This window comes from Rhea pennata, chromosome 11 (assembly GCF_028389875.1).
Source record: "Rhea pennata isolate bPtePen1 chromosome 11, bPtePen1.pri, whole genome shotgun sequence".
Classification (NCBI taxonomy): Eukaryota; Metazoa; Chordata; class Aves; order Rheiformes; family Rheidae; genus Rhea; species Rhea pennata.
Genome location: NC_084673.1, coordinates 17,427,341 through 17,571,519, shown reverse-complemented (window position 1 = coordinate 17,571,519; position 144,179 = coordinate 17,427,341). Strand labels below are relative to the sequence as shown.

The 144,179-nt window shown below is 36.1% G+C and overlaps 3 protein-coding genes across 11 annotated transcripts in view; 1 reads left to right on the top strand and 2 right to left on the bottom strand.

Moving 5' to 3' along the window:
* STAG2 (STAG2 cohesin complex component) overlaps nucleotides 1–36,234 on the bottom strand; it is an 81,270-nt gene extending 45,036 nt beyond the window's left edge. For all 3 annotated transcript variants that reach the window (XM_062584301.1, XM_062584303.1, XM_062584302.1), the window contains exon 1: nucleotides 36,030–36,234. The gene's annotated coding sequence lies outside the window, so the exon portion shown is untranslated. The remainder of the gene's footprint in view (nucleotides 1–36,029) is intronic.
* A 9,658-nt stretch (nucleotides 36,235–45,892) lies between these two features.
* On the bottom strand, nucleotides 45,893–69,666 carry XIAP (X-linked inhibitor of apoptosis). 4 transcript variants are annotated; one of them, XM_062584916.1, is made up of 8 exons: nucleotides 69,578–69,618; nucleotides 67,272–67,400; nucleotides 56,000–56,906; nucleotides 54,342–54,441; nucleotides 52,314–52,392; nucleotides 51,648–51,681; nucleotides 50,148–50,348; nucleotides 45,893–48,707 (listed from the first exon to the last, which is right to left on the bottom strand). In XM_062584916.1, the coding sequence occupies exons 3-8, from the start codon at nucleotides 56,871–56,873 to the stop codon at nucleotides 48,514–48,516; spliced, it is 1,482 nt and encodes a 493-aa protein (XP_062440900.1). In that variant the 5' UTR covers nucleotides 56,874–56,906; nucleotides 67,272–67,400; nucleotides 69,578–69,618; the 3' UTR covers nucleotides 45,893–48,513. The 4 variants fall into 4 exon arrangements, with proteins under 4 accessions (XP_062440900.1, XP_062440899.1, XP_062440901.1 ...); XM_062584915.1 differs by lacking the exon at nucleotides 67,272–67,400 and having other exon boundaries at nucleotides 69,578–69,666; XM_062584917.1 differs by lacking the exons at nucleotides 67,272–67,400; nucleotides 69,578–69,618 and adding an exon at nucleotides 69,027–69,158.
* A 12,417-nt stretch (nucleotides 69,667–82,083) lies between these two features.
* On the top strand, nucleotides 82,084–143,465 carry THOC2 (THO complex subunit 2). 4 transcript variants are annotated; one of them, XM_062584487.1, is made up of 40 exons: nucleotides 82,084–82,316; nucleotides 88,820–88,878; nucleotides 90,263–90,354; nucleotides 93,529–93,580; nucleotides 95,628–95,698; nucleotides 97,753–97,874; nucleotides 98,442–98,575; nucleotides 101,313–101,479; nucleotides 102,097–102,189; nucleotides 104,654–104,809; nucleotides 108,320–108,492; nucleotides 108,643–108,838; nucleotides 110,595–110,636; nucleotides 112,567–112,608; nucleotides 114,497–114,627; nucleotides 114,729–114,830; nucleotides 116,945–117,029; nucleotides 118,041–118,134; nucleotides 118,616–118,696; nucleotides 118,939–119,035; nucleotides 120,964–121,081; nucleotides 121,909–122,088; nucleotides 123,018–123,182; nucleotides 123,966–124,241; nucleotides 125,211–125,352; nucleotides 128,327–128,484; nucleotides 129,983–130,111; nucleotides 130,745–130,876; nucleotides 130,957–131,141; nucleotides 131,846–132,030; nucleotides 132,334–132,436; nucleotides 132,798–133,234; nucleotides 134,088–134,146; nucleotides 135,660–135,695; nucleotides 137,869–138,006; nucleotides 138,353–138,422; nucleotides 138,503–138,660; nucleotides 139,291–139,367; nucleotides 139,466–139,513; nucleotides 142,608–143,465. In XM_062584487.1, exons 1-39 carry the CDS (start codon nucleotides 82,120–82,122, stop codon nucleotides 139,491–139,493), a joined length of 4,962 nt encoding a protein of 1,653 aa, XP_062440471.1. In that variant the 5' UTR covers nucleotides 82,084–82,119; the 3' UTR covers nucleotides 139,494–139,513; nucleotides 142,608–143,465. The 4 variants fall into 4 exon arrangements, with proteins under 4 accessions (XP_062440471.1, XP_062440473.1, XP_062440472.1 ...); XM_062584489.1 differs by lacking the exon at nucleotides 104,654–104,809; XM_062584488.1 differs by lacking the exon at nucleotides 110,595–110,636.
* Nucleotides 143,466–144,179: the final 714 nt, after the last annotated feature.

Below are 144,179 nucleotides of genomic sequence, written 5' to 3'. Positions count from 1 at the left end.
CAAAAAGTTAACCAGTTGTTTAGTCACAAAAAGAATTAGGATGCATTCCTAGCTCCATATAGACACTTCAAATTTATTATCTGTCAGATTTTGGAAAAATGTTATCATGAACATTTTAATACAATCACAGAAACATTCTGAAGAAAAAGAATAGATAACAAACTAGGAAAATGGATGGGCAAATGATTATATTACATATCCTCTGCATCGAACAAGTCAAATCACCAATAAAACTAACTGGCTGCAGCTTAAACCAATTTGCACCTCCTGTAAGGACCATTCATTTTAAGATGAGCAACAAACAGGAAAAGAAAGACATTATTTGGGCATACTGACTTCATACAAAACACAAAAGAAATATCAAGTTCTTCTTAGATGTTAAAAGAGTTTAGCTACTAAGATTTAAGTTTCAAGAATCATTTTTCTTGAAGGAAGAAGATACTTGACCTTTGTGAGTGCTGTAATACAATTCCCAGAATTCACAAGATTTAATGAATAATGTATTTCAAACTATATATTGAGATTACAGAAAACAGTAGAGTTACAATTGAATGCTTTCCAAGAATATGATAGGCAAAACAGGAAGGGTTCTCCCACATCATCAGGTTCAGGCTCCAGCAATGACCAAAACCCCCTTCACATTATATAAAACTTCTAAAATTATCCTTCATAGGGATTAAAGAGTATCTAAAGTTGTGATGCACTCTAGTATAGAGATGATAATGGCAAACAGCCAACAGAAGTTACCCAGGAAAGACATTTGCTTTGTTCTTACAGCGATGTTATTTCCGGACACTGGGAGGATATTCAGGGAAAACGCAGACATTTTCTAAACCAAGCAGACTGTCTTTGCATTTTGTAGCTTCTAATCAGTCCCTCCTCGCCCCCCCCCCCCCCCCAAGAATATTACTTTTTCAGTTACTTTTCAAACCCAATGTTCAGCATCCATGATATCCTACACAGGAACTTCCACAGCCTATTTGCATACTGCAAAGAAACATGTTCTTTGCTTTGAGTTTATCACTTCCTGATCTTATTTCCTATTTTCTAGTTTTAATATTGGAAAAGATTGTTGGTGATCATTCTCTGTTATCCTTAATTTCAGTAAATGCCTTTTAGAAATTCAAAAGACTGTCAATCATGTCCTCTTCATGCACATACTTGATGATTCATTCAAAGAGCCAGGTATGGAAAGCTGTTGAGAAAGAGGAAGACTGTCCATATATGCATCCTCTTAAAACTTTTAAAATACATGCAAGTTTATCATAATGCAAGAAAAGCACTTGCAGATGCCATGCCAAACAGCAATAGTTTAAATTATCCATTGGTGTGCTCTAATAAGCATATTTTTAAAAGCTGTTAAATCTGCCTAATCTAAAATGGACATATAAAAAGCAGCTCCTCTTCAGATATTTTTGCCTGTTTACACATTCACACAATTCCAGCTTTAAATTTCCCAAGCAGATACTGAAATCTCTCTGTAAGACTATGAAAACTTTTGAAAAGTCATTCAACTTTGTGAAATCATAATTTAATTAACTTTTAAAAAGAAAATGTATCCTGCTGAAAGATCACAAGGTGGAGCTCTAGCCTAAAGCTAACTGAAGAAACTCCAAAAGACAGGTCATCCAGAGGTTGACCTAGTTATTTTTATGCAATAAACTTTATAATAGATTGCTAAAACAGCAATAATATTGTGTCCCATTTCCTTTAGATTTGTATTTAAATTATACAGAGACCAGATAATTCCTGTCTCTTGTTTGGAAAAAATACATATACACATTTGATTCACTGAGTTTTCTAAAGACAGAAACACACCCGGCAGCAACAGCATGACCACTCTCAGTATGTAGTTCTAAAAAAGGAAGTAGGATTTCAAAATATATTTAATAGCAGAGATAAATGAAAAGATACAATAAAGGGATGGGTTAAGATTTTTATCAACCAAATGATAATTAAAAAAACTAAACAAAAGGAATCCAAAAAACACTAATCTCTAATAATGTTGCCAAATTTAGATGAAGCAATTTAAAATATTTTGACTGATTTGGGGAAGGGAGAGCAAGCTAAGCACAAAGCACTATAAAGAGCTAAAGTGAATCTTCACTGAGAAATTGATTTAAAAGATGAACATTTTCCCCTAATACCTGAACAAGTAATTTCTGTGTGGTAGTACTTTTAATTCAAATACATTAGCCAGAAGTTGAGCTCTGGCAGAAGTCTGCCAAATACACCACCAATTCACACAATAACACATAAAACAATTAACAGCTGCTGAGAGCTACTCATTCTCCGACAATTTTATTATATGCACATATAGTCTAAACAAACATTAATACTATTCAGTCAGCAGCCTTTGTTAAAATATAGTGTATATACATACAAGATATATGAAGAATCAGGAGATTTGTCCCAGAAATCTGCATTTCATACACTCGCATAAATACAATAAATATAGTTAAGTAACAAATTCACCGGAAAGAGCTTTAGTTAAATAGGTTCTTTTATTATTTTTATTTATTTATTTATTTATTTTTGCTTAGAGTCAATTATGTAAAGTTTCATAAGGTAAATCAGTAATGAGCAGGGCAGAAATGCAAAGATTAAAAATGGTTACATGGACAGTAGAAAGATTCAGGAGATGTGAAGTGACTGCTCAGAGGCAAATTCATTTTTTCCCTCCAATTCAGTTCCGTATCTTGGCGGCGGGGAGGGAAAGCACGCATGCGCACGCACACCCCACCATCCACCATACCACCCTAATTCAAAAGGCTAGGGCTTCCAAAATTGTAATGCACTGAGCTATAAAAATAATAACAGCTAAAGAAGTTCATCCTAAAATTATTTATCTATCTGGAAAAGAGGTGCTGACGCTTCAGAACCAATTTTGAAGCAGTAATAATTAAAATGCTGGCTGTAGAAAATGTATATCAAGGACTAGAAGTATTTTAAATATTTTCCATTAACTATTTTATTAGAGAAAGCTGACACAAACAGTATCAGGTCCCATACTCCTTTTCTCAGAGACACAGACTAGAATTTGTCTCCACTTTTGTTTTATAAAATATAGTTGTGGGAGGAGTTTAAGTAATATGCTTCTTATACTACATTTGCTTTCATATTAGAGTAAGGCTATACAGTAAATTTTTGAGTGAGATTTTGAGGAAGTATATGACACATTCCCTACAAGCCTGAAGGAGTATGTGATTTCTACCAATACTGCAGACTCGAGCATTTCAACTGCCATCGAGCTTTAAAGAAATTCTGCAACTTGAGTAAGATACAGAAAACATACTTCAAATTGCATTTTATATTTTAACAATTGTATTTTAATATAATTTAGTTATAACCATATTAGCAGTTTTGCTCACATTATGATAGCATGATCAAGACTCAACTGAACAGAATGCAACTAATACCTTTAGATGAAGAGTTATTTTTGTGCTGCACACTTAACAAGCAAGTCCTGTAATTCCTTTACAAGAGCACCTGCAACAGACATCATCCATCTGTATTCTTCCATGCTTATAAACAGCAACACTATCTTTATACACAGTAACAACAGTTCACGGTGCCAAAGTCATGGAACAGTTAACACTCCCATAAAAAGCTAAAATGACCTGATTTATACAGGTCTTATCTTTTCAACCTCTTTCCTAACAATTAATGTTTTCTACATTTCCAGATCTTCCCTCCTGTCTCCCCCAACACTTCTGTCCACACATCTCACTGTCTTCATCCTTTAAAGGATGAAAAAAATAATATAATGGTAGCCACTGATACTATGTCATCACACTACTATTTTCATTCCCCAGCCCTCTTATCCAATTTTCATAATGTTTGCTCTTTGATTCATTTAACAAGTCTGCTGATTAAGTGGGAAAGAGTCATCTTAGAACATGCTTTTACAACACAGCTGAAATACTCTAACTGTGGGTTGCTGCTGCTGAAAGTAGCAGTCCTTCCCACTCCCAAACACACAGGAAGGTTTCCACTCCCTTTTCTCTTCTAGCACTCAACTGACCCAACAGAAAATAAGAAATTCTGAAAATTAAATCATCCTTTTACTCCGTCTTTTCTTTTTTTTTTTTTGAAATGATTATCACTCCATCGAATCAGCCAACTGAATCGGTTCATCCTTAAGTCACACAAACCGCTAAGATGCAATACAACCGAGGTGGCTGCAACCCACCCCTTTGACAAAGCTCACATCATCACATCGGTTCACCTGTAATGTCAAGGTCTCAACAGCAGGGGCAGAGTTCTGCTGCCACAGAGGAAGGAACGCACCGAGACTGGGTAACTCTAGAGATCCATTTTTCTGACTACTGCTCCTACTAAAGATGTCAAAATCGAGTCCCTGAAATAGCTACTGCTATATGCTTGTACCCTTCTCTTGGGAAGGGTCACAACAACAGGCTGGTCTTGTTTCTCTCAAACAGACAGTAAGTGGCAAGGCCCAGACCTTGTGCTAGCTCCGCAGGGCTCCCACTTTTGTAACTGGCTACCTGTAGACAGAAAGCAGCCCTTCAAGTAAACACCTAGTCTACAACCCACAAGGAGCATCGGGGTTAGGCACTCAGAGACAGTATGTTCTAGAAACCAACAGTTATCAGACATCTGCCTGGTCTTGGCTGTCCCTTTCTCTAAAGCGTTCCCCCCTCCTCCTTTTCACAAGGCTTCCTATGTTTTCACTATAGAGCAAACTGCACATCAACTAATATAACAACTTGCTTCTTATGCTTTGCTGAAGACTAGTATCTATATCACAGAAACAACCCATCCAGACCACAAGTTTCTCTAAGAGAGCCCTCAGAAAGAAGGCAGCCAGGAAAAGGTCAAAACACACAAGGAACATATGCTCCTGAAAATAACGCACACACAGGCAAACAGAAGAAACAAAGGAGCAAAATATCTTCAGTCTAAGAGCTTAAACAGGTTTAATTTAAAATAAAAGTTTAAAAGGCATCTGAAAAAAAGACAGGATAAATCCTAAATGAATGTTTAGCCTTTACAGCAAGTCTGGAGATTGGGGGGGGGGGAAGGGAACAAAAAAAAAAAAAAAAAAACATTTCTGTACCATCCTAATTCTATCAACCTCAACCTATCCATGAAAAAGTCCTCTCCTTAAAAATATTTTTGACTTCTGCTGGTTTTATTGAGTAGACACGTATAACAACTATCCTGGAAGGGAAAGGGTTTGCTACAGTGCTTCAGTGACATGACTACTCAGAAAAGTAACATCAACAATGTCAATAACCTCAATGTAACTAATGTTTTGCAATATAAATATATTATGGTTTAAATCATGTACAGAATTTAGACACATAATTACTGATTTAAACTTGGATATTACTGGACAGTGCAAAATGATAAGTATCACAAAACACTGCAAAATGAATCAACTATCACCCTTATTAAAGGAAAATCACCTATTTTAATGATGTTGCCCAAAAATATTCTCACAAAAATATTCTTAAAGACGACCTAAAATTCAAATATATTAACAGTTTTGAATGTCTTTCCTTTAATAAAAAAGTTAAATAAAAAAAAGTAGAGGTAGAGTAATAGAAGTAGAAGTTAGAGCTCAGTTTATCTGCCCTCTTTCCCTGCCAAAGAGATGGCTTCCAGATGTTGCAGTCTGACTGTGCGGAAAATGAGGCTCTTAGGAAGAATAAAAGCCAAGTCAGACGACAACAAAGAATTAAAAAAAAGAAATAAATAAAAGCGAAGTCAGAGGACAACAAAGAATAAAAAAAACTTATTGAAAAGGCTAAAATGTAAAAAGCCTAGTACTAGTTAGTTTGGGGTACAAGGTAAGTGTAACTCTCAGCTGCTTTACTGTCCAAAATTTCCAAACTAAACCATAGAATAGACCAATACTCCCCTCCTCATGCTGATCTCTTAAAAACAGATGCTGTTGTACTATTTCTTAAGATTTTTCCCTCTTCTAAGAGACATGGATAAGAATCTTACTCTGTCCATAGCAAGCAGGTAACCCGCTACATAGTAAGGATAAGACTAGAACAAAACTCGCATTGTTCAAATGGGCACTAAATGGTGATAAATTCTTCAATATACTCAAGAGGTACAGTTTTCCAAAAGACAAGATATTGCATTTGGCAAGTTCTATTTTTTTTTTTTTTTTTTGTTCTTCTACTGATCAATGTGAGCCTGCAAGTTGCCTCGCTTACTGCGAGTCTGCTTCCCCTGCTACCTTATAGATTTTCCTCTTTGAAAATTCTAGTCAAACAGACCACTAGGGTTTTGTGACCACATCTTTGCTTAGGCCTTTCTAAAAAGAACTGCCTTCAACCACATACTCTAAAGGAGGGACTACATACTACAGTAGTATGAGTTGCCACTGTAAGACAAACATTCAAATATTAGATATCTCAAATAAGGGAAAATCCTGTAAAATAGAAGTAGGGAGGATTGTAAAGCAAAATCTCTCAAGCATGTCTCCCAGAGTCAGCTCTTATGAGCCCAAGTCATAAGGAATTTTGGGTAGTCCTCTGAAGAGCCCAGTTTCTCTGCACTGTAATCATAAGTATTCTGAGGTAGGAAGAGAGAAGCAAGTATCAGTCAGTTCTGTGTTCTCTCAGCTGAGATCCAGAGTTTATTAGCTGAAGCTTCACGCTACATAAAAATGGCTGAACTGCTTCCAGATGAAAACTGAAGAGACTAAGCTCAGCACAGAAAAGAATAAGCATAGGACAATTAGTCTGACTAGCTCTGAAGAAGGAGGGATGAGGGAGAGGAAATCAATCCGTATGGAACCAACTCAGATGAGTATGATCTACAGGTAACCTAAACTACAACCTATCCAGATATACCAGTAGCTGTTTTCCACCTATCAAGACTCACCTGCAGCAGATAGTGCAACTTTTACTCATCTCTCCTGGCCTTGCTCTAAAATGAAAAGGCCAGTATGCTGGCAGTCTAACTCACTGCACGTTTGCACCAGCACTTTGACTTTTTTGCATTTTTCCTGCATGATACCTTCTATCATCTCATCATAAGACTTGGGTAAAATAAACACTGCAGAGAAGCTTTCACCAGTATAGAGAGCTGTCATATGAAGTTTTCCTCCTCACACTTACATAACCCCAAATGCATCTCCTGAAAAGAGAGAAGCATCAAGTAGGTATCCTTGATTTGCAGAAAAGGCAACCACAAATTCTCCAAAGACAAGCTCTGAATTTTTTCATATTTGCTAAGCCCTTGCCATGCTCCCTTTTCTTCATGCTCCATCCTTCTATTTCCCCCCATTCTGTTCAACTTCTCCTTTGAGTAACAGGCCTTATCACAGCTCACCAGTTCTGGACTAGAAAGGCGGCACTACCTTCTGAGATTCTCTGGGGATCACCTGCAGGAATACAGCAGCTTCTGCACCCCTATGCAATGTGTTCTCCTGATCTACCAGGCTCTCAGTTGGGTAAATCTGTCATTATGAGATGTACAACAGCAGTATAAAACTTAATTTATAGTGAAGCTCCCAAAACTGCTATTATACAGAAGTAAGTAATCAACAGCAGCTGTCCATCCCCCTCACCCCACCACCCTCAACTCAAATGGCAGGCCTACTAGTGCAGAAGACAATTAATTAGCACAATTAAACCTACGCCATTAGTATTGGAAAAAATAATATAAGAAAGAAGGAATAAATATCGTGTGGCATCCAAATCAAGCAGTATGAAAGCCTTCAGCTTCAGCTGTCAAAAGTGGCTCATGGCTCTTTCAAAGATCAATCTAAATCAGCATTTAAAAATAAAACAAAAAATACCCAAGCAACCACTCATGTATTCAGAAGTTTCCTCACCTCCAAACCAGAAGAAATATATATTAAATCTTACCTTTGGATTAAAAAGTTATTCTTGTAATTCTGCCAACCTCAGAACATCTGTGCCCTGTAGATCATCAGTCGTAACTTAAAAGATTTTTGATACCCAACATTTGTTCCTATTCTCTCTCATAACATTTAGGCTAAAATCCCACTTGATTTGTTCAGAGATCTGCAGCACTGAATACTAATTTTATACGAAATAGCAATTGTGATCTGCATGGCCTTCCCCAACACAATTCAGAGAACTGAATATATCCACAATGCAGAATGCTAATAATCCATTAATGAAGTCACTACCAGATTAAGAAAAAAAAAAGAAAAAAAACAACACTTATCACTGATTCCAAGAAAAGCCTTCTCTTCCTTCTTCTCTATTCTGAAAGCTCACTTATGGAGACCTGGAGATAGCTATTGAATTTCACTAAACATCCACAGAAAACTAACTTGGTCACTTGTATACATCCTAAAAACACTGCAAAAATATTGGCATTATTCAAATCAATAAGTTCTTTGAACTCTGTAATTGCCTACTTGTGGCAGGTAATGAATTATGACAACTGGCAGAGCTGTAACATTCTATGCCTGTTTTATAAAAAGCTAATGCGAAGAAAAAGATACCCAAATTGTCAAAAGCATTTTTAAAGATCAAGCTCATTTTAATATGCAAGCTGACAAATAACGAGAAACTGCTGATGTGTAAAAAATATTCTGAAGCAAAGGCCCGTAGAGCTCTTCTTTTTGAGATACCTTCCCTTAAGTCTCTCAAATACCATGCATTAGGCATCCCAGGGATACAGGAGCACACTCCATTCCATAGATCTAAGGTATGAAGTGCATAGCTTGTTAAAACTACCAGAACTAAAACTTAGATTTCTTCATTTAACTTGGGGGCGGGGGGAGGGGGGAACACGACCCCTATCAAAAAAGCTGAACTTGTTTTAGATGGTAATTCTTGAGCAAGTTCATAATGACAATAAAACTAGCAATTTTCTCCTGCTTCAAAAGGCAGTTATAGCCTACAGCTAAGTTTATATTTTGTCAAAAATTTACTGGTTACATTACTCAAGTATCATATTTTGCAGTAAATATTTCAGCTAAGTAATGTTAACTACCTAGAAAATATTTTCAAAACCACAGTTTCAGCACATATTAGTTCAGCAAGACAGTAGAAGTTGTTCCGATACACTAGTTATTTTCACCTTCTTTCTGGGGCTTTTTTCCTGCTTATTAAAAAAAAAAAAAAAAAAAAAAAAAAAAAAAAAAAGCAGTAGTGCCAGATGTCTCTTAAACAAGCTACACATGCTATGATTCCTCCCCCTTCCCCCCACGCCACGAAAGAAAATCTGGAAGTGGGTGTACCCTACAGTGCCATTTAACTGAATCCAGAGAATTGCTGTCATACTCTCCAAATTCTATGAAACTCTCAGCAGACCTCTACAGCTCCAAGGTATCAGTCATTAACAAATACACTCACCTCAGCAGATGAAAAATCTCACATGTTAAAGAATTTTTAAGCCAATGTTGGGCATAAGCAAAGCATCTTAACCGTTATTTTCACCATACCTTAAACACAAGAACACCCTTTTTATTTGCCAGTTTACCAACTCCTTCAGCACAAAGTATATCAACAGACCATTTTACGTTATATAAATATTTACTGGCTATCTCTACTATATATTAACATTCCATTGCAGTGTTTACTGTATTTACAGTAGCTGTAATTTTCAATTTGTAATTTTAGTTTGCACAGTAGGTTAGTACTTTTGATCTTATGTGACAAATTCAAAGACATTTACTGCTGAACAACTCCTTCCTAAGGCTTTTGACAGGTTGCTACCTGGGGGGAAGGTACCAAGCCAAACAAACCTGTAACTGTACCAATTATCATCGCTGCATTAAAAATAAATAAGTAAATGAGGGAGGGAGGATGAATGTATTTCCACATTTCATATGTTCTAGTTTACAGTCATATGTGTTAATGACAACTCACCTTCACTGATAATTAAAACTAATATCCTGAACTGCAAATGGGGACAAACTGAAGAGCTGACAAATCCCACTTTGCTGATTTACATTACATAGGTGGTAACCTCCAGAGGGACAGAAAACTGTCAGCTGCCAGAGTAAGAGTCACGAGAGGACATCTATCAAAAACTATAGCTGTCCCACAACGGCATGGAAGAATGCTTCAGTCGCCCAATGTAGTTTTAGCTTTTGATTTAGAACCTGAACTGTATCATCTTCTTGTGGTTTTCAGTTGAAGATCATATTTGACTGTTATCAATTTGAAATTACCTCTATTACAGTAACAATTTGCTAGAATGCAAGTTCTGTATCTATCACCAAGTCTTCCCCAACAGTTTTTGTGGTTTCACAATTAATTGCATTGCTGCTCTTAGCAAAGGTTTCTCTTCCTGTGTTGTATGAATACACGTTCCCCATCTCCCCATACTCCTCTCAAATCAGAAGCAAATACCGCCACCTGAAAACACCGAAGTACTGGTAATGGGGCTTTTTTTACCCTCAGTCTCACCTTAGTTATTAATTACAAGAAGGTGGAGAAACTAAGTATTTTAAAAAGAAGAGAGATTGTTTGAAATAGGCAGTACTTCTTTTAGATTGCCTTGGTCTTTCTGCTCCTTTTTATGCTGTATGCTGTTAAAATACTGTAATGCTTGAGTAACAGTCAATATACTTTCTCTAAACTGCATGTCTATTTCTGAAATACAAAACTGAAATCTAGGTGAATTCCTCATACTTGTTATTTGGTTATTATAACCGCTTATTCAAGGGCAGCATTTCTTTCACTTTATTTGTAAGGCATTAATTATATAATTATTCAGTACTCCTATATTGAATTCAGCAGATTCTGATCTTATTTATGGCTAATGTTATTCTCAAAAAGGAATTTCTACCAACAGATTGTGATCACCACTCAGGATTCTAACATGTAATCATGAAATTTAATAGCAAGTAAAAGGCTTTTAACCTGGTTAAGAATTCTGTACAATCACTTACTACTTAGGGCTACTTTACAGCTCCTAAAATTAAGGTCTACTGGGGTGGGGGGGAAGGAGAGAAGGGAGGAAGAAATTATGTATCACTTATTACAGGACTGGGAAGAAAGGGAAGAAAGTAACAATGAAGTGGATTAGAATTCATGCACGTTTAAAATACCTTAAAAAAAAAAAAAAAAAAAAAAACTGACATTCTGAAGTATAATCAAATAGCAATCTTTCTCATTTTAATGCCCAAAGCACTGATTTCTTAAGAACATTGGATCTGCAATAAGCTATGTTGCATTAATCTCTTTATATTAGTAATGCAAAATGCCAACTTTGTGTTCTGCTTATTCTAAAAGCCACTTAATGCTTAGAACTGCTTTTGCAATTAAACAGCAGTATAGAATTTACATGCTGTTATACTACTTGCTTATCAGGATTACAAATACAATACCTTATTTCAAATTGGTTTGCACTTGAAATTTTCAGGAATTTAAATGGAATTCCGATCCTTACATGCAACTAGAAGTTACTGTTACCTGACAAAATAGCTACATATAATGAACAGTCATCACATCAACTAAAACTTATTTACCATCTTTCATTTACCCAAACACATCTTTAAGGATAGTAAGTTACACTCTAAGTATCAGAGTAACCTATAAGGTTTTTTCCCCATCACATAAACTATCTGAAAAACCTCTCATTATTTTGGTCATGATCTTTTTATGTAGGCAGTAGAACACAGATTACTAATAAATCAATTCATCTGAAGAAACAACTTTTTATTGATCGCTGCTTTCTTAGACTCTATACTAAGGAAAGTTTTTTAAAAAAAATATTCTATTCTATTTGGATTGTCTCACATGCCCTCTAGAACAAGCACGCTGTGTGCCATTAATATTGATATTTGATACAGCACAAATTCATAAACTAGAAGGGCGAGACTAATAGCCCATTCAAAAGATCTTTACTTGGTATCAGGCTATCTTGGTCTCAAAACAATATAAACTGAGATTTAGCAAAAGTTAGGGAAAGAGACAATAGCATTCAATTTAATTGTTAGACAAGAACATTTTTATCTGAGTGTAAATTAGGTCTGGTGGTTGTTCAGCTTGACCTCCACTTACTATAATCTTGCCCTAGGGTATGAAAATCCTAGATCATTAAATGCTATGAATTTAGTCTTGCAAGCAACCTAAAATGAACCAGCAATCAGAGACGTGGTTTTTTTTTTTTTTGCCTGCTGTTCAAAAGTAGAGACAAGAGTGAGAGAAAACCGTATCATTTTTTTTAAACCTGCTTTGTGTATTTTAGAATACTTTTTTTTTTCTAATTTTATTTTAGGATGCTTCTGAAAAAAGAGTATCTTCCCTTTAAGCTCAAGGATCAATGGAAAAATAATCCATCCAAAGAAGCCCTTTTCTGGATAAAGTTCAGTTGCAAATTTGGGGAGTTCTTCCAAGAAAAAAGCATAAATTACTACATGAATTAACTTAAAGCTTTGTGTACTAAGTGTAAAAACTACTCTAGAATCAAATAATCTTTTATAATACACAGTCTACTAGGAAAACAATGAAGAATATAGAAAGTACACAAGCACTTCTCATGGCTGATCTTTGCAAAATATTGTTAAGAAAAGCTTGTTAAGAAAAATTAGTAAAACTCCTTTTCTGAAAGTCTTAGCTGCAGGGAGAGAATAAAGAAAGGTAAGTTCAGAGAAGACTGATGATGGATCATAGAATGAATAGTAATTAGCTACTTGAGAATTTAATTTAAATGGTAAGGGATGGCCTAGGAACATAGCTAGAGTATTTGAAGGGCTAAAAATATGACAAAAACATCATCTAACCATGCCACCATTAAAACAGCAGTGACTTTTGTCATTCTTGCACTTCAGTCCTTTAAAGTCTAAGCTTTAACAAGAACTTAAAACATCGCTTCATTTGCAGAACTCTGCACAAGTCTACCACAGAATCAACTCTAGTAAGTTAGAAGACCTACATATATTCAAAAAAGACATTAATGAAAATGAAGCGTAGTAAGTTTAGCACTCGGTTTGCACGCTGCAAACACTCACTCCAATAACTAGCTCCTAAGCAACCTTTACCACCCTTGCAGTAGTTAGACAGAGAAATAGAAAGTATGCAGCTTTCTCACAAATAAATACATACAAATCATAATACCAGGACATCGTTAGGAAAGCAATTCTGTCATTTTATGCTGTCTACAAAAAAGCCAACCTACAAAGACACTTTACCAATTCAGGCCTAATAGGATGTCAACAGTTTCTCCGTAGCACACACTAATATTAATCTCTTCTTCCTAAGCAAAATAATTTAATGGTATTCTTTCTCTATATAGACAATATAATAATGTATTAACTATAGAATGATTACAGATTATAAGTAACATCCTACAGCAATGACTGCTTAATCATTCTTTTTATTAGAGTATTTGTATATTTAATTATGATAGCACAAATAAGTACATACATTTTAAAATTTAAATTACAGACAGGGCAAACACATTCCCCCCACCACCATTAACCTTCTCTCTTTCTTTCCTTCCTGAAGTGGTTGGGGTGTGGGAGGGAAGAAAGATTTAAAAAAATATATATCAAAGCTCTTTGGATACTAGTAGTTAAAAAAAAAAATTATACAGTAATTACAGATTGAGTTTTTTCATTATATCCCCATATCTTTATCTAACTTCCATTTGAACTTACAGAAACAGATTTCTCCGAGAAGGGAAAAAAGCATTTTATAAAGAAGAAAAAAAGTCTACAGTCCGGTACTATTTTCGGAAGCAAATATCAAAATATTTGCACTTCCTCCAACAGCCCTCAGGAGGGTCAAGCCATCATCAAGTAATTCACTTTCTAAATATGAGGTGATTTCTTGAAGCAACCCAAGAAGCAATTCCCAGCTCAAAAAATATCCAAATATTTCCTGGCCTAAAATACTTACAGCTCTCATGTGATAACATAAAATGATGCCATTAAATAGTTCCCAATTACAAAAAAAAAAAAAAAAAAAAAAAAAATTGTTCAAAATGAAAGCCAGAATTTGTCAAGGGAGAAAAGACCAAAAAAGTCATAGCTGCCTCTTCAATCCAAAAATCTAAATAATTAGCACATTAAGGTTTGTGCTTCCTCATTAAAGTTTTGTGATTCCTCAACCTGAAATACATAGAATAACCTTTCGTTTTGTTACTTACCATTTCCAGATTAAAACAGTAGCATCTTCAAATCTCAAACCACACCTAAATCATGAAATCATAATTTTGCTTCGCCTAAGCAGCAATGGTTTAAAACACAGCTATTTCAAGGATAGCAAAAGGATGTAAACAAATATGACAATATCAATGCACGCTATAAAGTAATAAACACCAGAGCTGAAACACCATTTGATGTTCTCACATACATCCCAAAGTCTCTAATGTGCAATATGACTTATCACTTGATAACAATTCTAGTCTGTGCAATATAAAGGCAAAAATCTGAAATTTTTGATGCCATTTTTCAGTCTAGGGCATATATACAAGATTAAGTGATTGGAGGTGGGCAAGACAAAGGAAAATAAAGCACCTACCTTAAATGCATCTCTTTAAAGAAAGAGACTGACCACTAGCAAAAAAACATGAGAAAAATGAAGAAAAACAGATATTTGTTAAAAATAATAATAAAAAAAAATCCCTCCATGAAGGCTAACAACTAGGAAGAACTTATGTTGCAGTTGGGAGTACAGCAATAAACACCAAGCATGAAAGGTGAACAGGAACTAGACACACTAGAGAGCAAATCTTAATGAGCGAGGTAGAAATTGCAAACATTGGGGAAACATTATGTAGTGACCATGTTAAAATATTCAGCACTAGTGGTAAATATATTCTGTAAGCAGTGGGAATGGAGGTGCAATGTTGAAAATGCAATAAATCCCCAAGGAAACCATATGCCTTCAAGATGTTCTCTAAAAACTACTTATGGTTGATTAAAGCAGCATCAGTTACACATATCCAGTTATGCACACATAGGTAACAATCACCCCACATTGCTAGCAAGAGAGGGAGGAAAAAAAAAAAAAAAAAGAAAAGAAAAGCAAGAGAAAGACTACATGACATGCATTGACTTTGGCAGGGGGAGAGGGGGCAGAGAAAGAAAAAGGAGAAATCCTGCAATATTCCAGTCCCCTCAAGTACTTGGGAAAAAAAAGAAGAAAAAAGAAAAAAAGAAAAGGTATGCATGCACATTTCGTAATGAGTGAAAAGAACTAAAGAACTTAATATTAAAAAAAAAAAAAATCTATTAATTCAAGATCAGCAAAACTTCCTTTTTTCCCCATGGGAAGTACTGGTATTGGAGTATTTTTAAACAGAGATAAAAACTACTGATGAAGAACAGCACTTTAAAGAAAAATTGAATATGTTATAATTTGATTAACATCATAATTTCCAGTCATTTAAAACATATAGTTCACAATTTTTTATTCATAAGGAAATTTTTACCATGTATGAGATACAAGTCATTATTTTCCAGTAAAAAAACTTTAAACCAGAAAGAACAGAGGCCACACACAACCCAATCCCCAAAGAAAACTGCAGAGCTGCAAAAAGTAGTATTCCTTTCCCTTGTCCTCTCCAGCCATTTTACAGTAGACAGTATTTCTGCTCTATCAGCTCTCATGTTGCCTGCACTTTCGTATGGGGGGCGGGGAGGGGGGAGAAGACAGTGTTTTGCAACAGATGATATTTAGTTCTCAAAGCCTTCAAGTATTAGCATACAGATCGCACTCACAATTTGCATTTCTAACAATCCATCTCTTTGCTTTGGTAGCATATGCTCTCTACATCCTTTATGACCCCTTACAGTTGCAAGGCAGGTGGGAGCTATACATTTCTACAAAGTTTTCTAAATCCGACTTTAGCTTTTGAAAGTTGTTTAGAACTTCTGGGAGGCTTTCACTATCTTACAGCCCTTGGGAATAATGGCAGTCAAAGGACAGATTCAGGCAATAACCCACCAACTGATTTATCAATGGTTATTAAGAAAAGCTCTTACATCATTCTAACACTACAAACAAAAAGACATGCAGTGAAAGCCACTTGCAGAATGTACACATAGGCAAAAATGTTGTCTGACACTAATATCTGCTGATATATGACCATTATTCACAAAAAAGGGAGTAAGTGCATTTTAATTATATCAAACTTATTCCTGAAAACAGGCTATTAACCTAACAGTTACCTTTCATACAAGACAAGCTTTGTATTGTTCCCTGAAAAAGCTACAGTTCTCTTAACCAATGGCAATAAAACAGGAAAAACAGATTTTTAGATCTAAGCCACTATTGGTAATACTATGCAATCCCCAAATTTTTTAATTCTTGAGGCTGCTTACTTGAATCTCACATGCTTTGGTCATGTGAAATAAAATTGAAGTCCCAAATGCAAACAAGTTTGTGCATAGTAAATTATTCTTTCATGACTAGATACTAGGGTAGTTTTCAGAAACATGCCAGAACAAATACTACTGCAAAGAAATTAAAGTATTTCTTAGAGGGGTATAAGTTTTAGAAGAGATCTTTAAGCTGGGTATACTGTACACAGAACTGCAAACAGTTGGATATGGTTGACAAAAGCATAAGGAACTAGGTGACCATCCATTATAGTCAAGCTACTCAGGTGCTTTTGGATACTCTGAAGAACTGCAATACCAAAGCACAACCCAGTTTTAAGCATATCCCCCATTAAAACTATCTAAACCAAATGGCAAGATGAGTGATACTCACATGATCTTTTAAAATTCTTGTTTTAAATTTTTTGAATTCTTCTGTGCGGGAAACAGCACTAATCGGTCTTATCCCGAAGAAATTACACTTTCCTCAAGAACTAAATAACATGCCCTCTCACTAGTTTATCTGTGGCCTTCAACAGCCATTTTTCTAAGGTTGAATTTTCACAGCCCAGTTCATGTAGCACACTATCTCATGTTCAATTTAATTATACACACTGTACATTAAAAAAGTAGAATTATGTTAACACAGTATTTCTTAGGAACTTTTGTTATTCAATGGCACAAAACTTTTCCATTTGAATTCAAGTTGATGAGTCTACTACAGAATCTTCGTGGGATTGTGAATTAACACTTGCTTTCCCTCCCCCCTTTTCATCCACATGTACAAAAAAAAAAAAATCAGCTCAACAACTGCTTTATGAACTTGAATTATGACTAATTTGATTTTGGGACATTTTTGTGGGGAGGAAATCCCTAGAAGCATAATACTGTATCTCAAAAGTCAAATCTTTACAATACTACAAAGGAAACTGCACCTCTAACTAAGTAATAGTGAGTGACAAACACAAGGAAAATAATTCCTTTCTCTCTCTAGCCTTTTGCCATATGTGGCACTAGGTGATCAAATTTATTTCCACAGATACGAATAGTTTCTGTAATATCTTATGTTTTTACTTTAATTAGGCTCCCAAAAAGGAATCATTACCCTTTTAGTAATAATTCACAGTTGTTAGAAATTTTAGTAATAATATAATTTGTGGATGTTATTTTGCACACCATAGAACAATACCAGCAGATAACACATTAACAGGCATACTCATCTATACCGTCATCATACAAATTCCACGAGGAACAATCTTCAGGGAAAGCATAAGTTGTTCAAAAGAGACTAGCTTAACAGAATTTTAGGAAGAAGTAATAGTCTAATTCTAAAATTAAAATCACCAGAGGCAGAGTCTAGGCACAGCGAGATGTAACCTACACAACAGTCAAAAACTGTAGCATGATACTCAAATCACCATCTTTCAGGTTTCTGCATAAATATCCATTCTGCAACTACAGGGCCGAGAAGTACACAGAGTCCTTTGACAGTAGTAACATAATTGTTAATACTTGGACCACATCGTGCTGGATCACCCACTCATGATAATTTCATATAGGCTGGACCAAAACATACAACTACACTTCTGCTAAATTAGTGGGAATACATAATGTAAATCTGTGCTGGACACAGAAGATGCGATTCAACATCAAGTCTGTCAGTGAAATTAACTCAACCCTTTCTTTTCTTTTTCTTTTTTCTTTTTCTTTTTTCTTTTTCTTTTTTCTTTTTCTTTTTTCTTTTTCTTTTTTCTTTTTCTTTTTTCTTTTTCTTTTTTCTTTTTCTTTTTTCTTTTTCTTTTTTCTTTTTCTTTTTTCTTTTTCTTTTTTCTTTTTCTTTTTTCTTTTTCTTTTTTCTTTTTCTTTTTTCTTTTTCTTTTTTCTTTTTCTTTTTTCTTTTTCTTTTTTCTTTTTCTTTTTTCTTTTTCTTTTTTCTTTTTCTTTTTTCTTTTTCTTTTTTCTTTTTCTTTTTTCTTTTTCTTTTTTCTTTTTCTTTTTTCTTTTTCTTTTTTCTTTTTCTTTTTTCTTTTTCTTTTTTCTTTTTCTTTTTTCTTTTTCTTTTTTCTTTTTCTTTTTTCTTTTTCTTTTTTCTTTTTCTTTTTTCTTTTTCTTTTTTCTTTTTCTTTTTTCTTTTTCTTTTTTCTTTTTCTTTTTTCTTTTTCTTTTTTCTTTTTCTTTTTTCTTTTTCTTTTTTCTTTTTCTTTTTTCTTTTTCTTTTTTCTTTTTCTTTTTTAAGAAAAAGCAGACTGAGTTAACATCTTTCTGACATGTAGCAGTGGCATTTTTGATTTATTCACAGATTTAGTGTGCTGCCAGGCCTTCTTCACAAAGAATGATCAACAGAATGTGACTGTTTTAACTGACATTAACTAACTGAATAAATACTAAGACCAGTATTATGTACAAGCCAAGTCCTTGCTTTATGAACACTTGTTCAATGTAATCCCTACACATAGTCTACAAGTATGTACGTTGGAGAGGAGAAAAAAAGAAATATAGACAAAAAACCCACCACACAAAAGGGAGAGAGGACAGAAAAAAGGGAAATGCATGAGAGGGTATAGAGCACATGCATAACTCCAGATGACAATACTACTCAGCAGTTTAGAAGTTAAAATAGAGTAGCACTTTAAGCAGAAAATCCACCCTAAACTATTTTGCTTTTGGAGATTTTCCTGCTAAGATAAACTGGTTTTACTGGACAGAAAACCTATACAGATCAAATACAAGCCAAAATACTATAGCATAACCCCAACAGCAAAGCAATATATTATTTCCAAACACATTATCAAACATCTTACATTAAGCTTCCCTTAACAGCACTCCTTATTTTCAGCTTCCCTTAACAGCACTCCTTATTTTCAGCTTCCCTTAACAGCACTCCTTATTTTCAGCTTCCCTTAACAGCACTCCTTATTCTCATTTCCTTCAGTACTGAAATATCACTACATTGTGTCATTAAAGTATTCTAATCAAATACTTTCTTACCAAAACTTAAAATGCTTGATTATTCTTATTTTCAGCTCAGTAACTGAAAGAGGTTCCTCTCAACTTAAACCACTCTACTTTTGGTCTCATTTCATGTACACCATACAAAGAGATACCCCTTAGCATTGTTTTTCTCTAGATTCAGAGATCTAGCACAACAGTAAAATACTTTTCAATTAACTTCTTTTTTTTGCATGTCAGTAACATTCTTGCTTATTTGTTATCATAAAAAGATGTTAACTGCTGTAACCAATTTGCTATAAAATACCATGCATGCGCATGACAGTTGCAAGTAAACAGTTAAGCTTTTCTCTTTATATGATTCCGGTAGCAGCCGACGTGTATTTCGGGAACATTATAAAACACTCCAGAGAAAAGCATAATCTCCCTTGCATCATTCAGCAGTACTGAGTATATTTGCAATATACTTTACACTTAATTTTTAAAAAGTGAAAATTTAATATGATGCCCAAAATAGCAGTATTTTTGCAGTATAACATGCAGGTTATACTGTTTGACATGCCTGTTCAATTAATTCCTTTGTATACATGTTCTTTGGATAATCTGCACAATTTACCTCCATTTTAGTTGGAGTATAATGTATTTTTAGATTAGTGGCTTCGAAGAACCACTTATATGGAAATAGCAGTATGGTAAAATTTCTACCAATCTGAGAACACAGATGACCTAAAATACTCTAGCAATCTAGGCTAATGTTCTACAATACAGTGACGTACATGGGTCCCATTGAACAACCTGTAACAAGTACCTTGCAATCCAAAAAGCTGTCTTAAGGATTTGTAAATGCCATCTACCGTTCAGGTTTTATTGTGCAGAAACTACCATATCCAGAGTATGTATTTAAAATCATCAAGCTCTCCAATAGTTGAAGATTTTACACTCCTATCACAGAGAATTTAGTTATAACACAAAATGCATTATACATTCATTATACAAAATCCCATTTCAAATTTAAACATCTCCACTATTTCCTCTTACAACTTTCTGTATGTCACAATCTTTGCCTCTTCTATGCCTTCTCAAATTGTCATTCGACTTCAGAAAACAAGTTATCCAATGGAAACAAGTCAGCAAAGTATCAGCTATTTCAAAAAGCATTTCTAATACTCCTTTCAATTATCAACCAAAAGAGTATTTTATGCCAGTTTGAACAGACTGCACTAAATATACCTATTCTGTTTGCTGCTAAAGCATGAATGAGACCAAAACAATAACAATGGTCTGATGAGACAATAAACTACAAAGACTGCTACTGGTAAAACAGTCAGTCCCACTGCCCTTTCTCCCCGTGTTTGCTTTTGGCCATGTCTCCTGGCCAAGGGCATTTGTCAGCTCCTTTGCTGAGCCAGCTGAACAGCAATCTATTAATTTTACTTTGAATAAATTAGCTTTCCAATTGTTTAGTAATTGAACTGGCTCAAGAGGAGTCCTGTAGCTGGTACATGCAAACAGCCCTTTTCAAAACCAGTGCGACACTGCAACAGATGTGATCCACCATCCAGTTACGTCAAAGGAAGAGGGAGTTGTCCAGGCAATTTTGCTAGACTAAAACTGGTACAAAAGCTGTTGCGGTCTGCTCAAAATCTAATTTACTGTCTCTTTTTACAGCACTGTGATGACATTACTCACTTTAGCACCCAACACCACTATCAAATATTACCTAGCCATCTATGAAACAAAAGTCTGTCCCCAATTTGTTGCTTTCTTAAAATAACAAAGATTTTGAACACATTCTGTTCCTTGGCACTTGAATAAATGTGTTAACAAGCCAACAGTTGACCACTTTTGCCTAAACCCTATATAAAATGGCAAAGTAAGCAGCACAGATGTGACAGAAATAGAAACACATTACATCCCTGCTGAATAAAGAACCACCAGCTCATTTTACCAAACACAGTTAAGAGTGGTCATATTTAGGACTACTACAATGTTCCTTCAGGATAACAAACATGATTAGAATCTGCCATTACTCTATATAAAAAAAGAGAACTAGCTTTATTACAGACTGAACTCATCACTGAGTAGTTAATATTGTATGAGTATCTAATGAGAACTAGTTCTATTTCTAATGATTTTCTTCACTGATCTGCATATCTTCCAAAATCATGCCATTACCAGAAAACAAACAAAATTCAAATTTTAGACTGTGCTCATACCAGACCTGTTCCCACTAGCATTGTTAGATAATAACCAAACAGAAACACAAATTTATTATTTGTTTTACCCAAGATCAGACGTTTGCAATTCTAAAAGCAGTACTAGGTCAGCATATGGATTACTTACACATTTGTTTTTAAATATTACTTTTTTAAATTGGTATCTAAATGTTAGTCTCTTAGTGAAGGTCTAAACTGACAAGACCATTCGAGTTTCTAAAGCTACTGAACCTTGAAACAAAGGAAAAAACACTCATGAACCTAGCAACAGATTAATGTGCAACAATCAATGTAAATTTAATAGAGTATTTGGCTAAAGAAGTAAAAAGGAGCACAGGATTTAACACACTTCTATAGACCATTTTTCATGCTGCCTCTGAAGTATACAGTTTTTAATGGGTTACAAGTTAAACGCTTAATTGCTTACAGACTAATGTAATTGTTCTCAAAACACTGAAAGCCACTCTATGTATTACCAGAGGCCATATATCAGACTTAATTTTGTTGCATTCTTTTAGAAAGTTTCTCTTTCAAGCCCCTGCTAAAGTTTAAGAGTCATATGCCCTGTCCACCACTTCATTTTCCTAACTGCTCTGTACGTATCTCCAAGATGCAACACAACGTCACAAGAGAGTATCCAGGCTAGCCTTGATGCCAGAAACAGGAAAGCTCCTTTAATACCTTACCTATGCTAACTGGTCACAGTTTGAGAGATTATTTCTATTAGTCCAAGTAAAGCATCTGTTTCCAGCATACATTTTACTGTGTAGACATGCTCTTGCAGATTTTCCTCTCTAGGTCTTTAAGGAAAAGTTGAAATGACATCTTGAAGTTCAGGTCAGAACTGCTCAAGTCAGGATGTCTAACATGAAAACATGTCGAATTTTAGCTAATCAACAGCATAAACAACAATAAAAAGCATAATACTAATTTTCAAATGTTAAGTTTCAAAGAAGAACACAGAATCCTAGAAAAAAAAAAATGTCCATAGCTACTTTAGTTTTGTTTACAACTTTGCTGTTATCAAAACATTTGCAGCTTCATGAGTTTGGTATACTGGTTACACATAATAATCAGTTAACTAAAAATCACCATTAACATGCCAGAACATAGACAAGGGAAACCTTAACAGCTTTTTAGCACAGGTGTGCTTTAAGACATTAAAATCATTTTCAGCTTAATACTGTGTTTTAAGTTGAAATAATGACAGTTATTAAGAAGCAAGCTCAGAATTAACATTCTTCTTGCAATGTTACTTGTTATGAATATGCTACGGCTGGAAAGAAACAAACCTCAATACAGTAGAAACAAGAACTGCTGAAGAAAAGATCAAAATATCACACACAAAATGAAATGTCACTCTTTTCAGCAGTCAGCATCCTACAGCTCAGGGACCGCCTGAAGAGTAGTACTATATTCTATTCATAACTTCTTTTTCCACCATAACAAACCAGAAGAGCAGAATGACAAAAACAGTATACCAATAGGATAATAAAGATTACTCTTAACTACACTAGTTACAGATTTCATTCTTTTGGCATCAAAAAAAGTACAGGTCATAACTGGCTGTTGTTCATTTATATTGACAGAAATCGGATTCGCATCTTAAATAAAGATTAGTTAATATTCGTAGAAGACTTTGAACATACAAAATGCTATGTAAGTAGCAAGTATTAAGTCTTCCCACACACTCATTTTGGCATTCCTCCAAGCTGGGTAATCCCACAGAAACATTTTAACAGCAGTAAAAAGAAACTGACATAGATCAGGCAATTGCAGTTGAATTCACAACAGTAGTGTTTCTAAGGAGCACCTACAAAATTGGGAGAACCAGTTCCCATCAGCTATGCTCTTCACCCACTGCCTTCTGCAAATACAAGATCTAAAAGTGCCTCCTGTTCCAATAAGGGCAATATAAATGGACACTGAACAACCTGAATCTCTTTAATCCTCTGTACAATCTAAAATGATCTAAGGAACTTGTTTGACATCACACATTCCACAAAACTCCAAATCTCCTTTTATATGTGTGGCTTTCCTGTAGTCTAGTCAGCAATACTAGGCAACAAGTTCACAAAGCAAAACACAGCATACAGCGTAGCTGTCAGTTTGATTATTTCACACAGAAACTTCCTTCTACAAAGACAATGTATTCAGGCATTATTTTGGCCATTTCTCAGTACTGACTATTTCTCAGCATCTCTGAAGGACAACATTAATATTTCACGAGAAAAGGAAAAAGAAAAAAAAAAAGGCTGTGTCTGATATATTATGAAATGCTCCTGGAGACTGTGACCTGCAACCACAGTACATCTCCCCAAAAACTTCATTAGTTACAAGGGATGGGACCCAAAATTATCATACAGGATGGTCCAGTCTGTAAAAAGGCCAAAGACAACCCCCAAGCATAAAAGCAGCGCTACCCTTAAACCACAAAACTTGAGTGTAAAGGCTCATAAGATCTAACCACATCAGGCTGATAAGCATCCAGCTGAGAAAGGAGGTCTAGCAGGATTTTGACCAACAGCATCTGATGTACCAATAGCCATGCTGAGACTTGAAGAAAATCTTGACAGAGTGGGGGAGGGGACTCTCTCTCCAATCTCCAATGATCCAAGCAACACCTGTGAAACTTCTGACAAGCACATGGCCTGAAACTAAAGAAAAACCAACATAATCTTCTTGTCTGCATAAATAAATACAAATCAACAGCAGAGTCCTGAATTTCCTTGCAGAGATTAACTGGGTCGTTTTAGGAAAAGACACAGATCACAACAAATACGGAATTGCTTTTGGAACTGGCATATAGCCCAAACAGTTTTTAAAGCTGAGATTAGGTACAAGAGTAACAAACGACAGGAGCTGCATTCCCACTGCTGTTCAACTAGACAACTGATACAAAACTTCCAACTATTGAAAGGGGTTGCCCCACTCAATCCTATATTCCTGCTGGTCAAAAACTCCTGCACCCTCCCCTGTAAACAGCAGCACCATTCAACTCCACAAGGATTTAAACAAACAGAAAACTACTTCCTTTTTCTTCAGGTTAGCTCTTCATGCCAGTTCACCAATAAGGTTCAGGCAAGTGTAAGCACAGACGCAAGGCAAATAAAAAAGGCACGTGGTCTGGACACAGAAGCATGCGGACAGGACACAGACATAGGACCACCCATTCAGTGACAGCTAGCCATTAAACTGACTTAGTTACATCATGAAGGCATAACTTCAGTGGCTTGAAGAGAAGAACTACAAAGAAGAGTACGAAAAGAGGGAGGGAACAACTGCATGTGGAGGTATGATCTAAAATGACTTCCAGTTATGTAACCACCCAATTCTGCTCTTTCATGCCAGTTCAAATCATTATTCTCTCCATCAACTATGCTCCTTATAGTTTAAAAAAAAAAAAAAAAAAAAAAATTTCACTGGATTACCAGCCTGATTTCTATCCTCTTTTTTTCTTCTGGATCATCTCAAAAGGCTTTAGTAATTGATTAAAAAAAAAACCACTTCCTCAAACATTTTAGTCAAATATTAATACCTTCTGCATCTGGTAAGACAATGATTCCAAGACTGAGTTACATAAAAGCAGTAATTCATACTTGATACAGTTATGGTATATGTCAGGATTCAATAGAGAAGTCAAAGTGATGCAACTAGACACAGAATATACTTATCAAAATGGTCGTAATGAGCATCAATATATTCTTACGCTTCTCTTTCCTATCTTCCTTGGTATTATTTCCTTCATCTGGGTAACTCATTATCATCTTCTAGGATGCTTAATTCCATACATGCTGTCAAATACTGCTTAATGTTAAAAAACAAAAAACAAAACAAGAAAAACTTAATGAAGTTTCTTAAATTCCCTACTAAAAATGTGGACTCAATCCTTCATTTGAATGAACTCTTAGAATTTTCCAGGCTCCTCTCCTTTGGAGACAGAATTATGCAAGAACACATAAATCCTCTCCCTAAACAAAACTTACCTAACTAGTTTTGTATTCAAGGTACGTTTAATGTATTTTATACCCCCTTGACACACAGAGGAGAGAAACCATGAATTCAGATTTACAGAGATCAAGTATTACTGCATTTGGAGATAAATATGAAGAATCTTAATGCCTGGCCCACATCACATAAAGATGACTTCTGGTATATTCTTCTATCCATAGTGCAACTGAGCCAGAGATCTTTTTTAAGATGCTTGTCACCTTTATATCAGACTGATGTGTACAATCTGTCACAGGGAATGCTGCTCTAAGGCACAAATACTCACTTCCAAGTACAAAACTTTATTAACTTCCATAATACTACCACATCACTGAATAGAAACTTAGCAGTATAACCACTAAGACAATGCAATGAAGCAAAAAAATAAATAAATAAAATGCCCAGAGGCTGATTTTGCTGATTATTTTTCAGCCATCAAGCTGCAAGTCTTCTAGCTTAAAAAACGCTGCTCTATGCATCAGTAGTGCAGTAATATGGTATACACATTGTTACATCAGCGTTGCATTTTAACTGACTTTTTTTTAATTAAGCAAATATAGGTGTAAAGGCATTGCTTTTGAAAATAAGAGCTTATCAAAATAAGTCAACTGGAAGCCCACTTAATAAAACAAGAGCAAATCAAACACAGTATCAGAGATAAAGTGTAAACTGGTAGCAAAGCAAAACAAAACAAAAAAAAGCAAAAGAAAGAAACAAAAAGATCTCACACTCAACAACAAACACTCTTCCTGCATTATCAAAGCACTTGCTTTGAAAATTTTGCTCTAATAAACCATTTTCATGTTTGGTAGATCAATATGCAAAAGCCAGTTTCGCTTTTTTTTGGCCAATACTTTTTCATGCAAGTAACGACAGACCTATACTACAGATGGAATCCAGACACTTGTGCATCTTTCCTTTCTGGTTACCATAGTTTCAAATGAGCTGTATATTTCTTGAAATTATACTTATGAGAAGGAATAAAAAAAGTCCACTGTTTAAATATGAAAACTGTATGTAAGAAGAGCATTTAAGAACCTTTTTGATGGGTTTATCAATGATGCCTAAGTGAACAGGAGACTTGCTTAGAATTAAGAAAATTTTATTTGAAAGGCCCTGTCATGGACATACCAGTGAAGTACGAAGGGGTAAAGATAATAATTAGGATCAGAGGGAAGAAGAAAGTACATACATACCGAAAAAAAAAAAATCTTCCCAGTTGTTTCTGTGGTCTTTCTTCTTTCTCCCAACAATTCCCAATAAAAAAAACACAATCAGCTCTACCCAGGTCACCAGCTTCCCGAACCTCCATGATCAAGGAGTACTTTCCAAACATACTTTTTCTTTTCAAGAGAAGAAAAATATTTTTAATAATTTAAGACAACTTAAGAACTGAAATAAAAAATACCTTCCAACAAAAATATTGAAGCTGGTTGCCAAAGAGATCAGGGAAACTATCTTTTGATAGTCTACTGTTTGTCTACTATTACTTTTTACTAACAGGGAAACTGCCCTTTGAGATATTAAAAGCTTGACTGGATAAATTCCTGAGCACCTGATCTAACTGGACAGGCTTTCAGCAGGAGATTGGACAAGACCTCCAGAGGATTCTTCCATCCTACATGATTCTGTGACCTAGAAAACATGATCTTTTCATTGTAGTGTTACTTCTATGAAGCAATTGCCAGTTTAAAACAGAAGTGTGGAGACCAAAAAGTTTATTTCATGTTAGAAGAATTAAAAGAAAGTAGTTTGGATCCAGTTTTCAAAGATGTACATAAAGCAACGATCAACACAGAACAGTGTATGACAGTTTGCCAAATTGGAATTTCTCTACAAGAATATAGTCTTCACAGAAGATAGTTCAAAATAATAACATTTGAAAACTACTTATGTTACAAATCTTAAATTATGAAAACTGTATTCTTTCAACTTGATTAAAATTGTATTTATTCTGTATATTGCTTCAGAGGAAAAAATGGAAGCAGTTAGTCTCCATCAATTTCACTTCCCATTTGTCTTCCACAAGCACAGCACTACCATTTGGATTGCAGTCACTGGTCATTCTTTTTTTTTTTTTTTTTAATGTAAGTGTTTTTTATCAAGTTTCCCCGGGTTTCTCCCATGGTGAAACATTACAATTAATTCAATTCTCTGCTTCTAATGAGATGAGAAATAAAAATGTGAAATACTGCCTGTAGTCAGGATGTGCCTCCTTATTACTCAAATTAAATTATTTGACCACTTTACCCATAACTATCCAATGTGCCTTATTCCAGAGCTCATGTCACATAGCATCATCTTAAAAATTGAGAACTAGACACCTAACCCCATGCTACATGAATTACAAACCTGTATTCCTGATATTTACTACCTACATTTTGTTTTTTACTAACCTTCAGTTACCCATCTATTAAATTGCCCATCGTCAGATAATAAAAACAACATATAAAAAATACAGATTTTAATACCACCTCCCAAATCACCTACCCACTCTGTAAAAACTTTCCTCATACTGAACATTCCCTGATGTAAGATTACACTCTCACAAAAATATCTTCAATTATATTACTTGCATATTATCTGCTTACTAAAACTTGGTATGGTCCTAATTTCCAAAATGTCCTTTCTTAAAGAATTAAGCAGAAGTTTTACCTAAATGTGTAACAGATAATTGCATTAAAGAGAAAGAAAAGCCTTATCCCAAGCAACTTATTTTTATTTGAAAACAAAGTAAAACTCAATCTTTATCCCCAGATAAGATAGTGTAAAGAAAGCACTCCATAAAACATAGGCTGAAATCCTATTTTATATTAAAAACACATAAAAAAAACCCCACGCAATCTAATCATAGCCAAGAACTGCAACATTACCTTCAAATCAAAAATATCAAAGCCCTTCCAGGGAGATCACAATTTTTAAGCAATGAAAAAAAACAGTGCATTAAGCCACCTTTTCAACGTGACAGCACCATGTCTTCCAAAGATGTGTTGAATTGACAGTGTGTACACACTAAACAGTGCCTGTAACATAATGGGGATGGGGTAGTACCAGGAGAGGAAGAAACTCAGGAGGAAGCTGCAGGTAAGGTTAGTTGTCCTGCGGATCACATAGAACTCATTCACTGGCCAAAAACTGAGCAGCATTTCACCAAATCTTGGCAGCAGCTTGATGCCAACACTGGAACGTAATCTCCACTAAACAGAACATGTATTCCTAAGGTTTGTTGTTTCTTTTTAAGTGGTCAGTTCTGAAAATCTTCTGAGAGTTCCAAGATTTCAGTATATTTTATTTCTTTTCATGATTTGCTAATAGAAAATCCTGAAATTTGCACTTAAGTTGTAATTCCTTAATCTAGACAACAGTAGACATACATAATGCAGACCAAAATATATCAGCATATATATATATATATATATATATATACACACACACACACATATACACAAGAAAACTTTTCCAAAATATAATCAAGAAACTATAGGCAAGCTTGTAAATTCCCTTGTAAACTCCCTTTCTCTAAATCACTGACTACCCTTAATCATAACAAAAATATAGAAGAATAAAATGCATAGTAAGTTGCATAAAGTCAAGATTAATAAACCATCAAATTCCAATCCATAAGTAAATACAATGTCACATTTACAATGGTGACATGTATTGATGTCACCAGACATCACATGTTCTCCTTTCTACGTATGTGTTCTAAGGCAGGTACTGTGGTTATCATCTCAACCACGTATCACAATCTGCTCTTCAATATATGCCAATCTTCTCATATTTACTGACTCTTCTGATCACATTGTTTTACAAAAATTACCCCTCCAGAGGATCGGGGCAAATGTTACAGCTAGCTACACAGTCAAAAAAAATTATAGTAGAGACAACAATAAAGTACGTATCTGGATAAACCAGTTACATGACAGCTTACTTCTCATTTCCTTCAGCAGGAGCCACATAAGACAAAAGGTAACAGCATACAATTACAGTTCTAGATGTGCTTTATTTTCTGACTCAGAGGGGGATAAAAGAGCTTAAAAAACAAACTTGGTTCCCTCCTGTGTCTCTGTAGCCAGTAAAAGCTAGAAAAGAGTCAACTGTTGCACAAAAGCCAAGGGGCTGTTGGCATAATCTCTAGGATCTTTTTCTTCTTCCCCCCCCCACCATACTCTCTACTCTTCAGTTAGGTGCCAGATCCCTACTTAGGCCGGACCAACTAAGGAAAAAGAAGTTACTGAGACAACAGAAACTCTTCTCCACTCTCCCTTCTTCTCTACCCAGTATCTCAGATCTATACATTTTCTTAATGGTGCAATACTTGACAATAGAAAGATACCAAAGAGCAGAGTATAGCGCTGTGAAACACTGCAATGGCATAACCCGCCAAATTTAGGACTCTTCAGTCTAGTCTTAGTGATCCTGACCATCAAACTTTTCTCCTTCTTTCCCAGAAGTTTTATAGTCAGAAAAAAAGAAAAAAGAATAAAAGAAAAATACTGAAAGGATAAAGAGCTATCAACATAAAAACTTCTTTGTGAACAGTAAGATGTTTTCCACAAGATAGAATCCAATCAGGCAATGGCCTCAAACTTCCCAAATCGTACAAGTCAATATTGGCTCTAAATTTGACCATGGTGATATAAATGAGGCGAGCCTTCTTCAGAAGCTTCCATTACTTTATAATTATTCTCCAAAGGGGGGGGGGGGGAAGGGGGGGATCCAACTTCACTGGACTCTCATGAACTGCAAAATGAGATAATAATTTAAAGAAAACAACAAAAACATATTTTGAATCCTCAGCTCTTAAAACACAGATTTTTATTTTATCACTAGTAGGCAAATATGTGATTTTGTTGAAATTCACATTGGATTTAAAGGCCCACCCTTAAACCACATGTTACATGTCTTAAACCACTAGACATGTTAAAAACTTAGATTTTTCTTCTAATCTAAAAATCCAACCCAAGTCACTGAACCAATCTTCAAATATGAAAATTGCTCACAGAAAAGCAGGAGAGTTTAACCATTTTATTCCAGAAATAACCCTTTTAACAGAAAAAATGCTAGCACAAGAACTTCAGTTATGCTAACAGAATATTGCAATGATTACCGTAAGATTCCCCCCACCAAAAGTTACTTTACTAAAGCAGAAAGTCAAGACTCCCTACCTTCACAAACTACCCTCCCAACATGGCTTTTCCATGGAAACTCTTTCAAAGCCTCAGCAGCGCCCTCTGGAGTGCAGGGGTGGCTGATGCAACAGCAGCTACCTAAGGCCATATTAAACGGCTACCATTAGCTCTGAGGCTCTAGAACTTGCTCCAGAAGGAGCTCAATCTTCAACAGATTAAAGGAAGCAACAGGGCACAAACTTCCTGATAGGTATAAATCTTAAGTCTTAACCAGGACTTCTGATTTGCCTGTAGTCTTATTTAGTTCCACCTATGTCCATAGCCAGCAGGACAGAAATGGGAGTAGGTCAGGGGGAAGGAAGGGGACAGGTCAGACCAGACCACAAAATTGCTAGGGCCAGTGACAGAGCAGCCATGGAACTGAGCAGTGGTTCCTTCATATATTTACCCTTTTACTTCAGAAGCAGAGATGGCTCTAGATGTGAGATGGCCTTTGAATATAAATCTATGCAATAAGCCTACATAGTGGCACCATTTAAATTTTTGTGGCACATATGGAAAAGAGCTCTGTCCATTTTTCTACAGATTTTCCGTGTATAAGCTTCCTATTTTCCAAACTAAGAATTCCACTGTTCTCTTATTCACCCTGTTTTTCCCAAGGACTGGATTATCACTTCATTCTCTCCACTTCATCAGTGATTCTCATATAAGGAAGTTGAGGACCATACAGAAGTCTCTCAAAATATAACTGTTTCAAATGCTATTGAGAATATTAAGCTTCTATCACTTCTTTCCATTACAGACAATTAATGAAGCAGAAGAAGCTCCTAGAAACTCCAGCATCTAGCTGACAGAGACAACATCTCTATTTATCTTTTCTGCTACATTCTTGATTGCTCACTCAAAAATTCTTCACAGTAACATTCTGGAAATTTACATTCACAATATTCTCTGAGGTTTTTGCGTTAATTGGAGAGGTATTAAGAATGGTCACATTGTAGGTAAAGATTGTACCAGAGTTCAAAACCCCATCTTACTTGACTAAACATGGCACTCCAATGATACAACCAAGACACTTAAGTAACCACCAGAATACTCAGTTACTTTTGGGGATTCATTTGACAAAAATAAACCAAGTGGTTCAGGGTTACTTTAAATCCTAAAACCTGTTTATGTTGCCACTCAGTTCCATAAAACCTCATCTCTTGTAACATTTCCTTGCAGTAGGACAACTGACACAGTAGCAGCACAAATGAAGATGACGCAAGTCAGGACTTCCAGATCATATTAAGTTTGAACCTTAAATGACAAAAAGCAGTCTAATAAAAATAAGTTCATAACATTCTGATATGTTAAATACTACTTCATGATTTGATTAAGTTGAATGCAGCTGCTTCCACCAAGGAGAGCACTCACTTTCAAGCAGCTTATAGCCTGCAGCTATTTCCTATAAGAGACTGTACTAGCATATAATATTCAAGAGAAGCTGTCTCTATTTCTTTTTTAAAGGGATTCAGTTTGTTTATAAGTCTTACTGAAAAAAGCAAAACTAAAGAGACCGCCTGTCAGATTTTATTTATTCCCCTTCCAAGCAAAAATTAATTCCCTCCATACATTTCTGTCTTTAAGAACTTCAACATGTAAAGCAACAATGTGATATATTCATGGAATTTGAGTTAAGACTAAAAGGCAGTTAACTGAATCCTGCTATTTTGAAAATAGAATGCTGTTTAATCAAGTAGCACGCCACTTTTTTTAACTGAAAATATTGTAATGAAGCTACTGCAACTTTTTGTTGTTACACAATTCTCAAATACTTTTGGTATATTGAAGCATCATAGCATTATTAATTTGAACTTATTCAAACCAAATGATAATTTCTTTAATTTCTAATGCTTTTGGTTGTAAAATACCAAAAAAACTTAATGCCTAAAAGGAATGATCTGTGTAGGAACAGCTGTTGATGTGGTTAGGACCTTGTAGGGACAGGGAAGATTAACTTTACTCAGCGTTATCTTCCTGAAGCTATAAATGGATGAAAAAGATTCACGTACATAACTCCCATATTTCATACTTGGGCCAGAGTTATCTGAGCACTAGGAAATTTCTCCAGAAAATTAAGGAATACCTCTCCCACTCAACCCCATCCACATGGCTGTTTTCATGTCTGTTTGTATTTAAGCTAATGTAACACCCAGTGTTAAATTCACCACAGCAACAAAAATCAGACTTCTCCCACAAGTTGCTTAAAATCCACCTGCACATGATATAACAAAATATCATTGGTTTTGCTACAAAACAACCTTTGCAGCCCCACTGGTCACAAAGCAGGATGTGTGGAGAGAGCAAATAAGAATTATTTTTCTCCTCTGTATCATTTGATACTTTCTTAGTCTTCATTTAACTTATCAGAAAGTTACGGGGATGCTATCCCATCAACTCAAGTGCTGAAAGCAGCAAAAATGATTAAGGCTTATGCCTACAACATGGTGGATGTTTTCCACTTTTTTTTCATTTTTACATTAAACTATTAAGTTCAGTACCAGAAAAACACTAGAGTAGTCAAAATAAGAATATTGCATTTAGGGAGAAGAGTATATGGAAAAGAGGGAAAGTCATTTCAAGTGGCTAAGCATTGTAAACGAGAAAGAAGTCATCAATTGGCAAGAATTAATAGTGAGATCTGCTATACCTGGAGAACATTCTACCACAGGAAATGGTAGGAACCGTAGTCTGATTATTTATTTACAAGACTGAACAAAACTCTCAGATAGCATGAAAACAATCCTACAATGGTTTCGAGGGAACAGATCCAAAAGGCGTTTTCCTCACCTTCTAATTTAACAAAACTCAACGAAATTCTGAAGATATGGAAGTAATTTACACCAAGTGACCTTTATGCTGAAGTCGGCTTTCTGAAACAGCTGCGCTTTAAGCACATTTCAAGTAGTACCAGCTGTGAAAGCCGTGTTTTCTGAATGTAAATACAAACTACGCCGAAAGCGCGGCTGTCCGTAAGCCGGCGGACGTGCCGGGCGCAGCCCCTGCCCCCGCCGCCAGCCCGCCGCGCTCCCGCCCCGGGCGCAGGAGGAAGCCACCGCCTCCCGCCCGAGCGCTGGCCAATGGGAGGCGGCGCGAAGGAGGCGGGCGAGCGCGGCGAAAGCACGGAGCGGCCGCGGCTCCCGAGCAGGCCCGGCGGGGCCGCGTGTGACGCACTTCGGTAACCCGACCCCTCCCTGGCCCCCGCCGGCGGGATCGCGGCGCTGACATGGCCCCTCCTCACCCCGCCGACGGAGACGGCGGCCGCCGAAAGGCGCGACTTGGACCGCGCCGCGCCGCCTCCCGGGCCCCTCGTTACAGCCTTATCGGGGAGGGGAGCCGCCGGCCGGACCGCACGCTCCTCCGAGGGGACGGCGAGGAAAAATAAAGGGGTCAAAGGAGCAGATAAAGCGCCCGATGAGACCGGACACAATAGGGTGTGGCTCCAGCGAGCATACGGGAAGAGAGAACTTAAAGTGAAGGGCGGGGGGGCAATCAGTTTAACCGGCCTGCCAAGAATTAAAAAAAAAAAAAAAAAAAAAAAAAAAAAAAAAATCTAGTAGCTACAACTCAAGACTCGGCGGTTGTTCAAAGTTTGTATAACTCCGAACACAGCATCTCGTGGGAAGACAACAAAGTAATCACTAAATCACGACCTTAAATTAATAAATAAAAAGCACCGAGAGTTAAGAACCTTTTATGTTCTCGGGGGGGTGGGGGGAGGGAGGTCCCAGGTTTTTACGGGACGGATGGATTATACAACGCGACTGGCTATGAAGGCATGGAGAAACAGACCACGGAGAGAGCGAGGACATCGATGCATACACTCAAACCCGATAAACCCAGACACCAGAAACGAGCAGTGTGTTCGCGCAGGGACAGAAGAACATATGAAAAACAAGGCCTCCAAGTTCAGCCCAACTATTTGCTACCGCTCTCCTCTAATCCGCCACTCGCTCCTGATCTCCCGTCCCTAACGAGCTCCTAACCACGTCAACAACTGTATTTTTTAGGCGTACAGAAAAAATAAATGCCCAGGAAAGAAAAACACCAGGAAAGCTCTCGCTTCCTACCTGGGCAGGGTTCAGCTCAGTTCAGTGAGTGCCGGGAAGGAGGGGGGCAGAGGAGCACTATCTAAAACAAAAGTGGCGCCAAAACCCCCCAGTAAGAAGCATTCTTCCTCCTCCTCCCCTCCCCCCGCGGAGCCGGCGAGAGCCCAGCAGGGCTCCAGCAACACGCGGCTGCCGGCATCAGGCGTCCCCCACACAAGTTGGCAATTGCCCTTTCTTTACAAAAAAAAAATAAATAAATAAAATAAAGCCGGACGGAAACTGCCACAACTCTTCCTCTTGGTGAGCAGCGGCCGAGGAGCTCGCCCAAAGTCACTCAGAGGGAAAAAATAGCCCCACAAAGGCTCTCCGCGGTGCCGGGGGGGGGGGGGGGGTGAGGGGGGGAGCTCGCCAACTCTTTCGGAAGAGGCAGCGAAGGGAGGCGGGGGGAGAACCGCGCAGGTCAGTCCCCATGCTCTCACTTAAGTCGAGGAAACTCTTTTTCTCTGGCCCTCCACTAAAGTCGCCCAGGAGAGGCTGCCGGAGTTGCCCCAGACGGAGCATTGCCTCGGCAGAGATGGGGCAGAGAGGAGGAGGAGGGAGATACTGAGCCCTCGACACTTCCCTCTGCGGGGAAGTGGCTGGGAGCGCGGGGCTGGCAGGAAGAGCTCAGCTGCCGGGCGGCGGGAAGGCGGGGGGCAGGGAGCGCCCGCCAGCGAGCGCTGTCAGGTGCGGGAGTCCCTAGCCTCCCTCCGACACCCGACCCCAGGGCAGCGCCAGCCGCCCCACCATTTTCTCGCGCGCGCCGCGCGGCCCGGCTCTCCCCTCCCCCGAGCGCGGCTCGCTCGGTCCGCAACGGCCCCGACCCCGCTTCCCTCCCCCCGCGAGTGGCCCGGCCCGGCCCAGCTCGCCGACACACACACACACACACACACACAATGCCCGAGTCCTCCATCTTGCCAGCAGCCCTTGCTCGGCTCGGGAGAAGGGGGGAGGAGGAGGAGGAGGAGGAGAAGGTGGTTCTCCATTTTAGCTCGCTGAGTGCTGGGCCCAGCTCGCCCGCGGCCGACTCCGGGGCGGAGGAATGGGGCTCCGGGCGGGCAGTGGGGGCCGCTTTCGGCGCCCTCTCCCTCTCTCGTTCGCGCTCTCGCTCTCTCCCCCCCTCCCTGCCGAGGCGCGCTGGGAAAGGGGGGTGGGGAAGCGGGGGGCTGGAGTGTTTTCGCGGCTCGGCCCCGCCGTCCTCCATCTTGACTGCGCTGAGTCTCTGTGGCCAGCCGGCCTAGCGCCCCGCGCCGTCCCCGCGGGCCCGGGAGCCGCAGGCGCGACCCCAGCCTCTCTCCCGAGCCACACACTCCGATCCCGAGTCCCCCCGCCAAACTTCCAGAAGCTTCGCCGCCATTTTCTAACTTACCTTGCCCAGTGTCGGCGTAGGCAGCGAGGAGGCCCAGGCTCGCTGCTCCGCTCCTATATCCGCGGCCCGGCTGCCGGTTGCGCGCCTGGCCCAGCCCGGCCCGGAGACTTCGCCACGGAGGGGGGGTTTGGGAACGGCGCTGGGAGCGGGCAGGTTATTTAATTTGGCGGCGGCGCTGGGGATTGTTTGGGGTGTTCGCTGCTCGGCGGCTCGCGAGCGAATGGAGGGCGCAGGCGCCACCTGGCGGCCACCGGGCGAGGCCCGCTCTCCTGGGCGTGGGGCGACATCTGCCGGCCGCCCGCGGGCGGCCGCGCTGAGCGGGGTAAACAAGGTGCGGCGCATGCGCGCGCCGCCCGCCGCCGGGCCGAGGGCGGGGCCGCGGCGCGAGCGGCCGCCGCCGCCGCCGGGAGGCCGTGAGGCGCGGGAGGCGCGGGAGGCGCGCGCGCAGCTGCCGGCTTCATTCACGGGCAGGATCGAGCAGCGGACCGGGGGGGGGGAGGCCGGCGCGTCCTCTGTGCCCCCTCGCAACACCGAAGCGATATGAAAACGCGTCACGGCTGCATCCAGCTGGCACAAAGTCCGGTTTCTCCAGCGATAGCTCCGTAACCGCCTGCCGTTCGGCGTGGGAGCCGGTCGTCAGCGTCAGGGGCTCCGGGGCGAGGCGGCCGCGCGGCAGGGCCGCCGCGTCGGCTTAGGCAGCCCAACCGCCGGGGCCCTTTCCGAGGCAGCCGGGGTCCTGTCCGCGCCTCCTTCGCTCTCCTCCGGGTGCTACGGGGGCCGGGGAGGAGAGCGAAGGCCGCTCCGGGAGGCCGCGGCAGCAGCGATCGCTGGCGGCCCTTGGGGTGAAGGGGAGTCTGCCCGAAACGCTCCCCGCTCCGGCCCCTCGCCGAGGGCTCCCGGCTGAAATCTGCCTTCGCTCACCTGCTCTGACTGTGATTCCTCCTTTCCTTCCCTCCTTTTTCCCTCTTTCACGTTCATACAAACTTGAAAAGATCACATAAAAGTAGTATAGAATACTTAACCATCGCAAGTTTTATAGCTGGCTATTTTATAAACACACGAAGTAGATTCCTCTGCCTTTTTTTTTTTTTTTTTTTTTGGTCTTGTGTAGTGCTAAGCATGTTACTCATCCTAAATAGTAAAGCACATAAGCTTATAGTTAGGTAGTTAGGTCAGTCAGCAGAAGAATATTTTTGTCTTAGTCATTAGTCCTTAATCGTCCTCTTGTGTTTATCCACTTTTAATTGTTTTTTTGGGGGGGGGCGGGGGTGGATGGAGGTTAGCGTAACTTAGCAGGCGCTAAACCAAGTTCTTGTGTCTGGCAGCCTAACAAGGCAGGGCTCTGCGGAGGAGAGCGTCCATCCCTCCCAGCCCTTTCAAAGCTAAGGTGAGGCATCCGAGAGCGAATGGCGCTTTTAGTGGGGCTCCTGATCAGATGAGGAGCGTTTAAAATGAAATGCTAATGTTATTTGACAGGCAAAAAGCAGAGTACACTTAGGTATTTTAAAATAAAAACAACATTAAAATTGTTCATTCTGTTGTTTATGAGGGAAGAAAATGAGCACAAAGACTCCCTTTTTGGAAACACTTTAAAATAGTATCTTGAATGTTCAGTCAGAGAAATATGTTCAAGGTTTCAGTTACAGGTGCTGTTGCTGATCTCAAATGTGAATCTGTTCATGACTGGAAGTTGTAGAAGAATTGTGAATAAAAGATAGTCTGTTAAAAAAAAAAAAAAGACTCAGCCAAATTTTAAACTTGTACGTGTTATATACAGTTGTTAAATAACAAAAAGAAAATATCAAAAGGAGCCTGACTGCTTTGTGTAAAAAAAAAAAAAAAAAAAAGACTCAGCCAAATTTTAAACTTGTACGTGTTATATACAGTTGTTAAATAACAAAAAGAAAATATCAAAAGGAGCCTGACTGCTTTGTGTCTGCTCCTACAAAGTTAGCTTCTGATAACTACCAGATAAATTTGACAAGTTTAAGACAATTTTTATGTGAAAATAAACTGCACATGTCCAAAGCCAACATTTTGGTAGCACTTGAAATTCAAGTACTGTATGCTCTGCTTGAAATATAGTAGTCTTTAGATGAAAACTCAAATATGAAACGTTGAAAACTTGTATGAGCTACTGCAAGAGCTGATCAGTCAGGTGTACTTAAAATCCAAGTACTGATCCATGTGTATCTGATATTTGGTCTACTGAGAAAACATAGTTCAAAGACACTTGACTTCACTGCTGAGATCTTTTATGTAAATGTATTTAACAGAAATAAAGCATGATGTAGATTTAGGGTGTGTTTTTTTGCTGGAATGAGTGTACAAGTGCTGACAGATAGTTCAGCCGGTTACCAAAGCTGACTCAGACCTTAAAGGTCCAGATTCATGTCCTGACTCATATGGCAAAATTTGGGGTTTAAACTTGTGACAACAAATGTGGAAACATTCTACAGACTTGACCCCCAGGTGCAGCCACATTGTACAATTTGTTGGTCACAGAACCTGTATAAGCAGGTTTTCCAATTCATTTCTTCCCTCCTGGTCACTCCGTTCACCTGTTTGTGTGGCTGCTGCCTAAGCAGAACTGGTACACGATCAGAGAGAGGAGGGCACATCACTTGTTTTTTAAGTGATTGATTTTTTTTTTGACTAGATCATTTCTCAGATCCTGTTCATGATCCTGTTTATGTACAGGTACATAAACAATTGAATTAGCACAACTGAAGGTGCAGTGAACTTTTGGTGCCTGGGATGTTTGCGGTCTGGTCCAGTGAAGAGACGATAGCAGTCTCCTCAACCAGCTGTGCCCTGGAGGGATTCATAACACAGAACCATGCTCAGATCATACAAATAGCTACCATAAACCAGTTTATATAAATTATATTTAAGAAGCAAACAAAAGAATCGCTCAAACTGTGTAGGAATATAGAGGACAGAAAAATGGAGCAGGTTCTTAAAATAACCATTAAATTTGTTGTCTTTGGAGGGACAAGACAACAGTCTGAAGAGCCTAACTTCTGCATTTTCCCTGTGAGCTGTCTGATCATGCCTGTAAGACTGAACCTTCCCGTTGGTTCAGCAGGGAGGATGAGATGAAAAGCATTTGCTCTGGTAGCAGACCACTTTTTCTAAGCTAAGTGGTGGTGACTGTTCCAGAAAGGGCTTCTACCACCTTTCCAGACTCTGAGGAAATCAAAGAACATCTGGAGGTTTCTATATGGGTTTTGAATAGTAGCATCCTTCCTAATACAATGAAAGAGAAAGTTGTGTTATCCAAACATGATAAGGAAATGTTTTTAAATTCTTGCCTTCCCAAGAAGTATTTATATCTGATAGAAAACAAAGCCTGAGAGAAATGATAGGAGAAAGTATTCTTTGGGACTATGTCATCGTTCTCATAACAGCCATTCTTATGAACTTTAAAGTCCGTTATTACTAACACTGAGCCCAGTTCAAAGATGATTTAAGAAAAACTTTACAGTAGGAATTTTTACTATGCTGGATCCAAATAGAGTTCTTGATCAGATTCACCCATTTAAGAATGGACTTGGTATCTGTCCTTTCCTCACACTATGTCTCAGTTAATGGCCAGAGGTTCACCACTGCAGAAGATCTGAATTCACGCAAGCTGCCAGAAAGCTGATTCATTCTTTCAGGCATGAGACTCAGGCTAACGCTGCTTTCTTCTCTTTGAGGGCAGCAGAACAGGAACTCCCTCTGCAACTCTGTTTCCTCTTTCCTGTATTAAAAAAAAAAAAAAAAGTCACAACCCTTTATCATGCCTTTATTTATTTAGTAAAGATTTGCTTATGAGAGCTGGAAATAAAGGAAAACAAAACAGAACTTCTGTGCTGGATTCATGCCAAGGTGAAGAAGGGAGGTGGTCACTTTGAACACCTCTCCTAGATAGAAAATACTCCTCTTTTTATTTGGTTAGCTGAGTATAGGTGGGAAAAGCAAACTTCTCAGTCAGATTTTATTTTCTAGATTTCTGAAACTGGCTCAGTCACTCCAGGGAAATCTAGACTAAATCCTTTTGGAGATAAACTATTACATAAGAAACAAAATAAAGACCAAAAATGGGTTACTTTCCTGTAATTTGCAGGCGAGAGATTTCACATCAGTAGCTCCTTAGGCCTTTCCTTGTTCTGTGACTAATGTCTTTCTCTTGTCACCTTGTCACCTACATGCAACACCCCCATGTGCCCTGTTTCTCATCAGGCATTTGTGCCTGCCCTGCTCTCAGACTGGCAAAGGAAAACAGAACACAGTTTGTTCCCTTATCACCAAAAAGAAGGAAGCTTTTAACCCTGCCTTATTATTGGCTCTAGAAATTAATAAAAAGGGTCACATTTGCCTCCCAGCTAGTTCCATTAGCAGCAGCCTTAATCAGCAATCTGTCCCACTTGCTACCTAACACCCCACCCTGCCTCTCCTGTTTGAGATGAGGTCTTCTTCCTCTGTCTTCTCGAGATTAAAATTCTTTGGTCAAGTTTTAAAGTTTTCATCACCAAAATTGACACAGTTGGAAGGCAAATGTAGGGCCACAGCAAGCACAGGTAGTAAATAACTCACAGCCCTTCTCCAAGGCTCAGGCAGGAGGAGGTGTGAGGCACCTCCTCACAAGGCACAGCTTGGTGTTGTCTGCAGCCGAGGGCGAGCTCTGCTCCTGAGCCATAGGCACCCTCCAGCCTCCTTCCAGCAGAGACAAGATCAAGCCACGCTTGTGTCCTGCAGGTGATCCAGGCAGAGGGATCACAAATCAAGGATCTTGTTATGAGTCAAGGGCCATGAGAGCCCCAACGACAAAATCTGCAGAGGAAGCATGGGATCTGGAGATGTGCTTCAAATTAGCCAGCTGGGTGAATCAAGGGCACGATTAGGTGAGGTGAGAGTGGAACTGGGACAGAAGCACTGTTACTCAGCTTAACCTCTGCCCAAGATTATAGAGCAAAAAGATTGTGCTAAAACAATTAAACAATGGATTCAATGACAGCTATGTTTGTCAATGAGCTTTGAAGATAATACTCCACCAAATGAAGCAGATAGCTCCCTTGTATAGTTTTGGGCAAGCACTAGTTTTGGATGTTGACAATGCATCAGTTTAACTATGTGTCTGTCCCCCCCCCACAAATAAACTACAAAAGCTGGAAATTAGAGGGTTAAAGTGGGAGTATATACACTATACAGTAAGAGAGATAAGGTTCTTGAGATACTGATTATTTTTCAGACAATAAGCACGAAGCTTCCAAGTTTTTCTATTGCATTCCTACTTGTTACATGCCCAAGATCCTACCTGTTACCTTCAAGCCAGTACTTTGGTGTAGTTTTCCTCATCAGCCACCATTAAGGTTTCTCTCAACCAGCACTTCTCAGGCGTCACCTCCCTTCCCAGTCACGCTTAGGGCTCGAGGCTGTTCACGCTGCCTGAACTCCCTAGCACCGCACAGCATGTAAGCAGCGCCAAGGGTGATCTTGCTTTCATTAGCGGCAATTGTGGTTCGAAGGAAGTGGCATAATAGATAAAAAGTAGCAAGTAATACAACAGTATTAGTTTATGAGATTCATGTGCAATTCATGGTTGACACAGATGCTCAAAATAGTTAAAAAAAACTTAAGAATGTAAATTAATTTAGCATGATTATAGTACTCCCGGGAAGCCTCAGAGTGACAGCAATGGCACCTGAAGTGGTTGGGATTCTCCCCCCTCCCCTCTGGCAAAAGGTACAGTGAGGAAGTACATTAATATATATAAGCACCTAGGACAGCGATTCCCAAATCCCTAGAAGTTAAACTTAGGTCCATTATTTGTAATTTGCAGTTATGAGCCCAACAGAAGGGAGGCTTCCAACCTGAAGCATGGGTCCTCATTACAAAAATTTGCAATTATCAGTTAAGCATAAGGTTCTTTATGAACTTACAAAAGGGCTAAACTATGATGTACAAATGGATGCCAAATTAATGCTGCTTTTGGTACATTATATTTTGCAATTGTATCTGGATCAAAAAATTGCTTCATTGGAAGCAACAGAGTTTTTTTTTTTTTTGGATCAACAGAGTTCCTGTACTGACTGCACAAGGATGTGTGTCCTAACATCACAAGCATGCTAAAGTCAATCCTAGACTCTGAAGCTCAATTTCTTATGCAAGAATTAAAAGGAAGAGACTACTGTAGCTTGACAACCACTTTCAAAAAGCTCGTATTTAGAAGATTAACTATATGGCTTAAGTGAATCTCGTCACACTGTGCAAAAAGTTACGTAAAAGAAATTGTGTCAGATTTTTGCAGCAAGATTAACTTCATAAGATTAAAAAGACAACATGAATGATTTTAAATACTGCCTTGGAAATTTCTTGAATTTAGATTAATTCATTCTCCAAAATTTGCACACAACCATATGCAGGTTCTACTAATCTTGACTTTTCAATAATTATTTTAATTATTCTGCTGGATGTTTTCACAGCAAGACTCTGCAAAAGTGTTTTTATTTTTTCAATAGTAAACTTCATTTTGCCATCTAAAAGCAAAACCCTGATTTAAATACCTCTCCAGTACATTTCTAGCAATTTTCACTGAGGAATCTTTTTACCTTTGCCATCTTGAGTAGCTGCCCAGGCTATAAAGGTGTAAATTAGTACTTAAGATTAAGACTTAAGACAATTAAGTTGTTTTCATCTATATTAACTATACCACAAATATGTAATATTTTAATACACTTCTCTCCTAGATTTTCCTGAATATTTTGTTTATCCAAGTAACTTATAACTCACCAAAATGTACTCTCTTCTTTCCTGTCCTAGGGAAAAGTGAGTCCTTTTGTTAGCTCAGCCACACAATTGTATTCTCTGAATTAACAACCCCAGTAGTTTTACTGTAATGCTGATTTCAGTCTTGTTTAAATAGGGACTCCTGATTAGAAAAAAGTAACAATAAAATTTGAATTTCAGCAAAGGTTCTTTATTGTCATGGGTCATTTATCGCCATGTATAAGCCATGTAACAAGTGTAACTTTGTACAGCAGTGTCAGTGTATCTCTTTTGAGGCAACATGACACAGTGACATTCATGAAGACAATGACGTATTTTCAGCCATGTGAAGGACAGGGCCACGAGGAAGGAAAGATTATGGAATTTGCAAGCTACTCAGTAGAATTTGTGCACATAGAACACACAAATATGGGAAAGGAAGAGGATATTCACTCATACTTCAATTCCATGAGAAAAAAGTAATCTCACTAGACAGGCTCTTCCCACTCAGCTACACAAGGAAGGCAGCCACTCTTCACTGAACAGGGTCAGTAGTTAAGGACAATCCAGCCGGGTGTCTGGAAAGCCTGGGTTGCAGCCACGGAAGTGATTCCTGTCACCCACTTCACATCCAGCCTTCTTGCCAGGCTTGCTGATAGGACAAAGCGGAGGGTGAGACAGGAGCACTGTTCAACAACTCTCTGTTCGCGTACTGATCTCTGCAGAAAAATATCGTGAAAGCCAGAAAAATCTCCAAATCCTTTCTTACTTTATAAAGAATTGACCTTCCCTTTGCGTAGGCTGTATATATAATATACTGGAACTTGTAAGCCTGGAACAGCAGAATAGACGCTCTTCTGAGTAGTTATTCATTGCATTATGGCGATATATTATGGCAGCAAATTTCACTGCTCCTTGTAAGGTTTAATCCTAGTATACGATGCTTCACTTCAGCTTCAAGTTTCAGGTGAGCATGGTAATCAGATTTTTGCATTAACTTCTCACTCAGCTATATGTCAATTTTAACAGCCCACTATATTTAAATTTTGGTTCATTTTAATAAGAACAAAAATAAAAGTTTACTTTAAAGGCCCACATCCTAGGTTAACGGAAATGCTTTGGAAAGCCTGACCAAGTATTTGTCCTATAGCTTCAGGCTACACAGCTAACAAAAAAAAAAAAAAAACATTTGGGCAGGCATTATTGCCAAAACTAATCATGCAATATTAAGAAAATGTTTTAAACATTCTACTTACAAAGGAAAGTTGATCCAAAAAAAAAAAAAAAAAACCTATAATCAATGAAAATCTCTTCACTGTGCAATAGACTTTAGATCAAGCCCAAAATGTATGAAAGAGTACGCAGAGTTAAGTATCTGCAGAATTCCTCCTGCAGGCTCCAGCATTCTGTGGAGTTAGTCTACATTACTTTTCAAGCTTTCACATTTCAAGAAAATGAGAAAAACTGAATGTGTAAAAAAACCTTTTGAATCTATGTTTTTTCCTTATTTTATCCTTCTGTTCTTAAGCGAGGCATGCAATGTCTATGTTTTCTAAAAAGAAAAATTTCCAAAATGTATTATTGAAAACCTATGTAAAGTTCTCATGTATCTATAGCAGTAAATAGTTCTGCCACTGTCAGTAAAATGGAAGAATCATTTTACATAGAAGCCAACAAAGAAATAGCTACAGAAAAGCTTGAATATATACTGCTGACACCTGAATACATTCCATAGCTCTTCATTCCAAATACCTCTTCTATAAAATAATCTTCCAGGCATCCTTGAAAAGACAGTTGTTAGAAGGACAAAGAACCCATGTTTCTATTCCACTTATTTGCACTCTCCATTTCTACCTCTTTAAATATCCAGCTCAATATCAGTCTCTATGAAATTTCTCCTCTGTTTTAGACACTGACAATCACAGCAATTTGGAAAAAAGAAAAATCTTCCTAATTCAAGCTGTCACAATTTGATGACTGCCAATTATTTTCTCACATTTAGCCTGAACAGAATTCTGATTATAATTAAAAAAAAATCTACAGACCAGTTATTTTGTAGTCTAACAGGCTCTTAACCCTTTAATATTCCTAAGAATGATTAAAATTTGAAGTGCTATTATTATCTTCCATAACATTTATCTAAAGATTATGATAAACTTAGTGATTCAGTATACTTTTTGAAAGTTAGTCCTAAGAAGCTTTAATAATACGGAAGATTTTATGCAACTTACTTAGGATATCATTTGGATAATTTGTTTGCTTTCCATTTCAGTTTAGATGGTCTGCTAGTAACCTGTTTAAAGTACGTACGCTCTTTGAGAAAAGCCTGTATTTACATCCATAATCACCTCTTTACTAGGATTTAGTTTTGTAAGACAACTCCAAATACAATTTGTACAATCTCTTTCCCAGAGATGGCTTTGTCTAGTATTGATTCCAAATTTTTCAGTCTACAAGTTAGATCAAACCCATCCAGATAATCTCTCACGTGATTTAGGTCAAGGTTGGATAACAAACCATCTGCTTAAGCGAGTCGTCATAGCACAACTTGCACGTAGTAGTTCTGTTAAGCAACATTAACTAAAAAAACTATTTCAGGCAAGATATACTAGCTTATATGCAAACACAACATGCACATCCTCCTCTGATTTCCTTTGAAAATTAAAGAAAACCCTGTCCACCAGTGAAAATGAGAGCTAGAAACAAACCTGCCATAACAACCTGCTTGCATCTGTCCTAAAAAAAAGTCCTGCATGCATGAATTGTCCCAACACTAACATTTTTGCAAAGGTAAGAAAAGTTTCTATTTTTACCTTTCTCTATCAGAAAAGGATACTGCTGCGCCTGCTCCCCTCCTCCCGAAAAAATAAGAGTGCTGAATTACTTATCAAATTCTAGTCATCAGCTAATCCTTAGAACCAAATTCTATCTAATATATTACAAAATCTAGCAAAATTAATATAAGCAGAATTTTAGTTCATACAGACCATAGATTTTGTTTCTTCTCAACTTAAAATATGTTTATTTTACTTACTAGCATTCATTTAAAATTAGTAACAGTAGAATTACAAAATCAAAAAGTAACAGAAACATATTTTATTTAATGTGAGAATCAAATGTGTTACTCAAGGAACAAATGGATTACACTTTATAATAAACATTTGCAACTGCACAACAGCATCATGTCAGTTGTATGAATGTTCATAAAATCACAGCAAATATTAAAAAAATAGATATTGAGTTTCTGTATATTGCATTTCAAGATTCTACCATGTGAAAAACTATATTCTGTATAAAGTATTATTAATTAATATATTATTCAGTGTGTATCCAAGATAAAATTTTTACATACACAGAATATGTATTAGTAGTACCTCCACCAAATAAAGCAGTCACATAATCCAGCAGAGTGATCATAAACCAGCTGTACTTAAATACAAAAATATGATAAATTTAAATTGGAGAATGCAGGATTAGTCTAGTATAAAGTATTTTAAGTCTTTTAAGATGACAATAGTTAAAATAATTCTTAACTTTTTAATTTAAATAATGCAAACTGACAGGCTGGACTGACTAGAACAAACTGAGAGTCTTTTAAAACAAACTGTTCACTAAAGATAAAGCAAAGGATTTTAATGGAGATAGAGTTTAATCTTCTTTTATAAGAAAAAAGCATCACAAACTACTAGCAGAAAAAAATGAATTAGGAAAATGCTAAATATTACACATATGAGGAAAAAACCCAATAAACACAATTTGGTGTTTATGGATAATTAAAAAAAAAAAAAGAGAGAGAGATGCTCTTTTCCTGATCAAGGGAAATAGGTACACAAAATCTCTTTCACTTCTGTTGAGTTCTCCTTTATGGAGTTAAATTAACACTCACTCCATATACACAAAGATTTCTGCGAAAAACCAAAGGTTAAAATAGTTCACTTAAACCAACTTGCACAGGTTAAACAAGCAAATTAAGTGGGGAGACAGAAATCATATAATCAAAACAAAAACTTGCAAAGTAACAGTAACAAACAGAAGATGAAAGTTTCAACAGCTGGTTTACACATATTCTCTGAATTATATCCCAAAGGTAAAGAAATAATGTAACTTTTTCAATCATACATAATATTTTTGTGAAGGTAACACCCCAGATACTATATACATGTAAATAAGTAGGTGAATTTCTACAAGTAGCATATACAAGTTTTACATAGTGCCTAATTCTGTACATAAGTGAAGGAACAATCACATAAATATATCTTTGTATTACTTGGACTTTGCCAACTCAGGTCCATGAAATGAACTTACAGAAAAGATACATATTTACCTTCTATTAACAGTTTTTACATACAAATATTCAATTAAGAAAGTAACTTTTAAAATGCTAAAATATATGTAGAGCTTGACAGCAGAAAAATCTAGGGAATGCCACATGATTACATCCTGGAGTTAACTACATTTTTAATGTTTACAGGCAGCACATAAAATGAACTTAGGAATGACTGTTCTGATTAACATGATGACATCCATCAATTAAAGCTTCTTTCTTTTGTTAGTCACAGCTATATGGAGGCAATTATGTTTTTTTAAAAAAGCTTTAGAGTAGTTTAAAGGGAGTCTATTAATTATGAGTGTTGCGAACTTGTCAATTCAGAAAGAAAAAAAAAAAGAAAATCAGAACTAGAGTTATTTCTTTGTGCGTTGCTTATGTTTGTTTAGTCTGGTTGTTAATGATTATTTGGAGATTGGTTATAGAATTTTACCAGCATAAATACAAATGACATGAAGGTAGACATGTTTCAGTGGTAGCACAAACATCTAATTAAAGATCTAGGAAATCTCAGACTTGGGCAACCTTGTCTGGAAAAAACAACAGAAATCATCATAGCAAAAGTTCTCACTGATGGTCCAGAAATAAAACTCTTAAGGTGTGCAAGAGACAAGAATAAAATTAATAGAAAAATACTAACCAATAACATTGGACTAGTAGGGGATAAGACATATTTCCATCAAATAGGATATTTTAACTAGCATCCTAGTGATTCAGAAAGAATTTTAACTCTAGAATAAATTCACACATTAAATATTCAGAACAACAGCAAAAATACTACTTTAAAGCAATTTATTTCCTCCCATTAAAATGTTTTTACCCTTGCCTCCACAAAAAAGTTAACCTATTCTATTTTTGGTAAACGAGAGTTGACTATTAACAGAAATGACTATTAACAGAAACATAGCCTCTAAGTAGATAGCAGAAGAAAAAAAACTACCTTTCACTCAGTACGCTTTCTGAAACTTGTTAAGTCAATCAAGCAGTACAGCATAGCTACTTCTTAATCAGAACACTCAGTTTTCCCATGCCATTTTATGAAAGGATATTTTAATTCCTGCTTTTGTAGTATATTAACACAAGTGTGAACACTCATACAAACAAAAGATCTGAGAATACAGTAATTTTAGGTTACAACTTCAATTGAAGTAAAAACACAATAAGCTAAGCAGGAATATGGAGGCAGTTAAATATGGGTACTGTAAACAAAAATCTAGCAGCTTTGACTGTCAAGTCATAGATTTCAGGATGCTGCTTAAAGCTTTTTTGTTTACATTATCCCTAAAGTGAGATGCTCCATAAATGTGTGCTAGACTGCTGAACACCCAACCTTCTGCTATTGCATTACACATATTTAAAGCAATAGAGGAGGAGACATTTGCATTTTCAATACTGTATATTTGACTAATACATAAAAATTTTCTGTCTTTTTATAATATTTGTACAACATAGAGGGCATTTATCAACTGCTTCAGCACAATCCTTACAAGCAACTAGGTGACCACAAGGAATAAGGACTACTGATATGTCTTTAGCCATGCAGATTTTACAAAGCTTTTCTTCCTGTAAACGTCTCAGCTTCTCCTCAGTACTAAGATCTAAAGAAAATAAACACATAGAAAGGAGTTAACATGCTTTATCATAGCATATAATCGCATTTCTTTTTTTTTCACCACACAAGCACTAGGTTTTATTCATAAGATTTAAGTCATCCCTTTAAAAAGAAAGGGAAAAGAACAACAGGAAACTAATCTGCAACCTAGAATTCCCTGTACACCGTTTTGCACCCTGTTACACCTCCCAGACCAATACTATATACATATATATATACACACATACATGTATGTGTACACATACATACATGTATGTGCATGTGCAAGAGTTTAAAATATCTATAGAATGTAGGATATGCGTATCTCAGAAACAATTCTTTTCAGAGACTTCCCACCAACAGCTTTCCCAAAACTTGTACAGAAAATGAAAGAAAAGCTCACTGATACAGGTTAAATAATTTGTATTTCACCCTTCCAGCTAATTTCCTCACTGAATTACCTTCCATGCAATTTCCTTCCATGCCCTTTTAAAAATGTCATACTTCAAGAGTTTAAAAAATTGTAATATGGAAAGAACCAATTTTGGATTTTACATTAGCTCTATATTATTCTAGTATAGTGTATTTGAAAACAAACATCAAAAGGCTTCCCCTCCCACTGACGAAAAGCTCCCCACAGCCACAAAAATAGTATCTATCTTCTTCAAAAATATTTTTCCCCATAATGTCCATTAAAAATCATCTTAGAAAGAGTAGGCTGGTAAGATCTCTGTCTATCCCAGCAAACAGATGGTCTGTTGCCTCCCTATGAATTCACCCATATGTGTGTCAAACTACAATTCTTCTGAATCAGAAATCTTTGTTTGCATAATATGCACCACAATGTATTTCTAAGCACAACTTGCATATCCTAGCGTGGCTGGAATACAAAAAGTTGAGAAGAAACACCACCTAGAAGCACATTATTTCTTACTGGTCATGAAAATACCTCTACCTACTATTACAACTAATACAAAGTTTTATACTTGAAAAATCTTAGCAGAGGTATTACGTATTTTCAAATGGCATATACTGAATATTTGACAACATGCTATTAAGCTTATTTTACTGTGCCACCAGAGTTCCACATCGGTAGGTTTTCTTTTAAACAAAATGCAATTGCCACAAAAATTATGACTTTTTAATACATATTACCTTTCCAAGAAGAATGTTAGACTACTACTTCAACGTTACCAGTTTTGTAGAATTAATACTATTCTATTATTTTGTAGTAGACAGACTACTTGTAATGCTAAGCTCAAATATTAACACTTCTTTTCAGTATTTTTTTTATACCCAATGATACACTATTGAATTTTACGATACAATATTGTAACTTCACATTAAGCACTGAGTCAGAAGGTGGAAAAATAACTATAGATGTATTTATACACTGCAGAGCTGTTATGAAAGTATGCATATAGGATTTGTAATTTAAGAAGTTCACCTTTCTCTAGTGGGCTTTCACTTGATTCTTCTTGTATTTTATTTTCTTTCTGAGCACTTATTAAGTCTGCTACTAGATCCTCAACAGACGTATAATTTTCTCCAGACACCTGCACTCTCTTTTCCATAATGTTCCTGATCTCAGACAAGCTGAAACCCATGTGTACGGCATTTTGTACCAAATGATTTTGTAAGAGACCATCTAAAACAAGAAAGGAAAAAAACAATTTAATGAGAATCAACTTGAGTATCTGACAGTATTCACTGTAGTCTAAGACACCTCTACAGTATTTAGCCAAGGAGACTACATTTCTGATTTGAGAATTTTGCTAGTTGTAAAAACTACATTGTAAAAATGCAGAAAACTGCAGATTCGAGATTCCTCCAATACTATCTTTCCCAGTCTCTCTTCATCTATTTATAGAAGTCCTCCTAGATCAGCTATTTAATATTTTCAATAACTTTTTTTAAGAAGTTGCCTTATTTATTACAAAATTCGTAACTGAATATTAATCAAAACGTATCCAAAATCCCAAAGCATAACAGACACCTTAGTATTTGTTAAATTCCACTAATTTGTTCCCACCTCCCTGCCCAAACTTTCATATATATGGTGAGATGAACAAATAAACTGAAATTATAAAACCAAAACACAGCACAATAACCAATCATTTGATGATTTCTGAAGCAAGTCTCTCCTCAATAATACACAGGACTACTTTGGGAAACTGTTTTTCAGTCAGTTTGGCCTCCTCCTCCTTCCTCTTTTCAATGGAGTTTTTTGAATAGGTTTGTCCGCCATATGTCTTATTTCTCACTTGTTTGATTACACGTAAGCAACTGATTTCTTCTTTACTTAATGGAATTGCTCACAGAGCTAAAATTTTTATCCTAATTCTCTCATACATAAGCACTATTTGAGAAATTTCTAAAATGGTTTTGTGTAACCACCTTCATTAGCAATAGCTATCCTTCCCTATTACGAAGCTGCCTGGTTGTCCTTCTGCTTTCCCATTAAGTGTCTTGTTGTTTTCTTGTTTCATATTTGTGAGAAACGTTGCAGGAACCTGTAGTACTGGCACACAAAACAAGCTATTTGAGCTTTCTCAGTTAACTGCTATTTAACAGACTAACTCTTCCTCCCTCATAAAAAGCAGTAACCACTATTTTATGTCAGTGTTCTTCAATATTCATTCCACAGCACTACTAACTCAATACTCAATGCTTACTAGCTATAAAGGTAAGTATGCATTCTATAGGTACTTCTTTTATGGTTTATAGGCTTTACTTTATAGTATTTATCTAACCATGTAACACTAGGACTCCCCTAAGAAAAATAAAATTGCAGTTGATGAGAAGCAACGAAGCAATGAAAGAGTATCATTCAATTTACCTGCTGCTCTTCATCTAAAAATGCAAAATGGTTATCTTTGAAATTAACCATTTCCTTTACTATCCATGCAAATATGGATAGTCCAAAATAGATTTTTTTAATGGATACCTTTAGGAAGTATTGTCAATTCAGCAGCTTCTATCTAAAAAATAAACAGATAAAATTACAATTCTAGAAAGCACAGAAGCAAAGCTACAGAGTTGCAACGACAAAAAATAACTGTTTGATCTGTTACTTCAGTAAAAAAAATCTGTATTAAGAACAGATTCAAAAGGGATCATTGTTCTGTTAATCTTTCATATTGTTTTATGTAAGCTCTCTTTAACCCATCTTAGTTATAAATAATATGTATATGATTCTTTGCCTAATGAAGAAATTAAAACAACAGATTTATTTTTTAGTGACTGTATACAATTTTAGCATGTTCTCACTATCAAGAAGAAATAAATATTATCTATTACACTCAAATAAGAAAACTGCCCATTCTAAGCCTTTGGTTCCCAGGCTACAAAAAATACCGTTTCTTTGGTACCATTATGCAACATATACAAGGTACCCTAACTCTTGCCCATAATCCAGCTAGGGAGGACTGTGAGAACTATAACCCCTATATAACAGAACTGAAACGTATTTCCGTGTCTTCTGCTTCCTGTCAATGAAAGAAACTGTATGACGTATGATATTCAGGTGATAAGAAGAGTGACTACAATTACATGTAATTTAGATTATTTTTTCCCCAAAAAACAGTATTTAGTTGATAAGTAAGGCACTTACTGTAGAATCATTGCATCCATCTCTTAAGTGAACATTATTTATAAATTCTTGTCCCTTTTCTTCTCTCAGAAACCTGCACCTATAAAGCAAAATATTTAGTTATAAGAAAACTGCATAAGCAGAAAACAAAAAATGATTACATGATTTTAAAAGGTTCTACACAATTCCTACATGACAAAGGACGTTTGCTTTGAAATCTTCTCTAAATATTTAAACTACATTACAGAAATGTTTAATCAACATGAATAAACACCTTAAGTAAAAAACAATTAATCACTTCAGCAGTATCTCTTTCACATTTTTAGTGAAACAGAAAGCTAAATAGTTGTTGGCCATGACATCTAGTGCCATAGGTTTATGAAAGTAAAGACTCCAATGAAAGAATAACATTAATTTTAAAATGTTGGTTCTTTTAGCCTTTTGTAATCAATGAAAAGTAGTCAATGGTAAGCAAGTGAGTCACCGTTTTCTTTTGCTATTTTCCAACTACTGGGCACAGTTCTTCCCTACAACAAGATTAAGAGAATGCCATGATTTCTTGACAGCAACTCACCAGCTTCAGGAGTTAGTTTACCTTCAGCAGTTCATGGACATACACAGCATCCTACAAGATTCTGAAACATGACTACTGAAGTGAATGTGTAAAGAAATAAACTCAATGCAAGGTAGATAATGATTTGAAAGGAATGATCAAATCTGGCAGTTAAAAAATATTTTTTTTAAAAAGAGTGAAATGTGGCAAGAAAATTTATCTTTTAGCCATTCGCAGCACCAAGTCAAAAACTTGAAAGAGTATCATTCAGTTGGAAGAGAATGATCATTAAAAGCTGCCTGCACCACTATTTAAAAAAAAAAACCAAAAAACAAGGATCAGCTAATGCATAAATATTAACTTCCAGCTTCCAGAGAATCTTTCATCACAGAAGACAAGTTTGGCAACTATCACATAAGAGGGAGATTTCTCATCTTTTTATACAAGTAACTAAGATTTTGCACTTGGACTGCTTTTAATCCACCTGTAAGAAGCAGAGTCATACACTATTTTTTCCTTCCTCAAGATCAATTTAGTACAAAACAAGCAACCTTGCTTAAAAATTACTTCTAGGTCTAGAATCCTTAGTCCTTTAAAATTATTTAAAAGCACATTTTGAATTCAATACCACTACTGGCTTCTTCAGGTTTGCTTTAACCAAGATAGAAGTTTAGTCATTTTGTATCTTGACGTAAAATAAAAACTTCGGCAAGCTATTAGAATAATGATTACAGTATCTTCCTTGGATAATGAGACAAAGGCAGATCTGTATTCACAAAAAAATCATTATTCTGCTGGATGAGATGGCAGTAGGTCCAGACATAAAATCTTCTCTTCAGTAATTCCTACAAACAAGCTTTAAACACAATCATGATTGGCTATGTACTTATAGCCAATACTAGCTCAAAGGTCATGAATTTCAGAAGGTACATTTCCCTAGCAGCTTTTCAAAATTCTGTCACCTCTGAGTTAGTTGTGCCCTCAACCATTTGAGATCTATATATCTTTCCCATGCACACTAGAAGAACTCCCACCTACCTATAAAAGACGATAATCAATTAACGCTCTCTTCTGAGACTGCCAATGTATCATTAAAGGACATATTAATGCTCTCTTCTGAGACTGCCAATGTATCATTAAAGGACATATTAATGCTTATACATGCAATAGCAGAGCTACAGCAAGGTGAAACAGATGTAATAACAAAAATAAGGACCTCATGCAAAAGTTTTCCTAAAAGCTTCCTTCTTACTGAGAAGGAAAGATGTAACCACTAAAGATAACCGTTGTTCTTCTGGTGCCTATGTGACAAAAATGAAGGGTAGAAGAGAGTGGAGAAGGGATGAGAGTAACTAAAAAAAAAAGTTCTCTTCATAAAGCTAAACAACGTTAAGCTATAATCAACCTTCTGAAGTCTTTTTGTGTTTATTCTGTCATTAATATGTACTCTAAATGAGACTCAGACATGCAATAAGAAAATAGTCAAAATACATTACCCAGGAAACCATTTGGCATGTTGATCCCAGGGGTCTTCATTCTCCTTCCACTCTTGTAATCCTCCACCACAGTGGAAGCACACAACATGATCAGCATTACCTGAGGAAATACCCCAGATAAAGTCACATGCTTCTAGTATAATTTTAGTTAAAAGAATTATTGTTACACATACATTGCTAAGAAAAAAAACATTTATTTTAATAATCATCAATTACAACTCAAAAGAACTGCTTTAAATGAGGACATTATAAATATATCTGCAACAAATATTCAGAAAAACTTTATGCTTAAAAAGTATAAAAAGAGAGTCATATAAAATGTTTCTGAATTCTATTTTAGCAATAATTACATAGCAAAAACAGAATGCTAGGAGTATTTTATTATCAGATAGCACATTCCATTGGTACACGAGCCATTAAGTATTCTACCACATTCTGATAGTAATTGATAAAACTTTTATTTGCCCTCATGACCAGTCTTCTGTTTCCTATTTAAATTACAGTTAAGCAAGAGTGGAAATTATTAATAGAAACAGAATTCAAATGGATGTTTATATGCCTTTTTGGTCCTCCATTACACTGTTAAGATTAATGGGCTTCACATGGCAGTAACTGACTGAGATGATGTTCGAAGAAATGGAATTCTCTTAGTTCTGGCACTGTGCATACTGCAATCAAAGACTGCATCAGAAACTGCTTAGATATTGTGTTTATTGAAATGAGGGAAGGCTACAAATATTGCCCATATATCACTGATAAAAGAATATATCAACAGTTTTATTCAGTACATCAAGTAAAACAAATGGAATCAGATTACAGAGTTCTGAAAGCTACTAAGAGAAAAGACAATTAAGATGAGCGCAAGAAATTATCCTGGATAATCCCCTTTTCTTTGTGACCTAAAAATAGTAATATCTTGCACTTGTACAGCATCTTTTGGTCAAGAATTTCAAAGAGCTTTATCTGCAGCCTGCAATTAAGTCTAATGCAGAACTACTCACCTTCTCCAGGTAGGGAAACCAATGTACAAAGATGTAAAGTCTTATTCCAAGTCATACACTACCTTTCTAAGATTAAAAGCTCTCCCACTCCAGAGTCATTTTCTTCCTAAAGTTTTTATAGTAGGTAACAACAGCATTTCCTTGTTTTACATGTCAACATGCTATGATAATGCACACATATAATAAGCAATTAAAATGACATACAACCTAAACTGCCTTTTTCACAGGCCTGTAGATGAACCACAAGTCTATATTCTACTTAGACCTGAGCACAACATCTGCACAACAGCGTTTTAATTTTTCTAATGTTAAGTCAAATAATTGTCATTGTGAAAGATCTCTTAAGACGGTTTTGTAACAGGCAAGGAAAACACACTTTAAAGTTTTAATGCTAGAACATAATTTGTGGCTAACTTCATATTTTGCTATTAAAATATCTGATAAGAGGTATGTCATCTTATAAGAGTAAAAATTACTAAAACAACTTCAGGTAAAAAAAGTAGTTTACAAAACAAGTACATACAATGAATTTCAACTCTTACCTAAACATTCAGTTTTGGCAAGTATTTTGATATTAGAATTAGAAATTCTTACTGAAAACATATCATACAAATTTTGTCTTGTAAAAGATGCTACCAGTTTTCAGATCTGGCTTACCTATGCTATAGAACCCAGCTTTGGCAAGTTGCTCCTTGTTAACGGGGTATCTCCAAGCTAAAAAGGTTTGTATCCGTCTTTCATATTCTGCCATAGATGGATTCCTCGGATACTGCACATCATTTAGACCACTTCTTTCAAACTCAGTACAAACAGCTTCCTTTGGAACATTTCCAACATCTCGGCCCAGGACAAAAAAGCATTTGGGAAAATGCCTCTTGTGTTCCGACCAAGCTCTATCACTAGGTTCCCAGTTTTTCAGTTTTCCACCACAACAAAAACATTCCACTTGGTCACTAACACCTGTATAATAAAGTCCAGCGTTTGCCAATTCCTTTGGTGTCAACAGGCCGTAGAGGGGCCAGTTATGAAAAGACTTTAATCTAGCTTCTTCACTGCACATTGCAGGGTTTTTAGGATAAAAAGTATCTGACATATCCACAACCTGCCTAGTTCTCAAAAGGTAATCAGCTTCGACATCAGATGAGTCATCTAGAGCACAGGAGATGGCTGAATGGCTGGAACAATTTTCAGTTCTATCTGGGCGGTTCTGGACAACAGGACGAACATTATTTTCCAAAAAAGTAGATTCAGTAATAAATTTGCAATTTGGGGAAAGGTTTTTGTGTCTTTCAGATGCAGAATCTCCATGTTCCCATCCTTCAATAGTTGTATGACAACTGAAGCACTTCACTTTGTCACCTTCACCAGTATAAACAAAGCCAGCTCGTGCTAGTGCTGATGCTGAAACTGGACAATCAAATGGAAATTTAACGAAAGTTCCTAGTCGATAGCATTCCTGTGCCCATTCCTGATCATAACCAGCATCTGAAGTGGCAGAAGCTTCCGAGTTTTCTGGGCCGTTACACGTCATTTCTTCATAAGCCGGGCTCTCCTTTCAGATTCCCTAAACAAAGCATATACTTTTTAATTTCCACATACAAAAGAATCCATTATACACCTGGGAACTGGCTAAAATAAACTAGTCATCCTTTACATATTAAAAGGATGTCTTCTCCTTTTATCTGTCTCACCCTTCTCCCCCTCACCCCCAGAATAAACAGAATATTTTATATATTATATACATATAGATATAACATATATTTCAAAAAGGCAGGAAGATCACCTAGTTTCCCCAGAAACACATTACAAAATCTCACCAATAAGAACTTACCTGAAAACACACAGGTTTCTATATTTATAGCTTTAAAAAAAATGTTCTATTTCTTAACAAATATTACAAGAATGGAATTAACAAATTATTTAACAGAGGGCTGAGCAAAGCTCCACAAAAAGGCTTCCAAACCTAAAATATGAGGTTACTGAATTTAATATATGATGTAAGCCATACATTTAATATATGATGTAAGCCAGATCTCATTTGCAAGACTTTACAGCCCAATTTGGAATCTTTATTTTTTTTACTTTACTAAGACCATGACCCACCACATCCATCTGCAGATCAGTGAATTAACTGGCAACATCATCATCAAAAAGTAAAAGGACTTTGGATTTATGTTTATGTTGTAAAGACATACCTCAGTTTTCCTTTTAGCAAAACATCTGATTAAATGATTCAATTGATTAAATGATTCATTGTAGCACTTTACAAAGGTATTGGGCTCTACTTTTAAGATCAGCGGCTTCAACTAACCAGCACTAGTGTTAATGCCCAGCACATCCCGTCCCCTGCCTGCAAGCTGTCTGAAGTAGTAGTTCCCATACCTCTGCCACCACCTCACCTTTTCTTCACTCCTTTCTGCAGGAAGGTCATTAGCTCTACCACTCACACCACTTTCCTGTTATGGCCTACACTTTGCCAGGATGAATACCCCTAGCCCTGCTCTCCTGTGCCAGAAGGCTGCAAAGCACTGAAACGACCCCCTGCTTTCGTAAGTATGAGAGAAAGCAGCTTGGCTCCCGCTGGTCATGTACAAGAACCACAAACTGACAGAGTCATGACCTTCATCCCAAGATAAATGAAGTCAGAGCACAGTAAAAGTTCATCTCTTGTTCTGATAACTGTAGTGATATTAGTATTCACTTTTCTTAGGTCTCTTGTAAAACGCAGGCTACTGCTGAAAGATGTCAAGTTTACTCCTTTATTAAGTGGTAAATTAAATTAACAGGAAACTACCCAAATAAAATCCACTAGTACAAAACAAAAAATTCATCAGTTAGCAAAAAGAAATGCATATAAGAACGAACAAGATGTATTTATTAATTTAACCAAGTGTCTGTCTTGGTTTTCTACATGAATTCAGAAATACCTCTATTTCTGTTCCTCACCTTTGTGGGAAGGCCATCAGGTACAAATTTTGCAGTGGCAATAGTGCTACGGAAGTAATAGCATGGAAAGCTGGAAAATTCAGGAAATATTCTCAAGAACACTAAATCAGCTCTCTCACTAAATTAGCTGTCTAAATCAGCTCTTCAGCAGTTCTTGGAAAACACAACTAAGAAAAGATTTATTATTTGCAAAGATGTTTCATTCAACAGAAAGAAACTGCATTCATTTCTGATATAACTGTTCCATATCGTATATGACACAATTAGAAGCATTACTGCTAATACAAAGCACTCAAAAAAAAATATCGTAGTGTAAAACCAGAAGATTGCCCTAATACTACAGAAAATCTTTTATTAAAAACCACAGTCTGGAAAGAACATGAAGAAAAATATCAATTTTCCAGGATACAAATTTTCCACGGAACAAACCAAAACACAGGACCGTAGATATATCCAGACTGAAAGTGAACACACCAACTTAGTTTCTTGTGGTAGGAACAAGATGTATTTTACAGCCATGTCATCTGTATTGCCTTCTTCTGTTCTTGCCAGGAATATCTGAGCTCAGATATTTTGGGCAAGGTGATACAGTCCTTAAAATTAACTGTCATAAAAATCAGTGCCCAAGAAAGGAAAAAGATACTGTTAATATGCCTACTGCAGCAAGACGTTCCCCTCAACAGATACACCTCAGACAGAAAATTTTTGGTGCATTACTTTAATCAATAATATGCTTTACTGACAGAAAAAAAATCCTGCATTTCTCAGAAAGAGAAACAAACATAATGAGATACAGGTAGCATTGCAAATCAGAACTGTTCCCTGGTATGCACCACTGAATAGTTTAATCTTGAACAGGGAAGGATCCTTGTTACTCTGGAGAGACCCAACAGGACCTAGCAACTGGAATTAAATACTTAAACAGCTAAATTCAGTTGTTTTTCCTTTCTAGCACCTTTTGCTCAAAGAAACAAGGTCACGTAACCAATTCTGTCCTTGTTTCAGCAAATGCTGCCCAGGTGCAGAGCTGAACAGAGAGCAAGATAGAAGAATCCTTTTCAGGTACAAGTCAGACTCAAACTTCAAGAGTTGATTTCCTGTCCTACATACTCTGAAATCCACAGTATATTTAGAAAAAAAACCCACAAGTTTACTTTTTAATAACTGTAATTTTAAAATGCTAGATCCCAATCCTAAAAATACTTTACAGATATGCTTTGCTTTACTCCCAGTAAAAATGTCACTAAAACCAGCAGATATCTTGTATCTTTTGCTTACTTTTATTCCCATAGATGACTTCTGGATTTAGAACACAGCCAGGAAGCAAATCACAGTTCAGTTCCTCTCAAAGGACATACTAACATTTTTAGCGCCTTACAAAACCACTGTTTTGGCCATTAAACTGCAAAACAAAACAAACCTGCCATTATGCCACAACAAAAATGACAAGAATTTGGAAGGCTGACTCCTCTTTTAGCTGTACCATACAAATATATGACATGCCAAATCATCCCGTTCTGTGGTCAAAGGATTTTTCTCTTCCTTCAATCACCCCCAAACTACCAGTGATGTATTTGCAAGAGTATGGAGAACTTGCAGTATGGCCCAAGTCTGTAAGTAAAGCTAGCATCTGATCTTGAGACTGTTCATCAGAAAATTTTGTATCCCTGGAAGCAGTTACAGTTGCAGAAGCACTGCAGCGTGGTCCCTTCATCCGAGAAAAAATATTTAAATCAATATCTAAATAACTTGTTATTGGTGGAGCTTCATTTCAATGAAACAAAACCACACCACACTACAGCTCACTGCTACTTATGCTCATTACTGGTGTGTGTTTTGTATTGGTAAGATATATAAAACAAAACGAAAACTGGCCATCAGTATATTATACATTTAACATATGTTGAAAAGGAATTTCTGAACTTTGAAAGAAGCAAAGTAAGCTTTGTAAGTATTTTAGTGGAAAACATTTTGGGCTTGCAAAAAAGAAAATTAGTGTGCAGTTAAGGCTATTTGAGTAAAACAAGTTATTTTATGAATGCAGTGTAGTAGTAATGAAGATAATCTCCAAAGGTCATTGAAGATCTTCATGGAAATAGTGCTAGAGGATTTAAAACAAGATTTTAAAAAGAAATAAACATAAGCTTTTAAATTTGTATTATAAAAATGTTGAATTTCCATATATGAATATACGTGTTGTAACAGTTTTCATATTGCTACATGTAATTACTGATTTTGCCCTTTTCAAAGGGCAGTCATCCAAGTCAGATTTGTAAGTCAGTCAACATACCTTATTCAAAAGCTATTTTTTAATTTGCTAAGCTCTTTAAATAAAAACTAAAACAAAAAATGTAAATATTACATTACTCTCAAAATGACTTACAAAAATAATTAAAACTGATACTCAGAACTGTAGTCATACATCCATGATTACATAAAGTAAACATACTGGTTCCTAAACATCATATTTTCTCAACCTGCTTACTGCTTTAATTACCCGTGTCATTTTGGCAAAGGATGTAGTGATCCTGCAATGCACAGTACTTTCCCCACCACCTCCCCTTCTGAACTTTAAAAAGATCTTGTCCTTGCTGCAGTGCTAAGTCCGGTATTACATAAGCAGATGTAATAACTGTAATAGCTGTGTTGACTTTACAAAAAGATTAATCAATATTAATGCAGGTGTTGAGGGGAAGAAGGACTGAGAACAGAACTCATGGCCAAATTAAGGCACACTGGTTTTCAAATGACTTTAGAGTAAAGCTTTTTTTAGTTTTTCCCCCCTTTGTTTCTTTTTTTTTGTTGTTTTTAAGTGTCTCAAGAGTGAGCACTTCTGTTTGAGTAAATGCAGCTGTCAAAGTTGTTTTTTTTTTTTTTTTTTAATTGCGATGGAGCATTGAACTGAAATCCTTGATGACAAAAACTGCTGACAACATGGAGGACGTTTTTGCAGGATAAGTGTTAAGTGTATATAATACTGATGGCCTTTTTTCTTTTTTTTGCCTTTTTTTTTTTTTTTTGCTTTATATAGCTTACCAGTTTAAAAACACATACCAGTAGTGGGCGTCAAAATAGTGCAGAATAATACCTCTCTTTTCGTCTGTGGCATACAAAACAACTGATGCAAATCACAGATGATCTACTCTGTCATTCTCTGTAATTTGCCCTGCCTGTCCTTTGCGAAAGAAGTGAAGAAGTAAAAACAAATTAAGGTTCAAGTCTAACAGATCTCAAGAATTCACTGGAGACACAGAGGTCTCCTCTTGGTTTCTGTTTCTTTATTCTTAGATATTATTTGGTGACCTCTATCTTATACACAGATGATGAGCATGATACAAAATTAAAAAATAAACAGATTAGAGGGATAGAATTAATTATGCCTGTATTTCTCATAAATGCTACCCGTTTGTTCCACTTTAAGTACCACTTTTTAAAGCGCAGCATTATCACAACTCATCTTTAAAATATTCCATTCTGAGGAAAAAAGTTTGATAAGGCAATAAATATATCAAAGTCAAAAAGTTCTTTTTTGTTTTACCTTTATGCTAGCTTCCTATACATTTTATGTTTTTATAAACTGAAAAATTTAAATAGTTGCATAATAAATGGAACATGTGGAAGTTCCATTCACTTTCACCTTAAAAGTAAAGGAAAGACTTAATTCAGCTATTCCTAATCCATAAATCAGACTATGGGAGCTCAGTCTCACACTATTTCTTATCAGTTGCATGTTTTTCAAGAATAGCATTGTCCTCTGCGTGGTATGCTGATTAGCAAGGGAAAAAATAAAATATGTTCATATGCACCAGGTTTGAATTTTACTGAAACCTTCATACTGTTGCTTACAGTAAGTCATTATTTTCCATAAGCTAAATAATATCTTATTGCTAAAACAATTTGAACAAATACTCTATCTTGAGTAAAGCCTAGACCGTCTGATGCTCTCTATCAGGCAATATTCCAATTTATACTTATGCTGCAGCATCAAGCTTATGTCCTATAGCACTTTTCTGGATTCTTTCACCAAAAGTCGTGTCGTTCCCCTTCCCCTCTTCCCTCCCCCCCCCCCCCCGGACATCAGAATATTTATGAAACCTGACATTAAAGTAGCTGAAAATTCTGAGAAACAGTATTTCAAGTAATTGCTGTGCATCTACTTTTTAGAGAATTTCATTCCAACTATTCCACTTTTAGAACAGGCTGATTTTCAGAGTGCCTATAAATGTATGTTTAGTTGTACATTTTCTCTTTTTCCTCTGAAATAATTTCTCATCTTGAAAATATGGGCAGAAGAACTCTAAATATCACATAGGTGGTACTGTTTATATATGACCAACTTGACTAGCAGAAATAATGTCATGAAATCTAAACTACTACATAAATCAATTTGTATTTGCTCTATTCGAGTTACTTTGTTCATCCCCTTGGAATTTGTTGGAAAGATGTGTGTGTTTTAATGACACTAAGGAATTGAGTAGGACACACTTAAGCAACAACAGAGAGATACAGCAGGGAAGGAAGAAGATCAAAGATTGAACCAAAATATTAGGGTGGAAATTATATTCAATTAACTGACATGTCCTTTTTCAGTTTTATCATTTCAGCTAATTGTGATTCATTTTAATTAACTGCTAATGCCAGATGAAAATAAACCAGCAGAACTACCTAGTATTCTATACTACTCTCAGCTGCAACAGAAACTACAGAACCCCTAACCACAAACTGTAGCAGTATCTAAAGCGGACAAAACCTGTGTTCTATATTAAAACAGTTTTAACAATTGAGGAAAAATATGACTGCAGATAAACACTGATAAAGGGTTTGTAATCAACAATTCATCACTCAGAACATTGAGATGAACATATTTATTTTTTCAAAAAGTATTACTTTTCTACCGCACTATCAAGACCTTATTCCTTCTGTTAACACGGTATATAGAAAAGCATGTCCTCAACATGAGGATAATTAAGATACTTGTCTGCCACATTTAGATTCTCTAGAGCTATGCAACCTGCCTCGACCCTCACAATCAAAATAACCTGAAAAGCACACAGCAAGACATCAATGATTACTACTGTTAAAAGGTCCAACCACCACAATCAATTCTTTAACCTGAAATATCTATTTTAAATTACGCCAACTACATTATATAATCCTGACCTTCTGGAGCAAAAGGATTCAGTCATCACTCTAGAAGCCCCTCTAACACACGCCTCAATACTGCAGTGACAGAAGCAGGACAATCCCTTGCAGGTATCAGCCAGCCTGTACTACGCTCCATTCAAATCGTGAAGCCTGTTCATTACGGCATCCCCTCTAACATAACCATTTTACACCTCTCAGTATTGTTTTATCTGAGAGAAAAAGCCATGCATAGTTTAACATTAAGTTAAGCACCAAGCCACACAATTTGTATAAGCATCTGCTTTGAATAAAACACTAGGTTTAATTATTTCTATTTCAAACCTCTGTTAAAAGCAACCCTTCAAAGTTTAAGATTAAAAACAGACAGTTGCTTAGTAATAGTAGTTCCATACAGGTATTTGAACATTCACCTTACAAATTTGTTGGAATAATAATTAATCATAACATCATAACAGCACTCAGACAAACATTAACTGCAGAAGAAAAATAACTGAAGTTAGATCAATTTGCAACAGTTTATTGCTGAGAAACAGAAATTAAAGATAGTAAGCAGCCAATTAACATGTGACACAAGTCTTCGGAAGAGAAACCAGTACCAAGCCAGTTCAGTGAGTAGACTTTACACATATAAATTTACTTAAGCTTTTCTACATTAAGATTTAATTAAATCTCATACTGATTAAAAATAGAAGGTCATAAATTTTAAAACTAGTCTTCACTTTTACTACTTAGGAGGTTTTCTTTCCCCACTATTATTGAAGCACTAGATATCTTCTTATATAATGCAGTGAGTAAACAAAGCCTATTTAAGCCTGATACACTTCCAGAAGCTGAGTCAAGTTTAATCCCGCTTTTAAATATCTTAAGACACCTCCCACTTTCAAGCCAAAATATCCATTTAGAGCCAACTGATTCAAGTTTCAACAGAAAAAAAAAAAATAAAGACAAATATTTTAAGCAAAAAAAAAAAGGCATTTAAGAACCTGCTCAAAATGTAAAAGAACATAAACTGTGTTTTTGCAAGCAAAACACTTGCAACTGAGATTTAAAAATACTAGCAGGTATGATTTTATGTAAAAACATAATATCATCACGTTACCAAGAATTAATATGCTTCAAAGTGAAAGAACTGTTTTTTTTTCTTTTTTTCTCTCGGTTATATTTTATTAGACATGATTATTTCCACTCTTATTACTAAATCAGATTGGCATTATAAGGAGTTATTTTTAATTCTTCTCCTTTGCCCCACAACAAGCAGAGCAGTAACCTTCAAGTCCGATATGTACTTGCACCACCTCATGTTCCTGACCAAAGGGTACATTGAGCAGGGAGCTGCTACTGCTTGGCATGCTCACTATGAGAGCCAATGTTAGTGTTTATTGTTGACTTGATTTTGAAATGTGAGAGTGGTGCAGCAAGTAAACACCAACTAGAACATACTGTACCAGCTGACACACTGATTATGCATATGTCACTTCACTGAAGTTCACTTTGCGCCTGCTCAACTGCAATTAGATCAAGGAGGACACGTGTTACCAACTGAACATATATTTATACGGTTTACTAACACAGGAAACTTAGGATTTATTTAAACAGTGTTTACAAACCTTAGCATATTCACATTTAAAGTATCAACAGCTATTTAGAAAAGTATTTTGTTTGGAGAGAGTGCTTTACTTTATAAAATGACTATACAGTTACACAAAGTCCTCTGATTCAGCGCCAAATCTTACATAAACATATCAACAACATGATTTTTATTTTCTGGGGAAAATCAGTCTACCACAGCTTTGTCTGTTTTTCAAACAGGCCCTACTTAGCTTCCCATCAAGGTTTAATGCTGTAACAGGTCAGTCAGCTGCTCAAGGTTACAAAAGATTATTAGCTCCTCCTAATACTTGACATTAGTCACAAGGATTTTTACACTCTCTCCACGAATCTTAGAAATAAATATAAGCAGGCCAATATTTCAGACTAACTTTCATGGAACATTTTTCATTCAGGAAGAAATTATATGGGTATGAGGTAAAGCAATATAAGTGAAGAATGGATTCACGGCAATGCTCTGAGTAGATAAAAGTAGATGTTTTACTTTTGAATATTTAACTCACTTTCTACTGTATTGTTAATGGGAATTTGAGTTAGCTTCAAATTCTTCCTCAAAGAAGCTGTGATTAAACTTCCTGAACCTTCTCCTTCAATAGAAAACAGCATAGAAGCTGTTTTTAACACAATTTGAAGCTTAATTCCATCCATCCACAAAAGCCTACCAATACATATGTTTTGGGGGCTGGTTTCTTTTTAATTACGCTACTGTAACTTAACGTCATCAATGTTAGCAGTTTTCAAAATATATTAGAAAGACTGCAGTTCTTTGTAAAGCTACCATGAAATTCATTAATGAAAAGGATACAAGCAGCTGACCTACAACAAAACAATGTAAACAAGCAAGCTATGCAGCTCCTACCCATGTGAAAGTAGATATTATAAGCTACTTGCATCAATTAAAAAGTGGATGAGCTACATATAAATATAACTGAATTAAAGAAGTATAGTTCTGTGATTATAATGTTTATCACGACAGAAACATAACCTCTGAAAATTGAGTTACTGCTCTTTCTGTTAAGAAACAAAAAACAATCATTTAACGGGAGTACATTAAGTAGAACAGTTAATGCTGAAAAATAGCTAGCAGGAACTGCAGTGCATTGGGATGTATCTTCTTTCTTGATGATGAGCTGTGCTCTAGCTCCCATCCTTTTACTGTTTGCTTACAAATCACTTAAGCTTTGCACTGAAGGAAAAAAATGGTGAAAAGGCAGCTTTCATCAAGAAGATGTAATGAAATGGGATTTAGCTATAGCAAAGCAATCAATGCTACAGGAAAAATACTGAGTTTTCTGGATTCTAAAAGAAACAGAAAGCTAAAGCTATGAAATCACACAGAGCCTATGACATACTGCATTATCCATTCTTACAGCTTCTCAGTTCCATCACAGCTAATACTTCAGACTATGCGAGCACAATGCCAGTTATTTCATCATTTACATTAGTTTAATGGTAGCCTGACAGAGAAGCGGCATTGTAATACTTTCTCACATCACTATCATGAGTGCTTCTCCGCTAATATATGTGGTATATTTGTGTGTGTAATTTTTTATTGTATATGTACACACACACACAGAGAACTCATCTGTAAATTCAACTTTAAAATCTCTTCAACTACCTTCTATACTTTAATTTGAAACCTATCAGGAAATTTGGATGACTTGGGGATTAATTCTAATGACAATATTGTATCAGAAGTGATAAATGAAAACTGCATTTGTTGGTAAGACCTAGCCTGCTTTTCTATTTAACAGAAACTATTCAGAACACAGAAGAGGGACAGCAAACTGCAAGATATGTGCAGCTTCATTATACATTTTATATAACTGGAGTGACATCATTCACTACTGAGATTTGTTTTGCGATTTAAACAGCAAGATCCCATTAAACAAATTTTAAATAGAAGCTGCTCTCTAGTAAAGAAGATTTTGGATAGTCTTAAAGTCCCAAGTTAACATGGGAGGCAGACAGGTTCTCCTGTAACAATTCTCAGTTGTATACTTAGCGTATTACAATTTCCATTTCAAAAAAAAAAAAAAATGCTCCCAAAATTATATATGAAGACTCTCCCTCCATGAAATGGGCTACTGTCCCTTCCTCACTCACTCAAAAGTACAGCTACTTACAGGATGCTAAAGGTCTTGTTGGTATCAGCTTGACAGCTAAGCAAGGATAGAAAAGGCAAGAAGAAATATTCTGTGGCATAGTTACAGCTATTATGAATTATTACCAACAACTCTTCCAGCTCCTGAAGGACAATCCAATCCAAATTTTGTGACATGTCTTCTGCAGTCTTAACATGCCTTCCACTTTCATGCACAACTTTTTTTTCCTCTGATGTTCAAAAATTCGTCTATTTCTGAAGGGGAGAGAGCACATGGGAGAGTGCAACAGCAGACAGAGTAAGATCCAATGTTTCAGCCTTCTCTTCTCCCTTCCAGGGAATTCTGCATTAGATTATGAACGGTATTTCCTGAAACTCTTCATCTCCCTAGAGCTGTCTCTTTCTTACATTGAAAGAAGGACAGCAACAGACATGCTGAATAACTATCATGGGCACACAGATGCCTGAAATGAAGTCCATATTCATACCTTAACTTTAAAAAGTTAGATATGAACATACATTTTCTAACTGTTCTGATAACAAATGACAAGTCTGCCTCATATCAGTGGGAACAGTCAAAAAAAAAAAAATCAACAGAGCTTCTTTCACTTTTGTTGCTGGTTACAAAGGGCAAAGTCAGAGGAGTCACAGAACTATTAACTTGTTTCTTTTCACTTCCTCTTGGCCAATGCTATAGGTGTACAGTTTTCTAGGAAAGAAATATTCGGATGTTCTTTAAAGGGTCCCAAGAAAACTGCAAAGCATTCAGGTAGATGGCAATAGGAAACACTTTGGAAAAAAAAAATCGAAACTATCCAAAAAAAAGCTTAACCAAGCAAATCCACCACTTGAAAGCCTGTTTTTCTTGGCATTTTTCATGACAAAAACTTTGTTTTTCATGTTATATAGAAATTCAGTTCATGATTCACAGAGTAAATTAAGTAAATCCCACTGGCCTTTATTAAGATGCTAAAAAAATGCATTTGACATTTGTCTCGATTAAAAAAATAAAAAAATAAAATAAAATAAAAGCTTTTTCCCTCTGGTTGGTTGATTTTCCTTCTAAATTGGTCTACTGTAGGAAGACCTAGTTTCTGACCGTTTGAAAACAAAAGGCTTCCACTTAGCTACATGAACTACCAAAATCATAACATGAATTTACAGTCACCAAAGGATAATAATGCCATTCTGTAAAACTTAGTTTAAAGAACAATTTTAGACTTTTTAGAAAAAGTAGGATTAAGAAGTAAAAAAATACAGAAATCATCAAGGCCAAAAACAGCTCTTCCAACTGTTTATATGGCATCACGAAGCATACGAACAGCACACTGACAATACTACAAAAACGGAAATACATTAACTGTTAAGAAAAACATAGCAGCAGTTGAATTACAACTGAAAAAAAAAATACACATCATGAATGAACAAAGTTTCATTCTTATGAATGAAAAACAGGAAAAGCCTCCTAGAAAGAGATGTGTCATTAAAAAAAAAAAAAGTGGGTAAGGGGAGACAAGAAAGTTTCCAATTTGTCCAAAGAAACAATCAGGACCATAAAATTGCATATTAATGTAAAGGATTTTTTCTTATTCATGTAAAAAACCCACAACATTATATGTTCCATTTAGAGAAAGCCATGTGTGGAATGCTAGGCAGACAGCCCTCTGATTCCGTATTTTATCCACGAGTCTAACTTTCTCAAAACACAGTCTCCACCAAGGCAGTGATTCAGCTGCCTGGACTGCAGAGGACACGCTGCCTTGCCTTTGCTCTATTAAAGTAAGGGCGCTCGCGCATGCCAGAAGATAACCTCTGGCCAAAAGATTTTGTCAGAGCTGTAAAACCTCGGGAGAATTAACAGACCTGTGAGCAAAGACAGACCTTTTCAGTAGAGAAGTAGGGCTCTTCGGTACAACAGCGCTTTGTAAGCGCTTATTTCGATCGTCCCGCAGTGACATCGAGTTCTGCGGGGCCTTTCAGGAAATGCCTGCGCTGCTGTAAAGCCACGCAGGTTCTTCAGGCACACGGCCGGAGCGGCCAGGGCCCCCGAGCGAGCGGGACGCGGCGGCACCTGCGGCCCGGCCCGGCCCGCCCGGCGCGTGTCGCGGCCCGGTTCGAGGACCCGCCCGCGGCGCTGCCAGCGCGCGGCGGCGGCGGTGGGGGCGCCCCGGCGGGCGGGTCCGGCCTGGCCCGGCCGCAGGCCTCTGGGCGCGCGCGCCGCGCTCCCATGGCATCGCCGCCCGGGCAGCGGCGTCCCCGCCAGCCCGCACCGCGGCACCCCGCGTGCGAGGACCGGGAGGTCCCCGCGCAGCGCGGCGGGAGCCAGCGCCTCCGCCCCGCGCCGCGAGCCCAGCCCGGCCAGCGCGGGCTGCCGGGAGCCTGCCCTGCCCGCGGGTACCGACGGCCACGGCCGCGCCGGCCTGGCGACTCACCGCGCCACGCCGCGTCCCTGCCAGCACCGGCTCCGCGAACAGCGCAGCAGCGGCGAGCACCGAGAAGATGGCGGCTCCCGGCATGCTCTGCGGCCCGCCCTCGCAGCCGGCGGCGAGCAGCGCCCCCGGGCGGGCGCGCCGCAGCGCCACAGCGCCGCGCCCGCGGCGGCGGGCGGCATCTAGCGGCGGCGGCCGGGCAGGGCGGCGCAGGGCGGCGCGGCGCGGCGCGGCCGCCGCCTCCCTTCCGCGCTTCCGGCAGCGCCTGCACGGCTGGATATAAATAAAGCACGGTTAGTTAAGGCTGCGGTTGCTATTTTTGATAGAATCACCAAGAGTCATCCTGTAAGGAAGGGTATCATGGAAGTGCAAGATTTATTTTGAAATCCACAGATCGTTCTTAATTGTCGCCAAAGGGAACTGAGAAATAATCTGCTAGATGATCTTTGAAGCATTCACTGAAGATTCGGGATGCCTACGGAAGATTCCTAGTAGAATTTGCACTGTTGTAATTGTTTCTTTAATAATACATGAATACTGAAACACAGGTACTGTTGAAGCACAGGTAGCACTGCCTATTATTAAGCTGGCCAAGGACTTGTCTTTTTGGACTGCATTTTCTGTAGCTATTAAATTCCATTTGCATTAGAATTTCCCAAGTCAGATAGAAGCCTCAGGCTACTTTCTTCAGTAGTTATAAGCAAAATCATTTAATCATTTCCAAGATTAAGCCTGTTGTTTTGCAATATTAAAACATTCCATTAACCCTTTTTTTGTTCCCTAGAAACTCAAGTACCCTCATGATTGATGCAGCAAATTTAATGTAGCCAAAATAGTTGGTTTTATGTAGGGAACCCACTTTCTGCTATCTTCAACAAAAGCCAACTAATTTGAGGAATATTCCCTCACTTGGGTATTTTCTTGCTGTGCACATGCCCAGTACAGACTTAATTTGAATTTTTTAATCTTATGCCTCTGGAGATTTAGGGCAGAGCGCTTGGGAGAAATTCAGAGGCAATGAATCTAATTACACAATATGCAAAAATGCTTCCAGATTCCACAGCTTGGGCTGAAAGCCCTTTTGGAGAGGGATTTTTTCTCACTTCACGTTCTCCAGCATTTTCAGAGAGACGCCAATTTTGTTTGAAGCTTCTAGTTGCTAAAAGTAACTACAGTAACTTCCATCATTATAAGTAATGAAATATTAACATACTCCTTTTGGTCAGAAAAAAAATCTTAATGAATATTCAGTAATCAGTTACAGAATTCAATAAATTAAGATGCGATTTCACGTAATATAAAACTTGCTCTATTAGGTTCAGAAAAAGAGTAACCCTAAAACTACAATTTTAGATTTACTGATAGTAGCCTAATGATTATTCTCCCACTGCTAATACTTTTATTATCAATTAATTTCACAAATGTCATTGCTTTGTTGAAGATTTCATACTTTCCTGAACAAAACAGATTGCTTCTGGAGGTCACAGGGTGCTTTTACTGTGGCCCATTTACAGATTATTTCATGTAAAGATGATCTAATGTCCTCTGGGGAGGGTGGAAGTTGGTAACATTTCTAGATTAATTTGATGTATCTTTAACATTTCTAGTAAAAAATACATAAAAATTGTTTTTTAAATTACTATTACAAATCCTTAAATACATTATTTGGAATAATGCAAAGAATTGTAATGAAATGATACACATCTTTATGAGATTCAGCAAGGACAAATGCAAACTCCTGCATCTGGAAAGGAATACCCCCTTGCAAGAATACACGGTGGGGACTGACTGCCTGGAGAACAGCCTACTGATCGAGAGAAGTGATTATCTCCCTTCACTCAGCACTTACCAGACCACGTCTAAAAGATTCCATCCAATGATGGGGCCCCCAGTACAAACATGTTGATCAACTGGAGTGAGGTCAGCAGTCCTGGACCAGCAAGATGGTTGGGGGTGGCCAAAGAAATGGGGCTTCTTCAGCCTGGAGGGAAGATTGCTTTGAAGGGACTTAACAGCAACCTTCCAGTATTGAGGGGACCTAACAGCAGCCTTCCATTACCTGTAAGGAGGCTGCCAAGGAGTCAGAGCCAGGCTCTTCATAGCAGCACATGGTGGAAAAGATTTTCACCATGAGGACAGTCAAGCAGTTTCCATCCTTGAAGGTTTTCATGACCAGACTGGATAAAGCCTAGTCTGATCTCATGGCTGACCCTGTAGGAGGCTGGATTAGATGATCTCCTGAAGTCTCTTCCAACCTGAATTATTCTATGATTCTATGACTTAAAAATGTAACAAATTATTGAAAACTGAAAAATCAAATCATGCCAAATGCTAACCTCTTTGAAACTTTTTTACACAATCATGTTACAAATTTTAATCACCTTGAAGCTGTTTGAGTTAGATAAATATAAACTAGAGTTAGCAAACAGTTCATTGACATTAAGTTTTTGATCAATAATGGGTCATGAGTCATGGAGAGTCATATGGGAATCTGTTTATTGATGCATTCTCTAAGAAATTAATGTAACTTCTTATTCTTTACTTATTCCCATTGACACAGGAATTGTAAAGCCCATTGTGATTGTGAATTGTGATGACCCTCAAATGCTAACATTAATTGGTTCATTAATATCAGGTTAATGAACAAAGCAACAGAGCTGTGCAATGCAGAGCTACAATTTCAGAGATGCAGGAGAGAAAGGAAATCAAATTAAAAAATGGAGGAGACAAGCATGAGAGAAACAGTAACAGAATGATGGAGAAATTAAAGGTCCAAATGATACAATGGTGGCCTGACAGGAAACATTTTCTCAGGAGTATGACAATAAAAAATTGTCTGTGTTTTAGCCATGCATTCAATATTTTTGCTACCCTTGGAGAAAGAAATGCAGTGGGTTGATGGGAATACAAAAATCTTGCATTTTTATGCTGCTCCAGAGAAAATCAAATCTGACTCTCTCTTCCAGAAGACCTATTCCTTTTATGTCTAGCACTTACTATTACGGCATATTTTTCATTTTTTTCATTTTCTTCCACTGGGAGCAGGTGATAAATATCGTTCTCACTACATTTTAGTGAATGTAGTGGAAAAGGGCAAAAGGAATTTAGAGAGGGTTAGAGGTCTTTGTACAAAAACAGAAATATTTTGAAAAATTTGATGAGCCTTTTCAGCTTTAGCAATGAAATCTTAGGCTGGGCAAACTTTGCTGTAACTTCCAAATTCTCTGCTGATCAGACAGAATGCAATAAAATATGCTTCTCATTAAAATTAAAAGCATCAAAGACTGGCTGCAGTACTAAGTCCAACAATGTATGTCCTGTGGAAAAGTTAGCATTTAAGCATGTAAAAACCTAGTCTTCTTTTGATATTTTGGTATATTGCTAGCTGAAACTACTTCCAAGTTCACTTGCATGTGATGTCAACTTAGGAAGAAATAGAGTATTTACTTACCTTTAAAATCCATTGAGCAGGTAAGCCAAATAAAGAGAAAAATTGTAAACGTGCAACCAGTGATTTATTTTAGTTCAATTTTAACTGATTAATGCAAGAAGTAATTATCCAGAACTAGGATTATAGTTTTAGCAAGCATGTGGCATGTGGCCAAATACACGGCTTTCTATCTCTAACTCCTTCCTGCTGGAATATTAGTGCTGGCATACAGATACTATATATGTCACAGTGATGTAGTAAGTGGAACTATCCGTTGCCTATTCCCTGCTTTCTGTTCATCACATGCTGAAAGGAGAAAAGAGGGCGAGTGGAGAGAAGAGGAACAGTGTAGTTAACAAGCATCTCATGTTACTTGATCACTTTGGTCATTCATTCTTCCCACATATCTTGTTGATGATGCCCAAGAATTTTTGTATATGGAGCAAACTCAGGATGGTTGTCCCGATCTTAGCAGGACAAACTTTCCTGTAGTTCACAAATGCTTAGATGTATTGCTGCTTAGATAGAAGGTTAGCAGACAGTTAAAAGATATTCATATATCAAAGGCAGGTGTATTTATTAAATATACATTGACTTTGGACTCTGGCTGGAATCAAAATACCAGCAAGAGAAAAAGAAGCAGAAAAGAGAAAAAATGGACAAAGTGCTACCAGAGTACTTCCTAGTTTCAGACCAAGAATGAGGGATCACAACTGACAGTGTTAGAAATAGCTTATTTGACTGCCTGATGGTTTGCAAACCCCAAGTTTAGGAATTCAAGTTTTCTCTTACATGATTATCATTTCTCACAGACACACTTCCATGTTAACATACCTGGTATGTGGGGTACATAACCCAAATGAGTGTATGGACCATGTTGATAATGACTTACCAACTTTAGGATTTACCTTCAAATCTTCATATTCTCTCAATGCCACAATAATATGGCATGAGGTAAGTATGGTGTTCAAACATTTACTGCCTCCTAAGTACCACTGGGTAAGTGCCTGGAACTTCACTAACAGTCAACTCAAGCAGCTGCTGCAGGCTGCAGTTACTGCCGATCTGCTGATAAACAGTGTCTGTTTGTTGTTTACAGAGTTTGCCTCCCTACTCTTCCTGCATCAATACCCAGCCAACCCTGAGCAGATGCTCCAGTCATCTGGAGTTTTCTCTGGACAAGTCCCAGATCAGAGTTGGGCAAAAGCAAACTGTAAGTGACTGCCGCCTTGGAGCTGCTTAGACACCAGCATATGCTACCTGTCTCTCCCACGATCAACCGGCTAAGGCCACACAAGTGCTCTGTGGAACCCTTCATACATGTGACTGCAGACTACTTACGTGCTGAAGTTAGCGAAGAGATTTTGTCAGCAAAGCGCGGTAAGTCAAACAGAACTTACTATGCGATGTATGTAACCCAAAGGCCATAATGACGCAAGCCTGTCCTGAAGACTACTCAGCTATTGTGAGTGACTGCATGAGCTGTGAATTTAGCAACCTGTTTTACAAGTTGTACTCTGCCTCTGCATTGGTGAACGCAGGTACTGCTGCAAGTCTCTAAATTGCATTGCCACTGAACCTGTCATGGCTCACCTTGTAAAACATGCAAAATTCCCTTTTGTCCATATTTTCATACTTTGCATACTAATATCTGAGATTCCTGTAGTGGACTTTGATATAGTACTTGCTAGGAAGGTGCGTGTACTAGAAAAGAAAAAAAAAAAGCTGCTTATAGCATTTATTATTTTTCCACTGTGCCTTTAGAAGGTAGGCAAAAAGGAAGCATTATTGCTCTTAATGGTTCTAGCCCAGGCTAGAAGCATAACGCCTCAAAACAGCTTGTGTCTCCATCCATCAAATAAATTGTATCAGTAATTATCTTGCAGATCTCCACTTCAGTAAACTATCAGTGAGACCAGGATTAGAGAGACAATTCCGTTTTTTCCTATATTTGTAGATTTCTCTTGTTCAAAGCCATTGCTGAGTCATAGATTTTTTTTGGGAGGGGTCCTTTTGGTCTTTTCATATTCACTCTGATTTAAAGTTGCATGAAATATATTGTCAAGTACATAAGTGTTCTAATGCCTACCAGCCACAGTTCCAGTTACAGGTAAGATAATTAATAGCTCTAGGCTTTGTTCACAGCTCTATTTTTAATAAACAAAGCTACTTCTACAAGTGAATTGTGTAGATGAGAGCTTAATTTGTGTTTTTGCTTTTCATTCCTCATCAGAAGGTGCATCTACATACACAGAGTCAAAAAGTTAAGAAGAGGAATGAAACTGTTCCAAAATCTTGACCAGAATACTTCCAGGCCAACAGGGTTGGAACTTGTACCTAAATCTGTGGCTAACTCTTGCCTGTATTTGGAACTGGGTAAGAAGGACAAACGATAAACAACGCTCACTGAAACATTCCAGCTTTCTGTGTGCTGAATATAAACATACTTTTTTGCACAACCAATGATCTTAATCCAAATTCTAGAAAGGCAGTGTACATTTTTTAGTTCAGCATGATGAAGTAATACTTTGTTTAGTTACGGAAAAAAAAAAAAGTTGTAAGATCTATTTGGCAATTACTTATTTGAAAATGTTTCTCCTTTCAAATGCCTAGCTTAATAGAAACAACCAGTACTATCTAATACTTGGGATTCTTACTTGTCTAAACAGCATTGACCAAATGGAAATCATTTGGAAAATGTGGAAGCATGCCTTCTTTGTACCAATTTTTTCTCTATGAGAGCTTACAGAATTTCTCCAGAAAAGAAACAATCACCAGAGAATGACAGATTTAAAAAAAAAAAAAAGCATATATTTTAGGAATTTAGAGTAAGATAATTCTTAAAGATACATAATATAAAATCTAAGTATTAACGGACATTTTATTCCAAACAGCCACTTTTGCACATCTACATAAGAAATGCAACACAGTTAGCTTATGTTCACCTCTCAGAGCAGGTAGTAAAGTTGTGCCTAGTCACATGAATATATATAGTAGATTAATACACAGGAAATGAACTGTTCAGACATTTTCTTTCTTCTGCTTTTGTACATTTGCAGCTCTCATAATTGGTGTCTGCAGTAGTTATTTAGAAAATCAAGAATAAATATATTTTTATAAAATTAACACTAATTTTTTGGTAATTCTATGTGGTTGCTGGGAAATATGCTATACCTTTGAAATATAGTTGCACTTCCTACTGCTATTCAACTGTTACTATAGTGCCCAACCAAGGTGCTTACTCTAATGTAGCTGCGACAAAACATTCAGATGATTGGTTCTTGCTTAGGCAGGTGGCACAGTAGGTTACTTAAGACTGCAGCTTTGCAAACCTTGTGACTTTTCTTTCTTTTCAAAATTTTATTTTATCCAAATTTTTAGAAATGTTAATTTCTAAAAAAAAACTAAAGGAACCCAAAGCAAGCAAGCAAACAAACAAACGAACAAAAAAGACCCTCTGAGGCAAAAAAATATTTTGATTGAAATGGAAATCTATTAAGTTTGGAAATGAGAGAAACAGCTTAGCCTTTAACAAGGGTGTCTGTCTCCTTTATGGTCATCCTAGGATTTTTCAAGCTTTTTCAAGCACAAAAAACTAAAAGGCTGTTGTGTAGAACTAAAAAATATATCTCACTTTGGAACCCAGTAATTTGTCACACTTCAGATAGTAACAGTTATTACTGACAAAGATGTGGGCCATATAAGAATGTATAAAACAAACTTAAATATGATTTTTATAGCCTAGGAGTGAGAACTATTCTGTGTCAATAACAGTTATCTCAAGATGAACAGATGCATGGTTATTTTCAAAATGTTTTGCTTTCTTTTTAAGTAGATGCCTATAAGTAGAGCCTATCAATGGCTACCAAAGTCCTTTCAAGCCTAAATTATTCTCTGATTCTATAACTCTGAAAGCTGTGAAAATTTAAATGACTAAGCAAGGAGGAAATATCTAATAGCTAGAGCATCTGCAAGAGAAATTCAGGAAGGCTCTTTTAGCTAATAGTTATGTTTCAACACCAACAATGTTGAGCTTATATGAAAAGTGGGGAGAAGCTAGAAATAGACTGTCAGAGCAGATCTTGGCAGGGAGAAAAAGGATTGTGTCAAGATTCTAGAGAAATTCTTCAAGGAACACGGACAAATTTTAATTTGCTTTCTAAATAGGTAATGATCCAAGTATCTTTCTAATGATAAAGTTATGTTTCTTTATATGTGTATGAAATGAGAGGAGATATGTGCGAAGGTGGAGAGATAAGACTTGAAAAGTCATAGGGAAAAGAAAAGCAGTACTCAGAATGAGTGAAGATTAGTTATTACAATTATCATAGCAGAAGAACATAAAGGAAGTATTTGGAGGAACGAAAATCAGATCTGAAGATAAAGGGTATGTGAAAAAAGGAGCAGAAGCAGAAAAATTTATCAAGGCTTTCATTTATACAGGCAAGAGAAGCAGAAAGAAATACAGTACACTGAATTGTGTTAATTCATTTCAATAATCAAAACTAACCTATAAAATCTCTCAACTCTGTGAGCATAATGCCTATCTAAAATATATTTTAGCCAAGTGCTACATAGTTTAAAGTCCCTTACAAAGATCTGTATCTGTTTTTTGTCTCATATCTATCTTAAGCTGGAAAAGGACAATAGAATCAGTAAAATTAACAGGAAAATGGAAAGTAGATTGAGTCTAGAATAAATATATTTCTAAAACACAAGTATATTTTGAGTTGTACTTTTATATATGCTTTCCATTCCTTTTTTTATGATGTAGTTCTAAATATGAAATTGGAAATTTGTAGTCCTCCATTTGATAATTATTTCTGGAAAAAGATTTCACTTCCTGTGGACTTATAAGAAAAGTGTTTAATAATACTCTACCTATAATTATTTATTATTATAAATTCTATTTATTAAAAACCTGGAAAGAATAATTTGGAGTGGAAAATTACAATGTGCTGAAAAGTATAAACAGTTTTGAGCTACAAATCAATATATGTACATATAAAATAAAATTTAACACATAAGGATTTGATTTTGCAAACCTTTACATAAGAGAAAAATTTAATTCACATCTAATCTGAGCAAGTCTTAGCAGGTAAAATAACTCATGAGCATAATTTCGCAAGAATAGACTCTAAACAGATTGTAAATAACTGGCAAAGTATTTACCACACAAAAGAATTCCCGTATATCAGCATCAACAGCTAATATATTTCCTTTTTTGTAAGAATTGTACTGTTCACCACAATTTCATTATATCATTTAGTTAGTACATGTGAAATGTGTAGACAATATAGTAAATATAACCATGTTGATTTGGTAAAATTGATTGATAATCATTGATTGTAACTTAATCTCAGATCTAATTATTCCATAAATATTTAAGTATTTAATGAGCTATTTAGTTAATAGCCCAACTCTTAGATAATGAAATACTTCTACTGAATCATTGTTGAATGGGTGATGTAAAATACTCTTCTAGGTTTTCTAAAATTCATTTCAGCGACGTTCTCATTGTGAAGCTTTAGAAACCATGAAACCACATAAAACTCTCATCATAAAAATGAGAAGCTACATTGCACTTTAATTATATTTTACCTGCACATAGTTTAAGGTTCAGCTATTCAAAGATAGCTATCGTTTTAAAGTTGCAGACAGGCATCTACTAGGTGAACATACCTATATAGGGTAATTGTAAAGGACTCATTGAAACTCTTGGGAGCCAGGCATCCAACCTATTTTTGTAAAATCTTTTTATGGGCCCAGCTGCATCTTTAATATCTTTCAAAGTCTGCCTTCATATTGTTAATTATCATGATGCCTAGCTAAACTGTAAACATTACACAATACCACTCATTAATCAGGGCTATATGGCAATCTACTTCTGTAGGAGAACCAGATTCACAGGCCACTGCTACAAAAACCCACAGACTTTAAGGCAGTAAAACTGTAAGGAAACTGTATGAACATTTAAATTATGTATATATATATATATTTTCTTTAAGAATAAGTTAATTAGCTCTGGTCAAGAGAGAATGAAGACTATTTCTAAGGAAATTGCTATCATGATGGTTAAGTGATCTAAACATTTGCAGAAACAGTATTTTGCAGGACTACGCAAAATTGAAAAGTCTTTATAACTGGATCATTTTCTATTTTAAAACCAAATTCAATTATGTAAGCACATATTTGGGTTCACAATACTTTAATTTGTTTCTGCTAACTTTCTCCTTGTCAAATTACAAAATCCAAATAAAAGAAAAGTTGGAGTTTTGCAATTTATAGTTGTGAAGCTGTTGTTGTGATGTTTTCATTATCATATGAAGATAAACATCCTTGTATTATACCAAAAATAAACATAAGGTTGCTATATTGACCTGAAATGATTTTTCATATACATATAAGATGTAAACAAAGATCTTGATATTAAAGTGATTATCTTCCAGCAAGAAACATATCAGCAAGTGTAAGTACATGTTTTTCACAGATTTTATAGAATACTAGTTATTATTGCAATATACTCAATTAGATTTTCAATTTGTTACTGTTGCATGTATGTTTATGTTGCATGAAATGGTTGACCCTATATTCTGCCTGTTCCAGTGTGTTACCAATATAATTCACAAAATTAGTAGTTCAGTTTCCTTGAATAAACTTGGGATTTAACCTTTTTGCTGCCGCAATGACCACATCCATTTATTCTTCTGTATTTCCCCAGTAGCTTCCTTTCATCCTCATCATGAAATTAAATTTTCACATTCAAATGTGCAGCTCAAATTCACAGCTGTTATTCAGTTTCATCATTTTTGTCAAATGATTTATACTCCAATAGACAAGGAAGCATACACAAGACTGAAAGGGCAGACTTTACAACTGACAGGCAAAGGGAATTTACAGGAAAACTAATGACATGCTGCCTGAGCAAATTAAGTATTTCTTAACTCAGATATCTTAATTAGCTACTAAAATAAATTAACAGCTTTGAGAAACTTGCAGAGATGAACACCACGCAATGAGATGGACACATGTATTAGGGATGGTGATCAGAGCAGAACATCAATATAGCTCCCTAAATGTTTATATCCATAATTGAGAGGGCGCATCAACTGAAAAAAAGATCAAGTTTCAAACACAGTACAATGTATCATTGATATTTTGAATTTCTATTAAAGGGCATAATAGAATAAACACAAAATACTTTTGTAGAAAGAGGTGCCAGAGTGGGAAACACTTAAATGGTACATTTCACTTCTTAAATGCTACGTTATTGTGGCTTCTGTAAATAATGATCTCAGTATATATGCTTAACTTTATGCAATATAATCAATTAAAGAAATGTGTACTTGCAGGCTAAGGTTCAATACTGTATCTTATTTCATAGAAAAATTACCTCACAAAGATATTATGTTAGTGTGACTGTGGCAGAAATGTCCAAGGAAGGTTGAAGGTTAATGCACAGTAAGAACCAGTTTAGATTTTTCGTAATTATTTTTATATAAAACTTTTTTTTTACAATTGTTATTAAAATAATTACTGAATTTACTAAGTTTACTAATTTAATGAATTTAATAAATTATTAAAATAATTTACTTCTAAATTGTCTGGGGTAATGAAAAATACTGATTTCAAAATATGATCTAAATAGTTATTGAAAATTTATTTTGATGATTAGTAAATGTGTCAATAGAGGAAGAAAATCTACTTTTTATTTTGAAAGAAAAACCCTCTTCATCTTGCAGCGTTTCACAACGGATGTGGAGAGAGCTCATCAACATGGACAAGGATCTCCAAATTTTGAATGATTATAGGGGTATAATGTTTTGTAGTTCCACATATTTACAACAATTGAAGATGTGTGCACACTCACACACACACTTAGACATACGGGTTTGACGAAGACTTTCCAAATATGCAGAACTTTAAGAACAGGTAAGATACCCTGAAATACTAGTTCAGCAGCACATTAATCTTCAGGTGCACTTGGCTGTGAAAATCATACCTACATTTTAATTTTCTTAAATTCTTTCCTTTAACTCTGAGTTTGTGCATCAGCTCTCGGAGGGTCAGTTAGACCAACTCTGGCTTTTTTGCTCATGTGACAGTTACTCACACATCTGTACAAAGTTAGGCACTGCTTACATAATCCCATTTCGGGTACCTGAGAATTAGAGGAAGGAGTTGCTTACAAGGAAGGCCACATCCCAGAAGTGCGTATTTTCAATCTAGCTTTACTGGAGAAGTGGATCAATAGAAGACATACGCATATGATCCACTCAATGCTCCTTGTTAACTCTCACCCTTAAATACAGTTTCTTTGCTTCTGGAAAGCAGTGACACCAACCATGAGGTTATGCACAATTAAAAGTTCAGGGATGCTTTTGGGGGAACAGTGATCCGCAGCAATCTGAGAACAGTTGGTGCTCTACTCCTGTTCTAGAATCTGATTTTTTTTTTTTTTTTTTTTTTGAAGAGAAATTCTTACTATTTTCAAATAATGCATCTGGAACCAAAATTCCGAGGCTGAAGATTTGAAAAGTAAAAAATACGTTAAAACTTTTTTTTTTAATAAACTTGGAATATAAATTTCATGTCACCTTTCAAATACACTTAACACATGCAAATGATCTCACTTGCTGCGTTTCCTGAACTTGGTAGCTAAAAAAAAAACCCTCAAAATTCACACAGTTGTTACAGATTTGCAGACAAGGGCTGCCCAGTGAGATCAAAGCCTCACCAGAAGCTTGACTTTTTTTGCTAGGCAGCTCGTTATGAACTTCAGCTACCCGCAGAGGTTCCTCGAACGCGCAGAGGCTTTAATCTGCGCGGCGGCCGGTTACCGCCATGCCGAGCCGGGGCGGGGCGGGGCGGGGGAGCGTTACTCGCCCGGCGGGCGGGCGGGCGCCGGAGCGCTGTGGTGCGGAGCGGCGTGGCGCTGCGCTCTGTGCTTGGGGACACTCGCTTGGTACCGGGGCAGCGCGGCGCGGGCCGCAGACAGCTCCCAGCTGCTCTAGAGGCCGCCGGGAGGCTCTACCGGGGCCGCCGCGGTATTTAGCGGGCGGCGGCGGCGGCGGTTAAGGCGGCGGCCGCGCGAGGGGAGGGGGAGGGGCGGGCCATGGAACGGCGCGCGCCGTCTCCCAGAGTGCCGCGGGCCCGCGTCCCGTCGTGCCTTGCGGGCCGCTCCGTCCCCTCTGACCCGGGCCCGTCGCTCCCCCATCCGGGCTCTCGGCGCCACACGGGGAAGATGGCGGCGGCGGCGGCGCTCCCTGCCGAGTGGATAAAGAACTGGGAGAAAGCGGGCAAGAGCGAGTTGTGAGTGCGGGGATTCGACGGAGGAGGGCGGAGGGGTGCTGGAGGCTGCTGCCCTGCAGCGGAGAACGAAGGGGGGCTGAGGCCTCGTTGGCCGCGGGAGGCTGGAGGGGCCGAGGAGGTGGAAGCGGGCGGGGAGGACGCAGCTCGGGGCTGTGCCCTCGGCCTCGGGCCGTAGAGGTGAAACCCTGATCGGGCGGAGGGTTCAGGCCGCCTTCCGAGGCCGTTCGGCCGCCTTTGTCGGTTGCTAACGACCTCCACCGAAGCTCGCGCCCGTCCTCGCCCGCCAGGCCTGGCTCCCGTTGCCCGGGCCCGAGCGCCCCCTTCCTGCTTCTGGGTCGGCTTTATCGGGTGTCGGGCGCCTTCTTCTCAGTCGAGTCCCCAGAGGTAAGATGGAGCCTGGTGCTTCCTTGCCTCGTTGACTCCTCAAAGTTGACCTTTCTGGCTGACGTCTCAATCTCTGACACCACTTTCTCTTCCCCCGAGGTATTTAATACCGTCTCCTTTGATCCAGGCTAGGTAGGATCAGCTAGTCCTTCCCATTTATTTTTTGGGACAGCCTTTGTGCTCTAAAGGGTCTCCTCGCAGCTTCCTAAATCCATCCAGGTGTGGTAGGGACTTTCCCTATCAAGGTCTTTAGCATTTCTGTCTTGTGCAATCTCTAAGCTGACAGGTTAACTGAATGTGCTGACTGTTATGTTTCAGGAGTGCCTCCATTCGGGTGTCTATTTACCAGTTTTTGAAACTTACATTAATGTGTTAGTTTGGATGTGGGTGCCCAGTTTACTAATATTTTGGGGAAAAGTTCTTGTTTTAATTCTCCATTCACCTCTGCTCTTTATTGCAAAGTTTTTTCTTTTTGTTACAATATAGACAATTAGGAGTCATTTTATGAGAAAGACTTCCTAATAGTATTTCCTTTATTATTTACTTCTATTGCCATTTTTAATAGGTTGTGCAACACTGGTAATCTTCTCCATGCACAAAAAGAAAAGGTAGCGAGGTAGAGAATAGTAAACATAGAGGGTCCCTGCACAAAAACGAAGAAAACCATTCTACCTAGACCCTCCATTTTATAGTGAAAAGGCTCCCCCCCCCCCCCTTTTTTAAGCATGTTGTTATTGTCATTGAGTTGTGCTAAAGCAATGATCCTGTTAGCACATCAAGTTAACATGCTTTGTTATATATTGTGAATGATAAAAGGCCAGGGAAAAGGTGTATTGTAACTGCAGTTTTGACAATAATTATTTGAGTGTTCGTGGAACTCCCAAACAAAGATGAGGTTCACATTGCTTTTTTTTTTTAAATCACTTTCTACTTAAGATTGTTTTGTGATAGTTGAATCAGTATCAGCTGTGCAATGTCTGTGATAAGCAAAGAGGCCTTTTTTCAACTTAAGTATTTAGAAACTTCTGTGAATAAAATGCACAAATATGTGCTAATTGATACCTTTTGAAAATGCATAAGCAGCTATAATAAAACACTGCCTTTTTACGTTCTTTATATAATATTGTATTCAGGTGGATAAATCTGCTATTTTTCTTTCCTGTGCGGCACTTAAGTCATTTTTGTCCAAAGAAGTCAAATTTGATTACAACTTGCATGGTTACTGAGATTTTACTGAGATTTTTTGAAACTTGCATGAGGAGAGAAATTTCGGAGTTGATCATGTAATGGTTGCTGCGTTGTTTGTGTTCTCAAAACTTTGCTGTGGGAAGACCAAGTTAGCTTTTTGTTTGTTTGTTTAAACCATGATGAAGCCTTTCATGATTTTCCTCTCCCTGCTAAGGTAGTATTTCTTAAATATGACTGGAGGGGAGAAATTCTAGTTTGCTGTGGGGCCAATAAAACGATAGACCAAGTTCCTACGTATGTGTTGTTTCCAGTTAATTTGGAATACTGCTAAAATGCAGTTCTATACATGCTTTAAATTTTTTTAAAGGAACTTTAATGGAGATGTGATTGTGTCTAGATTACAGTGGTTGTTTTGTGTGGTGATAACTTTATACATGCATTTTTTAAAAAAATATTTTCTAAAAGGAAAAGACTGCCATCTTGAGCAAATACCTAAGAGACTTTGCGTTCTTGTTCTGAAAACATGTTTTCATTTCATAAAGTATTTTTTTTAACATTAGTAACAATAAAAAAGCAACAAATGCAATATTTCTCTTTTTTTTTTTTTTTTCTTTTTTTTTTTTTTTGGAACTATTTATCTACGGAGCTCTCCAAAATATAAACTAGGTATTCTGCAAAAGACTTGATGGGAGGAGAAGGGTACAAAAAAAATGAAACCGACAATTCCAGCAAATGTGTGTGTGTTGGGAGGAACCAAAAAAAAAACCCATTGGAAACTGATTTTTCTGTATGGAGGCCTGGTCTAATAAAGCCAATGCACAAAGTCAAGCTACATTCACTCTTGTGTGGATGTCTGTTTTTAAAAGTGGTAGACTTCTTACAGAGAAACAAATACCAAGCTTTATTGAACATCAAACATTACTGAAGAAAACATTTTAAGTAGGAAAAAAAAAAAAAGATTAGGTCATATGGAAAAACACTTATTTGCTGCTGTATAAAAAGACTTATGGGCTCTGACCAGATCAGCCCAAGATAGTATTTTGGCAGAGTTAGTAGCTACTCAATTAAGACATATTTTGTGTATTGAGGAATGTGAAAATTGCTGTATTGAGAGGAGGAAATGGTAGTATCTTTACTAACATATGAACTTCCACTGTGTTTAATAGTGAGTGCTTAAGACAATCTCTTTGGTTTCTTATATAATCATTTACAGGAGGGTGATAATCAGCCTATGCCCTAAAACATACAGGATTTGTAATATTACTGTAGTCTGTAGGATTTGCTGTTTTTTTTCTTTAAAAAGTTTGCTCATTTGATAAAGAAAACAAAACGTGGTGATGTCTTAAAGAAATCCAGTAATGAAGTCACCTTTAAATAATGATTTTTGTCTATATTTTTAAAGTATTATGAAAAATACCATCTTTAATTTTGCTCAGGTGATCACTTTGTCAGTGTAAGACCTTACTGTTCCAAACTGGAAGATAAGTTTGTTTGTTTGTTTGTTTTTTTAACATAGCCTAAGTGTCATTATGCAGGTTAGTAAGGCAGCATGGTAGAACCCAAGCAATAGCAACCAGTTACTTCCTGGAAGTTTCTTTTAGCATTCTTATTTGCAACTGTACACATGTTGAATTAGCTCTGTTACTGCTATGTAATAATATCTAATACATACATAAATGGGCATTATATGCTAGATTCAACTGTTCTAAGTTATTTACGAAAGCCAGGCATAGGTCAGGATGCGGTCATCTTATATGTTTCTGTTTTCTTCAGATTCATCTGTCTAAATACACTTCAATAAAGTATATATTTGTTTTTTTACTGCCAAATACTGTGCAGAGATTGTGTTGTGCAGCTGCTTAGTATGCTGATCAGTCTGGACTCCTTGTAGCACTATCTGTCTGTCTATATACTCTTTTGTTTGTATTTAAAAGTAAGTTCCTCTGGCTAGGAACTTGTTTTTTGTGTAGTGACTGCCACAGTAAGATGCTGCTCTGTGACTATAGCCCATACATACTTTAATACTTGTATAATGTTAAAAACTTATTACAGTGATACCTTTACTTGTGTAGTGATAGACAACATATCAAGGACCCATCAAGGGAGAAACATGGCTTGAATTTACTTGACTGGTGGTTTATGTAATATGTTAAGCTTCAAGATAAACTGAAGGAGCTTAATGTTCTGTGCGTATGAAATTTTGATACTCAGTCTTCAAGCACTTTGGACGCATTCGTTACTTCACTTGTGCAAGGAATACCATAGTACTAAGTAGCAGATAAAAGACTGGTTGTCAGGAAAACAGGTTTTAGTTGTAGTTGGGCCATCCTGATTGTAAAATGCAATTGCTTGTGCTTTATCTCAACAAAAGACCTACCCACATCAGTTGAACTATGCATATACTTAAATATTTGCAGGCACATGCACTTTGGGTAATTACTGCCATATACTATGTGTGGGAGTACAGTTGAGAATATAGGGCATTGCATATGATTTGGGAGGCTTGGGTTCAGTTTCCGGCTCTGGCGTGCAAACTTGTTTTACAGCTGTTCAATTTCAGAATCTGTCTTTATTATTTAAACAAAGCTATCCCATTTTAGTCCAAAACAAACTTCACTTTAAAAACTTTGGGTTTCAGAATTGATTCTGACTTTTTAAATTTATTTTTACTTTCTAAGTTATATTTTTAATACTAAATATTACGTTTTTAGATTGAAATGAAGAGATGTAGGCTATAGTAGGACAGGAGAGTTACTTATCTGTCCTGAAATTGCACAAATGAAATACAAGGTTAGAGTTTCAAAAGAACTATGGATAAGAAAGGAGGGAGGAAGGGATGAACTATCAATGAAGTTACCTCTTTGTGCAGCAGCAAGCTTCAGCTCAGCTGTACTGCCTGACGGCACCTTCAGGAAAGGTCGCTATGTTTTGGAGAAGGAGTATTTGAATGGAAGAACAACAGCGCAATTATATTCATTTACATTCAACAATATCAGCACCTTCTTTTCTTACTGGCAGAACTTCTCATGTAGACCTTCACTCAATGAAAATAATTACTTAAGTACTTACTTTTTTTCAATTTTAATAACTTAAGAGATTTTAATTATCTAAATATAGAACAGATTGTCTTACAAACTGATCTTCAGTGTGGTTTCTTGATAAGGTACAAATCCATTTGGTCAACATAAAGTAATTGGAAGTTGATTTGTACGGTTTTTGTATTGTTGAAATGGGTATTAGAAGAAGCTAAAACTCTCATTTTGTATTAGGTATAATTGAGCTCTTCAGTCTAAACAGCCAGTGTAGTTGCTGATGTAGCCTGTTTGATGGCATTACCTCATGACATAGAGTTCAAATTTTGCATCTCAGTAGATATTTTTGTATGATTACCACTTTGCTGCTCTTTGTATGCAGAGGTTAGAAATGAATGCATATGGGATTACTTTCTGGAGGGGTAGTAATTAAAACTTAAGAAAATCTGCCTTAGACCAAATTGATATGTTCTTTAGGAACAGCTGGAAGTCTGTTGCTTGACGGAGGTGGGGAAAAGAGAAAGAGAGAAGACTAATATATTCACCATTAATGAAAAATAAATCACTCATTTTTCTGTTTGACATATCTGTTCTCATTATGTCAAATATGTTGCATTCTGTTCAATAATATTAAGAACATACCTTCACTTTTTGTTGCTCTTAAATATTTACTGATTGCATTATATTTATATCTCAATTTGTGTATATTCCAGTGGTATTTAAAGGGTGTGTATATATACTGTGTAGTTGCTAAATATAATCCTTTGACTGCTGGGACAGCTGTTTGGACCTGGTAGAGAGGTAGTCTGTATAGAATGCAAATGAAACAAATAAGTGATTGCTGTAAAGTCCTTTTTATAGTTTTTTTTTTTTTTTTTTGTAAGCATTTGTAGTAATTATACATTCATGCAATGTAACAGAATGCTGTTACATTTCTTACCGGGAAAAACGGTAGCCTTACCTTACACAGAGATACCATGCGGCTCTGATACTATCTTCAGTATCTATAGATCATCCTTCATCCCAAATTCTTCTTATGCATGAAACGGTTTTGATTAAAAATTTGCAAGGGTGATGGAAGTTCTTGGGGTATATGTTGGTGGCTATAACAGTATAGGTATGTGTACTTTTTTTGAATACTTTTCCTTTTAAATATGAGAAACACTTCTAAAGCTTCACTTATACAGAAAAAGGTGAAGGAGGAGAGAATCCCTGTAGCTTGAAAATAAATTCCTGTTGAAAACTTCAGTGAAGTGAATTTAAATCTATTTTTTCTTTTGGCTAATTTGATTGAAGGAGACCTCAGAAGTGACTATAGGACATCAATGTGACAGGTCTTCCCAGGCTATAGTGAGTTCTGTTAGTGATGTACCTTACCAATGTACTTACCATACTTAGAGTATGTACTTACCAATGAACCTTTTTTGTATGCCTACACTATGCATCAGGAAATCATGCACATGGTTGAATGTTAAATCTATAGGCCAATTTGAAAATGGTTAGACATCATAGATATAGACAAGCATTTGCTTATTGGTTAATAGTAGGTTAATGCTAGCACTTCCATGCCACTTTTTCTATCCTTATTGCCTTGTTTTCTTGCCCTTTTATGTTTAAGTAAGAGCAATGTGAGGAAGCATAACTTTTGGAAGTATAAAGGCCCCGTTCTGCATATTATAAATTGAGTCCTGTATTTCTTTGCTGTTTAACCTTCTTGAATTGATGTTTATTCTATGAAAACTAAAATGTAGACATGCATTGAAACTGACAGGGTTTAAAGTTATTTTAGCCAGGAAAGAAGACACTAAAACAGAGGTATGTGTATATAGTAATATAGGACTGCTTTTATGCTTTTTGTTTTTGATGAAAAATGTATAAATGCAATGTCTTCTATTGCAGTTTGCAACTATGCCGCACTCTCAGTGAAAACAAAAGCCATGATAATATGGGTTTCAGAGGTATGTTTATTTTTGTGTTACTTACCAATGAAACATAGCATAGAAACAGTTGATCATAGTGTTTATGCGTGTATTTGCTTGGTTTGGTCATATCAGTGACAATTAATGCATTTTACTGGAGAATACTATAAAGAGCAGAGTAATACAACCATCCACAGCTAGGTTTGTCTTCAGTTCTCCAGATGAGGAGATTCTCGGACAATAATCGACAATGATGGAGTGTCTTCTGTAGAAAATGCAGTTTTTATTTCGAATTCAACATACAAGAAAGCTTGCAGAAGACTGTACTACTCTGTCAAGAGCTAGATTTTGTTCTAAAAGCAAGTTACGTGTAGAACCATTGGTGTGTGCAAGTATAACTGTCTACTACAGAAAGTAATTTTTTTAAACAGCATTTGAGTTACAGACTTAATTTCCTTTTCATAGTGAAATACGTTGCTGTCTTTAGGTTTTTGAAATTCTTATTTTAAGAAATCCTAAGTTTTAAAGGAAAAACTAATTTTAACTTGCTCTACAAAATCCATTGGAAGATGTTTCCATATTAAGACAGCGAAACAGCTATACTATTCAGGTGATAGATGTCTTAGTTCTTTCTAAAATAGCTATGACAGGCAACTATAGCAGTAGAGAAGATGAACTAAATTAATATAAATTATAAGTAACATTACTGAAGAGGATGTTCATTGTTCAACAAAGCAAAATTTGCTCTTCCAAAGGTTTTTAAGAATGGTCACCAGATGTTCTGTATTCTAGACCAAGGGTGATCAATTTCAATGTACAATTTTCTTTTTCTTGGCCTTGCTGCAGAGATCTAACAGATCCTGTGGGAATGACTGTATACTCAGTGGTCTCTTTTCTAGGAGGTAAAGGATAGAAGTGATTCTGCAGTTATGGAAGACTTTACTTAAGAAATCCCCGTTGAGCCCTTTTCTCTCAGTTAGTTTTTTACTTGGAGAAGTGGCCTTTGAAAGCAAATCTGTTCTGGGATATGATTAAGGAAAAGTAGTGTAATAAAATATGATGTTTATGTAGTTCATATGAGTTACAAGCTAAGTATGGAGTTTGTTTTTATTTATTTGTTTAACTATTAGAATTCAAGTTTTTGCTCAGCAGTGTTGTAGATTTTTTTTGCTTGTTTTGCTATTGTCCCATAAAATCTTTTGGGAGTGGATCATCTTTTGCAGTGTCTAAGACATACAAGCAATAGCAGTTAATTTAAATTGGCAGTAGCAATAAAAATTATTCCCCTCACTGAGAGAAGCATATCATCTTTACTTGTGGAGTCTCTGAAGTCTAAAGCATTATTGAAGACACTTCAAATGCTTTAACTGTTAAATGAAGAATTACCTAGTATGTTCCCTAACCATCCGTTGTCTTTCAACAGATATTCAACAGGCTTTGTATGAGCTTGCATATCATGTTGTCAGAGGAAACCTAAAGCATGATCAAGCTTCTAATGTTCTTGGTGATGTTATAGTAAGTATTTATTTTGAGTAATTACACACTAAATTTTTTAGTCTATTGTAAAAGTCTGAATAAAAATCAAGCAGGATGTTAACAATATCGTTACATGTGAAAAACCAAGTCTTTTGACTAATGTCTTCTTCACTTACATGCAATTGAAATATGTAGGCTGTCAAGGTTTCTATTTAATTCTCACATTTGGGGAGGAATAAACATATGTTAATTTTACCATAAGTTACGAGTTAAGCTATGTTTTGTGAGTATAGGGAGACTGAAGTTTTTTTTGTATGTGCTGGAACAGATTTTGCTTGCTATTGCAGTGTAAATGCAATGCCACCTACTGTTTTTTCTAATTACATCCATTTCTTACAGTGTAACTGTGTGTTTGTTTCTACCACTTTATTACTGAAATGCAAGTCCTGTGATGACTTTTAAAATAGTACATTAGATTTAAGAAGTGCTTATTGAAAACATTTTAAGACAAAAAATAAGGAAAGGAGTGTTTTCCTCTAAACTAAGATTAAACAATTCCTCTTAAACACACTCAACATTGAGAAACTTTTTTCTTCCCCCAGGAAAAAGTAGCTTTTAAAAATAATTTCCTGTTCTTTGTCAGTTCTTAGATAACCCATTTTTCTGCTTAACATTCTATAGATGTTAAGATAGTATTGCAGAAATCTGTTCTGGGATAACTTACTAGATTTTGAAACTTTTGCATTGAATTTGAGAGAAACCGAGGCTGAAGTATGTCTTGCTGTTGGGATAGTATCTGATAATGTTTCATCTTTAGTTTCTGTAGGAAATTTTGATTGGTGCATGAGGAAAGTGTAGTTTACTCTACAGGCTGATGCTTCTGTTCAAAGTTCCGTTATGCTAGAGAAAATACACTCCAGTTTGTTTTTGTATAGGCTTTTTGTATGTAGTTGTTTCATTTTAACAATTCTATTCCTATAGAAGAAAGATTCAGTAATCAAAGTGATGGCTTGATAAATGATTCTTGAATTGAAATCCTTCCTGATTTTGCCATTTGAATGTGTAGCAAAATAAACTTTGACTTTTATTGGTTTAGACTGAGGATTACTGAAAGTAGGGGAACTGGATGAATCCTTCTTGCCTTTTCTCTCTCTTTTTTCTTTTTTTTTTCTTTTTTTTTTTTTTTCCTGGGCTCAGTTTTGGAAAAAAGGTGGTTTTATGTTTTTTTTTTTTTTTTTTTTTTTTTTTTACTGGAGGATTTACTGTGTTGTCAAATTACGTTTAAAGGAGATGAATTGCTTGCTCATATTTCAGAGTTGTCAACAAAACATTGTGTTGCATTATGCTTGGACTATTTAGTCAACTTATTTTGTAATGATTCCTTTAATTGAAAATGTCAGTATATTAAAGATCAAATTTAAAAGAGCATTTAAAGTATTTCAGTTAATTGTTTTAGACTGACTCCCTGAAAGTTCCTATGTGAAACTCTGGCAATTGAGACCTAGTATTTGTACAACTACATGAGTACTTACAGGCATAACTTTTCTTTGACTTGTAAAATTATTTCTGCCTTTTCTCTAGTGGAAAATTCATTTAACAATACCTGTATTCCTGATGTCTGCAATATTAAACTGTCAAGAAATCTGATATCTGCTTCATATAAAGAAAATTACTTAAAGGCAGTTTAATTCTGAACAGCCTGAGTTAGGACTGAGTGATTTAGTTGGGTAGAAGCTGGATAAAACTGTTCAGAGAATTGAAGGAGAAGAAAATAAAAGCTTTAGTTTTTCAGTGCTTTATCAAAAATAGAAATATATTCAGTTTCGTTGTTGGCATGGGTAGTATTCAATAGTCACTCACAGTTTTTTGTTAGTTGTAAGCAGAGAAGAGATTATCGTTGATATTGTAACACTTTGACTGTAAATAGTGTACTAAGACAGCTGGAAATCATATGCTAGGGTTAAGCATTTTTACTGTAGTTCTTTAAGATTTTTCTAAAGCTAAGACCAAGTGATATTAATGGGAAGACTATGATGAAAAGGTGAATTAAGGAACAAGTATTAGGAATATCTTAAGAAGTCATTATGGTGAATACATTTACCAACTAATTTGCGTAATTCCTTTGTCCAGTTTAAGTTTACACTTGCAGGTGTTGTAAAGAATAGTAATTGAACCACTGTTTGTAATAGCACATAATAAGGATTCCAGAGAAGAAATGAACTTGTTTACTGTCCAATTATAAACAAGTGTGCGTTAAATCAGATCTAGGTTACTTTTTCAAATAGTGTTGTGGCATGGCTAGTTCATTTAACTGTTGGAAATGTTTCAGGCAGTTAGGACTGATACTTTTCTGATGCTGTATTGCCAGAGGCAATACTTTTGCACAAATTTAGTTAAACCTGATGAGAAATCTGTGTTTTCTTAGTTTCTCTCATGCACAGAATATGAGCCAACCATTTTTCTTCCTGCAACTTCAAGTATCCAACATTCTTCTACAATAAATATATCAAACACAAAGCATGAAATAAGTTCTCAGCATGGTGCTATATGTGTTTTTTTTTTTTTTTTTTTTTTTTTATAGTTAGAATTGTATCTGATTTATCTGCATTTCACTTGCCTTAAAATATATAAGGACATTTGCTTTAGGGTTGAGGCTTTAGCTAAGAAAATATGCTTGACTAATTGGAAGAGAAAATTCTTTGGATGAAGGCAGGCCTGGAATAGGGGTAAACTAATGACTCATTTGTAATTTAAGGAAAGTCCTTTAGTAGGTGAGGGGTTTTTAAAATTTTGTTAATGTGTGCATATTTGTGTTTTTCTGTGACTCATAAGTAAATATGGAGAATTTGTTTCTTGAAGTTGATTGCTGTACACCTATAGAAGCTGCTGAAATGGTGACTAGTTGTAGAAATACCTTTTCAGGCTTTAACAGCCTAAAATGCACCTACAAATTTCTCTGGCCTGAGATTTTCATGTGTTACCAAGGTTTTTTGTTAGATCTTCCAATATATTTTAATTATATCAATAATCAGTACACTAGTAACACTTTTAGGTATTAGTCAATAACTGAACTGCTCCATTTACTTTATATGAATTAATGAATTTGAACTTATCTCTTTATAAAGTATGTGTTTATTTTATGCAGTGGAATAATTTAAGTTTAGATAAGGGGATTTCTGTCTCTGCTATGTATGATTTCTCTTTCCTTGTTAGGAATTTCGGGAAGACATGCCCTCCATCTTAGCTGATGTGTTCTGCATATTAGGTAAGTTGTGTTCCATCCCTTTCAGCTTTGGGATAGATTTGGGTAAATGTGTTTTATGCATTTGCTTGTTGAATTCTTCAGGGAGTATCTTTACATCTATGAAGCATGATTTCTCTTCACAAAACCTGTGTTGATCCTTCCTCAGTATATCTGTATCTTAATTCTTAAGATCTTTTAATTCTGCTTTTTTCTATTACAGTTTCTATTCCTTTACCTATATAAAGGCAGTGGGAATTCATGTGCCAAGAAAAGTTCAAGGAGGTAGCTTGTAAGGATGCTAAGTGTTAGTTAATGTAATAAATGACTTTCTGTAGTAATTATTCTTAAAAGTATTTAAAAATTATCTTATTAGTAGATAGATCTTTTGTTCTCAGAATGTGTTTTATTAGTGAAGTGAAGCTTATACTAATTGTCCAAAATTGCAAGACAGCTGGCATTGTTTTGCAAAACTACAATCTGAACTGAGAAGGCTTTGAAGATTTCTACTTCTTACTCTTGTAGTAACTGCTCATGGATTTTATGTTGTATAATGTTGAACTAAAGCTGCTTTTTTCTCACACTCTGAGGACTTTAATCCTGCATACTTATTTCTTACCAGGTCATGCTCTTAACTACTTGCAATCCATGTCCTGTTGTAGTATCTCTTTAGTCTTTTCAACAAACTTCTGCGAACTAATTTGACAGTTCATTTGTCGGATTGTCTTATATACTGAAGGAGACTGGGGTTCTCCAGAAAAAAATTTGAGTATGTTTTGTGATAGCATATGAACAGTGAGGCTTAATGAAGTTTTCATGTGCATCCTTAATTTTGTAATATTTGATGGATGAATTTGACATTGTTTCATTCATAATGTTTCATTCTATGCACTTGTCATCTTGTTCTAAAATCAGTTTTTGTAGTGTGGTATTATGCTGACACCCTTCTGATTTTTTCAACTGGGTTAAAATAGATCAATTGGTACTTGAGCTACTAGTAACTTGAAGTAGATGATCTCTGCCCTCTCTGGCAAACTAGTACAAGGTCAAATGCCATTCCTCTATTAGTAGCAGAGGAATGGTATGAGGAGGTAGATTTCAAACTCTGGGGACAAATGGCACTGAGATGTTTTCCTGGTTGTTTTTCCTGAACTGTCTCAGCCCCTCTAACATGTCTTAGTACTTTATCTACTAATATCTGAATCTCCTTCTAATGCAGTTGCTGCGTCTCAGTATGCTCTGATGTCTCATTCTTGTCTTTATCCATTCATTCACGTTTCCTGTCTACTACTTTTCCTGCAGATTCTTCATGGCTAAGAAGCTTGGTGCTAGGGGTCCAGCCATCTGACAAATCTGTTAACTGCTTTTCTCTGATATGCAGTCACTTCCAAAGTTCCTTACATCACTGTGCCTCAGTCATTTTGGAGATTTGCTCATTTTTTTGTTGTTGGCATTTTCTCATTAGCTCTAATGTGCGTGCGTGTGCATGTATGTTTTGAATTTTTTGTTTTAAGATAGGCGCTTTTTTCCCGACAGAAATGAATTACTGTGAGTTGCCTTTAGTAGCTGACAATTCAAGGGAGAATGAAAATTGGTAAAAGAGTGCAGTCCAGTAAGCAGTTACTTCAAAGACAGAAAAGATGCTGGAATGTTATTACAGTAAGGATAGGATCCTGTTTTTCTGCAATTTAATTTTCTCTCCTTTCCTGTTGTAACTGGTTCCTAATGCTTGTTGTAAGCCTCCTTCTAACGGAAGGGCAGGAAAAATGATCACTGTGTCCTTCCTTCAGTTTGTCTGGTCTACCTTTTCATGAGACTTATGGATGTGTAGGGATTGTTATCAAAACAGAATGTAGCTGGACTGTGGCAGGGAGCTAGCATGTTATAAACTGCATTTTTGTCAGTTAGTAGCCATCAAAAACATTTCTAAAAGGAAGAAGCTCTTCTAATTCTGTGAAGATGTCTGAGAGGAGAACTTTGAGAAGTACTAATAAATATTCTTTTTTTACTTTCCCCCCCCCCCTTCCCCCCCCCAACACACCTTCCTCTTCCCTATCTTCCTTTATTTCAGATATTGAAACAAGTTGTTTAGAAGAAAAAAGTAAGAGGGATCATTTTACCCAACTGGTATTAGCTTGTTTGGTAAGTTGCACTTAAACATAGATTCTTTTTGTTACATAACTCTCCTGTTTTCAGATTTATACTTTAGAGTGGGTTTTATTTTTGAAAGCTATGGAAAGTGCTGTAACACACTACTATCAGATACTAAAATTTTTACAGGATATTGACAAATGAGTTTTGGATTTCTAGAAAATTTTTACAAGGTATCTTTTAATATTTATATTTTTAAAAAGGTAATTTTCACTTGGATGTGTATTGTCCACAAGAAATAGTGCAAGCTGAGCAATTCCTTAATCTTCTGGTTGTATGCATCAGGCTAGGTAGACCTGTTGTCTCATTGGACTGGCAAATACTTGGGTTCTTGTTTATATTTTAATGCAAATAACTTCTCGAACTTGCTTCTCTGTTATTGCACAAAATGATCTGTTAATTGGTTTCAGGGGAAAAACAATGTATATGCAATTTGTCATTGATAACTGTGGTTCATAATAGCATTCGAATTACCATACATCTGATAATTGTTTGCAGTCATTGTTTCTTCATATGAATTGGAAGAACTTGAGAAAGGACTATCAGACTCTGCATTTGTATCTTCTATGTTGAGTTGGTTTGGGTAGGAAGGTGTCTTTTGGGAAGTGCTAGCTTTATCCATCAAAGAGAAATGAACTGGTTATATGTTCATTTCTTTTGTCACTGTTCTAGCTGTTGTCTTTGAGTTTAGATGAAAATTAAAGATGCAACTCAGCTTGTAGGAAAACTGTACTTTCCACAGTTTTGGAAAATATTCTTCTTTTGTGTGTGTGATATAATATGGGCCTGCAGTTTAATGTAGATGAAGATGAGCTACAGAGCTGCTTGTATTAGAATAGTGCATTTAAATTTCTGCTATTTTTAACCCTATGCAAAGCATCTAGTGGTTCTCAGAAGTTCAGTGACCAGACAGACAGACTTGTAGTGCAGTAAGGTTACTGCCTAGTGGTTTGAGTGTTCTGTGGACTGGGGAAATGTATCACAGAGAACCTAGAAATGATCAAACAAGACCAATCATAAATAATAATGCGTACCATCAGAAACAAACAGTAACTGTTCAGGAATGAGACGTAACACATGGTTTTGATTCAGAGTTTTATTCTGCATTGTGAATTGAGACTGTTCTTTCAGATTCCTAAAAGCATCTATATTGATGCGTACTTTTTTTTCTCAATCTAAAAATCTCATAATATGAAGACTGGTTCGGATAGCATTATAGCTATATCAGTTATACAAAAGTATTTTTACAGATGCCATTATAAAATGCATTATCACCCAAACAATTGTCCTTTTTGTAGATTTGATCATACATATTTTTAGAAAAGTTCTAAAATGAGAAAAAGAATTACTGGGAAAAGATGAGGAATGGGTTCTTTCATTGAACCAACTAAGTAGAAAAGAGTTCTGCATTTTCTATCCATTTTAATCGAACTAGTAAGAGAATACTTTCTACGTATCTCTTTCTTGCATCTTTAAAGCATTGTGGTAGACTAATATAGTATAGCTGTGCATTTAAGATACTTTGAGAGAACTTGTTTTCCCCCTCCTCTCAGTTCAGCAGGAATTTTGCTTTTTAAAGTACATTTCCAGTTGGACTTTTTTCCTATTCATACAACCTTTATCTATCTAGAACTGGTGTTCTTCACTGTGTAGAATCAGCTTGAGTTGTAGGAAAGTTGGCTTTGTTAATATGCAGTTCTTGTAGTAAGACTGAAAAATCCTAGATGCTAAACAATGTGGACTTTGTAACCAATACTTTAGGCGTTATTAGGACATGTTTATTCAAGGTATTGTGCTGGTGTAAAATGCATCTTACATTTTAAATCTAATTTCAACTAAGTAGGATTTGGGGGTTTTTTTTGTTGTTGTTGCTTTTGGCCCCTTCAGTATTTGAAACAATGCATGCAATGTGATGGCATACCATTGTATTTGAACCTCCTTTTTTTTTAAGTAAGGTACCTGTGTAACCTAAAATCAAGGTTAAATGCTTCCTAGGTATGTGTGATTGAGAAATTTGATGCATGTTTTTGGTCCTTTTTTTATAGTATCTTGTATCTGACACTGTCCTAAAGGAGCGTTTAGATCCAGAAACGCTGGAGTCGTTAGGACTTATCAAGCAGTCTCAACAGTTCAATCAGAAATCTGTTAAAATAAAGACAAAACTATTGTAAGTTTTACTGTTTTTATTTTTTTTGGGGGGGGGGAGGAGATAGGAAGGGATGGTACTTTGGTAATTGTTCATGTTTTCTGAAAGTGTGTAATTTTTTTAATAAAATACTTAATGTTCTTTAAGTGAAGTGTTGTATGTGTATATTTGTGTTTGCCTCTATGTCTAGAGTTTCATTCTCAATATTCAAAAGCAACATTTAAAATTAGTATAGGTCCTTAGAGCAATCTGGTAAGGTGCTGAGCACTTTTCCAGCAAAGCATGCAAGAGCGAGCTTTATTGTTAAGTAAACCATAGTGTTGCTTTGAAATGGACTACCTTTGAAACCAAAGGAGAGCTGGGTTTGTTTGGAGAATGCTAACCACCTTGTGAGTGTTTAAAGATGGCTTGTTGTACTGCAGCCTGTAAATTTTGCAATAGTGGAAACAAATTACAAATTCTTAAAAATGGATTCAAAATCAGCAATTTGTATACAAATTTAATATTGGTAGTGTAAATAGGCATCACTGTAGAAATATATTCAACTGTGTATCCAATTAATGATATTTAATTTCTGTTTACTTGCAGTTATAAGCAACAGAAGTTTAATTTGTTAAGAGAGGAGAATGAAGGTTATGCAAAGCTGATTGCAGAACTGGGGCAAGACTTATCTGGAAATATCACTAGTGATTTAATCCTTGAAAATATCAAATCTTTAATAGGTAAGGAATTTGCTGAAGGAATATGGATACTGATATTCCTACGTAGTCTTGTGACTACAGAAGGGGACTTTATGCTGCTCTTTGAGGCTGTTTGTGGATCAAATATTTGGTGATGCAGGCACATCACTAGTAGTAATACATTATATTGTGGACCATCTTGTACCCAACTGAAAATTTGGAAGCATTTGTTTCTGTAGAAAAATTAATTTTGGGAATGTTGTGCAGTTAATTTAAATATTGAATTTGTAGTACAGCCCAAAACATGCCAGTTGTGACTTTCATTCATGTCAGTAGGTATTCAAGAATAAGGCTTTTGAGGATGCACTTGTCATCTCTTAGCATCTCTTAGAATGTAACAATCTTTTTTCAATTTTAAGGTACTCAATTCAATGCATGAGTCTTATATTCTTAAAGAAGTTGCATAAGTGGTATGTAATGAAACAACATGAGTTCTGTTTGTGGTTTGTCCATATTTCTAAATTATGAGTCTTAACAAAAGAGAGTCATGATAGACACTTTAAATATTTTGAACTTTTATTACAGTGATTCAAATATAAAGTTTATATATTTTAGAGACTGTTTATTAATGGTCTTGCTGCATGATTAGAAATTTTGAGGTCCAGTTTTCACAAAGGTAACCTGAAGGCTATCTGTTTAAAAAATTCACATAAGCACTCTCTGCCTGCTTGTTTCCTTCTGCTGTTTTAAGAGCAATTGTTGGTATTACCATGTTATATAGTAAGTCAGGGGATAAATTGAGCTGAAAAGTAACCTTGCTGTAAGACGCCATTGTGGAGCGTCTTATCTCAAACCATAGACTGTTTCTAGTTGCCATTTAAACCCTCAAACTAGCAATAGCTTGTTATTTCAAACTTACAGCTGTGTGTGAATGAAAGTTGCATTGTTTGCTTATTATAATAAGTGAAAGGATGACATAAAAGTGTTTATTTTTCACTAGAAACTTGCTTGTGCACCATTTTGGCAGACTCGCAGCTAAAGTGCTGAGGCCTATACGGACGTTTTCTCTCTCTTCCTATCCAGTTCTTTTACCACTTTCCCTCGTCCATTCATGGAAGAAAGTGCTTGTTTTGAATCTGTTGCAGATTTTTTTCCTAAAGAACTTCTGCAGTGATCTGACCATTCCTTTCTATTTTGCCTCTTTCAAATGGTCACTATCCCAGGTTCAAATATTAGTCATCTAAATAAATTTAATCTTTTAATTATTTATAACTTTAAACAGTTGAATTTGATAGGAATGTTTTTATGTGGTACCCAAACATAGTCATGCTGGCAGTAAGTGTTAACCTTTTTCATGAAAAAGGGGATGTGTATGTGTGGATATATAATTCAGAGTAATGTGCAAAACTCGCAAGTATACTGGAATTCCAAATCTCTGTTCAAGTACAGCCCTCCTCTTCATTCTTACGATTAAGAAAACATTTTTCTTTTAAAGTCTGTCAGAAAAGAACAAGAATCACGTCTGTTTTTCCCCTTCCTTAAGAAAAGATTTTAGAGCCATTACAACATGTGTTCTTGAACAGCATCGAGTTCTGTGCTTACGTCCCTTATTTCAAAGAACCAGAAAATAGCAATGTTAAAAGAAGGAATGCACTTTCTTTTTTTTCAAGAAAGAGCCACTCTGAAATTATTCCAGTCTCACAGGAATGCAGTTGGATTTTGTACCCAATGAGATCTGCCTATATGAAGAGTGAACCAAGAATAAGATTCAAAAAAACTATAGATCTCTGAATAAATCTCACCATGTCTGTAACTGATTCTTTTCCATTATCTTCTCTGCCCCTGAAAAAAAAACCTATTCAGTTTGAAGAGTATTTATATTTAAGTATTTAAGACCATTTTACTTTCTTCCAGAATTTTAAGAATTGTGAATCGTCTTCCTATAAAATAGCAGTTAAGTACTGATTTCCAGCAGGTTCTGCTGTAGTGGAAATGGCTTGGAGAATGAAAGACAGATGTAATTACATACCTCCATTCTAGATGTGTACGTGCATGTGCATTTTCTCATGGCACAAAGAAGAAAATAGTCTGGGTGCGTGTTTACAAAATTCTTCGGATAGCAGTAAAGTTTCTTTTGTAGTATAGCTTTTGGAGTTTTGCTGAAAACAGTGAAGATAATGATATGTAGATAGTTACAGTTGCTTAAATTGATCTAAACCCATGCTCTTACTTGAAGGAAATGTGGTCATTTCTTTCTTCCTTTCTTCCTCCAGAGTTAAGAAACCCTTCTCCCTAATGCTAGCAGTAATACTGAATTAATATGACAGTACAAACAGCTAGGTTAGAGTCCAGGTGCAAACCAAGAATACTTTTTGGATGTAAGATAATTTCCAACTAGATAACTTCTATGGCTATGTGAATATGAGTGCCAGCACAAGGGGAGAGGAAGAAGCCCATCCCTTTTGGTGGCAGTATTGGGGTTTGTGAGGTTTGGGCTTTAGTTGTTAAACATTGGTTTAAGACTGCAATTTTTAGTTTTCACTTAATCTGAATTGAACATCCTGTTTAGTTTCATTGCCTGCTTCAATTTTATGCAAAATACAAGTCAGAATGATTGGTGCTGTATTTGCAGGTTATCCAGATTACCTTGCTGTAGTTAACTTTTGTGTTGAAACTGAGGCAAAATGAACTTTTCTTAATTAATGCCTTTTTTTCTAGTAACAGAATGAAAGTGAAAAGAAGCCATATTTAGCTTTTGTTTCATGTTCTTCTCCACTAGGATGTTTTAACCTTGATCCTAACAGAGTTTTGGATATTATCCTAGAAGTCTATGAGTGCAGACCTGAGTATGATGATTTCTTTGTGCCATTGATAGAGTCCTATATGTATATGTGTGAGCCTCAAACTCTCTGCCATATTCTTGGATTCAAATTCAAGTTTTATCAGGTAATGTATTTTCATTCTGAAGATTTGCTTTTAGTATCTGTCTTTTTCTGTGTGTGTGTGTGTATTTTTTAACATAGAAATTAGGTTTTAAAAGCAATAGCTCTATGGTTTTGAATAGAAGTCTCTAACATATTTTAGTGGAGAAAAATTTCATGTGACTGCATTGGAGACTGCTTAGCAGTCGTCTTTGTGACACCTTCCATTTGAAGTTGCAGAGTTATATAAGGATTGGCATTAATGAAGAAATTATATCATCTTATAAACAGAAGATTTCACCTAGGAGTGAAGAGCATGTCTGCTAAGGAGTCATGGATGATGATTGATATAATACTCAAGCTTGCGTAAATGCATGAATACATACATACTGTAAGGTGTGAAGATAACTGAATTCTTTTTGTTTTTAAAACTTCTCATTCTGCATTCCAGTTTAGTCTAATAATGAGGCAATGTGGCACTGGCGTATAGCACTTAAATAACATGATAGAAGGGATAACTGTGGGTTAGTATGTGTTTCCTCTCAACTTCAGATAGTTATTTTTGTTTGTTTCATAACCTTCTGCAGTGGCTTGCTTGTTTCCCTCTTCTTGCCCTAAAGTTTCTGGTTTTGTCATCTTTAGGATCCCAGTGGTGAGACACCTTCCTCCTTATACAGAGTTGCTGCTGTCCTTTTGCAACACAATCTCATTGATTTGGAAGATCTTTATGTTCATGTAAGTGACACTGTTCCTCTGTAAAATGCCAAAAGTAAGAAAAGAATTGAAAGTAGAAAGCAAGATGCTTTGTCATTCCTAGAGCTTAAGACTTGGGGAATCTCTTGTAATACCTGCATATGTAGATATAGGTATTGTAAATTTCCTGATGCTTACTAATGACACATACTTAAAACACATACTGATGGTATGTTGTCTTTGAATTATCCATGCAAATAAAATACAAGTAGCTTATGTTTTTTAACTTTACATACATTTTAAATGCCTGAGTAACTTCCTGTAAGGGCTAGACTATGTGAATGTTTTGCTTTTTAAGTTCAATTTATAGAAAAAATAGGACAGTCAGCCTCTAGCAGTCTTTGTTTAGTTTAATAGTAGAGATCTTCCAGGATTTCAGAGGTAACTCAAGATTAGGTAAAAGTTGAAAAAAACCTAATTCCATCTACAAGAATTCTGCCCCTTTCTTAGGTCAAAAGAAGAAACTGCCTATCATACTCGGATTTAATCTGAGAAGGATTATTCTCTCCAGCACTCTATCTAAACAGGCAACATACCAAATTGACAGTTGGTAAACAGAATGTTACAGCTAGCAAAATATTTTACATTATACACTAGTGTGCTGTCAAAATATCTTTGGATATTCTGAAATTAAGAGGCTTAGATCTTTCACTGAAATAAAGGAAATGACCTCTAATTACAGCTATAGAAATCCTGGAATGTTGTCATTTTTCCATTAATTTGCCTGGCAATCAACAGCAGTCATGATCTGAATCATCAACTACTGGTTCTGGCTTTGCGGGGGTTTTTGTGTGTATTTTTGTTTTTATTCTTGTTTAAAGGTATCAGGCGGAGCAGGAGTGCGTGCCTGTAGCTTTCCAATAATTAGTGTGGAGTCAGAAACTGCGTGCGACAATAGCATGTGATAAAAGCATGGCAATAATGTTCTGTGTTAAAGAATGTTAGTAAGATTACAAAATGAATGCTCAGGCTCTGAATTAAGGTGTGCTAAGACCTGTGTAAATGTGTGTGTGTGTGTGTGTGTGTGTGTGACAATGGTCTCATGGCTAGCATGTCCGCTGTATTCATTTTGCAGCCTGCTTGTGTTATGCTGGTTGTTAGTCTCGTTTCTCATTCACCTTTCTTTCCAGTGTTTCCCTGCTGGTCTGTGGTCTTATCTTTTGACTTCAGGTTTATTCTCCAGCCTCTCTACTTCCCTTTTCTTGTTCTAATGTTTTCTTTTCTGGCCAGTCAGGCTTAATTTCGTTTGTTAGGGGAATTTCAAGGAAACCTACTGTGTTGTAGATGTTACGTCTTAGGTGGCATATATTGTGCAGATTTTATACTGGAGCAGCGGTCAGGACAGTGGAGAAAGCTAGTGATTTACATCATGAATTTTGGCCTTGTGTTGGGGTGGGGAGCCTGAAGAGGGTGTTTGCGCTTGTGTGCACATGCCTGCACCCACCGACACATGCATGTGTGTGTGTATTAAAAAATGTATTTTTTCGCACAGATTTCTACGAGTCTAGAAATACAGTATCTTTTGTTTGAATAAGCTGATGCTAGTCTCTCCTTGTTCTGCTGTCAGTTGTTTTAGTGGGAGGAGAAAAAAGTAAAACAAACACTCTCCCCCCCCTTTGTTAAAATCAATAGAAGAAGATAGTATATAAAGAGGTCAAAACTGTCCAGTAAGTTATGGTTAGTTATTTGCAGTTCGAATTTAACTGTGACTTTAGAAACAAAATCTGAATGAAACTTAAGTTTGGTTCTGTCAGGGAAAAAATCTTTTCTTCTGACTCTCGGTTTAAACTTCCATGGGTAGGGTTATCTTCCTCAGGCTGATCATGTTAAGAATGAGATTATGCCGAGGTTTTTTCATCAATCAATATTAAGTATCATCTTACTAAAGCACATAACATCTATTTCTTGAAAAAAAGTGTTATATGTGTTTAATGCAAAGCAGTCAACTGATGAATAGGAAATAGTGGTTAACTTTTAATGGTATTCCTTGAAACAAAGTGAAATCAAAATGTTTATCTAAGCTGGTTACCTCATTTTTCCTTAGTGATGAAATTTTTCTTGCATTTAGATGTGCAAGTGAAAATATATGATGCTTTTGAATATTCACTTTAATGTGTTGAATTTCGTAAATGATGTCATCAAGTATGTTTGTATTTGTAACCATATAGCTATAGATTAAATTTAAATTAGCCAGGGCATAGGGCTTATACAAATAACAGTTGTGAGGAAGGCATACAGTGTTATTCCTCAGTTGTTCTTGATTTCTAAGTGGTTTGATAATAGCATATTTCCTTTTGGAATGATGGTAGCAAGGAAAATAGTCTTCCATGGAATAAGTTCATCTGATTAGAACAAGGACATAAGTTCTGCTTGGAGCTCAAGTGATCAACAGTAGCTCTAGGTCACTTAAGTTTTCAGAAATAATGTATATGTTCTGTCATCTTAGCTTCTTCCAGGGGATAATGCCATCATCGAAGAACACAAGCGAGAGATAGTAGAAGCTAAGCAAATTGTCAGAAAACTTACAATGGTTGTCTTGTCTTCTGAAAAGACTGAAGAAAAAGAGAAAGAAAAAGAAAAGGAGGAGGAGAAAACTGAAAAGGTGTGTGTGTACAGCTTTTTTAATAAGACAAATTTAAACCTAACAGCTACTACTACGAAAACGTTTTTGTATTTGAAATACAAATACAGATACTTCTATATCTGTAGTTCTCATAGCATTCATGTCTGTCTTTTGATGGCACTTCTATTATAGTGGATATGCTTCATCTCCAAAGATGCAAGGTTTAGGATTTGTTCTGATTTCAATTAAAAATCAATTTAGAATTCTTTGTTGCATGGCTAACTCAATTCATTCTTCTATTTGACTTGTATCAGTTCCAGTAGGTACCAACATTCATACATTTTACAAACTTATAACATCTGTACTTTCTAGGACTTAAAGTGTAGTCCTAGTTGACATGGTGAGAGCACATTCTTTATTTCCCTCTCTCCAGAATGGAAAATATTGCCATTCTTATGCAACTATCCTGCATTGTGAAAAATGGTTTCATTGTACAGTTGTCTGCATGCTTTCTACTTCATCTGTTCCTTTGTACGTGTAAATGAATACTTTTTATTAAAGTGCTGCTGTGTATTTTCAGTGTATTGTTCGTGTTGCTCTGGCTCTAATTTGCTGTAGTGTGTTCAAACCTTACTTTAAAACAAAATGATTTAATTTCTGGGGGGCTTTTCATTTGAGCATCTTGAGTGCTACCCAATATCTTATTTTTGTATTTGCATTTTGGGGGGGGAAGGTTTAGCTCAGTTGGTTAGAGTGTGGTGCTGCTAATGCCGAGGTCACACGTTCAATCCCCGTATGGGCTATGCCGAGGGTTGGACTAGATGATATCCAGAGGCCCTTTCCAGCCTTACCATTCTATGATTCTGTGATTTTATAAATGAGGTACTGACGCACAGTGTGTATATGTGGAAGAAATCCATCGGTATTGACAGCTTCTGTTCTTAATTTTCCTTATGCTCCTGGATTCATTGTGCACATCTTTTCTGTCTGCTTGGTACCATTTGTTTTACCCCACCTTGGCTCGATGCATCTTTGACCTTCCTTCCTGCTTGTGTTTTTCTAGCCTAGTTTGAAAAATCTAATTTCATTCTCTTCCCTCAGGCAGCTGATGCAGTCACTGCTCTTTGGCTCCCAGCTGCAGTCACAGCTGCTGCTTAAGCTGATCCTTTCACTAGCTTTAAGTTTCTGACTTCCCTCTCACTCATTATGTCAATGTGCCTTTTTCCTATACCACAGTCTTGATCTGTTTTTTTTTGTTTTGCTTTGTTTTTGTTTTGTTTTTTTAAGCATGTATGCTTCAATATTCTGATGGAAAACTTATATTTTGATGAGAAGTGAGGAGCGTATACATTGCAAGTAATGTCAGACAAATTAGTATTTTTTGTGGCTAAGTTTTAGAATTAAAAGCAGGGGAATTTTAAGATTGAGAGATTACAATGACAAATAACAAAGTTTGAGCCCGTGTGGTGAGAAAATGAAGAGCTGTACTTGAAACCAATTTCTAAGACTCTTCAGAAACTAAGTTATGCAATACATGCTCTTCCTTGAAAGGTTTGTTTCTATTTTAATACTTTAATATGTGATTAGCTATGCACTTCATAGTAATTAATAGAGTAATTGTATCTAAAAGCTGGTGACAGTTTCATTTCGAATACTTTGTAACCTGTATGCAGTTTTAATGTACATTGTTTGATGCAGTGCCATGAAAAAGTGCCTGGATAAGGTGTTAAAAAAAAAATTGGTTTAGCCTTTTAAAATCTATTATTTAATGTTGTCTCTTGTGATTAAAATTTATTAATTATTTTGCCATGACTAATATGAACATGTTAGTGTTAGGAAATGTGTAGCATTAGCAAATATATCTACTCTTGCCTTTTGAGACGCACTTAACAAAATAATAAACGGGTGGAGGGGGGAATCAGATTTTTGAGAGATCACAAAGAACAGCAGTGGGAGTAGATTTGAGCATGTCCAGAGTGACTCTGCTCTGTGCTGTGCATGCTTTTGCTAATGGAGAGCATCTTCAGGAGGAGCATGCTTACCGAGAGGGACAGTGAAGCAGGGTATATGCGTGGGCGGTGACTGCTTTGAAAAAGTAATAGCATATTAACACAGAAATTCTGGGAAAACTGTGTTTGGATTACAGATTCAACTGAAGTGATCCACCCAGAAATACAATTTGATGTTTAGTATGAAACTTTAACTAGTGTGTTCATGTGAATAAAAAGATGACTTGATTTTTCTGTAATAATAAACTTATTTTAAGTATATAGTACTGAATGTGGATTTCAAGCTTCCTGCTTATGTTGCACAAGTTTTTAGAAATATCAGTAAAGGATCACTGCACTTTTGTGTTAATGTGGTAGGTATTGACTTAAAAGAACAATCCATGGCATCAGAGGAACTTGCAAAGTATTACGTAACAAGATTTCTATGCATTTTAAAATAAGTTTAATAATTCATGGTAAAATAAGATTGTCATGCATTTCTGATCTCCCATATATGTATTTAATTTTCTAGAGGTTGATCTCGTTCTTGTATGCGAGTGTATCTTTTTCTGAAGGAAATGATGAAATTGTTTTCTTTACTACATGATTTCAACTTGAGTATTGATCTATGCATGTTTCTATTCTGAAACTATTGGACAGTAACATGAACCTTAGAATCTCAGAAGCATCTTTTTATTTCATTTCTGTTCTTATCAGTCTGTCTTGTCTATTTGCATCATTTAAATTAAACTTCACTGTCACCTTATAATACTTAATGAAATGTTTTATCTTAGATTTTGTAATATTCCCTTCCTCAATGTAAAAATTATCTTAGCACTGCAGTTATGTACAGATAGTTTGCAGTCACTTTAGTCTTTTGAAAGATGGACTGTAGTATGAAGGAACAGAAAAAACTAATTTATAACATTGCAGCGTATCAATACCATGACCCTGCAAAAATGCTTCAAGATCTTAATTGTGAACACCTCTTCTACTTATATTGCAATCTGAGATATTTGGAAAACTTGTAGGGCTACCTTTAGGATTATATTCTTCTAGAATAGATATTAGTATGAAAATTATGGTACACCGCAATTTATAAGAGATGGGTTTTAAAATCTGGTTTATTTTTTTTTTAAGAGAAGGTTTTTGGAGAAAACTCAAGGAAAACTTGCATCTTTAAATTCTGATCAAAACACAATACGAAGTATTTTTAAATACCTGCATTTGTCTTCAAATATTATGTAAAGAAATAAGCTGTAATCGGTTATGATACTCTAAAAAGTATCATCAGATGTTTTGTCAAACAACTTCAGCTTTTCAGTATTTTTAACTTTGTTCCGGATGTTTGCTGCTACTTGGATGGATCTATTGTTGTTGAAGTGTGCTTATTATATAAATGTCTGGCTCGTATTTGTATTAAACTTTTTTATTAATGCATCGTTACATAGCTGAAATAACATTAGTTTTATGTCTAGCTTTAATTTCAGCTATGTTCTGGTTAACAGGGAATATCAGAAAGTGTCACAAATTGACTTTTTCATTGTTTGTTATCTTGCAGCCACCTGATAATCAGAAGCTTGGTTTGTTGGAAGCTTTATTAAAAATTGGTGATTGGCAGCATGCACAAAGTATTATGGATCAGATGCCTCCATTTTATGCTACTTCACACAAACCTATTGCAGTTGCCCTTTGCCAGCTGGTACATGTGACAATTGAACCTCTGTATCGCAGGTAAAGTGAAAAGTAGAATTCTATTGCTAAATGTGGGAAAACTACATAACATTTGTAAACATAAATTCACTAGTAAGCTTAACTGTATTAGCATGTTTCAAAGATTTTTCACATCTGATTTTTGTGAAATTCTGTTCATCTTATTTTCAGAGTTGGAGTACCTAAAGGGGCTAAAGGGTCACCAATTCCTTCTTTGCCAAACAAGAGAGCACCAAAACAAGCAGACAGTTTTGAAGACTTGAGAAAGGAAGTGTTCAACATGCTCTGTTACCTTGGTCCTCATCTTTCCCATGATCCGATTTTATTTGCGAAAGTGGTGCGCCTTGGAAAAGCATTTATGAAAGAGGTTGGTAATGGAAGAACAGTTTATCTGAACTGAGGTCCTTCTGATGTCAGAAAGTGATACTGATTCTTATTAGAATTGTATGTGTTCAAGTACTGGAACATAAGCAACTGAAAAAATAAGAATCTCAAAATTTGTTTTTAAAGCACTTTTTGTCAAGTTTTGTCATGTTTTATTTTTTGTCAAGTTTTGTCATGTTTTTATGAAAAACTTAGAAATGTTAGGTTTTCAACCAGTAATTTATAGTAATAACTAACTTCTCATTAAAGTCTTCATATTGTCCTCACTTACAGACCACCTTTGTACTATTTTTGCAACATTATCCTTGTATAAAAAATTTTTTTTTAAATGAAGGTATGATGTTGCATAGAAACTTACATTTTTTAAAGTGACCCTGAAGACAATGAAAAGCGTGGTACAAATCTAGTACTCTTAAAAACTATTCTTTTAGGTTAGGTGTTGTTAAGTGTAGGGGATGTTGCGGCTTTTTAATTAGTGGGGTGTCCCCATTTTTTCAATTAAAATACTGCTGGTTTTGAACTTGTATCAGTGACCAATATATTGTCTCAGGACGCCATTAATGATGAGTTCAATGTGAAGATCCAAGATACTGTAAAAAGCACAAAGTAGCCAACTTTAAAAATAAAGTGACCTCTGGAGTTTGTTACTGTCTTTGACCATACTTTCCGATGTATGTGTTGAAGGATAGCTAGTGTGATCTATTTTAAAAGGATGCAGCTGAACTTACTGTCCCTTAGAATGTAATCAGCTGCTTGAAATGAGGCCAGTAAATTCTTTTCTGCTGCTTTTCTGGCAGTATGCTGTTTGACTAGTAATTATTATTTATCTCCCCCTGCCCAATCAAAGTAGGGTGGTGGCGGGGATTGTGTGTAGGTTTTTAATAAAGTTTGAACAAACTTCAGAATAAAATATCTTTATTGTTGTATAAAAAAAAACACTTGGAAACTTGGAACTTAATTTGTGTTTTCCAACTCTTTATTACAATTTCTAACAACAAAATAATTGGAGATTTGTTGGTTGATCTAAATTATATTGAGGGGATGTTTCAGTTTGATAACTTTATGAAAAAAAGTGTCTTCAATTACAACTACAACTAGTATTGAACTGTTCAAAACTTGTATTCTGAACATAGCCACCTGAGGGGATGCTCTCCTATCCAGACTGAAGATATTTCTTGTTAAGCTTTTGGGTTTGGGGCAAGTGAGTTTGGTTTAACTCATAAAGTTCCAAGATGCAGTGGTCAGGTGGCAGAAGTTACTCTTAAGTTTGGTTTCCAAGTACTGATTGCAGTAATGTTATGGTAACTTTTAAGCATTTCCCTCTTTTGCCTGCTTCCTTACTGTTACAAGGGGTGTAATTTCTTAGCCTCTTTATCAGAGCTATGAGATTTCCCAGTGGCTGATAGTCTTGCTTTCATAGCACACTTCTTGCTGACCTGAGAAAGACTGGTAATTGAATGGTACAGTATTTTGCATTGACAGTACTGTTAATTTGGAAATTATAATTTCAAGGGTATAACTTAGCCTGCTGAAAGCAGTGAACTATTAGTACTACTCTGTAATTAAGCTCAAAATTACTGAGGCTTTCTGAGAAAGCCCTTGTTTCTTGGTGGACACATAAAATAAAAGGCAGATTACTTGGTTTTAGGAGTCTCGTGTAGTTTTGTTTTAAATACACAAATATGATAGCTTAACATGTTTATGACAAGAATGAGCAACATCTTAGCTATTTGCTCTAGGTCGGAACTGCGAAGAAATTCATCAGTGACGGAATGGTTAAGGTAACATAGGGAAAGTCTTTTAATGCACTGTTGCCATCAGCTTGTTTATATAGTGATAAAAGTTGTTTAACACACAAAAGAATTATATGTAACTGGAGGTGATTTGACTATAAGCTAACCCATACAGTAGCTTAAAAGTTAGTCTACTAACATTGCTCTGCAGCTTTTGTGCTCAAGTGTAACTTTAAAATACTGTGCACTTAATACTGTGTGGGCTTAATATGCTTTTCATGGTGAGTGGAACAAGAGAGAAGTAATTTGATAATAAGAACTAAAAGTTTGAGTGGGTTTTATTGTGAGGGAAAGCTGGACAAATAGTTGATAGCTGTATTTGATAATTGGTTTGGAAGTCCTATTAATTTTGAAAGAAATTGAATGCTGGATATGGCTTCTTTCTCTTCAGTAAGAAAAATCAATGTGTTTTATTACATAAAACATTTCCTTGGTATTTTAGTTCTTGCACATGTTTCAACAAAAACATCAGAAGTCACTGTATATGTAAGCAATATATTTTATGTATTTGAATTTCTGTTAAAAAAATTATTTCTTTGTTGATTGTTTATCGTGATAAATAGCTCCCAAATGCATTAATATTTTTGTCTCTAGAAGTTCTTGAAATTGCAGTAGTACTTACTGATTTACTGGAGCATTTGTGACTAGTGTGTTTTTTTCAATTGCTTAATAGCAGTGAAACCTGTCAACTCAAATGTTACGCTTTTATTGTGCCAGAAACTTCAAATTAGTATCACAGCAGAGCACAGCATTACTGTTGCTGAATTGCTCAGCATATGGAAGTTCAGGCATTTTCTGTTCCATAGGGGACCACAAGATGCTGTTCTGGGTAACGTATTGGTTGAGCTGAAAACAAGTGTACCTAAACACAGGAAAAGGATCTGAACAAAAAACTTCTTTGGTTCCCACTTCCCAGCTCTTGTGAAAATGAGTTACTGATCTTGGGTTATAGGCAATCTGTTTTCCCTTTTCAGGGATTTGGGAGGAGACCAGAACTCATACTAGCAAAATAATCTCATGGGCCATGCATATTGCAGAGAATAATCTAATCCACTCTGCCTTGCTTTAAAAGCTGTTCAGGATATTGAAGCAAAAGTACTTCAGCAGAATGGCATCTTTCTTTAGATCATTAGCATGTTTCTAGATAAGTGATTTAATTATTACAATTGTATATTTTGCAGTGTTTTCTAAAACACTAATGTTAGCATGTACAGTATTTATATCTACTTATGAATTTAACTAAATGTTAAAAAATTACTTCATCTTGGCCAAGTGAAAGTGGGTTATTTGATTGCAAGAGAACCAAGATTTCACATTTGTATGTGCTGGATTTAAAAAATGAATTTAAAATTTTTGAGTAGGTATTAGTGAAGTAACATAACATTTTAAGTCTAATTTGCTCTCTTTTTTTTATTCCCCTCACCCCTGTAATTTAACTGCCTGTAGCTTTCCATTTTCCATGAGTTGCATATTTTTCCAGAAAAATTATTTAAAATTTGATCATCCACTGGAATCTTAGGTGTATTTTAAAACTTTATCTGGGGTTTGCAAATGCTGCATGACATAATGAATAAAAGACAGTATTTATGCATGAGGCTTAGCTATGTCCAGTATAAAGACAGATATTTGGTGATACAGGTGAAAGAGAAAGGGCCTTTATCTGAATAGATGGAGCACTGCAGCATGTGGAATTGGGAGCACACACACTGCAGCAGATGGTGCTAATGAAGGTTGAGGATGTGTGTAGCTTTGTAGGTGCCCTTCCACTCACTAGGCCTGCAACAGTCCTAATGCTAACTGATCTGGAAAATTAAATATGTGCTAGGCATGTGGCCCTTCAGATTCCTGCTTTTGCTGATGTAGCTTTGTTCTGAAACTGTTAATTATTCTACAATTAACATGACTGTCTTTGTTACAGTTTCAGTCTGATGGAAGTAAACAAGAAGATAAGGAGAAAATGGTGAGTTTCTTAAAGGCTCTCAACTGGAAAATGAACATAATATTTCTAATAGAACTAATAGTTGTTCACTGACAGAGTTGTACCATTTCAGCCATAAAATGTTCTAGTGATCTCATTTCTTCTGCACAGTACTTCTATAACTAGTTCAATAAGATGGCAGTCTTTTAATTTAAGGAGCTGAACCTGGGAAATCTTCTCAGTTTTACTCTTTCTATCCTTTGAGGAAAGGGTTTATTTTGGAGGAAGAAGTTTTTATTTTAGATTGTGCGACCTCGTGTTATTAAACATGAAACTCTTCTTCCTGAATAGAATTTTACTCTTTACCTCACTATAGACTTTTTGTTGTGGTTTTGTAGGCAAATTTGAGCCAGTCATATTTCATTGCTGAGTCTTTTATTCCCTAGATTCCTCAAACTTAGTCTTGTTCTTCTAGCCTAGTGTGTTGTACTTTTTATTTGTTCAGAATCAGTGAAGCCACTTTCATTGTGTAAATACACTGCCTTGGTGGCAGTTTGCATCTTAAAGAATTACTGGGGAAAGCGTAGAGAAAAGGAAACTGGAAGCAGAGGAGATTTTGATAGTACGATGGCTAACTTTCTAAGATTTGATAATTCAAAATTGACTACTGCCAAACTGAAGTGCATAAATGATTTATAAAAATTTAATTTATAAAAATTTAATTATATATATAATTTATAAAAAGAGGCGTTCATTTTTCTTGCTTAACATGTAAGTTCTCAATATGAAGCCTGCAGAGTTTCCAACAGATCCTTATTACTCCTGTATCTTACTTGTCATGATTTCCTGACTTGCTGAAATTTTGCAGAGAAAATAAAATTTCTGAACTGTTCCTAAAAGCACGAAATCTGAGTCACTGTTCAGTTTGATCGGTCTTAAGTAAGATTTCAAAGAACTTGACTGATGTCATCTATAGTTCTGTTAATGATCTCTCGGCCTACAGAGGAGTGAGTCATGCAGTCTTAAACAGATCACTGCTTTTTCGTAAACATTGTTGAACCCACTCTTTCTGACCTCTGAAGGCTGACTTTCAGCAGTGAGAGACTGCCAAGCAGTTCATAAACTGGTCATTTCTGATTAGGAAAAACCTGCTGCTTAGTGTTAGTTTATAACTGTGAAGGAGTTAAGATTCTTGGACTTACCCTATCTGTGGTTGAGCTACTTGTGCAGAAATCTCAGCTGGAGAGAGTGGCAACTGTTTATCCTCTGTCATGCATGGAGGTCTGCATTGTATGCTGACTTAACACAGACTGATATTTGTATGTGTATATGTATGCGTGTGTGTATGAATATATATACACACACACATATGTATATATACATACACACATATATGTAAATTTTTTATATATAAATTTTTCAGTGTTTATAGAATATGAAGTAGGATGTGATATCATATGAAAAATGACACTTTAGTGCCATAACAACACCTAGTACTACAAATAAGTAAATAATTACATACAGTTACATAAGATGTTGAGAATAGAGGTAATGGCAAAAAATATTTGATTATATTGAAAGCAGTTCTCAAAATCCTTTTTCACTTGTTGCGCTTCGTACAGGTCCACCCTTTATCTGTTTTTCTTATGAATTCTTTGAAGTTACAAATGCAGCCTGCTGAGCACTTCAGCTGCTTCCTACAAGCATTTTATATAGAGAAATAAAACTTTGACAACATACGCAGTCCATGAATTAGCTAACAAAAGATTTGTGATGATGGATATTTAAGTCTTTTTAGATTTTTATTTTTGTTCAGGAGGTCATTAATTTGAGATAAATATATCTTATTGGTCTATTAAGATGTGTGTTATGAATGTTACTGCTTCTGATATACTTGTTAGTTATCTCTTTTAAATTGTCTTTATCTCAGGAGATCTTATTTAGCTGTCTGTTGAGTATTACCGATCAAGTATTGCTTCCATCGCTTTCTTTGATGGACTGCAATGCGTGCATGTCTGAAGAATTGTGGGGAATGTTCAAAACTTTTCCATACCAGTACCGGTGAGTAGAATAGTTTTCTTTTCCATTTTTCTTGGAAGTAATCTTTCTCAAGTTGTCAGTACAAACAATAATTTTTGTTTTTCTGCTTCCAATCATTCAAGGTATCGTCTTTATGGACAATGGAAGAACGAAACATATAATAGCCATCCACTTCTAGTGAAAGTTAAAGCTCAGACCATAGACCGAGCCAAATATATCATGAAGTAAGTTGCCAAATTCCATAGGTAACTATCAGATGTGATGTACTGTGTTTCGTGTCACCAAAAGAAGAAAAAGCTTGACAAAAGTACTCCCTTCTTAGACTCGATTATTTCATTAAATCCTTTATAAACAAGAATTACCAACATACTATGATTTAAAAACTGTCACAAGTAGTGGTACAGACTAGTTTGTCATTAACAAAGGTATTTCATCTGTGAAGAGTAAGTCTAGTTGAACTCTTTAACCTTTTCTGTGATAGGAATGTGGTTGTTGATAAATTGCCTTAAAAAAAAACCACACAAAAACAAACAAAAAGAAACCTTAGTGCAAAATTTTTTCTCTAGGTATGTAGACCATTTAATCACCAACAACCTCAACTTTCTCTTCTAAGCATTTCTGTTGTCATAATTTCTGTAGGTTTCAAAGTAGGATGGTTTTCTTCAAAGTTGAGTTGAATGTCGTGATTTATTCTCATCTTCATGTGGGCTTGCAGCAATTTTAGATTTACCTCAAATATAATGATTCTCCTACATCATTGTCAGAGATTTGTATCTCCGTTTTTTTGTATAGCTTGGACCAAAAGTAAATGCTGTGGTTTTATATAGTGGATAATTAGAACTTTTCTACATAGTCAAGACAGAATAATTGTTACTGGATACATGATTTTGGACTTGCAGATGTGAAAGCTAGAAGGGATGATTATGAATCTCTTACAACTTCCTGCATGGCTAGCACAGATCAGAAAAGTTTATATTCCTTTACATGTACAGTAGTAGGCTTTTTTCTTTTCTTTTTTTCTTTTTTCTTTTTCTTTTTCTTTTTCTTTTTTTTTTTTTTTTTTTTTGGAGGAGGAGGGGGGAACTAACTCAAAAAAAATGCAGTGGTCAAAATCTGTGTTAAGTACCAAAGTCATCTTGCAAATCCAGTTCCAACCAACTTTCTCAAGTTGGAACTGGATGTCAGAACCAGGAATAGAACATAATCTCCTTCCAGGCTTCTACACAGACCACTTGATAGCTGGCAAAATATATTAATGAATATTTTGATACAGTTAAAAGTTACGCTTTCAAGTTAAAATGCCTTGGAATTAAATTAAGTATGTTTGGAGGAGGGGAAAAAATAAAGCACACTTTAAATATAGTATAATTAATTAGTTACTAAGTTTCACAATATGAGTGTTTAACTAAGAGGCTTGGTGGTGTTAACTCAAAACAAGACTGATTTTTTTGTGTGTGTGTATGGTGTGCTTGATAGTTTAAAAAAATAGCAAAAAACACTGAACCAGTTAGGCCTTTTCTCTCAAGTTATCTTTGCAGATGTGTTTCTTCTAATTGCAGACACCACGCTTTCTCTTGATTATACTCTTGATTTGTTTTTAGTGTAGACAATTTACATAACAGAATTAATCATTTCAGAACATGGAGTAAGAATCCTGGATTCTGAAGTAGATTATTCTTTCATAGAAGTTTTTGACAAATTACTAGGGATTGTAGTGGTGTTATGTTACAGTCACTGAAACAAAAATCATGTGTGTGAGTTATGGACTGGAAATAAGTAAAGCTAAAAGTGCTGAAGAGTCACCATTCTGCTTTAATATTTGTATGTGCAGTTTACTATTGAACATTGACTTAGGATTTACTGTTAAGCTTATATCTTTAGTAGAGAATGCTATTGAAGTGAAGCCTGATGAAACTGGTATTGTTTTCCAATGAACAGAACACAACAAATCTAAATATAAGTGAGCCGTGGTTAAACTAAATTTGCAGGAGCAAGTAGAAGCATTTTAGGCTATCTTCAAATATGGTATAGGCCCCACTGACAGCTTCTGACTGAAAAGTGCTCTGAGATGAAAGCAGAATACAGTGCAGAGTAATGTGGGGAGGATTTGATTTGTTTGCTTGTACCTGCTGTAAATCATAGAGCTATATGATTCAGACTCCCTGAAGCATAATATTACTACACTTTTTTCTTTCTTTTTTTTTTCTTTTTTTTTTTTTTTAATCCGCTAGTGAGGATTTAATCAGGGCAACTGGTAAATGGGTTTCTTCATTGGAACTGACTCATTTTAGGGTTCTGATAGTTTATGTGTTCCAGTAACACGTATTCTCTTTTACAGGCGTCTAACAAAGGAAAATGTGAAACCCTCTGGAAGACAAATCGGAAAACTCAGTCACAGCAATCCTACAATTTTATTTGATTATGTATGTAATTATATGTATTTGAATACTATTAGGTCCTGTCTATAGGTATTTAAATATGGGAAACTGCAGTCTTGATTAGAGGGCAATTCTAAAATCAGTGTGTTTGACTCTTGACAATTTTAAAGTTTGATAATTCTGTAATAGCATAGAAACACAGATCTAAGATGTTAAGTATTACAATCACTCTTGAATAACCACAAGATTGCCCTGAAAATTCTATGCAAGGTATGCAAGTGTTGTGCTGATCATACAAATTCAAGTTAGGCTTTCTGGGCAGTTTTGCATGTGTGGTTGTGCATGTGTGTGTGATGAAGATATCTTTATACCTGAGGTTCTTTAGGGGGAAACTACAAGGTTGAGGAGGGCTTTCAAGATGACTTGGTATTACAAAATGCCTGGTAACTGTATATAAGTATGTTGATAGATTTACCTTATTTACAGATGTGATTTGTGATTATTAGTTAGTCTTTAGATGTTGCTTCAAAGACTGAGTATGGAAATTGTACATAACTATTAATATACCGGTAAGAACTCTCTAAAATTGGATTGATACAGAATATATTTATTCACTTTTGTATTACTAAATGAGAATGAAGACCTAGGTTATTTTTGCAGTTTTTCATTATAATAACTGGAAAGAGAAAATTATTGCTAAGCTTTGGGTATTTTGGAAAGTGACTGTCTTTTTTATTCTTCCTTAGGGAACAATGTCAATGAATTGTTTGTATGATTTTCATTTTGTGATGGTTTGAAACCTAAAACTATTTCATGTTAAATAAAAATGTTAACACAGAACTGTGTTTACATGTTAGAGCATGTTTTGCTGATGTCTCTAAGATACTGGATAAATCAGTGAGACTACTTGTTACTTTGGAAGTCCTTTAGGACACTTAAAAATTACAAAGGTATTTTTTCTAGGATTTGAAGACAAACCTTCCTTAATTTACTAAGGAAAAATAAGTTATGGAATACTGTTCCTGTTCAGCTGAATGCATCTTTTGTAATTTTCAGATTTTATCACAAATACAGAAGTATGATAACTTAATAACTCCAGTTGTTGATTCACTGAAATACCTCACTTCACTGAACTACGATGTCTTGGCATGTATCCTTTTATGTAAGTTAATATATCTAATAACCATTACTAATACAGTTCTAAACTCCAGATTATATCTGCTGTCCTTCAGTAAATACTGTTTTCTTTTGTTACTACTTTTTGCTAGAAATACTTTAGTGATGTTTGTAAGTATCTTGCCCACTTCCTGATTATGGAGCTTTTCTGTTTTTATTTGCCATTTCTCCACTTTGACACTGAAAATTATCTTATTTTTAAGCTGTTACACTGCTTTCACTCTGTTCTTGAAGGCCTAGAAACTCTGTAAGTAGTGAGGTAAGACTGTTTATGTTGCCATTTCTTTTGATTTTTGTATTATTCATATCATATCTGTTAGTGGATCCCCTGTACTGTGCTTTCTATACTTGTATGTTATGTTCATTTATTACAAATTCTAAAACTAGAAAACCAGATTTGTATGGCTTTATTTTTGACAAAACGAGGCAAAAAATTCTCTTTAACTCCACTAAAGACTGTATTATTGAAGCTCTGGCAAATCCTGAAAAGGAGAGAATGAAGCATGACGACACCACCATCTCAAGCTGGCTACAGAGTTAGTATTTTTATTTTATGTATTACATTCATGTTTAAAATATTTCACCTTTCTTATGGTCGGCCATACTTTGTTCTATTAGTTAATTTTTCAAACAAAGCAGGGAAATGGTAAGTTTAATCAGTAGGAAAATGTTTCCTTGTAGTACAAAGTATATATTACTGACTTACTACATGTAATTGATTAATACCTATGTTTAATACTGCACAGCGTTTAGTCACAGATACTTCTTCTTGCTTTAGGTCTGGCTAGCTTTTGTGGTGCGGTTTTCCGAAAATACCCAATTGAACTTGCTGGTTTACTTCAGTATGTAGCAAACCAACTGAAAGCTGGGAAAAGGCAAGTCTTGCACAATTATTCTGTATAAACTGTATTTTCATAATGTGAAATGGATGTTTTGGATGTTTCATTTGCTGATACAAGGACACTCAAGGGGCACTCTAGAGCACAACTTAGAACTCTAGCAGTGTTAAAACTCCACTTCTACTATCCAGAAGTTTAAGAAATTAAACTAGCAGAGAGAATAATCTACTTAATGGATTTTCCTCTAATTGTGTAGTTGTGGCATGTTTTTGAAGTACTGTTTTTCTCCGTAATGTATTTTGCTACCAGTTGTCTGAACCACCCAGATGAACAAAAACCAACCAACCTACCTATTTTGGAATACTGTCATAGAAACTACTGTACGTTATTTAAAAAAGAAGTATCTATGATAGTAAAAGGTGTGATAGTAACAATTTTTAGTTTACTCTTTCTCACAGTATCTTTTCTGTAGAAACGTGTTTTAACATTTTTGTTATCTCAAATACTTTGGTTTATTCAATGGCCATTGAATTGCTTCTTGATACATCAATGTTAATCATTTTATTTTTTAACTTTTTTTAAACAAAGTTTGCAATTTGAATTTCCTTTTTCTTCTGTTGTCCTTCCCCATCATTGCTTAGTATTATTTTCTCTTTTTTTTTTATTCTGAATGGATGATTATTTTCTCTTTTTTGTTTATTCTGAATGGATGATTTTTATCATGTAGGTGAGTATTGATTTATAATATGTTCTATTATGAATCTCCATATGCTTGCTGAAAGGCTTACCAATGGAGATAATGCAGAATGTTACTTTAGGATATTATACTGAGAAATCTAGTTTTTTTTCCCTTCCCTGCAATGTAGACACTCAGTCTCATGTGCTCCCCTGTCCCTAATTTATTTTGTATTCTGATGATGGTACAATCACATTGAACTGCAGAAGAAAGGTAAGTAATGTTTATTGTCTTTGCCCAGTATTAAGTAGTAAGGCTTTAAGTACTTTGTAAAATTAATCAGTTTTGATATTCAGCTTAATATTTGGGATATTAAAATAAAAGTAGATTTAGCAGTGTAGCCTGTTCCATGAGACAGAAGTATTTTATTTAGTGCATATACTGGAGTTGTACAGTTCCTAAACAGAAAAAAACATTTGTGACTGGAAAAGCAAGCAAGCAAAAAAGGTATAAGTAGGAATAATAAAAATATCTAAACGTCTAAATATAAAATTTCATTTTGGAGGGCGTAGGTTGACACTTTTTTAATCACAGATTTCAGAAGTTGCTACAAAATATTGCGGTTTTGAATGAGCGTGGTGTAATTTGAGACCAACTGAGGAAAAGTCATTGTTCTCTAGAATTCAGGGCATCAAGCAAAGCCAAGTCTTTGGAGGGGGATGATTATTGGAGTGCTTTGTATTTCCTGTGCTTTAAGTCACAATGTTTTCCATGTTCAAAATAAGCTTCCTAGACTGATTTTGCCAGTAAATTTCTGAGGTTGTATACTGTCCTAGAACAGGGAGGATAAAAAAAGATGAGGAAAGGAGAGGGAATTTCCCAGAGAATTCCACGTATATGGTAGATGAAATAGCTGTATAGGTAGATACAGTGTGATTCATGTAGAAACAACATAAAGGAACAATTACATTTTTATGGTAGTTTTATACTTTAATGGCACTACACTTGCTATTGTTTCTGAAAACAATGCTATCCTGCTTCTCCCAAGGGATTCTGAAATCCAGCTGTTGAAGGTCTATGTTGTTTTTAAGTAACTTTTCACTTGCAGGAAAGATGCCAGTGTGAACAACCTACTAGTAACATCTTAATTGATTTAAAGAAAAAAAAATGTGGTTTAATGCACCTCATAATGCACCTCATGTTGTTTTGTACTGTGCACTGAGTATTGTAGCTTCCTTTTCTTACACAAGTTTTCTTGCTGTGCTCCATTTTTGTGTTTTCTGTGCAGCTTTGATTTGCTTATTTTAAAAGAGGTAGTACAAAAAATGGCTGGGATAGAAATTACTGAAGAAATGACAATGGAACAGTTGGAAGCCATGACTGGTGGAGAACAGCTAAAAGCTGAGGTGTGTTCATCTTAGTTTAATTAGTAACTTAATGATAGCTATTGCTTGCTGGTGGTGCTTTTGAAGAACCAATTCATGAATTTGGGCAACACAGCTGTAAAAGAGGCTAATACTTTCGTCACACAGCTGCTCACTCCAGTGAACTTAGAGGCCTTGCAGATAGGCAACCAAAACAAAGTATGTATGAGTCGTGGTTGCTGTGCTTCAGTATCCCATGTTAATGAGTACAGCCTTCATTATCTGGTGTTATATGACAGGCTGCAAATTATGGTAGCCAGTATAGTAGTCCTGTTATTGAAGGATTTGTTCCGAGAGTAACAAGAATGAGCGTGGTAACACTTAAACCATCTTAGTGATTAAACCTGTTTTTAGTTTTTGCATCAAAGACCTTGTGTATTTTAAGGGGTTGAGTATTTCTAACTGGAACTGAAGTCTGAAGTTTCTCTATTAAACAGAGAAGAGACTTGGAGAAGAGGACAGCAAATATAGGTCTAAAGTGCATCCTAGTCTAGGATGGCCACTGACTTTGATCGTCTGACATTGACAGTCAGATCACTGACTGTGACCTTAATACTGCTCTAAACATGAATGTAAAAATGATTCTGTGATTCTGGGAGAGATGTGGGTTTTGAAATGTCACTCTTTACTATGTAGGGGACTAATAGCATACAGGACTATTTATTTATGATTCTTGTATACATAAATCACAGTATTCGATCCAGACAGACAGAAGATTATTTATATGCAGTTTCTCAGTCAGAAGCATATACAATTTCTGTACATCATGCACTATTCCTAAAGTTAGGGAATTTGTCTCTACTATGCAGGGTGGATACTTCGGCCAAATCAGGAACACAAAAAAATCTTCTCAGAGATTGAAGGATGCGTTACTGGACCATGATCTTGCCCTTCCACTATGCCTGCTTATGGCTCAACAAAGAAATGGTGTGATCTTTCAAGAGGGAGGGGAAAAACATCTGAAACTTGTGGGAAAACTGTATGATCAGGCAAGTAAAGCATGCATTTGTAAGAACCCTTTCTTTGGTAAATTCTGATGCATCAAAACTGTAGGTAAGAATTTGCAAAATTAGTTGCAGTGATCTCAGTAAATTGACATACATGTGCATTATGCTGTCAACATGTGCAGTTGAGGTCCTTTCTCTTTAGATATATGGATTGAAATGGCTCAGTTTACCTATATAGGGTTTGAAAGAATTTGAAGTTCGGTTTTGGTGTGATTTTTTTTTTTTTTTTTTTTTGGTTACTATTTTTTGATCTCCAAATTCACTTGCCCTAGTATTTTGGTTCCTAAGTTGCTATTTTAGTCAACTGCAGATACCACAGTTCAACAAAAGATGTCGTGGTAATAACTGTACAAAACTAGGAAAATACAGTTGAGGATGAGCATTTGCAAGATAAGACTTAGGTAAAGTAAGACATCTGTCTCTCTTAGGAGACACTGGTTACTGCTTTGCATAAGCTGTTGATGATTTATTACTTCCTTCAAATGACCTCTGAATGATTAGGACGCCCTTTGTTACAGGCAATAAGGAATTTGTATTTTTTAACTTACGTTCTTCTGATCTTGTTTTGTTAGAGAAACTTCACCCTCCCTTTTTTTTTTAAAGAAGCAGCCTTAATTCCTTTTTTCCCTCCCCCTCTTTAGAAAATAAGTATTTGTTTCATTCTAATGGAACAGAATGTTCTTAGTTCTACTGGCCTTTGTGGGGCTTTTTCTAGGTGCAAGAGTGATTGAGTCAGCATTGAATGACATAAGTATGTGGTATGAAGAATTTAGCATCTTTGCATCAGGAAAAAAGTTTATTTAGAGAACAATAATTTCTTAATGTTTGTTGTTCAAAAGAAGAAATAGAAAAAAGCACCCATCTCTACCTTCGCTTTGAAACTGTTCTCTAACTTTATCTTTTACATGCAGTGCCATGACACCCTGGTACAATTTGGTGGATTTTTAGCATCCAATCTAAGCACAGAGGATTACATTAAGCGAGTGCCTTCTATTGATGTTCTCTGTAATGAGTTTCACACACCTCATGATGCTGCGTTTTTCCTTTCAAGACCCATGTATGCACACCATATTTCAGTAAGTAAAACTCTTCCCTTTGTCTCCTTTTAGATCAGCAGTAGTGTTTTATGACTGTTTGTGTTAGGGTCTTCTACAGTTTGATTACTAAGTAAACCTTGCAGAAGCTTTATCCTTATGGAGATTTAAGGCAGAGAAAATAAGCTGTGGACTGAAACAAAGATTGTGCCATATTTTTTATAGAAAATACGGCCTATTTTTCAACTTCTACATGACTGTGAGAAGTTATAGCCAGTGAAGTTAATGTCTTCTGATGATTTTGAGCAATTACAATAAGTTCTCTTTTTCCTTCTACATATATATATATGTATATAAATATATATTTTATATATGTAATGTATATATATGTAATGTATATATATGTAATGTATATATATGTAATAAATATATATATATATAAAAAAGATTTTGGCAGGTGTTCTAGATGCATTTTTGCTAAGGAGGAAAATTTTGCAGCTGCAGGCAGGTGTGGTAGGTCAGAAATCATCAGAAATAAATTTGCTCTGAATCTAGAATGTTGCTAAATGTTGGCAGCAGTATAGTAAAGTGTTTTCTCATAACAGATGAATTTGAAGAAGATAAGGGCATAAATGAAGAAAGATCAAATCCATCTAGTACATACGAATACTAAAAGTTCTCTTGGATTTTTTAGTGTTTTATATGTACAAATAAAATTTCATGTGTAAGCTCTTATACAGACAGATAATATGAGAAAATTACTTGGTATTTTGTTTGTATGTGTACAAAGATTACAAATTGCTATTTCTCCTTTTTAATCTACAGTCAAAGTATGATGAACTAAAAAAAGCGGAGAAGGGAAATAAACAGCAACACAAAGTTCACAAATACATTACATCATGTGAGCTGGTGATGGCTCCTGTTCATGATGCTGTGATCTCTCTGCACCTTCCCAAGGTTTGGGATGACATCAGTCCTCAGTTTTATGCTACATTCTGGTCTCTGACAATGTATGACCTTGCTGTCCCACATAGTAGCTATGACAGAGAAGTCAATAAACTTAAAGTCCAGATGAAAGCCATAGATGACAATCAGGAGATGGTATGTTTATATAATTTTATATTCCTGTTTAAGCTTTCTAACACAAAAAATTTTCTTTACGAAATCTTTTATTAAATAATTGTAACCTCATATTATAAACAGTGTAGAACAGCTGTCTGTGTAGTGGTACCATCTCATAGTTGTATTTTTCAGAATGACATTCTGCAGACTTGCTCATTCTTTTTAGGATAATGGTGGATATTTGTATAGCTAATAGTAAAGAGTTATAAATTATGCAAATAATGGTTTTATATGTGCTTTTTAATTCTGAGGAAGCAAACAAAGAAAATATGGTATTTGCTTTCTATAATACTGTTACTGATTGCAGTTGCAGGGAAAGTTCTGTCCCTGCTGGCATATAAGTTGTGTATACATCATTTCATTTTTTTTTTTAATATGTTCTAAATTTTTCTTTCTTTCCTAGACCAGTCTGTCTGGTAGTGTATATGGTTATGTTTTCTGTCTGTTTTTAAGCTAGAAATATATGACAAATCAACTACTAATTGTATTTACATGACTGCCACTTCAGGTACCATGTTAAATTAAATCACTTAGCTGCTCTCTCACCTATTTTATGTAAATATATTTTTGGATTAAGCTAACTAGAGTCAAAGCTTGTTAATTCTGAGTAAGTGGGTTCATTCAGAAAGGCTTAATGTATTAATGTATAGTTCATCCATTCTGATTTCTCACATGCACTTAATCTGGATTGACTCTTCCTGAGAATTCCTGTATTAAAAATACTAGTGGCTTCATTAAATAAAAAATAGTGGGAGAATCTGTGGTTTGGAAAACTGTCTTTGACTTTGTATTCCAGTTTAACTGTTCACTTTTACCTTAGTTTAGTCAATTGGTGTTTATAGGTTAAATCATATGATTACTAGAAAGCTATTCAAATATTTTTCAGTGTTATCAGATTTATCTGTAGCAAATACTAGTATATTAAATGAATTGCTTTGACATTTATAGCCACCAAATAAAAAGAAAAAAGAAAAAGAACGTTGTACAGCTCTTCAGGACAAGCTTCTTGAAGAGGAGAAGAAACAGTTGGAACATGTGCAAAGAGTTCTGCAGAGACTGAAACTGGAGAAGGATAACTGGCTTCTGGCAAGTGAGTATCTAGGGAAAAACTGTGGGTGTTTTCTAGTCATCCCTGTTCCCAGACTTGAAAGCTCATCTAATCTGAGACTTGAGACTGGTACTCTAAATATTGGTTTTAAAATTTGATCTCATAGGTAGAGGCCTATTAACAACATAAGACACGTTAGCTTCAAGGTAAAAGTTTTACTTCAAGTGTTCAGTGATTGTTTTTCAGGGAGATGTTTTGTTTGCTTCTTGCAATGGGGAGACTTTTAAGTATCTTATATATTTTTAAAAATACTAAAAAAAAAAAAAAAAAAAAGTAAGATTAACCAATTCAGTGGAAGATTTAATTACAGAATGACCTGCTCTTTAGGACACTACTAAGTCAGGATAACTGATTGTTACGTTGCAAGGAATACTCGTATGGATTAAAATCCTGATGAGTGGTTTGAATTAACTTTGTTTCAGAGTGCTTAGGAGGATATACAGAGTTATATGCTGCTAATCAGACAGTAGCACAAACCCTAGTCCAATGACAAAATAAGTGTTATGACAGCACAATAGCAAAATGAAATGAAAGATGATGTAAATGCAGATATGCAAGAGGCAGAACTTTTTTTTTCTGTGACAGAATCTATAGTTTTTAGTACTTTCGAAGAATTCTCAGAACTGATTATAGTGTGGTTAATCTGAAATATTTTTCTCTAGTCAGTTTTCTTCTCTGGAAGAATTTTTATCTTGGTGAAGTTTTCCTGATCCTAGCTGAACTGCTTGCTTCTGTTATGACGGTGCAGCAGTTATTTCAGTGGTATGTGGTTATGCCTTGAGCTTTAGCTGCTGACATTGTCCGGTTCTAGGGCCACTGCAGGTGTTTTGTACTTCATTTTGTGCACAGACTTCTGTACCTTTTTGCTAATAAAAATTAACAGAGGATTACAAGGTCTGACGTCTGCAATAATTACTGTTCTCTTTTCAGGGTTCTTGTGTTCTTCAAAACTTACTAAAACTCCCCAGATCTATCTTAAGAGTGGCACTGCTGTTGTATCTCACACAAGGGGTATTCATTGCAAAGGGTTATGTAACCACTTTAAACAATCATTAGGAGTTTTTTGTTGTTACTGTATCAGACTTCAGGTCAAAGCTTGAGATAAAGATCACTGATGACTTCCAATTCATATATCTTAAGTCAAATAATAAGTGTGTATGTATATGTGTGTGTGTTTATATAAATATAATATCTGTGTTTATATAAATATATTTTAATCTAGCACCTTTTGATGCTCATTGAGATGCTTGTCTTTGTTAAGAGTAGATGAGTTACTTTTCATCAGTTTTATTTCTTTTTGTTAAGAGATTTCAGTTTGTAATTGGGAATAGTTGCTCGTCAGTCCCAAGGAGCCTAACATGATCCAGTGGAAAAGCAATTTGTTGTCCAGCTCATGTAAGATGCACGTAACTGATTTGATAAAGAATCATTGTTGAATGAGGAAGGGTTATTCCCTATAAATACTTAATGTAATGTCACTGAGAATAATTAGCTACATGAAACTGGCTAACTTACTACCTGAAAAATAACTAGCTCAATCTGGGAAAGACTGATAGGTGCTTCCTTAACAAAGCATTTAGAAGTAAGTAGAAAACTGCTTGTGTAGAGATCACCTATACGTAAACATGTATTCTTAATACTGTTGATTTGGGAAAGAGGCTATAGCTGATGGTTGTTATCAGTTTCCACATTGAAACAAATAATCTGTGGTCTTGCTATATAAGGAGATTGAGCAGCACATCTACTGTAGTAGTAATGGTTCTGTAATAGTTGTGTGGGTTTCTTTTTGCTTCCACCTCGACAGACCACTTTCTTGTGTGTAAGTGGTTACATTGCTAACAGATGGGTTAACTAATGTTGAATTTGCTAGTTTTAACACTCAAAACTGTAGCTAATCTGAGTATGACTGCTTGCTTATTAAAGTTTTGAATTAACTTACATAGTTGTCTACATCAGGCATGACTGTCTAGACTTCATTAAAAATGGTTAAGTGTTGGTTTTAACCTGTGAGGAATAGGTATGTACTAAATTTTAATAAAATCAATATATACAATTTTTAGTTAGGTAAAAGCTGTTAATCCTCTCTTGAGCAAGTTTTATTTTATGACCATCATGGAATCAGAGCAAATAAATTCTGGTTCTTATGAATGCCCTGTGCCCTGCAGCCTGTGCAGAATCCCAGTGCTGTAATGCCAGTTGCTGTCATGAGGATCACAACTGTTCTTCCTCCGAAGGCTTACCTTCCCAGTTTTCAGTTCTCTTCTTCCTTCCATTTGCTTATTTTCTTCATGCCTGCTTTCTGTGCTGCACAGCCCTCTCAGCTTGTTATGGTCCTTGTTAACTGGGCAAGAGCTGCTATAGGACTAGTTTGGATGTGTGTTTGGCGGGTCAAATGAAGTGCTAATTGTTGAGCTGTTACTCAATGGTAGACGAACTTTCACAAAATGAATCTTGGGTAGCTAAATTACTCTGTTTCTTCTTAATTGGTCAGTGGGCAGGGGGAAGAAACAACTGTTAAAGAGACTGTACACAGCATGCTCCTATTTTCCTAAAGCAACAGAGCTGAAAGCTAGTCCCATCTTGAAAGGAGAAAATAGATATTCTAGAGGAACGAGCAAACTTGGTGCTTTTGCTAATGCAGAGAGTTGGAATAGCTGAAGCAACTTACACAGTTGTTGTGAGTGATTTTTTTCTCCATTAAGAAACAGAAAAGGTTCCTGTTGAGAAAAAAAGCTTAGCTTCTTACATCTTCTCTTTGTTAAACTACAAAAAAGCTTATTTTGACTTTTTCCCAGTAGTAGCAAAGATAGTCTACAATACAAACTGGCTAATATAGGATAATATACTTCTCAAATATGGATGTATGATATTGAACTTCTTGGGAAAGAGTGATTGAATGTTATCCTATTAATTTACTGTCTTCTTTTTTCCTCTTAATTTCTTTCTATTTTTGAAGAGTCTACCAAAAATGAGACTATCACAAAATTTCTGCAGTTGTGTATATTTCCTCGCTGCATTTTTTCGGCAATCGATGCGGTTTATTGTGCTCACTTTGTAGAGCTGGTGCATCAGCAGAAAACACCCAACTTCTCAACACTTCTCTGTTATGATAGAGTAAGTAGCTGGAACAGTATATACTTTTTTTAATTATTATTTTTGTAAGTATTTTCTGTAGTGTTTTTCCCCACTGCCCTGCCTTGAAGAGATCTCAAAAACAAAAACAAAAAACATTTCCTGTGTTTAATTCTAGAATATACATGGCAATCAGAAGTTCCCTTCTGGGCTTAGAATTGTACAAATTAAGCTTTCCTAGAGCTTCAGAGGATTATTTAAAAAAAAAAAATAAAACCCCTTTTTTCTGATTTATACTAATGAGGATACAGTTTCAGAGCAGTCATTTGTATCTGTTATAGGTTAGAGTGATCCAAATTTCAGCAGTCACAGCAGTCAGATTCAGGTTTTGCAGCCTTCCTGTGGTTTGCATTTCTCATCTACCCTCCCATTCCAATTGTGTGCCCTACCACTCTAGTAGGAACTTCCTTACGCCTTCCCCAGCAAGCATCATCCTTTGGACCCAAGCGTACAGTGCTACAGAGATGGGAGAAACTCATATCACTGTTGAGGCATGGGAAGGGGAGGATATGGTGCCATAATGAGTACTTTCAATAGCAGCAGCAGCCTGACTTTCTGGTTCAAATGGAGCAGCTGGAAGACACATTGATTGTTCAGATTTCTTTCACTATTTGCATAGCCATTCTTTTTGTCCTGTGGAGGAAAAAGGGATGAATGTAGATAGAAGAATCTGGCAAGATGGATTCAGCTCCAACAGTACCAGTGGACTGTACAGTTCTAGGATATCAGTACCATTCTGGAACTTAATTAGCTTAACAGCAGTAAGTTAGCAAGTCATCTATACAGTTAGACTGGACTGTGAGCTTTAAAATGATTTGTTTGGGACTGTACTATAAAAATTAGGGTGGAGAGTTTGTTCCTGTAAACACTAAGTTAAAAGTTGGTGTGATTTTCTTTGAGATATGACCTTTGAAGTAGGTATCTGCTTTGATTTCATGGGTCTAAAATGGCGTTCATACTCAAATCTTCAGTCCATGTTTGATGTGACAAAAGTAGAGTTCTGCTTCTTTCTGCTGGAAGAAATGTCCTCTTGCAGCAAATTGCCTAGGTGTTTATTTCTAGCTGCTCAACCAAATACTTTGAAAACAAAACAGATGTATGCCATTGAAGATACACTTCAGCTGTGGAAACTTGTACATCACCAGCAGCTGTATGTGGCGTTTAGGTTCCAAGTTAATTGTGAAGGACTGAAAGCTGGGGTGGAAAAAAAGTCTTGAAAGCAAGCTGAGAATATTTGATAAAGAGTTTATGTAGGTAATATACAAGGCTGCCTTTCTTATTTGTTTCTCTGAGTAGAACAAGATTTGGTTCATCAAACTAGGCAGTCTCCAGATGCTTCTATTATCAAAATTCTGTTAGATTTGGAAACTAGCCTAACAGCTGTTTAGACTAGAGGAAATTTGAATTCTGATGGCTCTTGTTACTTTGTAATTCAGTAAACTGAGCAAGTCAAAGCTAACTTTGTTATTATTATTCTTAGGTTTTCTCTGATATTATATATACAGTAGCAAGTTGCACTGAAAATGAAGCTAGTAGATACGGCAGGTTTTTATGCTGTATGTTGGAGACTGTGACTAGATGGCACAGTGACAGAGTCATATATGAAAAGGTATGTAAAGATGCCACATCCGTGCTTGTGAACATAATGTTCGCTTGTATAATCGGGCCCAATAAAGATGGATTTAGTGAAAAATAAGTGTGAATTATTCTGGTATTTTGATTTGGAATTTCTGTAATTTGTTTAGCTCAGTTGGTTAGTGTGTGGTGCTGCTAATGCCAAGATCGCAGGTTCAATCCCCGTATGGGCTATGCTGAGGATTGGACTAGATGATCTCCAGAGGTCCCTTCCAACCTTACCAGTCTATGATTCTAATTCATATAGTTTTAATAGAAATAATTTTATATAGCTTCAGAAGTAAAATATTACTTGTATTTCTGATTACTCATAGTTTGGCTAAAGATAACAGTTTGTGGAGTTTATGGAGTCTCTCTTAGTACTCCCTGCAAAAGTTAGCTAAATTGCAAAGAATCTTTTTATTCTTTAACCCAGAAGTTAATATTTCAGTATATATAAATCTGTCTGTCTTTGTCAAACACATCTGTGCAAATCTTGGAAAAGGGTGTGTATGCTTTTGTCTTCAGCAGCATTAGTGATTAAATTGTCATACTAACTTTTGCTGAGTTCTTATTTTTATGCTTCCTGAAAAGGATTGGATTTTTTTTTCCTTTTATGCACATATAGGAATGTGGCAATTATCCAGGCTTCCTCACTATATTACGGGCAACTGGATTTGATGGCGGAAATAAAGCTGATCAATTGGATTATGAGAATTTTAGACATGTGGTACACAAATGGCACTATAAGTTAACTAAGGTAAATAAGGATGCTGAAAAGTTAATGTTTTTGGAAGTATTAATGGAAAAAATCTTGACTGGGTTTAATTTGTATTCTAGGCTTCTGTACACTGCCTTGAAACAGGTGAATATACACATATCAGAAATATCCTGATAGTGCTGACCAAGATCCTTCCATGGTATCCAAAAGTATTGAACCTGGGTCAAGCCTTGGAAAGAAGAGTCCATAAGATATGTCAGGAAGAAAAAGAGAAGCGACCTGATCTATATGCGTTGGCTATGGGGTAACAACACCTTACTTTAAGAAAGTGATTAGAAGTGGATCATGAGAGGCTTCTAAAGACTTGGAACTTTACAGTCCTAACACATTTTTTTACCTTATCGCAGAAGATTTTCCTATCCTGCATCTCAGGGCTGGCAGTGTGAATGAAACTTACAGTTCGTGCTGGATAATCGTTAGTTGCCTTTACAAGACTCTAGCAAAGCACATTTAATAGTAAAGATTACCACTCATAAAAGCTTAATTTAATTTTAGAGAAACACTATAGCAACAAGCAGAGTAAAATGAAGAAAGCTAAGTGCATAGTTTTTTGGTCTTAAGTTTATACAGTTCTAAAATGTTAAACTAAAATGCCTAATTATGTTTTACATCTTTCTGTGGTGAATGCAGAATCATCCATATGTGCTGGACGGCCTCTTCAGATTGGTTATAACAGTTTTGTCAATAGGTTGTTTTTTGTGTGTGTTTGAGTAGAGGAGGAAAGAGATTGGAGAGGGTTTGGAGGTGAGGCGGGTTTTTTTTTTTTTTTTTGTAATGTTTTTTGGTTTTTTGTGGATTTCTTTTGGAGATGATTGAAGGGGCAAGAAACTACTTATCATTTGGGGAAAACTGTGAAATAACAGATGAACTCTTATGTTAAATCATGTTAAATTCAACCCATGTTTTGCTTTATGTTCGTGCATATTTAACAATCTGTGCGACTTGCAGCTATTCTGGGCAGTTGAAAAGTAGGAAGCCTTACATGGTACCTGAAAATGAATTCCACCACAAAGACCCACCTGCCAGGAATGCTGTAGCTGCAACAGTACAAAATGGGCCAGGTGGTGCTGGGATGCCTACATCTCTCTCAATAAATACAGCTAAACTAGAAGAAAGCACTGCTGAGGAGACTGGTAAACCTCTGCTTTTTGTAGAATTCTTATAATATTATAGACAACTTCCTAAAAGTTTGAATTGTTAAACTGAAAGGAAAAATCCTAAATGTGATACTGAATAGAGTCAACATATGTTCTTTAAGATACGTATCTTTAGTGGATTTTAAGAGAGGGTGTTTTGCATTATTACTTATTTAACAGTATTTTTAACAGTAAAATCAGTTGCAACTGATCTTGCATGAATAACTTGAGATGTTTGTTTTATTTTCATCAGTGAGCTCTATTTTCACTTGCTGAAACATTTTTTGTCTTTTTAAACAGATAAACTAAAGGAGAAATCTCAGGGTGCTGTGAAAGTTATTAATAAAGCTGTCAATGCTACACCAAAGGTGACAACAAGCAATGGAAACAGTGCTTCTAATAGGTGAGAAACTTAAGTCTTCCACATTCTCCATTTTCTTCCTTCCAAACTCTAGAATTTTACTTGAAAGTGACCCTTTTATTTTATTTTGCTTTCATGTTCCATATAATTTGTTTTTCTTCAAGGTGTAATAAATAAAATTATTTCAAAATATGCAGCTGTACTAAGCAGACACTATTATTAAATGCATTCTACTTCAGCTATACAAACGTGAAATAAAGTAGAACACTTGTTTTGATAAAGTGACAGCAAAAGAATCTGCTGGTGTTTTTTGGAGGATATATCAAAACATCAGAAGTAAAAGTCTCATGATAAAACTAAAGCTAGTTTTGTGTGCATACTAATTGGCCTTTTTTTTATGCAGCAAAATTATTAAAGAAAAAGATGATAAAGAAAAAGGTGGGAAGGAAAAAGATAAAGAAAAAAAAGAAAAGACTCCAGCTGCCACTCCAGAGACCAAGGCACTTGGGAAGGATGGAAAAGATAAACCAAAGGAAGAACGGGCAAATAAAGATGATAAAGCAAGAGAGATCAAGGAGAAAACGCCAAAATCTGACAAAGAGAAGGAAAAAGCCAAGAAAGAAGAAAAAGCTTCAAAAGAAGAAAAAACGAAGACAGTTGTTACCAACATTGATTCAAAGTCAGCTGCAGAAAAGGAGAGAGAAAAGGAGCCGTCCAGAGAAAGAGATATAGCGAAGGATATGAAATCCAAGGAAAATGCTAAAGGAGGAGAAAAGATGCCAGTAGCTGGGTCCTTGAAGTCACCTGTTCCCCGATCAGAAACATCAGAATCTGAAAGGGGTAAGCTTGGGTGTTTAGGCTATGTCCTTATAAAATTGCAGAATGTCAAAAAACGCTAGAAATGGTGAGAAAGAATGGCTACATAGTAGCTAGTGTTTAGCATTGGCTTTTAAATATCTTGGTGCCTAGAAGAGGCTGTTCAGGTTCTCTCTAAAAGGCAAACTATGTGAATATGTGAACTTCTTTTATCTTTACTAAGTGCTCACTTTCATATAGTCTATCAACTTGTAATTATTTATACTGGTATTTTGAATACCTTTAGAATAAATCTAAATTCTTTATTATAATGTATTACTATAACTGAGGCCTTACACAGTTTCCCAAAAGTTAATAAAAAAAACTTCAAGAGTATATCTTGAAAGCTTCATCATAAATTGTCTTCCAATTAAAAGGCAATAGGACATACAGGCCTTTTTACCTTTTAGAAGGGCACAGGAAGCTTTTTAAAGTCCCTTCTTATTAAGGAATAGCAAGTACTCAGTGTTGACATTTTAAGTTGTTATAATCTGAGTCTGATGTTGAGGTATGTAGTTGGGATATTCTGTTTGTTGCACATCAAGTAAAGTAGGGTTGGAATGCTTCACATTTGGTTCACCTTTTCAGAATTAATACCAACTTAGATATAGACATATTTAGACGTGGAATTTTGAACAGAGCATAATTTTCAGCAGAATTCCTTCGTTTTTCTTTTTTCCTGCAAACTTACAGAAACAGAGTCAAAGCATGCTGCTATTGCTAGATTCCTTAGTGGTAAAACCTGAATTCTTACATTTTTTTGGTACTCTAGAAAGCCATGTTATTAGATTTATCTTTTTACCTGTGTTCTAATAATGCTGTTGTTCTCTTTCTTCAGAACAAAAACGCCGCAAAGTTGATACCCATTCTTCTCCGTCACATTCCTCAACAGTAAAGGTTAGTATAGCCTGAGGAAGGCAGCGTCCATGTTAGGCTCACAAGTTTGGGATGCCAGTATCCGACTTCCTTCAAGTTTTGTGCCAAGTATACACTGGAACCACTGGAGGTTTTATATTGCATTAGAAAATGCATTCCTTTTCTTTATTGGCGGACTGTCTTTTTTCTATAAAAATATTTTTAATTAACCAAAATAAATCTTCAAGGACCTAGCACAAATTTTGTAAATAGTTTTGGAAATTGCAAGAGAATTTTTACACAGAAGTGCCTCATTGTTTTAAGCAGTCAGTTTTTTTGGAGTGCAATGGTAGCTACAAGCAAATGAGTCTTTACAGCAGATGGAGCATATTTTTCTGCACTTCTATTGAAGAATCTCTAGCACTGAAGATTCCTGGATCATACGGGATGTACAATACCTCTGAATTCATCAGGCTTCTTGATGAGCATCATACCGATATGTGCCTTCTAAGGAGGAGTCTTGAAAGGCGTTCCATTTTAAAGTCTCCTTGGTGATCAGTTCTCCTGTAGTTGTGTATATTCAGTGAGCATGCAGCTTCTGTTGTTACCTTCCCTTCGAGGTTTGTTTATTTCCAATGGGTTCCCACCATGTTGAGCCCTGCGTTACGATAAAACCAGATGTGGCAACCAAGCCTACTAACCAGCAAAGAGAAACCCCAAGCATTCAAGCGCAGCACAAAACCGTGGGTGTAGCCTACTTGAAGACTCAGGGTAGCCAATCCTTGCTCCATATTTATTTTATTTCTAAACCATCTCTATGTTCATGGAATCTTTGAATTTGCAGTACGTTGAACCTTTAAAACTGTAAGTTACTAATACTTCATCAAGAGCACTGTGATGGATTATGTGGGCTTTTAAACTTCACCATCTTACCAACTTTAGAACAAGTTTTTCTTTAGTTTTTTGTTTTTTCAAATATTACATTGTTTCTCTGTAAGGTTTACTTGAAAGATTTAGACTAATTTTGGAGAACTCAAATAGCTGTAATTATTTTTGAGGAAGCAGGTGACTGAATTTTTTTTTTTTACTTGTTTTTATAAATAGCAACATAAAGTAACTAGACTTTAGAGTGACTTCTACCACATTTAACTGAAAGTGGAGAAGATAGGTCTAAATTTTTTTAAAAAACCTGTGTTTCACCTGTAGTTCAGTTGTATTTTGAATTAAGATTTTTTTTTCTTTTATATTTTGCAGAAGTCATGGTGGGAGAGTAGATTTTCAATATTTTATGAAAAATTAGATGTAAACAAATTTTGAAGATTGCAAATTTTTATTGCTGTAATCGGGTGTAGAGAGTAGATACGACTTTTTTTTTCTTGCTTTTTTAAAAAATTACTGCAGTTCCTACCTTTGTTCAGCGTAAAATATTAACATAAGATTTATTTCAGAAGGAGTAGCTGTTTTTTGTTTCGAGGGTACGGCCACGCTTCCCAAAGTTCCTCTGGTTTCTGAAAACTATTTCAGCTTACGTGTCATCTTCGTTCATTTTCTACAGGACAACCTCAGCGAACTCAAGGACTCTTCAGCAAAGGTTTGAATCTTTTAGACACCACCAAAGATTACTCTTGTGTTTTGTTGCGGAGAAAACTTATTCTTGGTTTTGTGGCAAACCCCATCAGAAAATTCTTATTTTTCTTCCAGCCTTCATTTGCTCCCTCCTAAATGAGGCTGTTTTCTATTCTGTCTTAATTACCTAATTTTCATTCTTCAGTGTCATTTTACTTAAGGCACTTTGACTATGTTGCCTGTGTATGGTATAAGACAAGTTAAATAATCTTTATTCCTGTATACTTGTTTGGGGAAAGGATGTAATATTCAGAAGCCTGTAAGAGACTTAAGAGTTCAGGTTTCTTCAAAAGTTCATAGGAGTCAAGTTCCTCTGTATGCTTATAGGCTTGCTTTCTTTATGGGTTTTGGGCCTTACCGCTGAGCAGCTTTTAACATTGCAGCTTGTAGAATAAAAGTTGCCAGATTTGAGTAGTTTTCATTGTTCTTACTTTGACTTTGCCCAACACGCAGCCATACTTCAGATTTGATGTGATTTCAGCTAGCAGTGTTTCTGAAAGCCAAATAGTAAAGTCTACCAAGCTAGATCCAGCCTTCTCCTGTAAAGGGCAAAACAGTGCAGTTTTCCACACCTCTGAATTGGGATGGTAGATGAGCAGTGCAATCTGTAATGGAAAATTATATGGATGTAAGGAACAGAAAAAGGAGGAAAGCGGAGTTAAATCTTTGCATTTTAAACATAGAAGGCATCTGTGGAAGGCAACTAAATAGGGCTGCATAGAGAAACTAGTTTGCAAGTCACTGCTAAGAGCTGATAACAAACAAGGGGTTGAGGATAAATTTGCCTGTAGAATGAAGATAGGGAAAAGGAACGGGAAAACATGACTGAGGGGAAAAGAGCAGAAAGAAGAAAAATATCCACTGAAAGGGATGCTGACATATTCAGCCTTTGATATAAGAGAGTGGTAAAATACCAGTAAGTAGTAATAAGCAAAGAGACCCAAGACACTGTCATTGTATTTTAAAGATATGACTGGTAAAGTTTTGGCAATTTAAACATTTTGAAAAACTGGAGAGGGTTAGCATTAACATGATTAAAAGAACAAAATTATTTGAACTGCTATTTGATTTTGTTAGTTTAAGTGATTTCAGTATTGTTTTAAGCAATTCTTGCCCTTGCCTCTTTCTGTGGTGACTTTTTAAGTAAGGTGTCTCTAAAAAGAAATGTAAAGAACACTTTCAAGTTCTATATGCTATCAATTTTGTCTGATTTTTTTAAATTGAAAACTCAAGTATACTGATTTAAATCTGTATATTGCTATAACTTAAGTATCTAAAATACCAGTAAATGCTATTTTCATTTTAAATGGGCTTTTGATTTGTATTTTCAGTATTTCTTAAATCTGAGTATAAAATATAATTAAAATACAGAATTAGTTACTGTAACATGTTAATGTGCAAAACATGTACTACCTTGTATATAGATATAGTAACTTTTGAACTTGGTCAAGTGTTATACTTGACACTACTGTGATTTGTTTTCTCCTCTCCACCTCCTCAAAAAAAGTTGAGTATATAAAAACATTTTGCTTTGAAACTAGTATTTTTTTTTTAATAAAGCTTATTAACACTGATTAGAAGGAAGAGTGGAATAACAGGCCAGAACCTTGTGAGAGCAAACACAACTCTCTTCTAGTTTCAGCTACTTTTATCATTTGTAGCTAAGGGTTTACCACTGAATTCTTTATTATTTTAGATGAAACCGTTATTCAAATTTTTGGCTTAAATACTTTGTGGATTGAGGTTATTCTTTACAAATTAGAACCTGTTTAAGAAACTGATTCCATTCATTCATTCCAGGCAGAATTGCAAGTGCTAAGTCAGTCCAGGAATCTGCACATCCTGTATCAATAGTACTGCTTTGATGTATCAAACAATACTGGTAAACAACTTCGTGTGTATTTAATATAAGTGTTTCAGTTAAGTGAAAGAGTTCTTGGATTTGCAGTGTTGAGAAACAGTGTTACAGATTAAACTGTAGATGACCAGTTAGAGAGCGTCTTCAATTTACTTCTGCTTGTATAGTACCACTGTTTAATTTTATTCTTTGAGCTAAATTTGGTAAAATAGAGTAAGACTTTCATTTATGCATTTAGAAATAAATATTAATTCTCAATGATATTGCCTTAATTTAACAGCACTACATTAACCACACTACTCCAACACTGTCCAAGAGTAAGGAGAGAGAAGTGGACAAGAAAGATTTGGACAAGTCAAGGGAAAGATCAAGAGAGAGAGAGAAGAAAGATGAAAAGGACAGGAAAGATCGGAAAAGGGTTGGTGAAATTTTTATGACCTAGTTTAGAAAGTTGTTAAATACTTGGAAAATTTTTTATTTAAAACTCTTGCAATAACAACTGGTGGTATAACATATCAAAGCAGAAGTTACCCAAATCAGGGTTGTTCTTTTATTTTGTTCTGTTAATATTTCAAAGGTCAATTTACATTAATACATTCTAAATGTCTTCAAAACCAATCTCCAGAAGCTTTAAACAATATGTAATATTTTTGTTACTTTTTAAGTATTAAAAAAATAAGTTCTTTAAATTATAAGTAGGGTGCTACTTCATGAGTATGACTGTACTAGTCTGCTAACATTTGCATAATTGTATTTGGTATTAGGATCATTCAAACAGTGACCGGGAGGTGCCACAGGATTCAACTAAACGACGCAAAGAGGAAAATGGGACAAGTATGTACTTTATTTTGTGCATGTGTGTGAGGGATGGTTTTAATTGTTGTTACGAATCACAGCTTTCTGTTGTGTTTTAGCTGGTTCTTCAAAACACAGTAAAAGTGAAAGTCCTTCTGATTCCCCTCGCTCAAATGAAAAGGAAAAGGAGAAGAACAAATCAAAATCTTCAGGCAAAGAAAAAGGTGATTCAATCAAAGCAGAGAAGATGGAGAAGAGCTCCTCTGGTAGCAAAAAGGTAATATAAACTAGTCTCATTCTCTGTTCCCTATAAACAATTTAGCTGATTGTTTTTCCTAGATTTTGTTGCCTATTTATGGCCTAACTTAGAGACATGCTGTGAATGCCTAAGAAAATGTTCTGGAATTTCTAGGATCTTGTGGCTCTGCGTATTTCAGCAGTTCCCCTGACTGGATAAATTAGAGGAATAGTTGTTTTTGGTAGTTGCCAGGAAAATTCATAAATTATTCAGCACTTGAAGTGTATTTGCAGACTAGTTTGGGGAGCAAATCTGGAAAAGCAGGGTTTATTTACATATAAACCAGTCTGGTCAGACTCATGTGCATGTCAGCACAGCTTTTTTTTTTTTTTCAAAATTAGAGCAGTATCCTCTAACCATATTTATAAAAGACCAAATAATATCACCAAGCAGTTATAACTCTTTAGTGATAGAGATTACCATGAAACTGTAAGATAAAGTTACAAAAACCTCAGATCATAGAATCTGATTACTTTCCCTCTGACTGTCAGTTTTCTTTAGGTAGAACCACTAGGGCTTGTTATAACTTGAAATGTGCATGATCCTTCCAGTCAGATTGTACAATGTATACCATAATAAACTATTTCCTGTATATGTATTTTTGCAAAGGAATCAAGACATGATAAAGATAAAACAGAAAAGAAAGAAAAACGCGACAGCACTGGAGGAAAAGAAGAAAAGAAACAATATCCTTTTGAACTATCAACATTTAAGATAAATAGTGAAAAGTAGCTTCATTCCATTATTTGTAGTAAGATGTATTTGTCCTTAATGCTTAATTTACTCATAAATCTTCAGACAAGCACAGATAATGAAGAATGTTCCAGTCAAGGTAAAATTTTTATGCTTTGCTTTATTTGACTGATACCTCCTATAGCTGCTACAGGTTTGTATACTTTACATACAACCTGAATGTGAAAGGATCTATACATTTTCTTCAGTTCTAGCTCAGGGAGAGCTTTCTGCATCCTCAGCATAGGGATTGGCTAGATCTTCAAGCCTGTTTTGCAGGTGCCAAACAAAAGAGATGAAATGAGGCATAAACAATGTTGGGGCATGGCTGCACATTTGATACTTTTTCCAAGAAAGGTAGATTAAAAAAAGAGATGGATTGCTGAATCCTATAGTCTTCAGGCTTGGTAGTCTACCTGTTAATTGACACTATCTTGCTGTATGTATTGGAGACTTAATTAAAAATTGGCCTATCATAGTCAGTCTGTTTACTCTTTGATCTCTTTCTCTTCACATCTGATCAGATAACAAAGGAAAACTACTCTATAGTAAAGAAATTTCAGACTGTATATTTTAATTAAATCACATTCAAACTGGAACTTAGAAAAATAAACTGCTTAAAGCAGACAGTGTTCTAATTTTTTCAGACCCACTCAGATATGTGGAAATTAAAACTTGAGTTTTATGAGGGTGCTCCCACTGTACCCCTCTCCCCCTCGCATATAATCAGTTTAGGAGTCAGAATAATTCATTTTCAATTACTTGGGAAGCACAGGAGAGTGTTGCACTGCACTTAAAAATTAGTTCCGCTGACCTACCTAACCTGAGAGTCAACACATTGCTGCCAGTCTTTCTGCATAGAGCAGTGACAATTTTATGTCCTATAAACTGTGTATGTAAGATTGAGAAAATATGAAAATGATTGATGTTCAACAAATACAGAAAGACAGAACGTCCCTTTCTCTGTTTGCAAATTGTCTTGGTGCTTTATTATTTTTGATATGTTTGTTCTTTATTAAGAATTGATGAATTATATCTGTGAAATTTTTGTTTGTAGATTCTGAGAGCCCTCAAACTGAACACAAGGAGAAATGAAGTTGAAACAGTCTTTTTTTAAATTCAGTTACACAGGGTTTTTGTTTTTCAGTTTGAAATGTCTGCTTTCTCAGAGTAATATTGTTCTGACCTCTATACAATATGTAAGCTAGGCAGAGTGTGGAAGGAGACTTTTGTTAGGCAAAGCAATGCAGTTAGGGAGCAGAAGGAAGACAAGATTAGGTGCACAAGTCCTTTAAGTCTCTGTTTTTGCAGAAGGATTAATGAGGCTGAAAATTTGCCATGTTTTCATGACTACATTGGTTGGTCTAAAGAGTCTGCCTTTCACAAAACTCCTTCCTGTGAATCCCATTTAAACATAAAATGTTTTTACTATGAGAGCGGTGAAATACTAGAACTGTATGGAGGGGTTGTGGAGTCTTCATCCCTTAGGATATTCAAAATCCATCTGGATATGGTCTTGAGCAACCTGCTTTAAATAATCTTGCTTTTGAGCAGTGAAGGTGGACTAGGTCTCCAAAGGTCCCTTGATGATTTGTGATTCAATTACGTGGGTATTCTGCTTTGAGAACCAGAATATTTGTACTTAAATTGGTAACAGATGGCAAAACTTACAGGAGAGATTATTGGCTGTGGACTTTCCAATTAACGTTGCTTGCAGTGGCTGTGTTTGCTTTAGGTGACAGACCTTGGGACCTTGACAGAGTCCTGTGTTCATCTATTTGCATCTGACAGCTTCAATAAAACAAAGACCAAATCTGAAAGGTGTAAATGCTTTATTGGGAGTGTTTTTTTTTTTTTTTTTTTTTTTTTTTTCTCCAAGAGATGCAAGGGTAGTAACATGGTTTATATAACATTTACAAAGGAATGTTTTGAAAAGGACTTCTCTCAGAGAATTACAGCAGTATCTGTGCTTTGGTTGGGTCAGAAAACAAACACATACTCTGACACCCCCCACCCCCCGCAAACAAAACAAAACAAAAAAAAAAAATCTTGTGAGAAAACTCATGATGGGATAGCAAAGGCTTTTGCTTTGGACCCAGAAATTTAATGACTCGGGAAAACTGCTTTCTCTTTTTTCCAATATGCAGCTGTGGTAGGGGAAGAAACTTACTTTCTGAAATATTCTGATCATTTGGAAATTTCTTCTGAAGTTCATCTCTGCAGTTGGATTGTTGCCCTAAAGAGCAATGGGGAATTATTGAAAAAAGGATCTGGAAAGTTTTGGCTGGTGACATTGCTCAGCCACTGAAGCCAAGGGCAAATATGTGGAGGGGTTTCTGGGTAACAAAGATCACACTAATACCTTGTGCTTCTTAGAAGATGTTGGTGGAAGAGAAAGAATAAGAGTTGAGGTTATTGCTGCTTAGCATTACTGCTGTTTTGTCCTCTTGAAATAGAGGATGCATCTGTGAATAGCTTCCAAACTTAATGATTGGGAGCAGTTCTCGGGGGGGGGGGGGGGGGGGGAGGGGGGAGGAACACGGAATTTGTTGGACTCTGTGTCCAGCAAAGTCTTTATTGCCTGATCTTCATGGATTGATCCCAGTTTTATTCATTTCTTTTATGATTGTATCATGATTTAAGGAAACAAAGTGCTTAGGTAAATGTCAGTTGCAGTCAGATTCACATCTAGTTATGTAATGGGTTAAACTGGAGTGTCTGGCATAAAATACTGGTACTCTCCCGTAGTTGGCATAGTGAAGCATTTTTAAAATGCTTCACTATATAAAAAGCATTTTTTATAGCAGCACGGTGGTGAAATCTAGTGTTCCTGTGTACCTGTTTGTTAGTTCTAACATTCTTCTTAATGTACAGCTTCTGATTGACTGCAGTTATTTTTCTTCTCTAGAGTTAGTAACATTTTGAGCGTGATTGTAATTCTAAATCAGCTTTTACTTTGGCAAAAAATGATGTGTTTATTTGTATCTTTAAGTTAGTTTTTCACTACTTACAATGCAATGCTTACTCTGTAACAAGAGCTATATTAATGTAAGCTAGAGTTAATGAAAGAGCGACTAATTAAAATTACACTTCTCCCTAATTCTTCGAATTTTGAATGGAATAAGATGCTGAGTTGTGAGACTAGTATTTCTTTGAATGACATCTAATTGCAATTTTGTATGCCTTGATTGCAGGTGAAATTGAAATGGGAAGATATCCAGCTGTGACCAGAAATGTATTTTCCAGAGTATAGATTGCACAGAAATTTGTGAATGAAGAGGACCCATCTGCATCTCCTTAAATTATTCAGTTCTCTGCTTTATTTCCCCCATGCTGAAGATTTACCTGTTGAGTTGTACATTACTGTATTTTAACTTGTTGCTTAGTTTCTTACACATTTATTTTCAGTACCTGGCTGAAAGTGTTACCTATTCCATATTTTAGCACAATGTGCTGCAAACAAACAGTTGCCATAGTGCAAATGAGGTTTCATGTGTACAGAGTTCCACTTTAGGTTGTCTAAATACTGCCTGAGTTTAGTAATTCTTTCGATCTGAAATGCATTCTTTTAGATGTTTGAAAACCACAAATAAACAGTTATTGAACCTTTTTGAATTTACCTCATTTAAACTCAGTTTTTATTTATTACTTGGCCTGTTTTTAATATCAGTGACTAAAAAAAACCAAGTGGGAGCACTGTTTTCATGCAATGCTTAGGGATTATTTGTATATTATGTGTACAACGTTGACTTGTTCAAAAAACAAAGAATGAACCCCGTCCCTTCCACTCTGCCCTAAACCTGTGCTTAGTTGTCCCTTGCCACACCTTTCGTTTGTCATGATGTTTTTAGATTAATTGGAAATGCTCTCTTCAAAACTGAAATAAATTAAGTTTCAATTACAGCTACAGGAGCTTTGTATCGCTGAACTTTAGTCTGAAAAGTTTCACAATGACATTTTTAAAAAAAAACAAAAAAATTTTTTTATCTGCTGAATTCTACCAGTGTAACCTTTTTTCTAAATAAACAATAGTTTTCTCAATGGGTCGTAAATCATTGTGTATGTGGTCGCTTTATTAGTTTATATATTGTTATGAAACTTTGGGGTTAATGGATGTGGAATTGTGTGAGGGTGTTTTATCTTTGCTATGGATGAATCCTTTGTACTTGCTTGCTGATCAAATGCATTTTAAAAGGGTCCGAATCATACAATATGACAACTCTAGCATATCTGCCTAGTGTAGAAACAAAAATGTGTTTTACTTTAACAGTGGTTTCACAAAGGACTCAGGGTTTGACTTGTTGCATTCAATCAAGTTTACAGTTGTCTCTAGGCATTTGTCCCTGATCTAAAGCTCATTAAAATCTCTGACACTTCCTAGATTTCCTAATCTAGCTAAATCAGATTGACTTAGTGTCCCTTCAAAATTTTCTTTAATTTGAGTAGTCCTAAAGATATTCATTACATTTGCAGCATGAGACAGAGAAGGAGCCTTTTTCCTGGCTGATAACTATGCTTAATTTATCACTTCTTTATTTCATAAAAGTAAAAACAAATAAATGTTGACTCTCTAGAGCCCTTAGTGCCTGACAAAAAGGGTTCTGCCAGGCATAAGACATGATATAGTAGGTCATTTTATTTTTGGTGAGGTTTAGACATTCATCTGGATAAGACATCTTCAAATCTAGAAGTCAAGTTTGCATTCATGACTAATAGTTTAAATCCCCCTCCTCAGCCACCCCCCCCCAAAAAAAAAAAAAAAAAAA

Excerpts from the sequence above, each read along its gene's own strand:
- XIAP (XM_062584915.1), bottom strand. The coding sequence starts at position 56,873 with ATGACGTGTAACGGCCCAGAAAACTCGGAAGCTTCTGCCACTTCAGAT. Across the intron at positions 54,442-55,999 it reads AGCTGGGTTCTATAGCATAG|GTAATGCTGATCATGTTGTG; the intron begins GTAAGCCAGATC and ends GTATTTCCTCAG. Across the intron at positions 50,349-51,647 it reads ATTGACAATACTTCCTAAAG|ATGGTCTCTTACAAAATCAT; the intron begins GTATCCATTAAA and ends TTCTTGTTTTAG.
- THOC2 (XM_062584487.1), top strand. The coding sequence starts at position 82,120 with ATGGAACGGCGCGCGCCGTCTCCCAGAGTGCCGCGGGCCCGCGTCCCG. Across the intron at positions 128,485-129,982 it reads CACTTCTCTGTTATGATAGA|GTTTTCTCTGATATTATATA; the intron begins GTAAGTAGCTGG and ends TATTATTCTTAG. Across the intron at positions 133,235-134,087 it reads AACATCAGAATCTGAAAGGG|AACAAAAACGCCGCAAAGTT; the intron begins GTAAGCTTGGGT and ends CTCTTTCTTCAG.